This window comes from Micromys minutus, assembly GCF_963924665.1.
Source record: "Micromys minutus genome assembly, chromosome: 15".
NCBI lineage: Eukaryota > Metazoa > Chordata > Mammalia > Rodentia > Muridae > Micromys > Micromys minutus.
The window spans coordinates 18,242,327-18,386,505 of record NC_137984.1 but is presented as its reverse complement, the minus strand read 5'-3'; the positions used below and the strand labels follow the sequence as shown (position 1 = coordinate 18,386,505).

The following is a 144,179-nucleotide window of genomic DNA, read 5'->3' as shown; positions in this document are numbered from 1 at the left end:
TGTGCTATGCCCTATAAGGGCTATTATCAAGCACATCTACTTCTGAAGTTCGGGGCAGGGCCTTTTAGAATGTGGCAAAGGGAAGTACATTCCTATTTGATGCTCCAGGCAGTATCCTTAGGAATGCAGCCCAGGGCAGGTCTGATTTCGGGATGTTGGCACAGCAGTATCCATTTCTGTCTCTGACCTTTTCACCTAACCTCTAGTAACTTGTTTACAGGATCTTTGGTTGTTATCTCCTTAATCACTGTTACCTTTTTGCATGTAATTAAAGTGATTTAAAAAGGGAGAAATTAAGCCAAACTTCCCTTCATCCATGAACTTTAAGGCCCAAGTCTAGCCAAAGTCAAGCTTCAACTTTAAGTAACTTGTCTTTTTTCTTTCAATCCCCCCTTTGGCTCCTGGAGGACCCGTTGGGTATCCCAGCTGGCCTTTGATACTTTTGTCCAATTAAAAGGCTCTTTTCCCTCAGATATACATTGAGTATAACTATTACCATTCTACCATTTATAAAGTAGGAGATATATTTAATACCCAGTCCTTCAATTTTGTCCATTGAATAAAGTACTGTGACATCTTCTTAACTTAAAAGACATACAATTCTACACCTGAATTATATCCTGGTTTTAGATTGTATGTGATCTCTAAATCATCCTCTCAAATCTATATCCTTTTTCTCAATGCTGAACCCCTTAGGTTAACTATGAGACCACCAGTATTCAACCCTGTCAGAATTAAATCCAAGAACGACTGAAGCAGAAAACATAGCTTCCAAGACTTAGGCAATGTTTAGAAACTTCTGATCACCTGGGCAGTTCCCCATTTTTCAAAACATTGAAACCTCAGTCTTTGGCCTTCTGAGCTAGGATCATCTGACAGACCTTTGTAATGCGAAGTTTTGAGGGACTGATTACCCTATGTTGGCTGAGAGTATCAGTCGAATATTTTGCCATGTCTGTAGATGAATAGAGGCAATTTTTGCCTAAGGGCTGTTTCTCAACAACTGCAGCAACTTCATTCATGTTCTCTTTCTTCCTTTTCCACATTCTAAAAGGCCCTGCCCCGAACTTCAGAAGTAGATGTGCTTGATAATAGCCCTTACAAGGCATAGCAAATAAGCCAGATTCCTGCCTTAGCCAGCCCCAAAATGTCCTGGGATAATATTAATATTATTCCATCATCAACTGTTCAGAGGTGCCAAAAATGATCTCCACACAAAAGAGGGGAAATGTAGACTGCTCTGGTGTTGTTTGTATTTTGATACTAATTCGAATTCCCCTTTAGGGGCTGACTGGGAGGAGGAATGTATCTTTTATTCAGGTGACATCATTGGAACCTTCTCTCCATTGTAACTTGTAAAATGAAGGCTAGAGCCACACACTGGGTAATGGAAGGGAATGTGGAGCTGAAAAGGTTTACAGAGAAAAAAGGAAAGAGAGATAGGAGTGCTGTCAAGAGATGACACATCTCTAGTTGAATGATATTTAATAAAGAAATGTCCATAAATGTCACATTCTATGGACTTCTGACATCTCAGAATATTATCTATCTTTTCAAAGCATTTCCCCTCAAAAAAAAAAAAAAAAAAAAAGACCTCTTAACCCCATCGAAATTATCACTATTTGCAGATGATGTAGTAGTATACTTAAGTGACCCCAAAAATTCCACCAGAGAACTCTTACATCTAAAAAAACAATGTCAGCAAATGGCTGGATATAAAATTAACTCGAACAGATCAGTAGCCTTCCTTTCTACTCCAAGAATATACAGGCTGAGAAAGATGACCCCAATTGTCGAAGTGGATCAAACATCTCCACAGAAAACCAGGTACACTTAAACTAATAGAAAGAAAGTGGGGTATAGCTTAGAAGACATAGGAACAGAGAAAAATTTCCTGAACAGAATAAGAATGACTTATGCTCTAAGATCAACAAGCAACACATATGACCTCATGAAATTTCAAACCTTCTGTAAGGCGAATGGCAATCAACAGATTGGGAAAAGATCTTTACTAATCCTACATCTGATGTAGGTCTAGTATCCAGTACATACAGAGAACTCAAGACATTAGGCTTTAGAGAATCAAATAATCCCACTGAAAAATGGGTACAGAGTTGGACAAGAATTCTCAATCGAGTACTAGCGAATGACTGAGAAGCACCTAAAGAAATGCTCTAGGTCCCTAGTCATTAGACAAATGCAAATCAAAACATCCCTAAGATTACACCTCACACCAGTCAGATTGGGTTCAAAAACAGGTGACAGCAGGTGCTGGTGAGATGTGGAGAAAGAACACTCTTCCACTGTTGGTGGAATTGTTTGTAACCTGTTCCAACCATTCTGGAAATCAGTCTGGCAGTTCCTCAGATAATTGGACATAGTACAGCTATACCACTCTTGGGCATATAGCCAAAAGAAGCTTCAGCACCTAAGAAGGTTGCATGTTCCACCATGTTCATTGCAGCCTTTCTTATAATACTCAGAAGCTGGAAAGAACTCAGGTGTCCTTCAACAGAGGAATGGATATAGAAATTGTGGTACATTTACATAATGGACTACTACTCAGCTATTAAAAACAATGACTTTATGAAATTCCTAGACAAATGGATAGAAATGGAAGGTATCTTCCTGAATGAGGTAACCCAGTTGCAAAAGAACACTCACAGTATGTACTCACTTATATGTGGATAGTAGCTCCAAACGCTCAGAATACCCAAGATATGATTCACAAAATTTATGAAGCTCAAAGAGAATGAAGGCCAGGAGGTGGATATCACATTCCTTCTTCGAAGGGAAAACAAAACACTCATGGGAGTAAACAAAGGGACAAATAGAAGAGCAGGGATTGGAGCAAAGATCATCCCGAGACTGCCTCACCTGGGGATCCATCCCATATGCAGCTACTAAATCCACCCACTATAGCTGACACCAAGCAGTGTTTACGGTAGGAATCTTGTACAGATGCCTTCTCAGAGCCTTTGAAGAAGCCATACTGTTATAGATGAGGATGCTTACAGCTAATCATGGACTGAACACAGGGACCCCAATGAAGAAACTAGAGAAAGGACTGAAGGAGCTAGAGAAAGGACTGAGGAAGCTAGAGAAAGAACTGAAGGAGCTGAAAGGGTATGCAACCCCATGAGAAGAATAAAATTATCAAACAATCGAACCCACCACAGCTCCTCAGGTACTAAAACACCAACCAATGGGTTTGCATGGATAGACCCATGGCTTAGGGGCATGTGCAGCAGAGGATAGCATTCTCTGGCATCAATCAGAGGAAATGCCTTTGGTCAAGCAAAGGCTCATTTTCCCAGTGTAGGAGAATGATGATACTACGAGGTGCTGATGTGAGAGAGGCTGGTTGGGAGGGGGAGTACCTGTATTGAGGCAAAGGGAGGGGAAAAGGGGATGGGATCTGATGGAAAGGCAATAACATCTGAAATGTAAAAATTCATAAAAAGAAAAACAAAGCAAAAACAAAATATTGGCACAATGTAGGGCTATTTACCATTCTTTGTGGCAGAACTTTCCAATGATACCTTTTTATGGGATGAGCTCTGTTAAAGGTAGGGACTGAGAAAGCAATTCTTTTCCATTCGAACCCATGTAGAAGGATTGTGGGAAAAAAAAATCATTCTGGTCAATTACTGTGATAGGCCATGTTTTAGGTAACACTGAGGTCAATCGATCCCCAAGGTTCCAGGAACCCAATGGCTGAATAATCTTATTAATTGCTCTGAGATCTCTCCACATCCTCTAGTTGCCAGATTTTTTTACTGACATGTACTGGAGAATTCGAAGGGTTGGTAGACTCCTCAATATGCTAAGCTTCTAGCTACCCCTTGGCTGCTGTTTTGAGGCCTGTAGTTTTTCTTTTGTCATTGACCATTGATCAGTCCAAATGGACTGGTCAGTCTACCACCTTAGTTTTAAATTTGTTGGTATCTTAGCAACAGTGGCTCCTTGGGTTAGAGGTAAATAGTCAGTCTCTGTTGTATATTGTATATGGACAGCTTGGACAGTCTGTAGCTGCTTTTGATAACATTCCCTGACTAATTTAAAATTTTTGTTAGGGGTGTGATGTATTTCATAGCCAGACACTGAAATTTAGGGAATATTAATTTGTGTTTTCTGCTGCTGTAATAAATCTCTTAACCATAAGCTAATGGCTATATCAGGCATATATGACCGTTAATTTTCTTCCTGATCTTCTGGTTCTATACATTTGAGCCATCTGGTTCTTTGCTTTAAATGAGATAAATTCCAAACCTGTTGAATTAAATATCTACTTCTTGAAGTATCCAATTTGAAGGCTAAGATTTTGGGGAGATAACGGTGATATCTTCTCCAGTGTCAACCCTTTTTTCAATCTCAATATTGCTTTTTAGTATTCTTCGTTTTGGCCTTTGGTGTTATATATATACATACACACAGACACACAAACACTCAGGGTTTGGGTTCTTAAAGAGTATGAGTACACTCGAATTTAAACTCTTTTTTTTTTTTTTAACCAAGAGCATATAGTGACCTCACTCAAAAGTGTTAGAATGAAAGAAAACCCTCTCAGAATTATGTATTTAAACAGTCATCTCTCATAGATATCTTTCATTGGACTTCATATTAGGTCATTAGAAGGCAGGGCACTGTTGGAGGAAGACTGGGGAAAAGATTAGAGTGTTTGCCTCATTTATAGTCCAGTGTGTCTTCTTTTCTGTGGAGGAAATTGAACAGCCAGCTCCCATCACAGAATGCCTTGGCTTAACCACAATTTTACACTTCGAGTAACAAAATACAGTAAAAGCATTATGGTTTCATTATTAAGCCATTTATTCCCCTGTTATTTGTTTATTTTGGTTCTTTTATTTGTTTTTGTGTTGTGTTTATGTTCGCGTGAGTATTGTACTGATGGATACAGGGTCTTAACATGTATCTCAGGCTGTCCTGGATCTCATTCTATAGACAAGGCTTTTCTCCAGGTCATCCATCTTTTTCTTCTTTGAGCTAGGGATAAATGCATGAACAAACTGACCTGCTTTCCCATATGTTTTTGTAGTAAAATTGTTCTTACAATGTCTCTAAAACAGACATTATGCTGAACATTTTGTTTGCCGATCTGTGTATGTCAGTTAATAGGCATTTCTCTTGCAAGACATGTCATACACAGGGGAACAGAAATGACAGAGTTCAATGCTCTGTCTTTTGTTTCCTTCTAAAAAAGAATTAAGATGGAAAACACCAGAATTTTATTAATGTATTTCTAGAATTCTATACAATTATACTGTTGTCAGTTTTGTACATTTTTTTACAAACTTATGGAATATTTTAGGATGTAGTGACCTATGATGATGTTCACATAAACTTCAGTCTGGAAGAGTGGGTCTTGCTGAGTCCTTCTCAGAAGAGACTGTATAAAGATGTGATGCTGGAGACCTACAGGAACCTCAGTGATATAGGTAAGACTGAATTTTCTTTCAGTTTTTACAGTGTGAGGAATAGTTTTTTCTTTCTTGGTCAGTGATATTCTTTTAAAATTTCAGTCGTGAAAATGGTAAATATTTTAGACATGTCCTAAGAGTCAGTGATGATTGTAATTTCTTTTGTATAATTTCAAATAATGTATCATATATGTTCCCATAATATGTTTTAGAAAACAAATGGGAAGACTGCAGTATTGAAGGACATCATCAAAGTCCTGGAATATATGAAAGGTAAGTTTCATGTGCAATCAGATATAAATGTTCCTCTGAAGGCACATTTTTGTGCCTTGTTTGAAAGAAAGGTATTTCTCTAAAAACAAGACAAAAAACAATGCCGTCAAAGCTATCATATTTTCATGATAGTCCAAATAGATTTGCTTGGTAAGATTGTTGGTCCATTTAGTTGGATACCATTTAGGAATCACAGAAGGTGTTCACAAAAATTAGGTGCCCAACCCATATTATGAGCACATAGTTTACAGGGAAACTACCCTTAGCTTATATAATTGTACTCACTTAACAGTGTTCATTGAGAGGTGCTGTTGATGGAAGTCAAAAAGATGATGGTTGTAGAGGGGATTTAAATCTTATATTAAATCTCTAAAATGAGCAAAAAAATTATACTGCATGAGTGCAAGCTGGAAACCTTTTCTATGTAACATAAGCTACAAGCCTTAAGAGCATCACAGACATGAGAAGAAGCAGAGAGCCACTTTCTTTTCAGAAAAATTAGAAGTTAGTTACTAGTCCCCACTTTGAGCAGAGTCAAGTTTACAAATAATGGTGTGTGCAATGTCATTGGGAATGTACTTACATCCTCATACTCCATGAAAGTCCTGTGAGGAGGAGGAGAAGTGACATTCTTAAATTTGTCTGGTTCCCTTTGCAAATACAGTGTACTATACATAATAGGAAAATAATTTGAAATAAATGCCTGGAGTAAATATCTGAGTTCTTCCAGTTCTCTTTAAAGGTGTGAAAAAAAGAAAACTCATGATGAAAGAATGCTGAAAATGTAAAAGATGAACTAATGGCTCTAACCATCACAGATATGATCAAAGCCACAGAAGAATTTTCTATAACTGAAAACAATATGATAAAAAATTAATCTGTTCTTATTTAAAATTATGCTAAGTGGTAAAACTGAATCATACAAATAAAAGATACTTTAGTGTAATCACTGTGGTACAATGCTTACACAAGACAATTATCTTCACAGGCAAGAAAGCTGTCATCCTCAAGATAAACCTGATGGATATACTCAGGATAATAAAGCCTCTGCACATCACAGTTATCATCAAAGTCATGAAAGAATTCATGGTGTCGAGAAACCCAATGAACATAATCAATTTGGCAAAGCTGTTACATATAAGAATTATTTTCAAGTATATGAAAGAACACATACTAGAGAGAAGTCCTATGAACCCAATGAATGTGATAAAGCCTTAGCAACACAGCAATGTCTCCAAGTACATAAAAGGACACATACTGGAGAGAAACCCTATGAATGTAATCAATGTGGTAAAGCCTTTGCCAAAAACAGGAATCTTAAAGTACATAAGAAGACACATACTGGAAAGAAACCCTATGAATGTAATCAATGTGGTAAAGCCTTAGCAACAAAGCAATGTCTCCAAATACATAAAAGGACACATACTGGAGAGAAACCCTATGAATGTAATCAATGTGGTAAAGCCTTTGCCAAAAACGGGAATCTTCTAGTACATAAGAAGATACATACTGGAGAGAAACCCTATGAATGTAATGAATGTGGTAAAGCCTTTGCCCAACAGTGGTATCTTAATGTTCATAAAAGAAAACATATTGGAGAGAAACCCTATGAATGTAATGTATGTGGTAAAGCCTTTAGAATTCAGTATTCTTTACATATACATAAAAGAACACATACAGGAGAGAAACCCTATGAATGTAATCATTGTGGTAAAGCCTTTTCCCAACATAGTCATCTTCAAGTACATAAAAGAACTCATACTGGAGAGAAACCCTATGAATGTAATCAATGTGGTAAAGCCTTTGCCAAAAAGATGCATCTTCAAGTACATAAAAGAACACATACTGGAGAGAAACCCTATGAATGTAATCAATGTGGTAAAGCCTTTGCCCAACACTGGCATCTTCATGTTCATAAAAGAACACATACTGGAGAGAAACCCTATGAATGTAATGAATGTGGTAAAGCCTTTGCACAACAGTCTCATTCTCAAGTACATAAAAGAACACATACTAAAGAGAAACCCTAGGAATGTGGTAAAGGTTTTGCAACTCAGCAATGGTTCCATACTTATAAAAGAACTCAAACTGGAGAAAAAGCCTATGAATCTAATGGGTATGGAAAGGCCTTTCCAACTAACCAGTGTCTTCGAAGAGTTAAAAGAACACCTAGAGGGTAGAAACCGTATGAATTTAATGAATGTGGTAAAGCCTTTATAACTTAGCACTATCCCCAAGTACATGAAAGAACACATACTGGTGAGAAACTCCATGAATATTATGAATGTGGTAAAACCTTTGCAAAACAGCAATATCTTCAAATATATAAGAAAACACGTACTGGAGAGAAACCCTATGGATGTAATGTGTGTGGTAAAGCCTTTCTAAGTTGGCTTTATCGCTGAAGAATACATACTGGAAATAAACTTAATGAATGTAAGTTATGTGGTAAAGGCTTTGCAAGTCAGAATCATCTCCAAAAGCATGAAAAAACCGATATTGGAGACAGGAGAAATTGAAACACTATCTTTCTTACTTTGATTTTTTCTGATCCACATAGGGAGATTTAGTAAATCCTTGTTTATATATGGATACTCTACCTCCAAAATCAAACAAACAACAAAAAAAAAAAAAAAAAAAAAAAAAAACACAAACTAAAACCAAAAAAAAAATATGAAATTCTGTACTTCAAGAGAATTGTATTAACGATGAAAATTTGAAGGTATAGAGTTCATTTAACAAGCTATAAATATATATAACCCTTTTTTGACCATGAGTTAATAGTGGAGATTTGTATAATGTTTTAAAACAGAATAGAATCGACTATAAGGACTGCCTGCAGATGCTTGGAACCCGGAGGAGCCGGAGAAGTGTTTTCACTGCTAGCCCCAATGGTGCGTTCACCAGTCCTCTCCACTGACACTCTGGAGAGAAACCACCTGGAACTCTCAGAGGGTAGGTAGCAGTGCTGCCTAGGAGCACTCTGTTGGGGACCAAACTCAGAGCCACCCCACTGCCATTGGAACTCACAGCCTATGCAGAAAGCGACCACCCAGGAGCAATCTACCTCTGGAGCACAAGGGTCCACAGACCCACAGGAGAGATAAGCTCCAGTCAGAGACAAGAAGGTCACCTAACATCACCAATAACAAGATAGCAAAAGGCAAGCATCAGGACGTAAGAAATTGAAACCAAGACAACCTGGCAACATCAGAACCCACTTCTACCACCACAGAAAATTGAGGATATTCCAACTCACCAGAAAAACAAGATTTAGACTTCAAATCCAACTTCATCATGTTAATGAAGGTCCTCGAGAACCGCATAAATAACACACTTAAAAAAGGACATGAAAGCCCGGAAATAATTTGCAAACTAGTTGAAGTTCTTAAAAAGCAAACAAAAAAACCACAAAAATCACTTAAAGAGCTATAGGAAAGCACAACTAAACTGGTGAAGAAATTGAAAACATAAATAGACACAATGAAGAAATCACAAAAGAAGAAAACCATGAAGGTGGAAAACCTAGGAAATATATCAAGAGTCAAAGACACAAGCATCACCAATAGACTGTAAGAGATGGAAGAGAGATTATCAGGGGCAGAAGATATGATCAAAGACATTGATACAACAGTAAGAGAAAATACAAAAATCAAAAAACCCAAAACATCCGGGAAATCTAGGACACAATAAGAAGACCAAACCTAAGGATAACAGATGTACAAGAAATCAAATTCTCCCAAATAAAAGACCCTGTAAATGTCTTCAACAGAATTATGAAGAAAAACTCCCTAAGGTAATGAAAGAGATGACCAAGAACAAACAAGAAGCGTACAGAACTCCAAATACATTGGACCAGAAAAGAAATTCTTCATGACACATAATAGTTAAAACACCAAATATTCAAAACAAAGAAAGAAACTAAAATCAGTAAGGGAAAAAAAGACAGGTAACATATAATTGAAGACTGATCAGAATTACACCAGAATTATCAACAGAGCCTATGAAAAGTAGAATATCCTGGACTGACATCTTTCAGACCCTAAGAGAACACAAATGCCAGCTGAGGATACTTTATCCAGCAAAACTCTCAATTACTATAGATGTAAAAACCAAGACATTTTACTAAAGATGAAATTTACACGATATCTGTACACAAATCCAGGCTACAAAGGATAATAGATGGAAAATTCTATCACAAAGAGGGAAACTTCACCCTAAGAAAAGCATGAAATTCATCTCCTTGTAAGAAAAACCTAAAGAAGAAAAGCACACCATGATAATTCTAACTCTAACAACAACAATAGCAGGAAACAACAATTACTATTCCATAATATCTCTTAACATCAATGGACTCAATTCCCTCAGTAAAAAGACAGACTATCAGACTGTATACATAAACAGGACCCAGCATTTTGCTGCATAAAGGAGACTCATCATAGCAACAAAGACAGGAACTACCTCAGAATAAAAGTTTGGGACAAAACTTTTCAATCAGACACTCCCAAGAAACAAACTGAGTAGCCATCCTAATAATGAATATAACAGATTTTCAAACAAAAATCACCAAAAAGGATAAGGAAGGGCACTTTTTACTTGTTACAGGAACAATTTATCAAGATGAACTGTTTATCCTCAATATCTATTCTCTAAATACAAGGGCACCCACATTCATAAAAAAAACTCTACTAAAGCTCATAGCATATATTGCACCACACACAATAATAGTGGGTGACTTCAGCACCGCACTCATATCAATGGACAGAGCATGGAAGAGGAAACTGAAGGAAGACACAGTGAAACTGACAAGTATGAACCAAATGGATAAAACAGACATTTTTAGAATATTTCATCCTAAAACAAAAGAATATACCTTCTTGTCAGTACCTCACAGCACTTTCTCCAAAATTGACCATATAGAATGCCAGGAAGCTGAGGTTGGAGAGGGTGGTTGGAAGAGGGAGCATCTTAATGGAGGCAAATGTAAGAAAGGGATAACATCTGAAATGTAATATAGAGAATATCCAATAAAAAATTTGAAAAATAATATAAAATCTTGTCTATCCATGAAGCTTTAGGGTTTTATATTATGTATTGTGTCTAATTTATATAAAGTTATATATTTATATCTCTATATACTTATAACTACATATGTATGTATATATTTATACATCTCAAGTCTATAAAGGAAAGGTCAATTAGGTGTCAAGATATAATTCTCATGGTATAGGTTCATTTGGTAATGTGCTTACCTAATATGTACAAACCATTGCAATGGTGGTTCATATCTCTAACCCATGGCTTGGAAAATGGGAGCAAAAAAATCACAACGTCAAAGTCACATTTGCGTACATGTTAACTTAATTTCAGGCATGCCTAACTGATGCCCTAAGAGTTTTCATTGGTGTATTATAAACGAATTTGCTTGTTCACTTAATTGTGTGTTTTGTTTTCTAATGGATTTCATAATCTTCTGTAATTTCAGTGCTCGGAGACAGTAGCATGAAATCAAGGGTTCAAAGCCATCCTAATAGATCAGGTTTAGTATGTCGAACTTTCTTTCTGATTTTGTTCTTCCTTGTTGGTGAATCTGTAATCCCTACATTTTCTTTTTACGTGCAATATTATTTTATTATATGTTTCTTGTTTTTGAGAATAGGTCTCATGCTTCTCAGGATGTCCTAGTATACTCTACATTTGGGTATGTTATCATCCCAGTGTTGTACTGTACAGACAGACTGACATCTTAATTACCCTTAGTTCTTAAGTTGTACTATCTGGTAACCTACAACATCCAGCTCTATTCTTTAAATACCTAGGTAATGGGTTTGATGGTAGCTACTAAAAGGGTAGTATGTATCATGTGATACTGTGAGACAGAATTACTAGACCAGTAAACAAATCCTCATGAAAGGAAACACATGCAGATCATCATGAATGGCGAGTGATGGAGGTTTTAGATATAGAAAGAACTTGTGGAAGGGTCATGCCACTCACAACATGAAAACCCATTTTTTGGTGTCATTGATCCTTACATTGTGCTTATGGCATCACAGAGTAAGAATCCTGGTAAAATACAGGATCTTAAACAATTTAAAGAATCAGTAGGGACAGATGAAATGTACTCACCAAATTTAAGACAATGTTTACACACCTGAGCTATCTAAAGCAGTGACGGAGCTGCATCGGGCAAAGGCCTGAGGATTTGAAAGGAAGAGATGACTCGATTACTGAGTTACCAGAATATACTGCTTTACTCCCCCAGGACTATATGTACTCCCTCAGCTCTCTATATATACAGCTACAAAGGAGGCATGCAAATTCCCATGCTTATTGGTGTTAACCACACCAACTGGGGTGAGTCTGTAACCTACTACAGTAAAAACAATAGGAACACAGGAGTGGAGGAGCTTGGGACTAGTCCATCTAAACTTGAATGGAGGGTGTGTCCTATTCCCAATGTCCATGCATACAAGCTGGCAGTTCACCTAACCTTGTGTGGGGATGGGCGTGGCTACCAACATCTCCCCAAAAATTATTTTATAAATTTGTCATTGACCTGGTGCCAAAGGACCTCCACAGTTCTCTTACCCCTGTCTGAGGAGCCCACAGGGCCCCCCTGGGCGCCCTGTCTAAGGTTGAAAAGCACCCCCTGGGCTCTCCTGGTCTCTGGCTGCCTAATTTATTCAGGCTCAAATGAGCTTGACCTGTGAGGTTGTTTCCTGCTAGTCTGTGGACTGACCATTGGCTCCCTGCTTGTCTTTTGCCTAAGTGACATAAGGGAAGATACACACCAAGGCTTTAAGGGCTAATATGCCCAGACCTGTTGTACTAGCCCAGTCTTTTGGCCTTCGAAACACAGAGTTGTTCCTGTAACAGTGCTGTCTGTTAATTCCAATTTAACATTCCCAATTGAATGCATATCCAATTTAGTGAATGATTTCAAATTAATTTAAGTGGAGAGGGCCTCAGCCATTTCTCTAGAAAATTCCACCAAGCACCTGTGGCAGTAAGGTGGGGAGGGGCACTCTCAGAAAACGCAGCTGCTTTTGCAGCTGCTGAAACAGCACTAATAATGGCTGCATTGTAAATCCTCCTGGTGCAGGCAAGAGTCAGTTGATTCTCTGCAGTTAGATCCACAGGCACAGGTGCAGATCCTGACACCCCCCTCACCACTGCAAGGTCTTCACTCTCTCTGAGGCTTCTCAGATGACATTCCTGTTTAGAACAATTGAGACTGTCCTCCTTATTAATATCAATAGCACTACTCCATGGGTTTCACAGGATGAACACATTGCTCAGGGACCCAGGCCTGTGGTTCAGAATCCCAAGTCAAAATACAACCAGACACTTGTGCCCTAGTCAAATAGGGTCTGGTGTCCTCCACAGTTGGGAGGCAAGGTCTTACCATCACACCATTCCCTGCTATTCTGGGCATACTCTCCAATGTCCATCAGCATCAAGGCGGCTTTCAAAATTTACAGTTAAAATTTTATTAAATATATAAAAAAATTAAGGATAAATTCACATGATGGGAGGTATGCTCCCCCATTTTCGTTTTAGACAAATACATTATGGTATGAAGAGTAAGTTTCAATAATGGCTTGTCCTTGGGGATCATAGGGATTTCCAGTGTTATGAAATACACCATATTCTGAACAAAGTTGTTCAAACCCTTTACTGGAATAAGCAGGACCATTATCTGTTTTAATTTTATGGGGAACACTCATATAGGCAAAGGCTTGTCAGCAGTGATTTTTGACATTATTAAATTTCTCATCACTATGTGCAGGTGCATATATCATTCTTGAATAAGTAAGCATCCATTGAAAATGCACAAATTGTAATTTCCTAAAGCAGGGGACATGCCTAACATCCATTTGCCAAATATCATTGGGAGTCAGTCCCCTAGGGTTAACTCCCAAATTTGGAGCAGAAATGAATTCTGAACATATGGAACTGTGGGTGACTGTTTGTAGAGCATGGTCCTTTGTAATTTCGCAATGAAATCTTAAAGATCCTGCTTTTTTTTTTAATTTGTAGTGCACAGTAGAGCACATACTGCCCTTTCAGGACCCCTTTCAATGGAAAATTGTCATGCAGATGACACCCTCTTGCATTGATTATAAAAGAATCTAATGTGGATAAAACTATTAATATGCATACTAAATTTCATTTGAATGCAGGATCAAATTAAGTAGTATTTGTATAAACAATTGCAAAACTCAAGAATTAGCAGTATGTACAAAAACGGAACAATTTCAAGCAATTGTAAACCATGAGCTATATATTGGTCATTAGGATGTAAATTTAAAGTTCAACTGATTTTTTTTTAACATTTAAAAACAGTGGCTACAGAAAGTAATCCAGTAATGTATGGTGTAGCTGTGGGTAACTTGAGAGAAAGAATGTGTGACACAGTTGCATATGCCACTTCCCCATTAGATGAGCCACCTGTTAATATAGCAATTGCATTATCTGTGGGCTGCATGCGTATATTTACAGGAAATAGAAAAGCATGCATAGAAAAAAGAACTTCAACAAATTGTTTATTGGATAATAATTTATTAATTTTTGTAGGGAGCCATGCCTGAGAACCATGCTTAAGAAAATGACTGCACAGCAGTCACCTTAGAACTGGTCCAAGCTGTACCTACACCCCCACCTGTGAGAGCCTAACCTTTCCTAGGAATACCACTATGAGGTTCCACCGAGATCAGCTGCTAGGTGACAAGATAAGCTATCCTGGGACAATTACCTGGCTGTTAATCTGTAACCATAGTGCTACCCTCTCCCTGGTCACGTAGATGCTGTAAAAATTCCACTGCACCCTGCTTCCCCCTTTCTGCCCAGCCCATATAAGCTGTGAGCACCAAACCCTCAATGAAGCCTTGACACCATTCAGACTGACTCTTTGTCGTTCTTTGCATGCTTGGCTTACTTTCTCTCTTGCCCCCATGACTTTCAGGACGAAGGCCTCTTCGGAACCCTGAATAACCGGACCTGCTTGACGGGTCAAATTTTGCCTGAAAAGTTTGCACATGCAATAGGCCAAATATCAGTATTTAGAAATAACCAATTTAATTGCTGTTTAGGATGAGGAAAAATATTTCATCAGGTCAAGACATTGCCTTTAAAAAAATACCTTCATGATTCTATCATACAGTTCTGTATTAACACAGAAAGGCTACATAATAGGATGTTAAAATTTTACTTAAAGAGGAAAAAAGAAGAATTCACATTGATGGTTCCTTTTTCCAAAGGACTGATGTGGGTGCAAAGCAAAAATACAGACAGCCAACAATTCATAGTAATCCATATTAATATTTGTTGTTAACTGATTGCTTCCTCTACATTTTCTACAACATTTTTCATCCTTCAGTTAACTATAGAAGAGGACTAGGATACTAGGATTTGCATCTCTTGAGAACACCAAACCATGGTTTAAGACCTCCTGTGGTGATCTTAAGGCAAGGTTCTAGCCAGCTAACATCTCACCACTTTGGAAAATCATATTAAGTAAATTATCTTTATGAGTTTTCTGTGCCACAGTGTGACTAGCATGACTTATAACCCAATTATTTGGATTATTTTCTGGAGCAACAACCACTCCCCAAATTATAAAGCTCATCTTAAGAGCAAAAACTCTAGATAAAAAAGCAGCAACAGCAGTAAACATTGAGGATTCTGAGTCCCAACTTCCTGCCATTTAAGCAGGGGCAAATCAGTGACACAGTGTAGAGCAATCAACCATTCCCTGAAGCAAAACATTTCAAAGACTTCTATTGCCTCAAGGAATTTCAAAACCATCAGTGGACATGCCAAGTGTAAACCCTTTACAATCATGAAAATGGAAAGGAACAGCATGAAAACAATCTTTTAACTCTATGATCATTCTTTGGAATAGCAACTGAAGCAGTAACTAGGCTGTAATGCTCCAATATGTTTCACAGCCTCATCAACACTTAAATCTGCAACAATCTCTGCCTGCTTGATGTTTTTCTTTAATTACAAATACGTGAGTTAAAATCTTGAGCCTGTGATTAAACTGGAAACTGCAGTCAATGGAACACCAGCAGTTTAACCACAGTTTTTAAGTTGCTTTTGTAATATAAGAGCATAGCCATAATTTTGAAAAAGCAAAACCAATTTTAACAGTGCAAATGATCTATTTTTTATAAAATCAATACCAAGTTCACTTCTTTCATTCCACACACTTAGTTCTTATATATGAATGCATGATGAGACAGCTTTTAATACCTTATTATTCCTCACTATATCCTTTAAGACTGTTTTCTAGAACAAGAATTACATAAAATATTATCCTGAGTTTGGAGTATCTTTAGAAACCTGTTTTCCTTATGTTGGCTTATGCCAAGTGTTGTCAAGAATGACTCCATCCAATTTACTATTTTAAAGCAAACTTTCTATTACCAATGTTACCAATTTTTAATCATACCCAATTATTTATAAGCTAATAATCTACAGCCAAGACATGCAGAACATATTTATACATTTAAAAACCTGTCAAAAACAAACATGAAGTGACCACACATATTATATATTTAAACCAGATAAAATTCTCACTTTTAACAGATGATCAACCTGTCACCTGCTGAGCTCAGTATACACAGTGATAGATTTTTCAAAGAGAAATAGCCATCAGCTCTTACCATAGAACCTGAGAAACTGCTGGTGCTTTTAGAGCAGCCTCCCGGTATGCTCAACTCTTAACTTCAGGTGCAGACCTCCATAGGCCAGCTGAGACTGCTTTTTATTTTTACCTTTTATACTTACCTTTTTAGACATGGGTTAAGAGTAAATCAAGAGGTGAGCAACCGACAGATAACGATTTAACTATTTTTCTTTTGAATATGAAATGTGAGTTCAGCAATTGACAAACATGGAAAGTTTAGTGCCAAGGGACAAACAGCACATGGGGGGTGGGGGGTGAGAAAAAGAGAGAGAGAACTAGATGTGCTAAAGAGACTCTTCCTAAGGGACCCAGAACCAGAACTAGACATTTATCCAGTAACAGCCAGACTGTCAGGACATCTCCTGACCTGCACTTCCTAGAAGAACTCTGGAATACTTTCATTTTCCTTCTCTTTTGCCATACCATCCCCTAGAAAGGCAAGGAGGACTACTTAAGTCCATTCTCTCTCATGTCTAGGGACTACACTATCTCTAATCTGTGTAAAAAAGATTTTAAAACACCCAGGAGAGTTATCTTTGCTCCTTTAAATGCTTAGCATAACACACACACACACACACAAACATTTTACCATCATCTGGTTTTATACTTTTTGCTTTAGCACAATCACTCGTTGATCCACCAACTGTGGATCCCATTTCCAATACACCCCAATTTTCTTAGGTGCTGGTCAGCCTTTGAGATGATCCTTCAGGATATCCTTTCTTTCCTGAATCTCACTGGAACCTCAACTTTACAGTGCCTGCACTGCCAACAGCTACTCCAAGTTGGGCGAAGGCCTGAGGATTTAAGAGAAAGACAAGCCTCAATTACATGTGATACCAGCAATATACAGCAAGCCAACAGCCAGTATCATATTATGTGGAGAGAATCCTGAAAAATCCCGTAAAAATCATAGAGGAAAGAGGGCTGCATACCCTCTCCCTATCTACTCAGAATAGTTATTGAATTTCAAGAAAAATAGGAAAACCAAAGTAAATCAAGTGGATCCAGATTGGGAAGGAGGAAGTCAAGATGTGTAACCAGGGAAGTGAGAGATCTGTATGACAGGAACCTCAAGGGTCTGAAGAAAGAAAATGAAGATGTTGGAAAAGGGGAAGATTGTTCCATTCTCATGAGTCACTAGATTTAAGAGAATGAGAAGTGGTGATGCAATTCCCAGGCACCAGAATATTTTTACAAACCATTCTAAGCAAGTCTCAACTTCATTTGGAAAACAAACTACCTAGGTTAGCTAAAACAACCCTGAACAATAAAAGAAAGTCAGGCATCTGGTTTCTGCCAGTGGAAAGAGCTGATCTTGTGACACAGGTCTCTGTAACCTGTTGGGGACTTGAGGAACCATGAACTTAGAGGAGAAAGCATTGTTGGAGCCCGATGTTCAAGGACATCATGAGAAGAAGGCCAACTATGTCAATGAAATGGGGCTCAGAAGGGCTCATGGGCAGAAGCAACAACCATAGATCCTGGGTCTGCATAGTGTGTAGACACTAGGACTGGAGGTTATGTGAAAATCCTAACTGTGGTTTGGGATGTCTTTGGCTCTTTTCCTACTCTGGGAATCTTTTCTCCTTAATGGGTTTTCCTGTTCTGGCTGAATAAAGGGTTTATAACTACTTTTATTACATCTCTGTGAGCATTTTTCAGGTGATGTCACTAGGAGACCAGCTGTTTTATGAATTGAAATGTAGAAGCAGTTGACATGAGGGAGAAGAGAGTTGTGGATGGGTGAAAAGATAGGAGAAACGGAAGGTAAAAAATCCAAATGTCCTATACAAGGGGAAAAAAGGAAACATTACTTATAGACATGTTTCACAATTCTCACAAAATTAAATCAAAGTGACTCCTAACCTGCTGTGTTTTTAACCAACCGTCTACTCATATGTCTTACTAAGAGAGTCCCAAACTCTAGAGTTTCTTGCAAATTGATGTGGTCAGAAAGGTCTGCTATGGCTCTGGAAACCCTTAGTGTCTCATGTAAACATAAACCCGGACATTTAACAATCAATATGATGTAGAAGAATAATTTAATGTATGCTTTCTGCCACATGAATTACAGTACAACATTTGTGATCAGCCTTATGCACAGACTCAACCCCATGCACCCCTGAGAAACCTGTGCAGCTCAGAAACTTTTTTTTCCCCCTGGAATTAAACATTTTTGAATCATGGAAAATTAGCAGGAGTTTTGTTTTAGTTTTGATTTCTTTACTTAGTTTTTGAAAAGAATTCTCTATATATAACCTGATCTTGAACTTGTTCTCTAAGCCAGGATGTTTTGAACTCAGACTTCCACCTTCTACTGTCTCTTAAGTTCTGAGCTTAAAGCATGGGTCACCAACAGGCATTTAAATGTTGTTTTTATGTGTGTATGTCCCAGTTTTTGTGTGTATGTGGCCTGTCTGTACACACAGGAAAGTGCCCACATGCATATGAATGTATACTAATTAAGGTAACAACTGGTTTTCAAATGCCCTGTAGGTGCAGTTACATTAGATGTGACCCACCACGTGATACGGTGATATGGGTCCTGGGAACTGAACTGTGGTCCTCTGAAGGGCATCGGTGCCCTTAATTACTACTCCATCTCTCTAATCCTAATCAAGTATTTCTGAAATATGATCCTCATAATGACTTACCTACTGGCTTTAAACGCTTTGTAAAATTTATAAGGCAAACCTGAGAGAAACAGCTGTTTAAGAATTGAGCAATTTTAATATTAGTCACTTAGACAGCAAGGCCATTGTCCTGTAGACCGACAGTTTGATTCAAGGCCACCTGAAGCATCATTAAGAGAAATAAGCTCAGCAGTCTTTATTTATTTATTATTTACTTATTTATTTATTTATTTATTTATTTATTTATTTATTTATGGAAGGCTAGGGGAACACCTGTTCTAAAATTATTCTGTCCCTTACAGAAAAAGAATTCAGTGAACCTTAGATATTAATCAAGAAATAAGACATCCTGAAGAATAACATTCATCCAGCACTGGGCAATTCTAAAAGGGGAATTAGCCTACAACAGATTTTGAATTCCATATAAACTGGGTGAGTCCCAGATGATATACTGAAGAGTAGGGAAAGGACAATGGAACTCTAACTGCTTAGGCAGATAGATGCAAAATGGATCCAGCAAATGTATTCCCAGAGGAGTTATTAATTACGCCAGTGTACTAGAACAGATGATTATTTTCCAGTGTCAGGGCTCACTCAATGGAGATTTGGAAAGGAGAAGGAAGGAAAGACAAAAGCTGGTGTGGTTAAGTCTTAGACTACCTATGTCTAAGTCAAGCAAGATTCTTAAGCCGACTAGCATCTTGTATATTGCCTCCTGGGGGAATAAAGAAGGAAATGGGGTCTTCTATGAATACATCAGAAATCATCATATATGATACAAACATGGGAGGAGGTTAAACAAAGAATGCTGCCTAAAGGGAACACAATGTATAAAAATAACATTACTTGCCAAACCCACAGTGCCCTTGGAACTGATAAGGAGAGACCCAATTAGTGGGAAGAGTTGGTTTCTCGGAAACAGAACAAACTCCTCTTAAAATACCCTGGCCCTAGAACATGACTAACTCTCACACATATCTCTAGTTTTGGAGTAGGAGCTTCGTTTAATCTCTACACTTCTGAGTCCTACAGAATGCTCCAAGGCCTAGGTTCCAAGGTGTCAAAAGGTCTTCCATGAATATGCCTCCATTGAGAAGGCACTATGATAGCTTTCTTCTCCATATATAAAGACTTCTGAGAATAGCCTTGATTTAATGGACAATTTTTCAAGCCAATATATATGTGTATATTTTATTTTATATATATATATTTTTTTAATTTAATTTCTGTACCTGAGGACTCATTACATAGCATGTAGACATATGGTTTTCTCAAGCTAAAAATGTTCTAGGCAAGTCAACCAAGTATAATAGGTTTCAATTATTGAGTGTATTATGCTATTACACTATGATGTGTGTGTGTGTGTGTGTGTGTGTGTGTATGAAAATATATTAAGTTTTAGAACTAAAGAAAGACTTAGGCCATGAAGGTATACATTGCCTGATATGTATAAAGCAGTGGTATAATGTCTAGAATAGCAAAACTAAATGAAAGAGAATCTGTCTTTGGAAGATTTCAAGTTCCTTGTTAATTAGTTTAAAAATATTATAATCAAATACTCACAAATAATCATCAACAAACAGGAAACCTAAAACTGATCATGTAAAACCAAACCAAACAACTTCATTAATAATTCAAAAGAACCATCCAGGTGGTAGAAAGTAAAAAAAAAAAAAAAAAAAAAAAAAAAAAAAAAAAAAAAGTAAATAAAAATGTAAAATAAGCAAATTTTGGTTTGATGTAATGGACTGGCTTAAAGGACTTCTGATTTTTCAGCTGAACAAGTTTCCAGTCATATTCATTGGAAGTGTATGTTTGCAATGTCTTTATTACATCAAAAACATCCACAGTACTTGGGTTAAACAATGGAAGTAATTTACACGAAGTCCCCACAAACAAATTTCAAGGAAGAAATCAGATACTCTGGTCAATATCAAAAAATATAAAAGTACATGAAAGTCCACAAATTTCAAAGTTTCATAAATGCTTAGAACTATAATTGAAAAAAGGTAACAAAGATATCATCACTGATTAAATACAAAAGGACGTACCTACAAATATAATGTGGTCAATTAAACAACAAATTTCTAATGAAAAATATGATCAAATAAATGTGGGACAATATTCAATGCATGTGCTTCCTTTGTCAAAGGGAAAGGGTATGTTTGCAAAGCTCTTAGTACAAAATCAGGGAGATTTGTTTCAATTACTCTGATGTGCCAATACTAGTCATAGAATATTTAACCAATAAAAATTATTTCATTTTATTATCATAAAAGAATTATAGTCTATGATTACTGGCAACAATAATTTCCTATGAATGATGACTGGATGAACGTCTGTAGCACAGTGAAGTAAGGTAATAAACACCTTTCAAAACCAAATGCAGAATAACAAAGCTTTAAAGAAAAGTTGAATGGTGTCTATTATACACATGAACATAAAGCAATCTGTTTTGCCTAATTGCTTTAGTAAATATAAGAACCTTTGACAAAAACACAGTTTTTATATCTCTTTGTGTGAAAAGTGTATATTTCAAACTCACAAAAGGACAACAGAATTAATAAGCTGTCAGATGTGCTAGATTGGTGTTGAAGGTAGTCATGAACTTCCTGACATGGCAATTGGGAGGTCAATATGGGTCTTCCTGAGAAAACAGTACATGAAGAGCAACATGTGCAGACCCAAAGTAACTTTCAAAGGATAATTTTTTTTTCACATTTTAACACAAAATAAAAGAACTAAATAAATGATGACATGTGCAAGGATTCTTGTGAACATGTTGAGTCTATACTATATTAGCATCAAGCACATTCAACTTACAACACAAATTCAACACAACCAAATCAAATTCTTAAAAATTACAAAAGGACAAGAGATTCAAATTCAAAATGTAAGAAAAAAATCATAATGTCCAGTAGAATTATGAAGAATCAAACACAACTGATACAATCTAACTTCTATACTGACCACAAACTTACAACAAGAATGGGTGGTAGATTTATGAAAGAAATTCAACTAAAGGAAGGAAAACTCAAAAAAAAAAAAAAAAAAAAAAAAAACAAAACAAAACTTGGGTGCTTTGAAACAAAAGACCAAATAAAATTCACCCAGTATCATCATGAATTTGAGACATGTTATAAACTTTCTATACTTCTATATGTAGAGAGATCAAGTCCACAAAACTCCACAACTCCCACAAAACAGGCTTTTGTATTAAGCTGTTATGTTACTAACCCTATATATGATGTTGTTTTCACAGATGGAGAGAACCCAGTCACTAGTTGTTTCAGAAGATGCAAGTGATGAGAAAATCTGGCTATGCCTCAGCAGTCCCACTTCAAGTTATTTCAAAACAAAGTCACACTAATGGTTCTAAGATATATCAAACAGCAATTGCTCCACTGAAATTGCAAGTAAGTCCCCTTTAAACTAGGAATTCAAATTTCATGATCACCGTCACAAAGGAAAAACTTGTTTATTTCCAGGCACAAATCTGTATTATAGAAATTGGTTGACATGCAATAGTATAAGTAAAAAAATGTACTATTCATGAAACACTCGTAATTCTCATTGGTACCAAATCTGTGAATTCATGTACTACTCCAAATATCAAAAGGGGATGCTTTGCATTAAAATCCTTGATAATTATTTAATTGTCCATTTGTTGTGACTAAGCGGGAAATTATATAAAAATATAAAATGAAAATTTTGCCTCTGCTAAAACGAAAAACAACCATATGGTAAATACAAGAAGTTGTCTGCAGTGTAAAATGAAATGTACACTCAGGAAGGGTGTCTGATGGCTTTCACGACAGTCTCTTGAGAAGTTTAAAAGCACAACTGGAACAGGTTCTAGACCAAGTGCAATATTGAAGCAACTTGGATCTGTGTAAAGTGACTCTCCTGCCCAATGCCTCTCAGAGTGAAGTAACATGCCATAGAGAAACCATAATATAAAGATGAAAGTGATAAATTGCAGGCTAGAAAGAAATATAAATGAATATTTTATTGAAACTTTATGCATAATTCAATAACTATGATGCCATATTATTAGCCCAAAATGTATCCTATGATTTTGAATATTTTGAACAAAATGATTTGGCTTCTGAGATTGAATTGGAATATATATTTATCTCAATCCAACCCTTACTGTAAATATCTGATAGGATCCCATTGTGTGAAGACAGAATCAACCTGAGCACCAGGGATAACACTTGCTAGAGCCATGACCCTGCAGAATTTAAATTTTAGGGAAGACAATGGGCATTAATCACAGAATCTCTTGGTTCTTTGAACCTCCTACTATACATCCTTGACCATTCTCACCTTGCGCCATCAAAATCCTGAAAATCGTCATCCATTACTTGAGTGTCATTGGGACAGGCCTCTGCCAACATGACTGGATTAGTAGGCTGCTTTTACAAATTCATTCAGTGAGTCACAAGTATGTTTAGATGGAAAATATGAGCAACTACATTTAATTATATTGATATTATATTGTACAATCAATTCCATGATCCGTGGTTCCATAATCTGTAAAATGAAGATGGATATCTGCCCTAGTCTCTGGATGTTGTAGAATAGAATCAATGGTAAAGTAAATGTACATTGCTCACCATTGCAGGACAATGGAGTTTATGACAGGAGGGATGCATTTGATGGATCTTTCTTGATTCTGGAGGTGGGACAAAGAGATTTTGTCCTGGCTACCATAACCAGCGAGGCTCAGATACTCTTCCTTTGAAAAAATTCAAAGAACCAAACTGTATAGCCATGAAATTCCAACCTATAATGTAGTTATCTGCAGGCAATCTGGGCAGAACTCTTTGATGTTCTGGAACAGCCTAATCTATATATTGAGATCCAGGTCAATAAAGGGCCCTTAGTGAGTATATTACACAAGAAATAAAGAAAACACTACAAAAGCAAATTCTTCAGTGTGAATAAATGGGAATAGTGATTAAGACATAAATTAACAAATCTAACATAGTGGTTTTACCAGGATACATAGACAGCAAGAGATGTGTACATTTAATCTAACCAAGCTGTAAGACAGATTTTTACCATCCAATAAACCCTTCCATGTACTCAGCACCTCCCTCTAACAGAGCATTCAGATAAGGTTAATTTTCTTCATAAGGGACATGCACCTCTGTAGGCCTCAGTTTTTGCCAAGAAAGATATTCCTGGGTAAATGTAAATTCCATGGGACAAGTGTTTTACTAGTTTTAAGAAAAGCAGAGACATTAATGTCTATTTCCTATATCCTCAATTCTACCAGGAAGGTTGCTGGGAAGACAGTGACCAACTTGTCAGACTTAAAGATCAAACAGCAGAATAGGACGATACATGGTACCTTGGTGTACAAGTCCAATATTATTAGAAAGAAAATCGAGAGAGTCAACGACCTGAAGGGGGCTGACTCAGAAAAGAAGAGTGGATGCTGAGAGAGGACAGGATGATTCAGGTTGGCTTCAGGTTCATTTTGCACAATACCTTCTGTCCTATTGATAATCTGGGTTTTACAGACAAACCTTCCTCCCTAAATTTCCATCCATATTCCAAACTTCGAGTTAAGATTCCTCCAATTTTAAAGTACCTTTTGGTTAAGTCTGAGGACACATGATAACCTTGATATCATGTGGAATTACTAACACCTGAGTGATTTGCAGGAATTTGGAAAGCAGAACAGCACCACTTTCAGACAATTAAACTACGAATTCATCTTCCTGCCCTTTTAAGAGTTACAAACTTCAGCTTGGTACAACTGACCAGGGTGTGTCCTTTTGGTCTCCCTATCATGCCTAATTGGGATTTGAGTTTGAGATTTATTTGATATTGTGGCCCTGGTCTAGCAGTCAGCCACCTTCTAAAGGAGTGAATTATCAATTTCTCCCCAGAAAAGTCTTTGCACTTTGTTCACATATTTTGGAAATTTGAGTTCACACTCTTCATTAAGCACCCAGTACAAGCTAGATTCTGATGGGATCAATAATCTATTTCTTTTGGGACATCAAGATTGACCTAAATATCCACAGAATCCAGCATCCCACAACAATTCATCCCTCAATTTATCTCTCACTCTGGACCCTGATAATACCTAGAAAGCATTTGACAAACACACTGACAAACTGTATACAACTCAATTAGATAAATTTTAATTAAAAAAGAAACTGATACATGAGAAAAGTTTTTCCAATATGACTTTCCACTGATGTATACCTAGTGCCCGAGGAAGTCAGAAGCATGCATCAAATTTCTTGAATTGGAATCATGGTTGATCTGTATCATTCCAAGAAGATGCAGGGCAGCAAATTTGCATTTCCATCCAAAGCAGTATCACTGAGAAAATAGTACAGGTTCAAAAAATGTCTATAACACATGAGATGACAAGACTCCATTACTCTTTTTGTGTTGTAAGTGAGAAAAACCTCCAGTATGAGCTCATGGTCACATGAGGGTTTTATGGATTTATATATTTTTTGTAAACAAACTCTACATATATTCATATTTTCTCTTTGCAATACAATTATCATGATCAACTGAATTTCTTATTTAGTTTATGTTTTGTTGTGTTTTGTGTCCTTTTTTGTTTGCTCTTTGAGGATGGATATATCTACACACTCAATGACATACTATGTGAACTACATGGACTCAAATTCAGTATGTTATTGTTCCAATTTCTTCTGTGGAAGAGATGGAATCAAACACAGAAAGGTCTTCTTCCAATTTCTCCTATTACCAATAACTGTTCTCTCATTTTTCTTTATGGATGAGTATGATATCCAAAGTATGTTTCCAGTATGTATTCATTCATGTATTTAAAGATAATGCAAAACTGAAATGCCTTTACCATATTCAATACATTCACATGGTGTCTCTCCAGTATGTATTCTTTAGTGTACTCATTGATTAAACTGTTGTGCAAAGGTTTTACCACATTATTACACTCAGAAGGATTCTCTCTACTATGTGTCCTTTTATGTCTTAGGAGACACTGTTGAGTTGCAAAGGCTTTACCACATTCATTACATTTATACGGCTTTTCTGTAATATGTATACTTTTGTGTATTTGGAGATGAGACTGTTTTGCAAAGGCTTTAACACACTCATTACATTTATAATGTTCTCTCCATTATGTGTTCTTTTATGTATGTTAAGAATTTGCTTACTTGCATAAACTTTACCACATTCATTACATTCATAAGATTTCTCTCCTGTATGTGTTCTTTTATGTATGTGAAGTTATTGCTGAGTTGCCAAGGCTTTACCACATTCATTACATTCATTCTAGTATGTTTTCTTTTATGTACTTGGAGATGATACAGTTGTGGAAAGGCTTTACCACATTCATTACATCCATATGGTTTCTCTCCACTATGTGTTCTTCTATGATTCTTGAGATATTGTTGAGTTGCAAAGGATTTACCACACTCATTACATTTATGGTTTCTCCCAGTATGAGTTCGTTTATGTACGTAAAGAATTTGCGATGTGTAAAGGCTTTCCCACATTCATTACATCCATAGGGTTTCTCTCCACTATGTGTTCTTCTATGTATCTTGAGATATTCTTGAGTTGCAAAGGCTTTACCACATTCATTACATTCATAGGGCTATTCTCCAGTATGTGTTCTTTTATGTACGTGGAGATTACACCGTTGTTCAAAGGCTTTACCACATTCATTACATCCATAGGGTTTTTCTCCAGTATGTGTTCTTCTATGACTCTTGAGATATTCTTGACTTGCAAAGGCTTTACCACATTCATTACATTCATAGGGCTTCTCGCCAGTATGTGTTCTTTTATGTACTTGGAGTTTAAACGGGTGTGCATAGGCTTTACCACATTCATTACATCCATAGGGTTTCTCTCCAGTATGTGTTCTTCTATGATTCTTGAGATATTGTTGAGTTGCAAAGGCTTTACCACATTCATTACATCCATAGGGCTTCTCGCCAGTATGTGCTCTTTTATGTACTTGGAGATTACACAGTTGTATATAGGCTTTACCACATTCATTACATTTATAGAGCTTATCAACAGTATGTGTTCTTTTATGTTTTTGGAGATATTGCTGAGATGCAAAGGTTTTACCACATTCATTACATTCATAGGGCTTCTCACCAGTATGTGTTTTTTTATGTTTTTGGAGATATTTCTGAGATGCAAAGGTTTTACCACATTCATTACATTTATAGGGCTTCTCTCCAGTATGTGTTCTTTCATGTACTTGGAGTTTAAACAGTTGTGCAAAGGCTTTACCACATTCATTACATTTATAGGGCTTCTCGCCAGTATGTGTCCTTTTGTGTACTTGGAGATTACACAGTTGTATATAGGCTTTACCACATTCATTACATTTATAGGGCTTATCAACATTATGTGTTCTTTTATGTTTTTTGAGATATTGCTGAGATGCAAAGGTTTTACCACATTCATTACATTCATAGGGCTTCTCACCAGTATGTGTTCTTTTATGTCTTCGGAGATATCGCTGAGATGCAAAGGTTTTACCACATTCATTACATTCATAGGGCTTCTCTCCAGTATGTGTTATTTTATGTTCATGGAGTTTAAACAGTTGTGCAAAGGCTTTACCACATTCATTACATTTATAGGGCTTCTCGCCAGTATGTGTTGTTTTATGCACTTGGAGATGAGATTGTTGTACAAAGGCTTTACCACACTCATTACATTCATAAGGTTTCTCACCAGAATGTGTTCTTTTATGTACTTTAAGATGATACAGTTTAGTGTAGGCTTTACCACATTCATTACATGCATAAGGTTTCTCTTCAGTATGTGTTCTTCCATGTTGTCGGAGATGACTCTGACTTTTGAAGGCTTTACCAGACAGAGTACATTTATAGGGCTTCTCTCCAGTACGCTTTTTTTTATATATTTGGAAATAGTTTTGATATGTAACATGTTTACCAAATTGATTATCTTCATTGCATTTCTTGATACTATGAATTCTTTGATGCCTCTGAAGATGACTTTGATATGCAGAGGCTTTACTGTACTGAGTATTTTCATAAGGTTCATCTTGAGGATGATATCTTTTTTCCCTATGAAGATAATAGGCTTGTGTGAACATTGTACCACATTGATTACACTGAAGAATCTTTTTGTCTGTATGAGTCAATTTTACTATTTAACAAATATCTCAATAGGAACAGATTATGGTTTTATCATCTTCTTTACAGTGATCTGGAATTATGGCTTTGATTATATCTGTGATGATTAGAGCCATGAGTACATCTTTCATAATTACAGCATGTTTTACCCATTAGAGTTTTTTTTCACAACTTTGAAGAGAACTAGAACTCAGATATTTACCCGAGCCATTACATTCATATCTCAATATCATGTGTTACACTACATTTGTAAAGAAAATCAGGAATAATAGAAGAATTTCTGTACTCATCCTCACAGGACTTTCAAATTGTATGTGTGTATAAATATATTCTCAATAACACTACACACCATATCTTGTAAATTTGAGTCTGCTCAATGTTAGGACAAGCAAATGTCTTCTAATTTTTCTGGGAAAGAAAGTGGCTCACTGCTTCTTTCCATATTCCTTTTCCTCATTTGGACTGCATCTTATTTAGCACAGGATATATGTATTAAAGCAAGACTAACAAAGTACAGATAGCCACATTGGATTTATACAGTTTAAATATTCTCATTTTAGAGATGTAATATAAGAAGTAAATCTCCTGTAAAACAATCATCTTCTTGACTCTCATCAACTTCCCCTATCAATGAACACTGGTAAATCTGTACAAGTATATAAGTAACTGGAGTCTCCCTATAAAGTATGTGCTTCTTAGATGGGTTGGGAACCCTATTTTCATGAACACCTTCTGGGATTTCTGAGTGGTATCCAAATAAATAAATTTTGGCAATATTAGCAATTAAATCCCATTAGGCTATGATTAAATTGGTGATACCATTGTTTCCATGTCTCCTCGTTAGAGAAATACCTTTCAAACAAGGCACAATAATGTGCCTTCAGAGGAACATTTGATTCTGATTGCACATGATACTTACCTTTCATATATTCCAGGACTTTGATGATGGTCTTCAATACTGCAGTCTTCCCATTTGCATTCTTAAGCACATATGGAAAAATATATGATACATTATTTGAAAGTAAACAACAGTTAAATTACTATCATCACTGAACCTTATGCCATGTCTAAAATATTTACCGTTTTCACAACTGAAGTTACAGAAAAACATCACTAACCAAAACAACAACAAGAAAAACAACAAAAGCAAGTTGAGGTGGAGGAGGGATGGGAGTAGGTGGGAAGAAGGGAAAGTATGGACAGGAAAAGGAATAACATTTGAAATGTAAATAAAGAGAAAAATTAGAAGGCATAAAGCAAGGGAATCACTGTTAGAATATTTATATCTGACGATACTGTTTATTTCCTGTGTTTAAATTCTGTAGTCTTGATATTTACTAAAGTAGGGTGAGGAAGCCATGTGGCTAATGACTTCTATTATAAAAACTTGTTCAGAGTTCTATTTTAGGTTTTATCACTGTTAGTTTTGTTTTCATCTTTATAAATAAAATTTCGTTTAGTGCATCTTAGTCTCTGGAAAAAAAACAAGCAAATAAATAGTAAAACCAAAAAAAAAAAAAAAAAAAAAAAAAAAAAAAAAAAAAAAAAAAGCCAAAAATCTATCCCTCAAATTGTAAAAACAGAAAGAAAATTCAGTCTTACCTATATCAGTGAGGTTCCTGTAGGTCTCCAGCATCACATCTTTATACAGTCTCTTCTGAGAAAGATCCAGCAAGACCCACTCTTCCAGACTGAAGTGTATGTGAACATCATCATAGGTCACGATATCCTAAAATATTCCATAAATATGTAAAAAAAAAGTACAAAACTGACAACAGTGTAATTGCATAGAACTTTACAAATATATTGATATAATTTCTGCGCTTTCCATCTTGATTCTTTTCCAGCGTCTTTGTAATGTTATCATCACATTATTTTAGAAGGAAACTAGGGCTGGAGAGATGGTTCCGAGGTTAAGAGCACTGAGTGCTCTTCCAGGTGTCCGGAGTTCAAATCCCAGCAACTACATGGTGACTCATAACCATCAGTAATGAGATCCTACACACTTTCCTGGTGTGTCTGAAGATAGCTACAGTGTACTCATATATAAAAGAAAGAAAGAGAGAAAGAGAGAGAGAGAGAGAGAGAGAGAGAGAGAGAGAACGAGAACAAAAAAAGGAAATGTATTTGTATACTTTTATGCAATAATGCTTAAAATCTGTACATTTATCTTTATTTTTTAAAATAAAGTTGTTCAATTATAAAAATGAAGAATCACTGAATCTTGGAAAATTAAAGATTTTTGTTTTAATTTTAATATTTTCTTTTTTTGTTTTTTTTTTTTTTAAATGGGAAGTTGCTTTTATTTATTTATTTGTGAGATTAATTTATTTCACGGATATGGGTACACTGTCACTATCTTCAGACATACCAAAAGACAGTGTCCAATGTCCACTAGATAGTTTTGAGACACCCTGTGATTGCTGGGATTTGAATTTAGCACCCCTGAAAAAACAATCAGTGCTCTTAATAACTGAGCTATCTCTCCAGCCCATTTTAATTTTGTTATTTAATTTTATAAATAACTTGTCTATATGTAAACTGATCTGTCTTGAGCTCAATCTCTGAACCAGGATGATTCTAAACTCTGAGATCCACCTTCCACTGCCCCCTGAGATCAGGGATTAAAGTCAGGGGTCACCAACAAGCATTTAAATGTTTTTCCTTATGTGTGTGTGTGTCTGTGTTTGTTTTGTGTGTGTATATGTGTGTGTGTTTACACACAACCAGTGTCCACAGGCATGTGAATATACACTGGATAAGGTAACACCTTATTTTCAGATGCCCTGGAGGTGCAGTTACAAGTAGATGTGACCCACATGATATGGTGATATGGGTCCTGGGAACTGAACTGTGGTCCTCTGGAAGAACATCAGTGCCCTTAATGACTACTCCATCTCTCTAAACCTAATCAAGTATTTCTGAAAGATGATCCTCATGATGACTTTCCTACTGGTGCTAAATCCTTTGTAAAATTTATAAGACAAACCAGGGCGGTACAGCCGTTTAAGAATTTAGCAATTTTAATTTTAATCATTTAGACAGCAAGGCAATTGTCTTGTAAACCTACAGTTTAATTCAAGGCCACCTGAAGCAATATTAAGAGAAATAAACTCAGGAGTTGGTTTATTTTTTATTTTTTTTTAGGCTGGAGATATACCTTTTCTATAATTGATATGACACTCTGTAAAAAGAAACTCAATGAACTTTAGACAGTAATCAAGAAAAAATTTCTGAAGAATAACATGCATCCAGTACTGGCTAATGCTAAAAGGGGAATCAGGCTACAACAGATTTTGTATTCCATATAAGCTGGGTGAGTCCCAGATTGTACACTGAACACAAGGGAAAGGAGACTGCAAGTCTAACTGCTTAGGCAGATGGAAAATGGATCCATCACATGTATTTCTAGAGGAGTAATTATTTATGCCAGTGTACTAGTACAGAAGATTATTTTTCAATGTCATATTCTGATGGCAGGGGATTGGGAAATAGAAGGAAGGATAGAAAAGCTGGGGTGGGGAAGGAAGTCTTACACTACCAATGTCTAAGTCAAAAAGATTCTTTAGAAGACTAGTATCTTTTATATTTCTTCCTGGGGGAATAATGAAGGTAATGGGGGCCGTCTATGAACATAGCAGAAATCATCATATAATGATACAAACACTGGAAGTGGTTAAATAATGCTGCCTTAGAGGAACACAAGGAATGAAAAGAATATTACTTGCCCCAGACCATGACCAACTCTCTCAATTTATGATTTGTTTTGGAGTAGGGGCTTCATTTATTGTCCATACCTCAGAGTCAGAGAATGCTCCCAAGGCCTAGGTTATGAGCTGTTACTGTGTCTTCCATGAATATTCCTGGGTTGAGAAGGCATTATGATATGCCCTTTTCCATATAGGAGAACGTCAAGGAAAACCCTTGCTTTAACAAACAAGTCCTAAACCTCCCAAAATATTTATTCATTTTTTAGTACCTGTCACCTGAGTTCTTCTTAACCATCATACCTATGGTTCTCTCAAGATGAAAACTGGACTCTATGGCACACTAGGCCTTAATGTCAGTTCTGACCAAGTAAAGTTCCTTTGAGGAGCTTCTTAGACACCTGCCCTTTAATATGGAATTTGGTAGCGTTCTCTTTGTATGGAACCAAATGTCTAGACAATTGTGAACGAATATATGTTTTTCCTTGCTCTGATATCTAACAGGATTGTTAACATCCTATCAATGTTGGGGATGTTACAGAGTTCGCCTTTTTGTCTGACTCAGTATCTTGGGAGCATTAGCAGATCCTTTCCATCTCCGATTCCACTACTCTACATCACAGCTTAGGAGAGGAGAATATCCAATAAAGAGATCCTGTTTACTAACTCCAGTAAATGAACTCCAAGTGGATCTTAACCTTAAACGGTCAATACAACATGCAGGAATTCAAGAGATGGTGGAGAAATAGGGTCTTCTGAGTTTGCCTCTGCCCACTCTCTGATGCACAAAAGGCATGAAGAAACTGGACACAAAGATTCTTCTACAAACAGCTCCTGTTCAAATGCTCTGTACAAGTACAGCACACAGAGTAAAGTTATTCAGAGCCCACCACTTGGGACCTAGGATTTGCAAATACCACAAAGTACCTCACCTGAAGCTCCCAATGGAACCCAGGTGTGCCCATGACACAGCCTGACCAGAGCGTCTCCAACCCCACTCCTCCCCGGGCAACCGATTCTCCTTGCTCACCATTTTACCATATCCAGGGTTCTAAGTTGTCCCTGCATCCACCACAGCTCTGAGTCTTAGCACAGAAGGCAATCACCTACTCACCTTCTGAACCAAGGCTAAAGCATGGCTGCCGGAAGTGCCCGCCCACTAACACTCTGCCTTGCAGCCTGCTCTGAGCTCCTGATTGGCTTGTTGCATTGAGTGACAAGGATGCAATCCTTTAGGTTTTCAGTATACTCCAGGGACACAGTGCATTGTTTCCAGGGGCGGGTTTCTGTCCCTGCATAGACCTTTGAGAACTAGCGAGATCTGGGAACTGCAAACTACACTGCTGGCTGAGGAGAGATTCTCCTGTCCACTGATGGAATGGAGCCCACAGCTAAGGAGTGAAGTCAAGGAACAAAATATTTTTTCTTACCTTCACTCTGAGGTCAGGTGAACTGCAGCTACATTTATCCGGGTAGACAATGGTACTTCAAATAATTCAGACAGAAAGCAGGAACTAGATCACAAACACAATGATAGGTCTTTCTCCCACCAGAAGGATGCATAATGGGTCCTTTTCTTCCAGAAATTCAGTTCAATCTCTAGATTATGAATCATAATCGAAAATATACTATTCTAGGATATTTCGGAGAATACTCAGAGAAGTCTTTTATTGACATTATTGTTAGTGTAAATGTGCAAAAACACATTCTATCTCTCAAGGGTCTCTAGATGATTAGAATTGATAAAATAATTTTCTCTGTGTGTGGATTTATTAGAGTGGCTCACAGCTTTAGTCCAGCTAATATAACAGGCGCTTTCTACCAATAAAAGTTGAAGAATCCAGCAGTTCAGTTACAAGCTGGATGTCTCAGCTGTTCTCCATTGTACAGCCCAATGCCGAAGAAGCTGACTCAAACAAAGATATTTAACCTGCCAGCCCAAGACAGGGTGAGCAGGTAAAATGAGAGAGCTGTCTTCCTCAATGTCCTTTACATATCTAGGCTGCCACCAAACATGTAGACCAGATCAAAGCTCGATCTTGTCACTTTTAAAGAGCAAAAGTTCCTACTTCAAAATCTTTAATTTAGAAAAGCCCTCACAGGTGTACCCAAATGTGTATCTGTCACTTAATTATAGATAAAGTCAAGTTAACTATAATGTATAGCCATCAGAATAGTCAGTCAAACTAGTTGAAACAGGTATCGTTCTTGAAGAAGGCAAGAAGAGCATAAAATTTTTTCCACAAAAGGAAAGGAGTGCATAGAAGCAATGTTCCCTCTTTCCCTCTCTCTCTCTGCCTGCCCTCCATGGAGGAACACAGATTACATTTTTAGCCCCCAAATTCTTATTTACTTATCTTTTCTTAATATATATGTTTTAAATATTTAATTTTTATTTTGTATTCCTGTGTGTGTGTGCCTGTGTTCACAGATACACCTGAATGAAGATTAACATGAAGGACTTAATGAATATCCGGTTATTTTTCTAGACCAAGTGTGACATGCATTCTTAGGTTGCTAGATGTGCTTAGCACTATCTGAATTTACGCACTCTGAAGAAACTGTGTGCTGATATTTAGTAAACCATGTCTCCATCCCCATCAGGTACTTTTCTTTCACCTGCTGGACCTACCAACCTTAGGTGTCACACTGACTTATATGGGTGGAGTCCTTTCCCAGCAGTCATTAATCAAGAACATGACCCACACAGATGTGATTAGAAACAACTTATATATGCAATTTCTTAACTGAGGTTTTCTATTCCCAGATGAGTCTAGCTCTACTAAAGGTGAAAAAAAAAGTGAATTACCAGGAGAAACAACAAATATACACTATATATATATGATTAAGGAACATTTTGTAAATTGTTATTTTATTTGCAATGCCATATATTTATCAAATACATCTCAATGTATATTGAAATTGGAGTAATGAAGGCTTTGGAAATGAATTTTTATTTAGACTTGTTCTTAATTCAAAGTTAATGGTGCATTTTCCACCTATAAGTGTATCCTAACAGCACATGCATTTGTGTGATTGTCAAAAATGTGTTATTTCTATTTCACAGTGAACACTTACTGGACTGACCGTGACCACATGTGCTCCTGTACACAGTGTCTATGCGGAAGCCCTGCATAGAGCAGATGGCCTGCCATGGTAAGTGATGTTTGAAAACTAATAATTAAAGTAAATAAATAAATAAATGCAACATTGATTAGAGCAAGGATAATCTACATCTTCTCATCTTACACATTAATTTTCTGTTTTTTTTTTCCTCTGTGGCATTTGTTCCATGGCTGTATTCTTTCACAAATACTATACACATTCTTGAAGTTTGTAACCCTGTCCTATGCATAGTAGTAACATTGTGTATAGATGTGTACTATTTATAATCGTACTGAGAATTATAATTTCTGCTTTGGATGTGTCTTTGAAATCAGTTTTCTAGCTAACAATTTTTTTTAATTTTTCTGTAGTGTATTAAATTTATTCAATAAGTCAATCCCCCACATGTTAATAATGATGATACTAATAAAATGTACCCAAGAATCATTTCTTTACTTTTTCATGTATTTAGGATTGTTATTGTTCCTAATTAATGGAAGACCTAATATATTCAGCAGAAAAATACCATGAAGGCTGGATAATTTGCTGAGTAGCTGGTCGTCTTAATGTTGACCAGAGTTCAGGTCTCAACACCCAAATCGGGAAGCACTGACAACCTGCCATGTAGATCCATGGGGTCTGACACCTTTCTCTACTGTGTCACTTGCACACACGTGTAAGACAGTCCATCGCACACACGTTTGTACACAGAAATGCTGACTACCTTGTTTTCATAGTGCTCATGTCTTGTCAGTTATAGAACAAAACAAGTTGCCTCAGGTGTATAATGTCAATCATTCACTTATTCTTTAAAAACCTGATACTTTCCTTTATCTTAAGAGAAAGAGATAATTTAGCAGCCAAAACTCTTTTCTTCCTGGTGAAACATCAGCACACTCTAACAAATCTCTCCAATTATGGTGGAGCAGCTCTTTTTACACAACCCATTTTCTAATACTGCCAATAGAGACGCCTGGAGTGCACAGTATAGTGCCAAAAAAGTGATGGATTTCATCTTGTTTTTCACTATCACCTTGTAGTTTTCATTTAAGGCATAGCATTATATTTGTTGGTATCTCTCTGTTTCTCCTCTTCTCGGTGTTATTATCTGTGTTTTGATTTTATCAATTATGCATCTACTTATATTGTTTTTTGTTTGGATTATGATGGATATTTCTGTATTTTTGTATCCTCAAAATTTATATTATGTGTTAAAGAACTTCAGTTTTTGTTTGGGGACCTTATGTGGACAAAGAGTTTAAGTTTTTGACCTTTGGGGCTCTCTTGTCGTTTGTAGACAGTTGTTTTATTGTTTGGGTGCTTGATACTTAAGTTTTTCAAATAGTTAAGTCCTACTATTCCATGATCATTGCTTCTCTTCATGTTGTAATACTGATGTTGCTGTATCTGCCTTAATTTTTTGTGCTAGTCTTAGTAAATTACCCTCTAGACTTTGCTTCTGAATTTTATCTCTATCTCTTTGCTGTTCAGTCTGAACTGTGAATTGTAGTATTTTTTTTCTAGCATCTCATCCAGCTTCTAAAGTTGTATTTTGCAAAGATAAACTTTGTTTTCTAATTTTAGAAGATGTCACAGACAAGAAAGATTATTGCTCATTTTTTGTTCATTTCATTGTTTGTTTTTGAGTGTCAAGAGGTATATATATTTAGGGTTCTTAAAGAGTATGAGGACACTCGAATTTAAACATTTTTTTTTTAACTAAGAACATATAGTGACCTTGCTTAAACGTGGTAGAATGAAAGAAACGCCTCCCAGAATTAAATATATATTGGAACACTCATCTCTCATAGGTATCTTTCATGAGACTGCATTTGAATTTGTTAGTACTTAGAGACTTGGTTGAGGAAGTTCATTACTGGGGAAAATGTTAGAGTATTTGCCTCATTTATAGTCCAGTGTGTCTTCTTTTCTGTGGATGAAACTGCATAGCCAGCTCCCATCACATAGTGCCTTGGCTTAAACACCATTTTACACTGTAGTGCTAACTAACAAAATACAGCAAAGGCATTATGGTTTCATTGTTAAGCCATTTGCTACCCTGTTTTTGTATGTTTGTACTTTTGTTTCTTTGTTTTCTTTTTGTGTTTATGTTTGAGTTTGTATTGTAGTGATGGGTACAGGGTCTTAAAATGTACTTCCAGCTGTTCTGGATCTCATTCTATACACAAGGCTTTTCTCCAGTCAATGAGGTCAATTTGCCTTTTTCTTCTATGAGCAAGAGTTAAATGCATGAATCAGTTAACATGCTTGCCCATATGTTTTGTAGTTAAGTTGTTCATACAATGTCTCTGAAGCAGACACAGTATGCTAAACCTTTTTTTGCCTATCTGTATATGTCAGTTAATTGGCATTTCTCTTGCAAGACTATGTCATACTCAGGGACCCAGAAATGACAGAGACAAATCCTCTCTCTTTAGTTCCCTTCTAAAATGAGGTGGTGATAACCTTACAATGACTCTGTCATAGAATATGGTTGGAAAGCACCAGAATTCTGTTAATATTTCTAAAATTCTATGCAATTATGCTGTTGTCAGTTTTGTATTTTTTTACACAATTATGGAATATTTTAGGATGTAGTGACCTATGGCGATGTTCACATAAACTTCACTCTGGAAGAGTGGGACTTACTGTATCATTCTCAGAAGAGACTGTATAAAGATGTGATGCTGGAGACCTACAGGAACCTCACTAATCTAGGTAAGACCAAATTTTCTTTCAGTTTATACAGGGTTAATGATGTTATTCTATAATTTCATTTGTGAAAATGGTAAATAATTTAGACATGTCCTAAATTTCAATGATGATAGTTAATTAACTTCTATATAATTTTAATAATGTACTATACATTTTCCCATAATATGTTTTAGATTACAAATGGGAAGACTGCAGTATTGAAGAACATCATCAAAGTCCTGGAATATATGAAAGGTAAGTATCATGTGCAATCAGATACAAATGTTCCTCTGAAGGCACATTTTTGAACCTTGTTTGAAAGGTATTTCTCTAAAAACAAAACAAGGAAACAATGCTGTAGAAGCTATCACTATTTAGTTGGTTAGATTGCCAATTCATTTAGTTGGATGCCATTTAGGAATCACAGAAGGTGTTCATAAAAACCAGGTGCCCAACCCATATTATGAGCACACAGTTTATAAGGAAACTTATATACTTGTACTGATTTACCAAAGTTCACTGAGAGTTGACATTGATGAGAGTCAAGAAGATGATGGGTGTAGAAAGGATTTAATTCTGATATTACATCTCAAAATGAGCAAAAAAATTATACAGTATGAATTAAAGCTGGAAATCTTTTTTTGTTAGTCTTACTTTAATAAATATTTTCTATGTAACATAAGCTACAAGCCTTAAGAGCATCACAGACATGAAAAGAAGCAGTGAGCCACTTTCTTTTCAGAAAAATTAGAAGTTAGTTACTAGTCCCCACTTTGAGCAGACTCAAGTTTACAAGTAATTGTGTGTGCAATGTCATTGGGAATGTACTTACAGCCTCATACTCATGAAAGTTCTGTGAGGAGGAGGAGAAGTGACATTCTTAAATTTGTCCTGGTTCCCTTTGCAAATACACTGTAACCCACATGATGGGCGAATATTATGATATAAATGAGTGGAGTAAATATCTGAGTTTTTCCAGTTTTCTTTAAAGATGTGGAAAAAAAAAAAACTCATGAAAGAATGCTGAAAATGTAAAAGATGAACTGATGGCTCTAACCATCACAGATATGATCAAAGCCACAGAAGAATACAAAATTCCATATAAGTGTAAATAATGTGATAAAACCTTACTCTGTTCTTATTATGGCAAAATTGGATCATACAAATATAAGATTCTTCAGTGTAATCAGTGTGGTACAATGTTTACACAAGCCGATTATCTTCATAGGCAAGAAAGCTGTCATCCTCAAGATAAACTTTATGGATGTACTCAGTATAGAAAAGCCTCTGCACCTCACAGTCAAAGACATGAAAGAATTCATAGTGTCCAAACCCAAATGACTATAATCAATTTGGTCAGGCTGTTCCATATCAAAATTATTTCCAAATATGTAAAAGAATGCATAGTGGAGAAAAGTCCTATGAATGTAATGAATGTGGTAAAGCCTTTGCAAGACAACAATATTTCCAAATACATAGAAGAACACATACTGAAAAAAAATCCTGATGAATGTAATGAAAGCGGTGGGGCCTTTGCAAGTCATAAATACCCACAAGTACATGAAAGAACACATACTAGGCAGCAAACCAGTGAATTTAAGAACTGTGGTAAAGGTGTGCATGCAGAGGGAGCCCATCTCTCCTAAAATGAAAGGAAACAATCCCTGGTAATGGAGCCCCGCTTTCTGGCAGTGCTGGAGAACCAACTCCAGCCTTCCCCATCTCTCCTTGTTGACGCTGTCCTCCCTTTGCCTAGTAGTGAGCCCCACTGCTGTTTTCATCTGCTTTGGTATCCTCACATTCTGATAATGAGAGTCTTGGTTGATTTTAGATTGAAGATGTCCGAAAGGATATTAAAAGAGGCACAAAATTGCTGTGTTCTCTCTATCATTGTCCTGGATCAACCATTGGCTGTGATGTGACAACCTGCCACGGGACATACCACTACAACTGTGCATTGCATGATAAAGCTCAGATCTGAGAGAAACCTTCGCAGGGGATTTACATGGTTTATTGTCGAAAACACAAGAAAACTGTACATAACTCTGAAGGTGATTTAGAAGAAAGTTTTAATGATCATGAACTGGAGCCCTCATCTCCAAAGACTAAGAAGAAAAGTCGCAAAGGAAGACCAAGAGAAACCAACCTGAAAGGTCTGGCAGAAGACACTAGGTCCACATCCTCCCATGGGAAAGATGAAATGGAAAGCAGTTCCTACTGAGATAGGTCTCCACACAGGAGCAGGCTTCATGATACCAGGCCTAAATGTGGATTTTGCCATGCAGGAGAGGAGGAAAATGAAGCAAGAGGGAAATTGCATATACTTAATGCCTAGAAGGCAGCTGCGCATTACAAGTGCATGTTGTTTTCTCTGGCACTTCCACCTAACAGCAACATCAAGAGCAGAATTTGGAGATTTTGATATTAAAACTGTACTTCAGAGGATCAAGTGAGGAAAAAGGAAGAAATGTTCACTTTTCATTCAGCCTGGTGCTACTATTGGATGTGAAATAAAAGCATGTGTTAAAACCTACTATTACCACTGTGGAGAAAAAGACAGGGCAAAATACATTAAAAATATGTCTCGTGGGATTTACAAACTATATTGTAAAAGCCATAGTGGAAATGATGAGCGAGATGAAGAAGATGAGGAGCGAGAGAGGAAAAGGCATGGAAGATAAGCGATCGATCAGCAACTAACCCAGCAGCAGCCTAATTGATGGAAACTAGGTATGGAAGGTGATGTAAAACTCTATTGTCAGAATACCATGACACTGAAACAGAATGATGAGATGCAACAAAAATGTTAAGCCTATTGCATGGAGTTGTGAATGTGGGGCCAGGATGCTTAGGATTGTGTAGCCCTGTCAGTTTCTTTTCTATGTACATAAAGAACACATACTGGAGGGCAATGCTATGAATGTAATGGATGTGGTAAATCCTTTCTATGTTAGCCTTATCTGTAAATACATGAAAGTATACATACTGGAAAAAAAACACTTTGAATGTAAGTCATATGGCAAAGGCTTGGCAAATGAGAGTCATCTCTGAAAACATGAAAGAACATATATGGAGACAGGAGAAATTGGAACAATATCTTTCTGAGTTTGAATTTATCTGATCCACATAGGGAGATTTAGTATATCCTTGATTATACAGATACTCTGCCTCAAAAATCAAACAAACAAACAAAATACAAAAACAGACCAAAACCAAAACTAAATATGAAATTCTGTACTTCACGAGAAATGTGTCAATGATGAAAATATGAAGGTATAAAGAGAGTTGATTTAAACAAGATATAAATTTATATAGCCCTTTGTGACGATGCGTTTTCAGTGGAGACTTGTATCATTTTTGAAACAGAATAGGATTGATCATCCAGACTGCCTGCAGATATCTGGGCACTTGAAGGAGCCACAGCAGTGATCTCACTGATAAGCCCTCGGGTGAGTCCACACGCCCTCTCCACTGACTCTCTGGTGAGAGACCACCTGGAACGCTCAGAGTGTAGATAGTGGTGCTGCCAAGATTGTCTGTTTGGGACCAAACCCAGAGCCATCCCACTGCTATTGGAACTCAGCTTACCTAGAGAGCCAAGCACCCAGGACAATCTACCTCCGGACGACACAGGTCCACAGAACCACAGGAGAAATAAGCTCCAGTTAGAAGACAGAACGTCACCTACCATCACTGATAACAAAATGGCAAAGGCAAGCATCAGTACCTAAGAAACGGAAACCAAGACAACCTGGCAACATCAGAACCCAGTTCTACCACCACAGCAAATTGAGCATATTCCAACTCACCAGGAAAACAAGAAAAATCAAAAACATAAAAACCATACTTCATGATGATGATAGAAGTCCTTGAGAAGTGAATAAATAACAGTTAAAAAACACTGAAAGCCTGAGAACAAGTTGAAGACCTTAAAGAGGAAACACACACACACACACACACACACACACACAAAACCCACAAAGATCACTTAAAGAGGTATAGGAAACCACAAGTAAACAGGTGAAGGAATTGAAAATAGAAATAGAAACAATGAAGAAATCACAAAAGGAGAAAACTGTGAAGAGTCAAAGATGTCTCAGACACAAGAGATGGAAGAGTGACTATCACGAGTAGAAGATAAGATCAAAAACATTGATACAACAGTAAGAGAAAAAGAAAAGAGAAAAAAAACTTTGCAGTCTCATTAAGTCACATTTGTCAATCTTTGACCTTAGAGCTTGAGCCATTGGTGTTTTCTTCAGAAAATTTTCTCCTGTGCCTATGTGTTCTAAGGTTTTCCCTACATTTTCATCTAATAGTTTCAGTGTATCTCGTTTAATGTGGAGATCTTTGATCCATTTACACTTGAGCTTTGTACAAGGAGATAAGAAAGGGTCTATTTTCATTCTTTTGCATGCTGAGTGCCTGTTCGACCAGCACCATTTGTTGAATAGGCTGTCCTTTTTCCATTGAATGTTTATGGCTCCTTTGTCAAAAATCAAGTGACCATATACATGAGGGCTCATTTCTGGATCTTCTATTCTATTCCATTGATCCACATGCCTATATCTGTACCAGTACCATGCAGTTTTGAGCACAGTTGCCTTGTAATATAGCTTGAGGTCAGGGATAGTGATTCCCGCAGATGTTTTTTTGTTGTTGAGGATGGATTTCGCTATTCTGGTCTTTTGTTGTTCCACATGAAATTGCACATTGATCTTTCCAGTTCCATGAAGAACTGTGTTGGAATTTTGATGGGGATTGCGTTGAATCTGTAGATTGCTTTTGGTAGGATGGCCATTTTTAAAATGTTGATCTTTCCAATCCATGAGCAAGAAAGATCTTTCCAGGTTCTGAGATCCTCCTTAATTTCCTTCTTTAGAGGTGTGAAATTCTTGTCATACAGGTCCTTCACTTGCTTAGTTAGAGTCACACCAAGGTATATCATAGTTTTTGTGACGATTGTGAAGGGTACCTTTTCCCTAAATTCTTTCTCCACATGTTTGTCCTTTGAGTATAGGAAGGCTACTGATTTGTTCGAGTTAATTTTGTATCCAGCCACTTTGCTGAACTTGTTTATCAGCTGTAGAAGTTCTCTGGTGGAATTTTTAGGGTCACTCAAGTACACCATCATGTCATTGGCAAAATGTGATGTTTTTATCTCTTCCTTTCCGATTTGTATCCCCTTAATCTCCTTTTGCTGTCTAATTGCTCCAGCCAGGACTTCCAGTACTATGTTGAATAGGTAGGTGGAGAGTGGGCAGCCTTGTCGAGTCCCTGATTTTAGTGGGATTGCTTCAAGTTTCTCGCCATTAAGTTTGATGTTGGCTGTTGTTTTGCTGTATATTGCTTTTATTATGTTTAGGTACGGACCTTGGATTCCTGTTCTTTCCAGGACTTTTAACAGGAAGGGGTGTTGGATTTTGTCAAATGCTTTCTCAGCATCTAGTGAGATGACCATGTGATTTTGATCTTTGAGTTTGTTTAAATGGTGGATTACATTGATGGATTTCCTTATATTAAACCATCCCTGCATCCCAGGGATGAAGCCTACTTGGTCATTATGTATAATCGTTATAATGTGTTCTTGGATTCGGTTTGCAAGGATTTTGTTGAGTATTTTTGCATAAATGTTCATAAGTGAGATTGGTCTGAAGTTCTATTTTTTTGTAGGGTCTTTGTGTGGTTTAGGTACGAGGGTTATTGTAGCCTCAAAAAATGGGTTAGGTAGTATTCCATCTGATTCTATCTTTTGGAATAGTTTGTAGAGTATTGGTGTTATATCCCGAATAAATGATGATAAAATTCTGCACTGAACCTGTCTGGACCTGGGATTTTTTTGGTTGGGAGACTTTTGATGACTTCTTTTATTCCTTTAGGTGTTATAGGGTTATTTAGATGGTTTACTTGGTCCTGGTTTAACTTTGGGATCTTGTGTCTGTCTAGGAATTCGTCCATTTCCTCCAGATTTTCCAATTTTATGGAGTATAAGTTTTTGTAGTAGGATCTGATGATTTTTTTAAATTTCATCTGTTTCAGTTGCTATGTCTCCACTTTCCTTTCTGATTTTATTAATTTGTATACTCTCTCTTTGCCCTCTAGTTAGTCTTGCTAGAGGTTTATCAATCTTGTAGATTTCTCAAAGAACCAACTTTTGGTTTTGTTGATTTTTTTCAATGGATCTTTTTGATTCTATTTCGTCTATTTCTGCCCTAATTTTGATTATTTCTTGCCGTCTACTCTTTTTGGGTATATCTGCTTCCTTCTGTTCTAGGGCTTTTAGCTGTGCTGTCAGGTTGCTGATGTAAGCTCTCTCCAGTTTCTTTTTGGAAGCACTTAGGGCTATGAGTTTTCCTCTCAGTACTGCTTTCATTGCATCCCATAGGTTTGGGTATGTTGTGTTTTCATTTTCGTTGATTTCTAGAAAATCCTTAATTCCTTTTTTTATTTCTTCTTTGACCCTGCTATCGTTTAAGAGAGCGTTGTTTAGTTTCCATGTGTATGTGGGCTTTTTGTTGTCTTTGTTGTTGTTAAAGACCAGCCGTAGACCATGGATATCTGAGAGAATGCATGGGAGTATTTCAATATTCTTATATCGATTGAGGCTTGCTCTGTGTCCAATTATGTGGTCAATTTTCAAGAAGGTGCCATGGGGTGTTGAGAAGAAGTTGTATTCTTTTACTTTAAGATAATATGTTCTGTATATATCTATTAATTTTAGTTGGTTCAAAGTCTCTGCTAATTTTGCAGTGTCCTTGTTCAGTTTCTGTTTCCATGGTCTCTCTATTGGTGAGAGTGGGGTATTAAAGTCTCCCACTATTATTGTGTAAGGTGAAATATATTTTTTGAGCTTTAGTAGGGTTTCTTTTATGAATGTGGGTGATTTTTTATTTGGAGCATATATGTTAAGGATTGAGAGTTCCTCCTGACCGGTTTTCCCGGTAATGAGTAAAAAGTGTCCTTTTTTATCTTTTTTGATAACTTTTGGTTGGAAATTTACTGTATTCGATATTAGAATAGCCACTCCAGCTTGCTTCTTGGAGCTGTTTGCTTGGACGTTTTTTTCCCACCCTTTAACTCTGAGATAGAGTCTGTCTTTGTCTCTGAGATGTTTCCTGTATGCAGCAAAATGCTGGATTTTGTTTATGTATCTAGTCTGATAGCCTATGTCTCTTTATTGGGGAGTTGAGTCCATTTATGTTAATAGATATCAAGGAATAGTTGTTTCTGTTTCCTGCCATTATTGCTTTTGTGGGTTGAGTTGTGTCTGTGTCTTTTTCTTCTTTTAGTTTTTTTGTTTAGGATTTTTCTTGTTTTTAGTAGGCCGTATTTTCCCTCATTGTATTGGGTTTTCCACCTATAATTCATTGTAGTGCTGGGTGTGTGGTCAGATATTGTGTAAATTTTGGTTTGTCTTGAAATATCTTCATCTCTCCATCGATGGTGATTGATAGTTTTGCTGGGTATAGCTGCTTGGGCTGGCACTTGTGTTCTCTTAGGGTGTGCATGATGTCTGTCCTGGCTCTTCTAGCTTTCATAGTCTCTGTTGAGAAATCGGGTGTGAGTCTGATTGGCCTGCCTTTATATGTTACCTGACCATTTTCCCTTACTGCTTTTAGTATTCTTTCTTTGCTTTGGGCACTTGATGTTTTTACTATTATGTGTCAGGAGGTATTTCTCTTCTGGTCCAACCTATTTGGAGTTCTGAAGGCTTCTTTTATGCTCGTGGTCATCTCATTCTTGAGGGTAGGGTAGTTTTCTTCTATGATTTTGTTGAAGATATTTACTGTGCCTCTTAGTTGATACTCTTCTCCCTCTTCTATTCCTATTATCCTTATGTTCTGTCTTCTCATTGTGTCCTGGATTTCCTGGACATTTTGGGTTAGGAGCTTTTTGTTTTTTGCATCTTCTCTGGCTGTTTTTTCTATGTTTACAATGTTGTCTTCTGTCCCTGAGATTCTCTCTTCCATTTCTTGTAATCTATTGGAAATGCTTGCTTCTGTCATTCCTGGTTTCTTTTTTAGGTGTTCTACCTCTAGGGTTATCTCTTTTTGTGTTTTCTTTATTGTGTCAATTTCCGTTTTAAACTCTCTCTTCCCTTCCTTCATCTCTTTGATTCTGTTTTCCTCTAGTTCTTTGAATTCTTTGATTGTTTTTCTTCTTTCATCTTTAAAAGCTTCTGAATCTTTTTGCTTTTCCTCCCGTTCTTGTTTAAGTATCTCTATCAACATCTTGAGGTATGATTTCAGGTCTGTGTCTTCCTTTTCTGGAGTGTTTGGAATTCCGATGTTTTCTGTTATGGGAGAGCTGGGTTCTGGTGTTGCCAGGTTGTCTTGGTTTCCTTGGGATATACTCTTTCACTTTCCTCTTGCCATTTTGTTGTCAGTGATATGTTCTTGCCTTTCCCTTGTATCTGGTCTGTGTCCCTGGATCTCCACTGGTCCAGGTGGCAGATGGGTCGAGCCCTGTTCTATGCCTCAGAGTCGCCGGGTGGGAACAGATGTTCCAAAGTTCTATTCCTGGTCGCTGGATAAGACAGGGCGGGGCAGGGCAAGGCAGGGGGTGCACTTTTCGTGTGCACTCAGCAGAGATTCCTCTGCTCCCTGGCAGCCCAGGTCTCCCACCCACCAGTTGCTCAGACTCTACGAGCAGCCCTTCTTGGTGGCAGATGGGCCAGGCTCTGCTCTGTGTCCTGAAGTCGCCTCCATGTGGAAACAGAAGTTCCTATGTTCTGTTCCAGGTCACTGGATCGGGCAGGACAGGGCAGGGCAAGGGAGGGGGTGCACTTTCCGTATGCACTTTGCAGAGATCTCTCTGCTCCCTGGCAGCCCAGGTCTCCTACCCACCAGTTTCTCAGCCTCTATGTGCCCTCAACTTTTCTTTAAAGCTTTGTTATTCTGCATTTGGTTTTGAAAGGTGTTTATTACCTTACTTTACTGTGCTACAGACGTACATCCAGTCATCATTCATAGGAAATTATTGTTGCCAGTAATCATATACTATAATTCTTTTATGATAATAAAATGAAATAATTTTTATTGGTTAAATATTCTGTGACTGGTATTGGCACATCAGAGCAATTGAAATAAATCTCCCTGATTTTGTACTAAGAGTTTTGCAAACATACCCTTTCCCTTTGACAAAGGAAGCACATGCATTGAATATAGTCCCACATTTCTTTGATCATATTTTTCATTAGAAATTTGTTGTTTGATTGACCACATTATATTTGTAGGTACGTCCTTTTGTATTTAATCAGTGGTGATATCTTTGTTACCTTTTTTCAATTATAGTTCTAAGCATTTATGAAACTTTGAAATTTGTGGACTTTTATGTACTTTTATATATTTTGATATTGACCAGAGTATCTGATTTCTTTCTTGAAATTTGTTTGTGGGAACTTCGTGTAAATTACTTCCATTGTTTAACCCAAGTACTGTGGATGTTTTTGATGTAATAAAGACATTGCAAACATACACTTTCAATGGATATGACTGGAAACTTGTTCAGCTGAAAAATCAGAAGTCCTTTAAGCCAGTCTATTACATCAAACCAAAATTTGCTTATTTTACATTTTTATTTATATATTTTTTTATTTTTTACTTTCTACCACCTGGATGGTTCTTTTGAATTATCAATGAAGTTGTTTGGTTTGGTTTTACATGATCAGTTTTAGGTTTCCTGTTTGTTGATGATTATTTGTGAGTATTTGAATATAATATTTTAAACTAATTAACAAGGAACTTGAAATCTTCCAAAGACAGATACTCTTTCATTTAGTTTTTCTATTCAAGACATTATACCACTGCTTTATACATATCAGGCAATGTATACCTTCATGGCCTAAGTCTTTCTTTAGTTCTAAAACTTAATATATTTTCATACACACACACACACACACACACACACACACACACACACACACACATCATAGTGTAATATCGTAATACACTCAATAATTGAAAACCTATTATGCTCGGTTGACTTGCCTAGAACATTTTTAGCTTGAGAAAACCATATGTCTACATGCTATGTAATGAGTCCTCAGGTACAGAAATCAAATTAAAAAAAATATATATATAAAATAAAATATACACATATATATTGGCTTGAAAAATTGTCCATTAAATCAAGGCTATTCTCAGAAGTCTTTATATATGGAGAAGAAAGCTATCATAGTGCCTTCTCAATGGAGGCATATTCATGGAAGACCTTTTGACACCTTGGAACCTAGGCCTTGGAGCATTCTGTAGGACTCAGAAGTGTAGAGATTAAACGAAGCTCCTACTCCAAAACTAGAGATATGTGTGAGAGTTAGTCATGTTCTAGGGCCAGGGTATTTTAAGAGGAGTTTGTTCTGTTTCCGAGAAACCAACTCTTCCCACTAATTGGGTCTCTCCTTATCAGTTCCAAGGGCACTGTGGGTTTGGCAAGTAATGTTATTTTTATACATTGTGTTCCCTTTAGGCAGCATTCTTTGTTTAACCTCCTCCCATGTTTGTATCATATATGATGATTTCTGATGTATTCATAGAAGACCCCATTTCCTTCTTTATTCCCCCAGGAGGCAATATACAAGATGCTAGTCGGCTTAAGAATCTTGCTTGACTTAGACATAGGTAGTCTAAGACTTAACCACACCAGCTTTTGTCTTTCCTTCCTTCTCCTTTCCAAATCTCCATTGAGTGAGCCCTGACACTGGAAAATAATCATCTGTTCTAGTACACTGGCGTAATAACTCCTCTGGGAATACATTTGCTGGATCCATTTTGCATCTATCTGCCTAAGCAGTTAGAGTTCCATTGTCCTTTCCCTACTCTTCAGTATATCATCTGGGACTCACCCAGTTTATATGGAATTCAAAATCTGTTGTAGGCTAATTCCCCTTTTAGAATTGCCCAGTGCTGGATGAATGTTATTCTTCAGGATGTCTTATTTCTTGATTAATATCTAAGGTTCACTGAATTCTTTTTCTGTAAGGGTCAGAATAATTTTAGAACAGGTGTTCCCCTAGCCTTCCATAAATAAATAAATAAATAAATAAATAAATAAATAAATAAATAAATAAATAATAAATAAATAAAGACTGCTGAGCTTATTTCTCTTAATGATGCTTCAGGTGGCCTTGAATCAAACTGTCGGTCTACAGGACAATGGCCTTGCTGTCTAAGTGACTAATATTAAAATTGCTCAATTCTTAAACAGCTGTTTCTCTCAGGTTTGCCTTATAAATTTTACAAAGCGTTTAAAGCCAGTAGGTAAGTCATTATGAGGATCATATTTCAGAAATACTTGATTAGGATTAGAGAGATGGAGTAGTAATTAAGGGCACCGATGCCCTTCAGAGGACCACAGTTCAGTTCCCAGGACCCATATCACCATATCACGTGGTGGGTCACATCTAATGTAACTGCACCTACAGGGCATTTGAAAACCAGTTGTTACCTTAATTAGTATACATTCATATGCATGTGGGCACTTTCCTGTGTGTACAGACAGGCCACATACACACAAAAACTGGGACATACACACATAAAAACAACATTTAAATGCCTGTTGGTGACCCATGCTTTAAGCTCAGAACTTAAGAGACAGTAGAAGGTGGAAGTCTGAGTTCAAAACATCCTGGCTTAGAGAACAAGTTCAAGATCAGGTTATATATAGAGAATTCTTTTCAAAAACTAAGTAAAGAAATCAAAACTAAAACAAAACTCCTGCTAATTTTCCATGATTCAAAAATGTTTAATTCCAGGGGGAAAAAAAAGTTTCTGAGCTGCACAGGTTTCTCAGGGGTGCATGGGGTTGAGTCTGTGCATAAGGCTGATCACAAATGTTGTACTGTAATTCATGTGGCAGAAAGCATACATTAAATTATTCTTCTACATCATATTGATTGTTAAATGTCCGGGTTTATGTTTACATGAGACACTAAGGGTTTCCAGAGCCATAGCAGACCTTTCTGACCACATCAATTTGCAAGAAACTCTAGAGTTTGGGACTCTCTTAGTAAGACATATGAGTAGACGGTTGGTTAAAAACACAGCAGGTTAGGAGTCACTTTGATTTAATTTTGTGAGAATTGTGAAACATGTCTATAAGTAATGTTTCCTTTTTTCCCCTTGTATAGGACATTTGGATTTTTTACCTTCCGTTTCTCCTATCTTTTCACCCATCCACAACTCTCTTCTCCCTCATGTCAACTGCTTCTACATTTCAATTCATAAAACAGCTGGTCTCCTAGTGACATCACCTGAAAAATGCTCACAGAGATGTAATAAAAGTAGTTATAAACCCTTTATTCAGCCAGAACAGGAAAACCCATTAAGGAGAAAAGATTCCCAGAGTAGGAAAAGAGCCAAAGACATCCCAAACCACAGTTAGGATTTTCACATAACCTCCAGTCCTAGTGTCTACACACTATGCAGACCCAGGATCTATGGTTGTTGCTTCTGCCCATGAGCCCTTCTGAGCCCCATTTCATTGACATAGTTGGCCTTCTTCTCATGATGTCCTTGAACATCGGGCTCCAACAATGCTTTCTCCTCTAAGTTCATGGTTCCTCAAGTCCCCAACAGGTTACAGAGACCTGTGTCACAAGATCAGCTCTTTCCACTGGCAGAAACCAGATGCCTGACTTTCTTTTATTGTTCAGGGTTGTTTTAGCTAACCTAGGTAGTTTGTTTTCCAAATGAAGTTGAGACTTGCTTAGAATGGTTTGTAAAAATATTCTGGTGCCTGGGAATTGCATCACCACTTCTCATTCTCTTAAATCTAGTGACTCATGAGAATGGAACAATCTTCCCCTTTTCCAACATCTTCATTTTCTTTCTTCAGACCCTTGAGGTTCCTGTCATACAGATCTCTCACTTCCCTGGTTACACATCTTGACTTCCTCCTTCCCAATCTGGATCCACTTGATTTACTTTGGTTTTCCTATTTTTCTTGAAATTCAATAACTATTCTGAGTAGATAGGGAGAGGGTATGCAGCCCTCTTTCCTCTATGATTTTTACGGGATTTTTCAGGATTCTCTCCACATAATATGATACTGGCTGTTGGCTTGCTGTATATTGCTGGTATCACATGTAATTGAGGCTTGTCTTTCTCTTAAATCCTCAGGCCTTCGCCCAACTTGGAGTAGCTGTTGGCAGTGCAGGCACTGTAAAGTTGAGGTTCCAGTGAGATTCAGGAAAGAAAGGATATCCTGAAGGATCATCTCAAAGGCTGACCAGCACCTAAGAAAATTGGGGTGTATTGGAAATGGGATCCACAGTTGGTGGATCAACGAGTGATTGTGCTAAAGCAAAAAGTATAAAACCAGATGATGGTAAAATGTTTGTGTGTGTGTGTGTGTGTGTTATGCTAAGCATTTAAAGGAGCAAAGATAACTCTCCTGGGTGTTTTAAAATCTTTTTTACACAGATTAGAGATAGTGTAGTCCCTAGACATGAGAGAGAATGGACTTAAGTAGTCCTCCTTGCCTTTCTAGGGGATGGTATGGCAAAAGAGAAGGAAAATGAAAGTATTCCAGAGTTCTTCTAGGAAGTGCAGGTCAGGAGATGTCCTGACAGTCTGGCTGTTACTGGATAAATGTCTAGTTCTGGTTCTGGGTCCCTTAGGAAGAGTCTCTTTAGCACATCTAGTTCTCTCTCTCTTTTTCTCACCCCCCACCCCCCATGTGCTGTTTGTCCCTTGGCACTAAACTTTCCATGTTTGTCAATTGCTGAACTCACATTTCATATTCAAAAGAAAAATAGTTAAATCGTTATCTGTCGGTTGCTCACCTCTTGATTTACTCTTAACCCATGTCTAAAAAGGTAAGTATAAAAGGTAAAAATAAAAAGCAGTCTCAGCTGGCCTATGGAGGTCTGCACCTGAAGTTAAGAGTTGAGCATACCGGGAGGCTGCTCTAAAAGCACCAGCAGTTTCTCAGGTTCTATGGTAAGAGCTGATGGCTATTTCTCTTTGAAAAATCTATCACTGTGTATACTGAGCTCAGCAGGTGACAGGTTGATCATCTGTTAAAAGTGAGAATTTTATCTGGTTTAAATATATAATATGTGTGGTCACTTCATGTTTGTTTTTGACAGGTTTTTAAATGTATAAATATGTTCTGCATGTCTTGGCTGTAGATTATTAGCTTATAAATAATTGGGTATGATTAAAAATTGGTAACATTGGTAATAGAAAGTTTGCTTTAAAATAGTAAATTGGATGGAGTCATTCTTGACAACACTTGGCATAAGCCAACATAAGGAAAACAGGTTTCTAAAGATACTCCAAACTCAGGATAATATTTTATGTAATTCTTGTTCTAGAAAACAGTCTTAAAGGATATAGTGAGGAATAATAAGGTATTAAAAGCTGTCTCATCATGCATTCATATATAAGAACTAAGTGTGTGGAATGAAAGAAGTGAACTTGGTATTGATTTTATAAAAAATAGATCATTTGCACTGTTAAAATTGGTTTTGCTTTTTCAAAATTATGGCTATGCTCTTATATTACAAAAGCAACTTAAAAACTGTGGTTAAACTGCTGGTGTTCCATTGACTGCAGTTTCCAGTTTAATCACAGGCTCAAGATTTTAACTCACGTATTTGTAATTAAAGAAAAACATCAAGCAGGCAGAGATTGTTGCAGATTTAAGTGTTGATGAGGCTGTGAAACATATTGGAGCATTACAGCCTAGTTACTGCTTCAGTTGCTATTCCAAAGAATGATCATAGAGTTAAAAGATTGTTTTCATGCTGTTCCTTTCCATTTTCATGATTGTAAAGGGTTTACACTTGGCATGTCCACTGATGGTTTTGAAATTCCTTGAGGCAATAGAAGTCTTTGAAATGTTTTGCTTCAGGGAATGGTTGATTGCTCTACACTGTGTCACTGATTTGCCCCTGCTTAAATGGCAGGAAGTTGGGACTCAGAATCCTCAATGTTTACTGCTGTTGCTGCTTTTTTATCTAGAGTTTTTGCTCTTAAGATGAGCTTTATAATTTGGGGAGTGGTTGTTGCTCCAGAAAATAATCCAAATAATTGGGTTATAAGTCATGCTAGTCACACTGTGGCACAGAAAACTCATAAAGATAATTTACTTAATATGATTTTCCAAAGTGGTGAGATGTTAGCTGGCTAGAACCTTGCCTTAAGATCACCACAGGAGGTCTTAAACCATGGTTTGGTGTTCTCAAGAGATGCAAATCCTAGTATCCTAGTCCTCTTCTATAGTTAACTGAAGGATGAAAAATGTTGTAGAAAATGTAGAGGAAGCAATCAGTTAACAACAAATATTAATATGGATTACTATGAATTGTTGGCTGTCTGTATTTTTGCTTTGCACCCACATCAGTCCTTTGGAAAAAGGAACCATCAATGTGAATTCTTCTTTTTTCCTCTTTAAGTAAAATTTTAACATCCTATTATGTAGCCTTTCTGTGTTAATACAGAACTGTATGATAGAATCATGAAGGTATTTTTTTAAAGGCAATGTCTTGACCTGATGAAATATTTTTCCTCATCCTAAACAGCAATTAAATTGGTTATTTCTAAATACTGATATTTGGCCTATTGCATGTGCAAACTTTTCAGGCAAAATTTGACCCGTCAAGCAGGTCCGGTTATTCAGGGTTCCGAAGAGGCCTTCGTCCTGAAAGTCATGGGGGCAAGAGAGAAAGTAAGCCAAGCATGCAAAGAACGACAAAGAGTCAGTCTGAATGGTGTCAAGGCTTCATTGAGGGTTTGGTGCTCACAGCTTATATGGGCTGGGCAGAAAGGGGGAAGCAGGGTGCAGTGGAATTTTTACAGCATCTACGTGACCAGGGAGAGGGTAGCACTATGGTTACAGATTAACAGCCAGGTAATTGTCCCAGGATAGCTTATCTTGTCACCTAGCAGCTGATCTCGGTGGAACCTCATAGTGGTATTCCTAGGAAAGGTTAGGCTCTCACAGGTGGGGGTGTAGGTACAGCTTGGACCAGTTCTAAGGTGACTGCTGTGCAGTCATTTTCTTAAGCATGGTTCTCAGGCATGGCTCCCTACAAAAATTAATAAATTATTATCCAATAAACAATTTGTTGAAGTTCTTTTTTCTATGCATGCTTTTCTATTTCCTGTAAATATACGCATGCAGCCCACAGATAATGCAATTGCTATATTAACAGGTGGCTCATCTAATGGGGAAGTGGCATATGCAACTGTGTCACACATTCTTTCTCTCAAGTTACCCACAGCTACACCATACATTACTGGATTACTTTCTGTAGCCACTGTTTTTAAATGTTAAAAAAAAATCAGTTGAACTTTAAATTTACATCCTAATGACCAATATATAGCTCATGGTTTACAATTGCTTGAAATTGTTCCGTTTTTGTACATACTGCTAATTCTTGAGTTTTGCAATTGTTTATACAAATACTACTTAATTTGATCCTGCATTCAAATGAAATTTAGTATGCATATTAATAGTTTTATCCACATTAGATTCTTTTATAATCAATGCAAGAGGGTGTCATCTGCATGACAATTTTCCATTGAAAGGGGTCCTGAAAGGGCAGTATGTGCTCTACTGTGCACTACAAATTAAAAAAAAAAGCAGGATCTTTAAGATTTCATTGCGAAATTACAAAGGACCATGCTCTACAAACAGTCACCCACAGTTCCATATGTTCAGAATTCATTTCTGCTCCAAATTTGGGAGTTAACCCTAGGGGACTGACTCCCAATGATATTTGGCAAATGGATGTTAGGCATGTCCCCTGCTTTAGGAAATTACAATTTGTGCATTTTCAATGGATGCTTACTTATTCAAGAATGATATATGCACCTGCACATAGTGATGAGAAATTTAATAATGTCAAAAATCACTGCTGACAAGCCTTTGCCTATATGAGTGTTCCCCATAAAATTAAAACAGATAATGGTCCTGCTTATTCCAGTAAAGGGTTTGAACAACTTTGTTCAGAATATGGTGTATTTCATAACACTGGAAATCCCTATGATCCCCAAGGACAAGCCATTATTGAAACTTACTCTTCATACCATAATGTATTTGTCTAAAACGAAAATGGGGGAGCATACCTCCCATCATGTGAATTTATCCTTAATTTTTTTATATATTTAATAAAATTTTAACTGTAAATTTTGAAAGCCGCCTTGATGCTGATGGACATTGGAGAGTATGCCCAGAATAGCAGGGAATGGTGTGATGGTAAGACCTTGCCTCCCAACTGTGGAGGACACCAGACCCTATTTGACTAGGGCACAAGTGTCTGGTTGTATTTTGACTTGGGATTCTGAACCACAGGCCTGGGTCCCTGAGCAATGTGTTCATCCTGTGAAACCCATGGAGTAGTGCTATTGATATTAATAAGGAGGACAGTCTCAATTGTTCTAAACAGGAATGTCATCTGAGAAGCCTCAGAGAGAGTGAAGACCTTGCAGTGGTGAGGGGGGTGTCAGGATCTGCACCTGTGCCTGTGGATCTAACTGCAGAGAATCAACTGACTCTTGCCTGCACCAGGAGGATTTACAATGCAGCCATTATTAGTGCTGTTTCAGCAGCTGCAAAAGCAGCTGCGTTTTCTGAGAGTGCCCCTCCCCACCTTACTGCCACAGGTGCTTGGTGGAATTTTCTAGAGAAATGGCTGAGGCCCTCTCCACTTAAATTAATTTGAAATCATTCACTAAATTGGATATGCATTCAATTGGGAATGTTAAATTGGAATTAACAGACAGCACTGTTACAGGAACAACTCTGTGTTTCGAAGGCCAAAAGACTGGGCTAGTACAACAGGTCTGGGCATATTAGCCCTTAAAGCCTTGGTGTGTATCTTCCCTTATGTCACTTAGGCAAAAGACAAGCAGGGAGCCAATGGTCAGTCCACAGACTAGCAGGAAACAACCTCACAGGTCAAGCTCATTTGAGCCTGAATAAATTAGGCAGCCAGAGACCAGGAGAGCCCAGGGGGTGCTTTTCAACCTTAGACAGGGCGCCCAGGGGGGCCCTGTGGGCTCCTCAGACAGGGGTAAGAGAACTGTGGAGGTCCTTTGGCACCAGGTCAATGACAAATTTATAAAATAATTTTTGGGGAGATGTTGGTAGCCACGCCCATCCCCACACAAGGTTAGGTGAACTGCCAGCTTGTATGCATGGACATTGGGAATAGGACACACCCTCCATTCAAGTTTAGATGGACTAGTCCCAAGCTCCTCCACTCCTGTGTTCCTATTGTTTTTACTGTAGTAGGTTACAGACTCACCCCAGTTGGTGTGGTTAACACCAATAAGCATGGGAATTTGCATGCCTCCTTTGTAGCTGTATATATAGAGAGCTGAGGGAGTACATATAGTCCTGGGGGAGTAAAGCAGTATATTCTGGTAACTCAGTAATCGAGTCATCTCTTCCTTTCAAATCCTCAGGCCTTTGCCCGATGCAGCTCCGTCACTGCTTTAGATAGCTCAGGTGTGTAAACATTGTCTTAAATTTGGTGAGTACATTTCATCTGTCCCTACTGATTCTTTAAATTGTTTAAGATCCTGTATTTTACCAGGATTCTTACTCTGTGATGCCATAAGCACAATGTAAGGATCAATGACACCAAAAAATGGGTTTTCATGTTGTGAGTGGCATGACCCTTCCACAAGTTCTTTCTATATCTAAAACCTCCATCACTCGCCATTCATGATGATCTGCATGTGTTTCCTTTCATGAGGATTTGTTTACTGGTCTAGTAATTCTGTCTCACAGTATCACATGATACATACTACCCTTTTAGTAGCTACCATCAAACCCATTACCTAGGTATTTAAAGAATAGAGCTGGATGTTGTAGGTTACCAGATAGTACAACTTAAGAACTAAGGGTAATTAAGATGTCAGTCTGTCTGTACAGTACAACACTGGGATGATAACATACCCAAATGTAGAGTATACTAGGACATCCTGAGAAGCATGAGACCTATTCTCAAAAACAAGAAACATATAATAAAATAATATTGCACGTAAAAAGAAAATGTAGGGATTACAGATTCACCAACAAGGAAGAACAAAATCAGAAAGAAAGTTCGACATACTAAACCTGATCTATTAGGATGGCTTTGAACCCTTGATTTCATGCTACTGTCTCCGAGCACTGAAATTACAGAAGATTATGAAATCCATTAGAAAACAAAACACACAATTAAGTGAACAAGCAAATTCGTTTATAATACACCAATGAAAACTCTTAGGGCATCAGTTAGGCATGCCTGAAATTAAGTTAACATGTACGCAAATGTGACTTTGACGTTGTGATTTTTTTGCTCCCATTTTCCAAGCCATGGGTTAGAGATATGAACCACCATTGCAATGGTTTGTACATATTAGGTAAGCACATTACCAAATGAACCTATACCATGAGAATTATATCTTGACACCTAATTGACCTTTCCTTTATAGACTTGAGATGTATACATATATACATACATATGTAGTCATAAGTATATAGAGATATAAATATATAATTTTATATAAATTAGACGCAATACATAATATAAATCCGTAAAGCTTCATGGATAGACAAGATTTTATATTATTTTTCAAATTTTTGTATTGGATATTCTCTATATTACATTTCAGATGTTATCCCTTTCTTACATTTGCCTCCATTAAGATGCTCCCTCTTCCAACCACCCTCTCCAACCTCAGCTTCCTGGCATTCTATATGGTCAATTTTGGAGAAAGTGCTGTGAGGTACTGACAAGAAGGTATATTCTTTTGTTTTAGGATGAAATATTCTAAATATGTCTGTTTTATCCATTTGGTTCATACTTGTCAGTTTCACTGTGTCTTCCTTCAGTTTCCTCTTCCATGCTCTGTCCATTGATATGAGTGCGGTGCTGAAGTCACCCACTATTATTGTGTGTGGTGCAATATATGCTATGAGCTTTAGTAGAGTTTTTTTTATGAATGTGGGTGTCCTTGTATTTAGAGAATAGATATTGAGGATAAACAGTTCATCTTGATAAATTGTTCCTGTAACAAGTAAAAAGTGCCCTTCCTTATCCTTTTTGGTGATTTTTGTTTGAAAATCTGTTATATTCATTATTAGGATGGCTACTCAGTTTGTTTCTTGGGAGTGTCTGCTTGTAAAGTTTTGTCCCAAACTTTTATTCTGAGGTAGTTCCTGTCTTTGTTGCTACGATGCGTATCCTTTATGCAGCAAAATGCTGGGTCCTGTTTATGTATACAGTCTGATAGTCTGTCTTTTTACTGAGGGAATTGAGTCCATTGATGTTAAGAGATATTATGGAATAGTAATTGTTGTTTCCTACTATTGTTGTTGTTAGAGTTAGAATTATCGTGGTGTGCTTTTCTTCTTTAGGTTTTTCTTGCAAGATGAATTTCATGCTTTTCTTAGGGTGAAGTTTCCCTCTTTGTGATAGAATTTTCCATCTATTATCCTTTGTAGCCTGGATTTGTGTACAGATATTGTGTAAATTTCATCTTTAGTAAAATGTATTGGTTTTTACATCTATAGTAATTGAGAGTTTTGCTGGATAAAGTATCCTCAGCTGGCATTTGTGTTCTCTTAGGGTCTGAAAGATGTCAGTCCAGGATATTCTACTTTTCATAGGCTCTGTTGATAATTCTGGTGTAATTCTGATCAGTCTTCAATTATATGTTACCTGTCTTTTTTTCCCTTACTGATTTTAGTTTCTTTCTTTGTTTTGAATATTTGGTGTTTTAACTATTATGTGTCATGAAGAATTTCTTTTCTGGTCCAATGTATTTGGAGTTCTATACGCTTCTTGTTTGTTCTTGGTCATCTCTTTCATTACCTTAGGGAGTTTTTCTTCATAATTCTGTTGAAGACATTTACAGGGTCTTTTATTTGGGAGAATTTGATTTCTTGTACATCTGTTATCCTTAGGTTTGGTCTTCTTATTGTGTCCTAGATTTCCCGGATGTTTTGGGTTTTTTGATTTTTGTATTTTTTCTGACTGTTGTATCAATGTCTTTGATCATATCTTCTGCCCCTGATAATCTCTCTTCCATCTCTTGTAGTCTATTGGTGACGCTTGCGTCTTTGACTCTTGATATATTTCCTAGGTTTTCCACCTTCATGGTTTTCTTCTTTTGTGATTTCTTCATTGTGTCTATTTATGTTTTCAATTTCTTCACCAGTTTAGTTGTGCTTTCCTATAGCTCTTTAAGTGATTTTTGTGGTTTTTTTGTTTGCTTTTTAAGAACTTCAACTAGTTTGCAAATTATTTCCGGGCTTTCATGTCCTTTTTTAAGTGTGTTATTTATGCGGTTCTCGAGGACCTTCATCATCATGATGAAGTTGGATTTGAAGTCTAAATCTTGTTTTTCTGGTGAGTTGGAATATCCTCAATTTTCTGTGGTGGTAGAAGTGGGTTCTGATGTTGCCAGGTTGTCTTGGTTTCAATTTCTTACGTCCTGATGCTTGCCTTTTGCTATCTTGTTATTGGTGATGTTAGGTGACCTTCTTGTCTCTGACTGGAGCTTATCTCTCCTGTGGGTCTGTGGACCCTTGTGCTCCAGAGGTAGATTGCTCCTGGGTGGTCACTTTCTGCATAGGCTGTGAGTTCCAATGGCAGTGGGGTGGCTCTGAGTTTGGTCCCCAACAGAGTGCTCCTAGGCAGCACTGCTACCTACCCTCTGAGAGTTCCAGGTGGTTTCTCTCCAGAGTGTCAGTGGAGAGGACTGGTGAACGCACCATTGGGGCTTAGCAGTGAGAACACTTCTCCGGCTCCTCCGGGTTCCAAGCATCTGCAGGCAGTCCTTATAGTCGATCCTATTCTGTTTTAAAACATTATACAAATCTCCACTATTAGTTCATGGTCAACAAAGGGTTATATATATTTATAGCTTGTTAAATGAACTCTATACCTTCAAATTTTCATCGTTAATACAATTTCTTGAAGTACAGAATTTCATATTTTCTTTTTTGTTTTGGTTTGTGTTTTTTTTTTTTGTTGTTGTTGTTGTTTGTTTGATTTTGGAGGTAGAGTATCCATATATAAACAAGGATTTACTAAATCTCCCTATGAGGATCAGAAAAAGTCAAACTAAGAAAGATAGTGTTTCAATTTCTCCTGTCTCCAATATCGGTTTTTTCATGCTTTTGGAGATGATTCTGACTTGCAAAGCCTTTACCACATAACTTACATTCATTATTTTTAGTATGTATTCTTCAGCGATAAAGCCAACTTAGAAAGGCTTTACCACACACATTACATCCATAGGGTTTCTCTCCAGTACGTGTTCTCTTATATATTTGAAGATATTGCTGTTTTGCAAAGGTTTTTACCACATTCATAATATTCATGGAGTTTCTCACCAGTATGTGTTCTTTCATGTACTTGGGGATAGTGCTAAGTTGTAAAGGCTTTACCACATTCATTAAATTCATAGGGTTTCTACCCTCTAGGTGTTCTTTTAAGTCTTTGAAGACATTGGTGAGTTGGAAAGGCCTTTCCATACCCATTAGATTCATAGGCTTTTTCTCCAGTTTGAGTTCTTTTATAAGTATGGAACCATTGCTGAGTTGCAAAACCTTTACCACATTCCTAGGGTTTCTCTTTAGTATGTGTTCTTTTATGTACTTGAAAATTAGACTGTTGTGCAAAGGCTTTACCACATTCATTACATTCATAGGGTTTCTCTCCAGTATGTGTTCTTTTATGAACATAAAGATTCCACTGTTGGGCAAAGGCTTTACCACATTGATTACATTCATAGGGTTTCTCTCCAGTATGTGTTCTTTTATGTACTTGAAGATGCATCTTTTTGGCAAAGGCTTTACCACATTGATTACATTCATAGGGTTTCTCTCCAGTATGAGTTCTTTTATGTACTTGAAGATGACTATGTTGGGAAAAGGCTTTACCACAATGATTACATTCATAGGGTTTCTCTCCTGTATGTGTTCTTTTATGTATTTGGAAAGAATACTGAATTCTAAAGGCTTTACCACATACATTACATTCATAGGGTTTCTCTCCAATATGTTTTCTTTTATGGAATTGAAGATGCCCGTTTTTGGCAAAGGCTTTACCACATTGATTACATTCATAGGGTTTCTCTCCAGTATGTATCTTCTTATGTACTTGAAGATGCCCTTTTTTGGCAAAGGCTTTACCACATTGATTACATTCATAGGGTTTCTTTCCAGTATGTGTCTTCTTATGTACTTTAAGATTCCTGTTTTTGGCAAAGGCTTTACCACATTGATTACATTCATAGGGTTTCTCTCCAGTATGTGTCCTTTTATGTACTTGGAGACATTGCTGTGTTGCTAAGGCTTTATCACATTCATTGTGTTCATAGGACTTCTCTCTAGTATGTGTTCTTTCACATACTCGAAAATAATTCTTATATGTAACAGCTTTGCCAAATTGATTATGTTCATTGGGTTTCTCGACACCATGAATTCTTTTATGACTTTGATGATAAGTGTGATGTGCAGAGGCTTTATTATCCTGAGTATGTCCATAAGGTTTATCTTGAGGATGACAGATTTCTTGCCTGTGAAGATAATTGTCTTGTGTAAGCATTGTACCACAGTGATTACACTAAAGAATCTTTTATTTGTATGATTCAGTTTTACCACTTAGAATAATTTTAAATAAGAACAGATTAATTTTTTATCATATTGTTTTCAGTTATAGAAAATTCTTCTGTGGCTTTGATCATATCTGTGATGGTTAGAGCCATTAGTTCATCTTTTACATTTTCAGCGTTCTTTCATCATGAGTTTTCTTTTTTGCACATCTTTAAAGAGAACTGGAAGAACTCAGATATTTACTCCAGGCATTTATTTCATATTATTTGCCTATCATGTGTATTATACTGTATTTGCAAAGGGAACCAGACAAATTTAAGAATGTCACCTCTCCTCCTCCTCACAGGACTTTCATGGAGTATGAGGCTGTAAGTACATTCCCAATGACATTGCACACACCATTATTTGTAAACTTGACTCTGCTCAAAGTGGGGACTAGTAACTAACTTCTAATTTTTCTGAAAAGAAAGTGGCTCTCTGCTTCTTCTCATGTCTGTGATGCTCTTAAGGCTTGTAGCTTATGTTACATAGAAAAGGTTTCCAGCTTGCACTCATGCAGTATAATTTTTTTGCTCATTTTAGAGATTTAATATAAGATTTAAATCCCCTCTACAACCATCATCTTTTTGACTTCCATCAACAGCACCTCTCAATGAACACTGTTAAGTGAGTACAATTATATAAGCTAAGGGTAGTTTCCCTGTAAACTATGTGCTCATAATATGGGTTGGGCACCTAATTTTTGTGAACACCTTCTGTGATTCCTAAATGGTATCCAACTAAATGGACCAACAATCTTACCAAGCAAATCTATTTGGACTATCATGAAAATATGATAGCTTTGACGGCATTGTTTTTTGTCTTGTTTTTAGAGAAATACCTTTCTTTCAAACAAGGCACAAAAATGTGCCTTCAGAGGAACATTTATATCTGATTGCACATGAAACTTACCTTTCATATATTCCAGGACTTTGATGATGTCCTTCAATACTGCAGTCTTCCCATTTGTTTTCTAAAACATATTATGGGAACATATATGATACATTATTTGAAATTATACAAAAGAAATTACAATCATCACTGACTCTTAGGACATGTCTAAAATATTTACCATTTTCACGACTGAAATTTTAAAAGAATATCACTAACCAAGAAAGAAAAAACTATTCCTCACACTGTAAAAACTGAAAGAAAATTCAGTCTTACCTATATCACTGAGGTTCCTGTAGGTCTCCAGCATCACATCTTTATACAGTCTCTTCTGAGAAGGATCCAGCAAGACCCACTCTTCCAGACTGAAGTTTATGTGAACATCATCATAGGTCACTACATCCTAAAATATTCCATAAGTTTGTAAAAAAAATGTACAAAACTGACAACAGTATAATTGTATAGAATTCTAGAAATATATTAATAAAATTCTGGTGCTTTCCATCTTAATTCCATTTTAGAAGGAAACTAAAGACAGAGCATTGAACTCTGTCATTTCTGTTCCCCTGTGTATGACATGTCTTGCAAGAGAAATGCTGATTAACTGACATACACAGATCGGCAAACAAAATGTTCAGCATACTGTGTCTGTTTTAGAGACATTGTAAGAACAATTTTACTACAAAAACATATGGGAAAGCAGGTCAATTTGTTCATGCATTTATCCCTAGCTCAAAGAAGAAAGAGATGGATGACCTGGAGAAAAGCCTTGTCTATAGAATGAGATCCAGGACAACCTGAGATACATGTTAAGACCCTGTATCCATCACTACAATACACACTCAAACATAAACACAACACAAAACGAAATCAAAAAAACAAAATGAACAAATGACAGGGGAGTAAATGGCTTAATAATGAAACCATAATGCTTTTACTGTATTTTGTTACTCTAATTGTAAAATTGTGGTTAAGCGAAGGCACTCTGTGATGGGAGCTGGCTGTTCAATTTCCTCCACAGAAAAGAAGACACACTGGACTATAAATGAGGCAAACACTCTAATGTTTTCCCCAGTCTTCCTCCAACAGGGCCCTGTCTTCTAATGACGTAATATGAAGTCCAATGAAAGATATCTATGAGAGATGACTGTTTAAATACATAATTCTGAGAGGGTTTTCTTTCATTCTAACACTTTTGAGTGAGGTCACTATATGCTCTTGGTTAAAAAAACAGTTTAAATTCGAGTGTACTCATACTCTTTAAGAACCCAAACCCTGAGTGTTTGTGTATCTGTGTTTATGTATATATATAACACCAAAGGCCAAACGAAGAACTAAAAACCAATATTGAGATTAAAGAAATGGTTGACACTGGAGAAGATATCACCATTATCTCCCCCAAAACCTTGGCTTGCAAATTGGATACTTCAAGAAGTAGATATTTAATTCAACAGGTTTGGAATTTATCCCATTTAAAGCAAAGAACCTGATGGCTCAAATGTATAGAACCAGAAGATCAGGAAGAAAATTAAAGGTCATATATGCCTGATATAGCCATTAGCTTATGGTTAAGAGATTTAGTACAGCAGCAGAAAACATAAATTAATATTCCCTACGTTTCAGTGTCTGTCTATGGAACACATCACACCCCTAAAAAAAATTTTAAATTAGTCAGGGAATGTTATCAAAAGCAGTTACAGACTGTCCAAGCTGTCTATATACAATATACAACAGAGGCTGACTATTTACCTCTAACCCAAGGAGCCACTGTTGCTAAGATACCAACAAGTTTAAAACTAAGGTGGTAGACTGATCAGTCCATTTGGATTGATCAATGGTCGATGACAAAAGAAAAACTACAGGCCTCAAAACAGCAGCCCAGGGGTAGCTAGAAGCTTAGCATATTGAGAAGTCTACCAACCCTTCGAATTCTCCTGTACATGTCAGTAAAAAAATCTGGCAACTAGAGGATGTGGAGAGATCTCAGAGCAATTAATAAGATTATTCAGCCATTGGGTTCCTGGAACCTTGGGCATCGATTGACCTCAGTGTTACCTAAAACGTGGCCTATCACAGTAATTGAGCAGAATGATTTTTTTTTTCCACAATTCTTCTACATGGGTTTGAATGGAAAAGAATTGCTTTCTCAGTCCCTACCTTTAACAGAGGTCATCCCATAAAAAGATTGGAAAGTTCTGCCACAAAGAATGGCAAATAGCCCTACATTGTGTCAATATTTTGTTTTTGCTTTGTTTTTCTTTTTATGAATTTTTACATTTCAGATGTTATTGCCTTTCCATCAGATCCCATCCCCTTTTCCCCTCCCTTTGCCTCAATGCAGGTACTCCCCCTCCCAACCAGCCTCTCTCACATCAGCACCTCGTAGTATCATTATTCTCCTACACTGGGAAAACGAGCCTTTGCTTGACCAAAGGCATTTTCTCTGATTGATGCCAGAGAATGCTATCCTCTGCTGCACATGCCCCTAAGCCATGGGTCTATTCATGCAAACCCATTGGTTGGTGTTTTAGTACTTGAGGAGCTGTGGTGGGTTCGATTGTTTGATAATTTTATTCTTCTCATGGGGTTGCATACCCTTTCAGCTCCTTCAGTTCTTTCTCTAGCTTCCTCAGTCCTTTCTCTAGCTCCTTCAGTCCTTTCTCTAGTTCCTTCATTGGGGTCCCTGTGTTCAGTCCATGATTAGCTGCAAGCATCCTCATCTATATCAGTATGGCTTTGTCAAAGGCTCTGAGAAGGCATCTGTACTAGATTCCTTCCGTAAACACTGCTTGGTGTCAGCTATAGTGGGTGGATTTAGTAGCTGCATATGGGATGGATCCCCAGGTGAGGCAGTCTCGGGATGATCTTTGCTCCAATCCCTGCTCTTCTATTTGTCCCTTTGTTTACTACCATGAGTGTTTTCTTTTCCCTTCTAAGAAGGACTGTGATATCCACCTCCTGGCCTTCATTCTCTTTGAGTTTCATAGATTTTAAGAATCATTTCTTGGGTATTCTGAGCGTTTGGAGCTACTATCCACGTATAAGTGAGTACATACTGTGAGTCTTCTTTTGTAACTGGGTTACCTCATTCAGGAAGATACCTTCCATTTCCATCCATTTGTCTAGGAATTTCATAAAGTCATTGTTTTTAATAGCTGAGTAGTACTCCATTGTGTAAATGTACCACAATTTGTATATCCATTCCTCTGTTGAAGGACACCTGAGTTCTTTCCAGCTTCTGAGTATTATAAGAAAGGCTGCAATGAACATGGTGGAACATGCAACCTTCTTAGGTGCTGAAGCTTCTTTTGGCTATATGCCCAAGAGTGGTATAGCTGTACTATGTCCAATTATCTGAGGAACTGCCAGACTGATTTCCAGAATGGTTGGAACAGGTTACAAACAATTCCACCAACAGTGGAAGAGTGTTCTTTCTCCACATCTCACCAGCACCTGCTGTCACCTGTTTTTGAACCCAATCTGACTGGTGTGAGGTGTAATCTTAGGGATGTTTTGATTTGCATTTGTCTAATGACTAGGGACCTAGAGCATTTCTTTAGGTGCTTCTCAGTCATTCGCTAGCACTCGATTGAGAATTCTTGTCCAACTCTGTACCCATTTTTCAGTGGGATTATTTGATTCTCTAAAGCCTAATGTCTTGAGTTCTCTGTATGTACTGGATACTAGACCTACATCAGATGTAGGATTAGTAAAGATCTTTTCCCAATCTGTTGATTTCCATTGGCCTTACAGAAGGTTTGTAATTTTATGAGGTCATATGTGTTGCTTGTTGATCTTAGAGCATAAGTCATTCTTATTCTGTTCAGGAAATTTTTCTTGTTCCTATGTCTTCTAAGCTATACCACACTTTCTGTTCTATTAGTTTAAGTGTACCTGGTTTTCTGTGGAGATGTTTGATCCACTTCGACAATTGGGGTCATTTTTCTAAAAATTTCTGAATTTGTTTAAGCAATTGACTAACATCTGATACTTCTTACTGATGATTTTCTGAACAAACCACACACTTGGAATTTATGCTCCAATTGTATTTCATTTTGCTGCAGACCTGCATGAATCATGAGGAATAACTATCCAAAAGAATCAATTTCTGAGGAATCAGTTTCTCCCTAATTTAATTACCTCATGCTCATAACATAGACGGAATAAGCAACCAATTAAAGAAAAAGATCACACAAAAAACCTCTAGCTTAAATTTTCATGTGTAAATTTCCCAATGAAAACCCATGAGACTTCCCTGCACACTCAACTCTCATAATCCCAATTTCCATTCTTACCAGAACAATGTTTTAAGCTCAATATACAGTTTTTGATGGCTTTTGTCATCTAAAGTAATGATATCTCTACACTCCTCCAAAGACCATATTCCTATGATCTTTTGCAGAAACAATATCATTTCTGTGGTATGTGTTTGGCTAATTGCTTCTCTTTTATTGTGATTAAATCATCTACCTAAAGGCAATTCAGTTAATGAATAGATGTGTTTGTTTGACACTATCAGATCAGAATTTATCACTGTGGGAGCTCCGTAAAAAAATTCATGCAAGAAACTGAAGGCCAAACCCAGGAGGGAAATTGTGACAGTTTCTATATATTTGATCCAGAGAGTGGCCTTGTTGGAGTAGATGTGTAACCATGGGCATTGACTTTAAGACCCTTTTCCTACCTGCCTAAGAGCCAGTCTTCTCCAAGCTGCATGCAGATGAAGATGTAAAACTTGGCTCTACCTGTACCATGCCTGCCTGTATGCACCTTGATAATAATGGACTGAAACTCTGGATGTCAGCACGCCCCAATTAAATGCTGTCATTAAAGGAGATGCCTTGTTCATGGTGTCTATTCACAGAATGAAAACCCTAAATGAAAAAGTAACATGGTTTCCTGGTCATTGTTGCTGGTCTCTGTCCCATGCTTACCTACAAGTCTTGCAAGCCTAGGCATACTTACTTAGGGATACTGCCACCCTCAGTAGAAGACCCATCTTGTACCACTCATCAACCCACAATATGTCTCAAAGACAGGGGAACCAGACATTCTCATCCAGACATGCCATCAACTCTTCTTCCCTGAGATGATTCTTGGTTATATCATATTGCCAGCCAAAGCAAATTAGAATACAGAAACCATAATATATTTTAAAAAGTTTTAAACAGTCAAGACCAATGTATTAACGATATGAAAAACTTAAGTATCAAGCACTAGAACAATAAAACAACTATCTACAAATGACAAGAAAGCCCCAAAGGTCAAATACTAAAACTCTTTGTCCATATAAAGTCCCCAAACAAAAACAGAAGTTCTTTAACACATAAAATAAACTTTCAGAATACAAAAATATATCACGATCCATCATAATCCAGAAAAAAAAGCAATATAAATGGATGCATAATTGATAAAATGAAAACACAGATAACAACACTGAGAAGAGGAGAAACAGCGAGACAGCAACAAATATAATGCTACCCCTTAAAGAAAACTACAAGGTTATAGTCAAAAACAAGATGAAAAGCCATCACTTTTTGGAACTTATACTGTGCACTCCAGATGTCTCTATTGCCAGTATTAGAAAATGGGTTGTGTAGAAAGAGCTGTTTCACCAAAATTGGAGAGATTTGTTAGAGTGTGCTGATGTTTCACCGGGAAGAAAAGAGTTTTGGCTGCTAAATTATTTCTTTCTCTTAAGATAAAGGAAAGTATCAGGATTTTAAAGAATAAGTGAATGATTGATATTATACACCTGAGGTAACTTGTTTTGTTCTATAACTGACAAGACACAAGCACTATGAAAACAAGGTAGTCAGCATTTCTGTGTACAAATGTGTGTGCAATGGACTGTCTTACACGTGTGTGCAAGTGACACAGTAGAGAAAGGTGTCAGACCCTATGGATCTACAGTGGCAGGTTGTCAGTACTTCCTGATTTGGGTGTTGACATCTAAACTCTGGTCAATATTAAGAAGACCAGCTGCTCAGCAAATTATGTAGCCTTCATGGTATTTTTCTGCTGAATAAATTAGTTTTTCCATAAATTAGTAACAATACAAACGTAAATAAATGAGTAAGTATAGAAAGGATTCTTGGGTACATTTTATTAATATCATCATTATTAAGTTATAGGGAAGGATCAATTTACAGAATCAATTTAATACACTACAGACCAAATTCAAAAGAATTGATTGCTAGAAAACTGATTTCAAAGACACATCTAACGCAGAAATCACAATTCTCAGTATGATTATAAATAGTACACACCCAGACCTAGTGTCACTACTATGCAAAAGACAGGGTACCAGCATCAAGAAGGTGTATAATATTTGTGAAAGAATACAGCGATAGAAAATATGCCACTCACACACATTCTCCACACACACCACACATATCTCCTCACTCACTCTTCACATGCTCTTCTCATGATCTCTCATTTTCTGTCTGCCTGTCGGTCTGTCTGTCCCTCTGTCTGTCTATCTCTAGCACACACACAAACATACACACACTCACACATGCTTTCATTCTCATTTCTCTTGCCATAATCTTTTATTGACTCTCCAAAAGCAGGTTCCTGATAAACAACTGACCCTAAATGTGATTTATACAGACATCACTAAAACCTGTCCATACCACAGGACTGAGGACAGGGCTGGCTGTGTTGCAACCCTCCACTGGAGCCTGGCCTTATTTTCCCCTCCCCCCTTGCTTTGCTAAGAACTACTTCCTTCTGTTGCTTGTGATTCTTAACCATGCCCCAGAAAAGTGCATCAGAGCTATCTTTATCTGGAAAACAGCCTGTCTGGTACACCCTTGACTGCACCTGGCCTCCCCTGGCTTTGATGTTCACCCCATATAAAAGGAGTCCTGAGTAAAGCCTGGTTGGCATTCACCCATTACTGAGTGACCCCTGTGTGTGTGTGTGTGTGTGTGTGTGTGTGTGTGTGTGTGTGTTCATGTGTGTGTGTGTTCATGTGTGTGTGTGTGTGTGTGTGTGTGTGTTTCTTTTTCAATCCCCAGGCCTCTGTCCAAGGCTCTGTGAAAGTGACAGTGCAATGTCATGGAAGAATTCAATCTGCCTCAATCTCTCTCTGAACTATTATTTCATCTACAGTCCACCTACAACTCAGAATCTCTGACAGCTCAGTTAGCCTGATCTTCCTGATCTGAACACAGTAACCCCCAAACCCACCACTGTACGGATGGAATTTTCCTGTATAATTAACTACAGCAGCAGCAGAGGAGAATACTGGAAGGAACACACAAGCTTCCTTCCACTGGTATTTCTCATTGGTAGGCCTTGTTAAAATCTCTCATTAGCTATGAGTAACCAGTTAGGCCAAAGAACAATAGCACCTCCCAGACTGGGTGAGTAGAGACCACACACCTGAGACTACACTGACCTTCTTAGTGCTATTCTTTCTGGAAAATGTGTATTTTACTAGACATTGTTCTAGTCTCACAGAACATTTCTTATTCCTTTTCCAAGTCATAGGAACCCTTGCTGTGACTACACCTGTTTTAAATTTGATCCCTGAACTCAGTTCAAAAATCACAAACAGCTGCAAAGCAGGTTTACAATGGTGAGAAACATGCAACAGGAAAATACAGAACAATCTGAAAGAACCCACAGACACACAAACACTACCATGCAGCTCCTATGAGATTGGGGAAGGCACTAGTGAGGAACAGGTGTCCTCACCGAACAGTAAAGATCAAGGTCTGCAGCAAATCTGTCTCCAGGAAACAGACCAGAAAACCGTAACTCAGTTATGATAGTAAATGAAACTTAGTTTTAAAAATACAGAATAATGACTCCTGCCTTCAAAAAGTAGTCATGACAACTAAATGACAAGGTGAAAGTACATTTTCTTTAGCCACTTTGTTACTGATAAGTTATTTGTGCTGTATGTTTTAAAAGATGCATGTATCAATGGCACATATCTCATAAGTACAAAGGAAAAAGGGCACAAACCATCTCATAAGTCCCCTAGAGCATTATAGACATTACTGTTGGTGGATGGTTGTGCTCAGATACCTCAGAAGAAGAATTCTTGAGCCTGCCAGGGGTGATACACAAAGAGGGGGAGGAGAAATGGGGTGAGTATCAGGATCCAGCCTGCACCCAAATTGGAGTTCTCACCTGTAAACAAGGACATCTGGAAGGTGCCTAATAAATAAACACAGACAACTTTTCAGGTACAAACTGATAGGCAATTTTTCAAAGTTTAAAGTTACTCTCTCCTCTCTCTCCCTCTGCTCTTTCTCCCTTTCTCTCCTGCCCACAGCTTGAGGCTGCACACAGTGTGACTTCTCTTGTGCACTTGGCTTTTCTCCTTTGTGCTTTTCTTTTCTGGATCTCCCACACTCATACACATCTCTGTTCGTTCCCTTTCTTTCTCACACACAGTCTTCACACACTCTTCACACACATCTCAAACACAGCACAGTGTTTCTCTCACACACACATTCTCCATACACACCTCTTATACCTCCTCACTCTTCACCTGATCTCCTTATGCTCTCTCACTCTGTCTCTCTCTGTCTCTCATTCTCTCCCTCCCTCTCTGTGTGTGTCTGTGTGTGTGTGTGTGTCCCTCTATCTCACATGCTCACACATACTTTTTATGTCAGTCAGTTCTCCCCAGCCCTGCTCCTGTCTGTGCAGACCAAGAAGGTGCCGGGCCTCCACCCGCTACAGCGCCTGCGCGGACAGGCCAGGCTGGCGTTTAATGGCGGCGGCCGCGCTCTCCGGCACAGGCGTCCCTCCCGCCGGCGGCGCATCCCCACAGGGCAGCTGAGGCCTGGAGACGCTCGAAGACCGCGAGTCCGAGTACCTTATGAAGAGCGGTGTCCATCGGGTGCAACTCGTCACAGGACTCTGTAACCGTGAGCGTGGGACACTGGAGCTCCATCTCGCGGCGCCGCCTCGAGATCTTAACGCCCCCTGGCGGCGGAAATCGCGGGGCCGCCCCGGAAACTGCGCAGCCCGGGCCGGAAGGGGCGCCGACTTCTACCTGAGCTGTCTCTGCAGGGATGGTGTGGCTTGTTCATGCACCCTGTGTTCCACGGACGGGGGCGCCACCGCTGCAGCTGCCGCTCCTGTGCACTTTCAGGTTTCTGAGCACAAATATCAAGATCACATTCCCAGCACTATCCAGTGAGTAAAGAGAAGCAGGGAGCAGTCGCCAGTGAAGCCTGTGCAGGGACAGATCTCACCCCTGACCATTGCATTCCAGACACTATGCCACCTCATCAGCACCCTTCCCCCACACAGGAACTATCAGTGCTGCAGACTCCTGCTCATTTATTCCCGGGGAGCAGGCTCTTTAGAGTAAAAAATGAGCCCTGTTATACCTGTGACCTCAATTTAATGGCTGACAGTTCACGGCCAGAAAATGAAAGGAAGCTTCAGGCAGAGACAGCACAGAGGATGAATGAAAACCACCTCAGTCCTAGGCACAGGCAACAAGTGATCACAATGGCTCCTGATAAACAACTTATCCTGATGGGATTTAACACACAGCACTAAAATCTATTCATACTACAGGATTAAGAACAGGGTGGTAGGATTCAATTTGCCACAGTCTCTCCATGAACCATTATTTCATCAAAGTGCCACGTTCCCCTGAAGATCCAGGCAAAGCCTCCTTCTGGACAATAGACCCTGCCTCTGACATTCAGCTGGTAGAGCCTACTTTTAAGAATGCCTGGTTAAGAAGCCCTCCTGGGACCTCTCTTCTTTAGGAGCACCACAGCTTCTCTCAGTCTTGTCTGAGTGCTGAATGCTCACTCCAGTGGCACTCACCACAGAGAGCCTGTGGTGGGAAGGCTCCTCATCCCCCTTTGACCTGGGCCTGGTACCTCACAGCACAAACTTGCTGTCATCTAGGTGGCAAGGTTTGACCAGAGAGCACCAGGGTCACCTCTCTCTCTAGTTATCTTGTCTTAAGGACTGTCCAGAGGCCCCTACCCTGGCCATTAAGCCTGTCACCTACACTGTTGGAATCCCACGGACCACACCCACCTCTCAGCCAATTGATGTGCAGACAGTACATGGTGTCCATCAGACCCAGCAGTGGCAGTCAGCAGTGTGGCTGGACTGGCCCCAGCAAACACATACACAGTTGCTGGACGAGCTGTGGTCACTCAGGCTGCCATGCTGCCTTGTTCTAAAACTGAACCACAAGAGAATGTCGACCACAGAGAAGTCAGAGTGAAAGTAGAACCTGTCCCTGCAATTAGCCTAGCCACACTAGGTGCTTGCTGCTAGCTGAGTCATCACAGTCTTCACAGGGTACCATGTTCAAACCGGGAACATAGTACAGGTGGTGACTTTAGGTCAAAACCAGCTTCCAATAAAAACTGTACCCAAAAGGGAACTCATGTGGTACCAATGACTACAGCAGTGCACAGCCAGGTGAGCAATGATGTGCAAGTTCTCTCCATGTGCTGGCCACCCATGTGTCAGCATCGGCATCCCTACACACAAAGTGCCAGAATGGTGACCATGAAGAGCAGCCAGAGCTGAAGTGAGCGAAAGCAGAAGATGGGGAGAGGGCTGTCATTGCCCTGAGTGTGTGTGTGCACCAGCAGCAGCTGTGAGAGAAAAGGTGATCCAGAACTAGCTGTGGGAGGACTTTTCTTCTGACATCAACTTTCTGGTGCCAAAAGGAGATATTGCCTCTCACACAAGTGGGACCACATCCCCAGTGGGTAAAGGGCCCTGTGGTTTGAATACACTTCTCAGCAGAGAAAACATGAACCCAGGTGGCCTTAAACCTCCTTAATTTATAGACACCTCACTCTTGAACTGACACACAACAGCAACCCTGGTTCCAGAGATGGTTTGTCCAACAGAGTGCTGGCTGGGCTGTAGTCTGTGGCCTCAGCTTTTACTACAAGCAAGAATTTCAGGTCCTAATGGACTGAGTCTCCTCTGAGAATGCAGCACCTGCTACAAATGGATGTTGCCTGGTTTTCTTTGAGGGACAGAACCACAGCCTTCTGCTGCCCTTTAAGGATTTGTTGGCTGGGGCTGAGAGACAAGACAGTATTTTCTTGTCCACAGGTGGATTTAGAATACTTAGGGATGTCCTTTCTTTACTACATAATGGGTTCTTTAATAATTCATATCACTCTATCTGTATTGTATTTCTTTCTTCAGAGACTTGAAGTCCTTTTCATATAGATCTTTCACTTGTTTGGTTAGAATCTCCCAAGGTATTTGATATTATATGTGAAGGGTGCCATTTCTCCTATTTCTTTATTAGCCTGCTTACCCTTTGAGTAGAGGAAAGCTTCTGATTTGCTTGATTTAATTATGTATCCAGCTACTTTGCTGATGGAATTTATCAGCTGTAAGAGTTGTCTGGTGGAATATTTGCGGTCACTTAAGTAAACTATTTTATCATCTGCAAGTAGTGATATTTTGACTTCTTCCTATTCTATTTCTATCCCTTTGACCTCCTTTTGTTATCTAATTGCTCTGGCTAAGATTTCAAGTACTATCCTGAATATGTATGGAGAAACTGGGCACCCTTGGTTAGTCCCTGATTTTAGTGGGATTTCTCCATGATTCTCTTCATTTAGTTCAATGCTGACTAGTTTTTGTTTGTTAGTTTGCTGTATATTGCTTTTACTATCTTTACACTTGGCCTAGAATTCCTGATCTTTCCTAGATTTTTAACTTTAAGCGATAATGAATTTTGCCAAAAGTTTTTCTTAGCATCTAATGAGATGATCATGTGGCTTTTTTCTTTGAGTTTGTTTATATGGTGGATTACATTGATGAATTTCTGTATATTGGGGTAAAGTATGATTGATCATGATTGATGATGTTTTTAATGTGTTCTTGGATTTGGTTGTTGAGAATTTTATTGAGTGTTTTTGCATTGATATTCAAAGGGAAAGTGGTCTGAAATTTTGTTTCTTTCTTGGGTCTTTGTGTAGTTTTGGTGTGAGCATAACTGTGTATTCATAGAAGGAACTGGGTCATGTTCCTCAGGTTTCTATTATGTAGAACAGATAGAAGAGATTTGGCATTAGGTCTTCTATGAAGGTCTGATAGAATTTTGCACTAAACCCATCTGGTCCCTGGCCTTTTTTGGGTTGAGAGACTTTTGATAACTGCTTCTATTTCTGTAAGGGTTATGAGGCGATTTAGCTGGTTTATGTGATCCTGGTTTAACTTTGTTACCTGGTATTTGTCTAGAAAATTGTCCATTTCATCCAGATTTTCCAGTTTTGTGGAGCATGGGCTTTTGTAGAAGCATCTGTTGATTTCTTAAATTTCCTCAGTTTCTCTTGTTATGTCTCAGGTTTCATTTTCTAATTTTCTTAATTTGGAGACTCTCCCTGTGATCCCTGGTTAGGTTGGTTAAGATAGATAAGGTTTTATATATCTTGTAGATTTTCTTAAAGAGCCAGTTCCTGGTTGTGTTGATTCTTTGTATAGTTCATTTTGTTTCTTCTTGTTTGATTTCAGTCCTGAGTTTGATTTTTTGCTGCTGTCTACTCCTCTTGGGTATATCTGCTTCTTTTTATTCTAGAGCTTTAATATTGCCATGGAACTGCTAGTGTATATGCTCTCTCCAGTTTCTTTTTGGCAGATCCTTCTGAGCAGAAGTGATGGGTTTACCAGTGCTCTCCGATGTGTCAACACTTCTGGAGGACCCTCTGTCTCCCAGTGGGATCTTCATACAGAGAGGTCTAGTGCAGGGTCAGCTTTGGGCACAGGCAGAATCCAGTAGAATAAGTCCCAGATTGTTCCTCAGTTCCTGTGTCTTGACTGCTCCACGCGGGGTCCTCTTGGACTAGGAATTTGAGCAGAAATGGTGAACTCACCTGTGCTTTGAGATGTATTAGTACTTCAAGGGGACTTTCCTCTCCTATCAGTGTCTCATTACAGAGACCTGTGGCCCTGTGAAACTGACTGAAAATACCTTCCAATTTTTTTACTTTTTAGAAAATTGGCAAACTGACATAGGACCAGTGGAGATGTCCACATGACTGTACCATGTCTTGTCTTTTGCTCAGTGCTTCAAATGCTGACGAGGGACAGATGCAAAACTCTCAGAGCTGTGGGCTTAGAAGTTCTCAGATCAGCTAAGAGAAGAACACTGATGTGAGCTTTCTAATGGTTTCTTCTGCTTCTTGATTTCCTGAACTGAAGATATCAGGTACTGCAAAAGTACTTAAAGATGTGCTCCTTGGCTCCAAACTGCTGCTGATAATTGGTCTCACTGTCATGTGTAAATACATGAAGCAGAATGTATCATCGTTAGTTAGGAGGGATAACAGTATATTACTTAATATTCTGTCACTATTAGAAAGCACTGACTAAAACTGATTATAGAAGAAAAGGTTTGTTTTGCCTCTTACAATTCCAGAGTTGGATGTTTCCATCCTGACGTTGTAAAATGACAGCTAAAAGATCATGGCCCTCTGTGGGCAGGAACTGGCACTTTTCGAGAGAACAACATGCTCCCTGTGTTCTGAGAACTTCTGATGTGACCTTCTGGGGACTGTGCCTCCGGCTGGCCCTTGGTCCAGGTGGAAAAGCACCTGTGCAGCTGATCTGGGAGCTCAGTCCCCTGTGGGCAGATCCTGAGTCCCTCATTGTGGGTGGGAAGCAGCTTTGAATTTTTAACATTTTTGATATTGCTATAGAGTGTGGGGACGTTGGAAGTTGGACTAAATGTACTTTTTTATTATGCTATGGCTAGATATGGTCCCCATAGACTCATGTATTTGAACAAGACTATGGAGGCCAGGGAGTGGAATGTTATGGAAAGGTGTCTCATGGCTTTTACAAGTCTCTTGGGAAACTTTGTAATGTACAGAACCAGCGGAAAATGTGGGAATACTAGACTGTGTACAATGTTAAAGCAGTTTGAACCTGTGTAAAGTGACTCTACTACCCAATGCCACAGTCAGTATGAAGTACAGCACCTTAGAGGAATACATAATGCAATGTAAATGATGAAACACATGAACTTAGGGAGTCAAAGAAATATAAATGGCCAAGTTATCAAAACTCTTTGCATAATTCTATAGCTCTGATGCAATTTTATTAACACCTCCTAGTATATCCTATAATTTTGGATATTTTAAACAAACTGCTGGGACTTCTTATCTATAACTAGAAAACATCATTACCTCTTATCTTTAGGTGTCCACTTACTGCAGGGTCCCATTAACTAAGGGGTAGAATCAACCTGAGTACCAGAGATAACACTTACTATAGCCATGGCCCTTCAGATGTAAAGCTCTAAGGAGGACTATGGGCATTAATCACAGAATCTCTTGGTCCTGGGAACCTACTACTATTGACCTACCTCATTGACCTCTCTCACCCTAGATGATCAAAATCCTGAAATTCCTATGTCTGTTTCCTGTTCCATTAGGACAGGCCTCTGCCACCATGAATGGATTAGTAGGCTGCTTTTCAACTTCATTCAGTGAGTCACAGGAATGATCAGATGACTAATATGAGTAACTACATTTGAATATATTGAAAAAACACTATCTGCATGAGTCTCAGATTAACTATCTGAAAAACAAGGATAGAATTCTGCCCTAGTCTTTCAAAGACTTAAAACTGATGATAAAGAAAAAGTATATTGCTCATAGTTTCAGGACAGTGGACTTTAAGACAAGAGGGCTGCATTTCATGAGAGGCTTCTTTTCACTGGAATTAGGACATGAGACTTTGTCCTGGCTACCCTAACCAGGCAAGCTCAGACATCCATCCTTTTTAAGTAAATTAAAAGAACCAAACTACATAGCTGTGACATGCCCACCTGTAAAGAACTTATCTGCAGGCAAGCTGGGCAGAACTCTTTGAGGTTCTAGAAAAGCCTAATCTATATATTAAGTTCCAGATCAATAAGGGATTCATAGTGAGAATCTTCTCTAAGAAATGAAAGAAACCTAAATAAACGAAAGGGAATTCTTCAGTATGACTAAATTGGAACAGTGATCAAGATATGAGTTACCTAATCTAACGGTGTAGTTCTCCCTGGTTTAGAGTGAACGCAAGAGTTATGCACATTTAATTTATGTAACCAAGGTGGAAGGTGAACTTTCCCCATCAATGAAACCCTCACCTGTACTCAGCCACTGTCTCTCCTGAATGACAGTCAGATAAGAATGCTTCTTCAGTGGGGACATTCACCTCAGTAGGACTCAGGTTGTTTTACCAGAGAGTTATTACTGGGTAAATGCAAATTCCGTGGTGGCCAGTGTTTTGCCAGTTGTAAGAAAAACAAGGAGACGTAAATGTCTCATTAATAAATTCTTATTTCTACCAGCAAGCTTTCAACCCCAGGAGTAAACGGCCAAGTAGGGACCTACAGGGTACTGTGACTGAGAGACAAAATGTAAGTGTCAAGTAAAATGAGAGTTAAAGATCTGGAAGGTACTGGCCCAGAAAAGATGAGTGGATGTAGAAGGAGGACAGTATGAGCCAGCTTTGGCCTTAGGTTCATTCTGCACATTACCCTTTGGCCTATTGATCCTATGGCTTTTACATACAAACCTCCTTCCCTTACTTTCCCTCCATTCTCCACAGGTCCTTTTAAATGCCAGATTGTTCCTGACTTAGAGTAGCTTCTGGTTAAGTCTTAGGTTGCATGGCAACCTTGGTATTATCTGGTATCACCAACCTTTCAGATCTTATCTGAATGATAGAGAGAGAGAGGGATATATATATATATATATATATATATATAGATAGATAGATAGATAGATAGATAGATAGAGAGAGAGAGAGAGAGAGAGAGAGAGAGAGAGAGAGAAGAGATTGAGAGAGATTGAGGATGGAGCTGAAGCATGTGGACTTCTAAGCAGTGGAACAGAGTATTGTAGTGGTAGATCTGCCCAGTGTAGGCGCGCTGCTTGTATTCATATTAACCAAGTTGTGTTTTCATTTGAACGGACTTATTTGGGACGCATCACTTTTTAAAGATATTACAGCTTGAAACATATCAATATACTTATTTAATTATTATTACAAAACTAATGGATCACTTAGATTCTGGGCATCCCATTCTGTACATTGTACCAGAAAACTACCTAGTATTCCAGTGACCTGGGGTGGAGGATGAGGTTGGACAGAGTAGAGGTAAAGTGATACCCATAGAGGCCTCCCCTTCTCAGGGAAAGGGAGGAAAAATGGTGGTGAAAAGCTATGGGGGGTGGTGCTAGGAGAAGGGATCTGATATTGGTATGTAAAATAATCAATTAATTATTAAAAATATTTTAATTAATTTATATATTTATTTACATCCTACATGCTGTCCCTGTTCTCAGTTCTCCCCTTAAGGGTCCCCTCCTCTTCTCTTCTGAAAGGTTGGGCACTACCCTGGGAATATCACCACCCATCAAGTCTCTGCAGGGTTAAATGCTGTCTCTTCTACTGTGGTCAGAAAATGCAGCCCTATGTACTGAGAGCTCTGGTCCAGACTTATATGTTCTTTGCTTCGTGGCTCGGTCTCTAAGAGCTGCCCAAAGGACCAGGTAAGATGACTCTGTTGGTCATCCTGTGGAGTTTTTATACTTCTCAGGCCCTTCAATCCGTACCCCAACTCTTCCATAAGGGTCCCTTCCCTTCATTCTGTTTGTCTGTAAGGCCCTTCATCTGTTTCAGTCAGCTGCTGGTTAGAGCCTCTCAGAAGACAGTCATGCTAGGCACATTTTTGGAGTCATAACAAAGTCACCAGCATTGTTACCTGAGAGACTCCCTTCCATCCTAGTCTCTGGGGATTCCTGGAGATCCTCCAACCCACAGCTCCTGCAGCTGCAGGTTTTTATTCATTTTATTGTCCCTCTGGACCTGTCTCCTGTCTTATATCACACCTCATATGGCTCCTGACATTGTCTCCTGTCCTCTCTTTACCCACGTCCCTCTTTCATGTGCCTCATACCATTTTATTTCCCCTTTTAAGTCAGATTCTTGGACATTCTTTCTTTTATTTTTAACTTCTTTGGGTACATACCATGCATGTCCTTTTGAATCTGACTTACCTTAGGCAAGATGATATTTTCTAGTTCTGTCTATTTGCTTGGTAAACTCATGATGTCCTTTTCTTAAACAGTTGAAAAGTATTCCACTCTGCAAATAAACCACATTTCTGTATCCATTCATGGTTTGAGGAACATTTGAGTTATTTTGAGTTTCTATCTATAATAAATAAAGCTTCTATGAGAATAGTAGGCATATGTCCTTGTGTTCTGGTGGAACATCATTTGGGAGCATGCCCAGGAATGGTAGAGCTATGTCTTCAGATAGAGCTAATTCAATTTTTTTGAGAAAGCCCCATATTGATTTCCAGAATGTTTGTACAAGTTTGCAGTCCCAACAGCGATGGAGAAGTGTTCCATGTTTTCCACATACTCACCAGCATGTACAAACAGTTAAGCTTTTGATCTTAGCCATTCTGACAGTTGTAAGATGGAACTTCAAAGATGTTTTGGTTCGCATTTTCCAGATGACTAAGGACTTTGACCATTTCTTTAAGCACCTAACTGTCAGAGTAAACACAGGGAAGCCAATGAAGAAGCTAGTGAAAGGACTGAAGGTGCTGAGAGTCTGTAACCACATGGGAAGGACAAAATTATCAACTATTGAAACCTACCACAGCTCCCAAGAACTAAACACCAAGCAATGAGTTCTCATGGAAAGACCCATGACCTGAGGTACGTAAGCCGCAGAGGATAGCATTTTCAGACATCAGTGGGAGGAGAGGCCTTTGGTCCCAGGAAGACTCTTTTTCCAAGTGTAGGGGAACATTAACATGCTGAGGTGGGGGAGGGTGGTTGGGAGAGGGGGCACATTCATGTGGGCAATGGGAGGGGGAGGGGGAGGGATTGTGGGAGAGGGATAACATCTGAAATGTAAATGCAGAGACTTTCTAATAAATTGTTTTTCAGAAAAAAAAAAAGAACTGGGAATGAGACTAGGATATTGTACTTGTCTCTGGGAGAGAGATTAGTATCTGTAATTAGCCTATGTTCTTCCCTGACAGGCGTGGCCTGTGGGTTTCCAAAGACAACAGAGCAGCTGCTTCGGGTGTGTGTTGGAGTAAAATAAGGTGTGTGGAGAAAGTTTAGAAATTCTGTGGGTTCCATTAAGGATGGGGTGAAAGGAGTGAAGCAGAAGGGTCCGTAAGGTTACAGAGATGGGGGTAAGGTGGTGGATTAGGCTTGGAAAAGCAGAAGGAACAGTGAAAACATGGAGTTAGATTACCTGATTCCATGGTATAAATAAAATTTAATTTTTCTTTGAGTACCTTTCCTAAGCTTATACCGTGCCTTGAAATATATCTATAATACTGTGTAATCATTTGACTTAAAAAGGAACCATCTGCAATTTATATCTAACAGCATGTATAAAATATGCATAATAACTGAGTGGACAACATCACAATATTCATATACAGAAATAACTTACTCATTAACATTTTTAATCTTTTTGACTCACAGGCAGAAGCTGTCAGATTTGACTATGGTTAGTCTTTCAGCTCTTTGCTTCTCTTCCCCTTCCACTTCCTCTTTTTTGTGCTCTCCCTGAACTCCTTTCTCTACTTCTCCTATTTTTTCCTTCCTTCTTTTTGAGACCGTGTCTTACCGTGAGGGTCAGAATGGCCTCATATTTCTGGGATTAGGTGTTTTTCCTGGATCAGTTTCCAAGTGCTGGGACTACACGTGACTGGCTTTTTTCTTTTTTTTTTAATAAAAATTTTATTGGAGAAAAATAGAACCACCACACATACACAGGGAAAAGAGCACAAAAATTCAACTGATACAGAACAACTGAAATTCGTAACAACCCAATGTAGTTTGCCATTACTTTTCAGTTTCATAAACAGTTTCCCTTAATAGTCTGGCTAGTTTTTCTGCTGAAACACCATCAAGTTTTCAAGGAGTTAAGAGTTTCACAACAGGGACCCGCTTTCAAGATGACGAAGGTGGTATCAAGAGCATCCTAGTAGGAACGAATCTACCTAAAAATTATTTAAAGAGTAACTAGTGAGTGGTGTAATAGTCTCCATATCTCAGAGACCAACAGGGATGAATCACAACATTGATGTTGATGATCCAGTAAACATAACAGCCACATTCCTTGTCAGAAGAGCTCCTGTAAGGAAATTAAGGAGGAGCTGGAAAAAATATACAAAATAGCTGCTCAGAAAGAACTGGGAAGTTCATTCTAAATACTATACATAGTTAAACAGTGTGAAAGTTGATGCATTAGAGAGAAATGGGCAACTTAAAAAAATACAGATAGCTGGCCACAGGTCTTTGAGAATTCAAGAAAACCATAGTAGACATAAGAGCCCCCAAGTCTTCTAAGCTGAAGGCACCCCTAATTGCTCCGAAAAGACAAAGATATATGCTAGTTGAGAAAGCACTGAAGTTCTAACTTAAAAGAAAACACCAAAACAGCCTGCTTCTCTGCCACAATCAATTTCCTTCATGGAAAGAGAAACCAGGAAGCAAAGCAAAACCCTCTGGTGATGAAGAAAGTCTTTTACTCACATTCTGAATTTGAAAAGCAGTATTTTTGTTATTTTCTGTGTGTGACCAATTTGAAAGACACGTCCCTGAAAAGCAGGTGTCCAAGGAATGGCTATGAGAACTCTTAAATTCAAGATATTTTTTTTTTTTAAAAAGGAACATAGAACTTGAAGTTTTTGAATAGGGAGTGTGTAAGGAAGACAAGAGAGAATCATATGTTGACTTTCTCCAAGTCAGGAGGGGCATGACCGTTAAAAAAAAAAAAAAGTGGAAAAACCTGGAATGGTAGAAAACCTCTGATAATTGACAATCTCCTGAAAATAAAAACAAAACGATCCAAACATCCAAAGACTGATGAAAAGCAGCTGGCACATTTTTGCTCATGTAATTCATAAAACTTGTTTGCTGATTTTGGTCTCCTATAATTTTCATACTGTACTCAGTTTTAATAAAAAGAACTGGGTTTTCCCCTCTTACTATGTTCTTGTAGTACAAGATGATCAGCAATTTTTCTCTTATCTATTTTAATAAGTTCCTGTTAATCAGCACAGTGAATTTGGGGCTGTCTTGTGTACACATCCCAGACGTGACTGGCTTTTGATGGTTAATTTTACATGAACATTTACATTGGTTCAATGCTCTGATACTAAAAAAAATTAACCTGGATGTTTTTATAAATATTTCTTGTATTTGTGGGTAAGATCAGCTTAAATAGATAAACTTGGAGTAAACTAATTTCACTCTCTAATATGGAGCTCTAATCTTACTAATGAATCAATTTACCACAATTGAATAAAGAAGGCCGTCCCAGCAGACTTCTGTGAGTAGGGTGGAAGCATCTGCACATGGCTTTAGGCTTCTTCTTGGATCTTTAGCCAACACCTACAAAATCTGGTTATCCATTTTTAAAAAAGAAATCTCTGTTCTCCGTTGTATAAATGTTAGAGGGAAAAATGAGTAATTTCTATAAGAAGTAAAGGAACGTAGGGAAAGCAAATGTGTCATTTAGAAAATTATATTCCAGAAAGGGTGCACTAGAACACAAAGTGGGGTGCAAAACCCAGAGATAAACAGGGATGTTGTCTCATATCTAATGTAGGAGGTAACTTCAGCAGATCTTATTAGTACCAGCACAACTTCAAAATTTAAAGTAGTTGACCAATTATATAAAGGAGAAGCAGATGTTCTAAGAAATATGGGTTTGTCCCAAGCTGGAAATTTTTTTTCTTACATTATATATCCATTGTTTCTATTTCTTTGGGTGAATTAATATGTCAGTGTTACCAGTTATACTAGATTTCATTTTCCTGTCTGGTAGACAACTCCTTTGCAGTAAATAGCTCAAATTTGACCAGGAATATATGAAAGTTATCCAGGAAGATACGTGTGTTTGTGTCATATTATTTTCTAAGACAGTTTTTTATGTAGAGCAAAAGGGCAACATTCCCCTCACATGAATACTTCATTTATAAAGGATGTTAAATCTCGCCTTTCAGTGAGTTTTCAACACAGTATATTGTAAAGATAATTCAAAAGGTTAGTTATGATAGAATAACCAAGCGGTGTAGACATCAGAAATACTCAAACTGGTATCTATATGAGAAAAACTCAAATAGAAGCAAAGAGAACAACACAAAGAATCAATAAAACCAAAAGGCTGGTTCTTTGAGAAAAATCAATAAAATCGGTAAACACCTAGCCAAACTAACTAAAGGGCCCAGAGGCAGTATCCAAGGAAACAAAATCAAGATGAAAGGGTGACATAACAATGTTCATAGCAACCCTAGTTATAATAGCCAGAAGCTGGAAAGAACCCAGATGTCCTTTAGTAGATGGATGGATACAAGGTTGTGGTACATTTACACAATGGAGTACTACTCTGCTATCAGAAACAATGACTTTATGAAATTTCTAAGAAAATGGATGCATCTGGAGAATATCATCCTGAGTGAGGTAACCCAGTCACAAAAGAACAGACATAATATGCAGTCACTGATAATTGGATACTAACCGCAGAAAGCTCTGAACACCCCAGAAACAACTCACAGACTGTGTGAAGTTTAAGAAAAACAAAGGCCAAAAAACAAAAGCCTAAATCCTTCTTAGGAAAAAACAATGTATAGCACCCTCTCAGAGTGTGGTACACCTGAACCTTAAATCACCAATAATCCAAGGGCTAAGAATATAGCCTTGTGGCAATTTTTGGTATTCAAAGATCATTATGCTTAATCTATACTCACCAAGAAAATTGTTTCCATGTTACATTCTGTCCTACAAGTACTTTATACTTATGGTAACTAGTGAGATTTCAATGCATGCTCTCAAACCTCTAAAAGAATTAAGTACTGACAAAAAATATTCATATAGTATTATGCCAAAATGCCTTTAAAAATCTGTATATGCATCCTTCTTTTTCTAAATAAAGTTGTAAGAGAGGAAAAAAACCGAAAATGGTGACATAACAATAGAAACTGAGGAAATAAATCAGCAGCCTTTCTTTATATAAATAATAAGTGGGTTGAGAAAAATTTGGGAAGTGACATCTTTCACAATAATTACAAATAATGTGAAATATCTTGTGGTAACTCTAACCATACAAGTGAAAGATATGTATGACAAGAACGTCAAGGTTCTCAAGAAAGAAATCCAAGACCTCAGAAAATAGAGAGATCTCCCATGCTTGTGGATTGGTAGAATTAACATAGTAAAAAGGACCATCTTATCAAAAGCAATCTGCAAATTAAATTCTATCCAAATCAAATTTCATCTACAAAAGCAAAAAAAAAAAAAAAAAAAAAAAAAAAAAAAAAAAAGATTAGAGAAAACAATTCTTAAAAATAAAAGAACTTCTGGGTAAATCAACATCCCTGACCTCAAGCTATACTACAATTGTGAGCAATAGTGATAAAAACTGTATGTTATTGGTGCTGAAACAGACAGATTGATCAATGAAGTAATAGTGATGCAGGAAAAAAAAAAAAAAAACCCACAAACTTAGAGGCACTTGATCTATGACAAAGAAACCCAAAATATACATTCATAAAGAAAGTGTCTTCAACAAAGACAGAATCTTGGGACCTCTGTGGTTGAATTAGGGGAAGGGTGGAAGAAGACAGGGAGGAGGGCCACCCCATAGGAAACCCAGCAGTCTCAATTAACCTGGAACCCTGAGATCTCTGACAATGTGTACACCAGCTGATATGAAGCCCCAGACAGCAGAGGACTGCCAGGTCTGGCCCCAGGGATAGAAGATGTACCTAACCCTTGAGAGATTTGAGGCCCCAGGGAGTAGGCTGTTTAATGGGGTGAGAGGGATGGGGTGCGGTGGGTTAGGGACATTCGCTTGGAGAGGGAGGAGGTATAAGATGAGGAATGGTCGGTGGGCAGATGGGGAGAGGAATAACGACTGGACTGTAATAAAAATTAAAAATAATAAAAAATATATTGTTGAATCTCGTGATTAAAATTGTTGATTTGAAACACCTGCATTGAAAATACTTAAAGTAAAAAAAAAAAAAATACTGAAAGTAAAAGTGGGAAGAACCACAGATGTCACTGGTAAAATAATTCTGAGAAACATATATCCACGGCACCTTCCCACTATAACTTGTTCGCCTTTGCTTGCATTCTTTCTGAGGTGGAGGAATGGTTTCTTGCTTAAGTTGGTGTGCCTGTCTTTGAGCTGTTATGATTTATCCTAGATTTACCTAACTGAAGATGCAACATAAATAACATGTAATAGATGTTCATTAACATGTCATGGCTATGAGACCCAATGTTTTAGCATTGCTTTTTATAAAAATATACATTATTTTAATACCTGAGTAGTACTCCACTGTGTAAAGGTACCAGGTTTTCTGTATCCATTACTCTGTTGAAGGACATCTGAGTTTTTTCTAGATGATGCCTATTACAAATAAAACTACTATAAACATAAAAAAACATACATCTTTAAATGTATATTTATAAATCATGAAATCTTAACAAATATAGTCCAACTCTCTGGGTATAAAAGGGAAATATGATTTGACTTATTCAAAATATTATCATTTTAGACACTGTGTTCGCAGTACCATATGACAATACTTGTGTATTTAGAAGAGTAAGATTTGTGCTAAGGCAGGAGCAGGGGATGAGGGAGTGATAGTGAAGACAAGTTAGATCTGAGCATCATAAGAACAGTACATTTATCAGTCTCAGTATTCTAAAAGAAATAATTCTATGGGCTATAGACACAGAAATGCTCTGGAAGCTGGTTCCTATATCCTAATCCACCAGCAATGAACAATGTTTCCTTTCTGCTGCAATCACCTAACAGTATTCTGGACTCTGGCTTGGTCCTAGCTTTCCACTTACTCACCTGAATTTGTGGGAAAGAACATGTGGAGAGACAGAAGAAAAAAGTGTGAATGTCTTGAAATATGTCAGTGTTTTTGATTGGGATGATAATTTGTATAAAAATTTTCATCATGCATGACTTTGTGTAGGGTAGTAGAATTTCCTTTGAAAGTATTATATTTTTGTTGACTTATCAAAGGTTAAGTGAAGATATTAATTAGGAGGCTTTATATAAATTTCAGGTCTTAAGACCAGGACTGTGAATAGGTAGAAATTTAGGAGGCATTGGCATACAGTGTCTAGAAAAGATAGTGAGGATGACTTAAGATAGGCATAGGTCTGTGTCTGGCATGCCACAGTAACAGTACCTCAGAGTGCATTTTTATTACCAATCTACAGAGCTGAAATTTCACTCAGTGACATACAATAATATGAGTGTATCACTTCAACACTTATCTGCAAGCTGGCTACACTTCAACAGATCATAATAAGGCTGATTGGTTATGATTCTAAGCTTGTGATGTATCTTGGCTTCTTATTCTTTCTGTCCCATTGGCTTATGTTATCTTAAAACTACCTTCCTCTTAGGCAACATCTAGTGACAATTGTTTTGAAAGAGCATGCCACATTGATGAGCCTACCAAGATTTACCAGGAACAGCACTTTAAAAAATATTAACAAATTTGTTGTGCATTTGCTAAAAGGTAAGCTAGCTTATATATCCTCTTTCTTGATAAATTCTAAATCATTTCATAGAAAAATATTTAGATTTACTGTTTTACTGGGCAAATTTCTATCTTCTCAGGGAACTAAGGGAACACCATTGGCACGTTATTCACACCTTAATGATTTTTCAAAGTTCTATCTCAGTTAATTCACTGGCTAGAATCTAGCCCCAAAATTAATACTATTAATTTTAAATTTTCATTTATCAATTTTACAATAGTGTACAACAATCATTTGGCTAGCAATCTAATTCTACAGACCAAGCAATATCCAATATTCAGAGTATATACAATAATGAACCCTGACTTCCTGCTCACATAAAGTATATTCATTAGTCTTTGCTTGACTTACCTATGACTGTCAGGGATTATGATACTCATGACTGCAAATGTGAACCTCTTACCATCGGGATATATTTTCCTGTCAGTATAAGTACCAATGGTATAGAAGGCTAAAATTCAATCATGCAATACATGTCTATTCCTCATTTTTTTAGTGTATGATATTATGACATTGGACAAATTTTTATGGACAATTGTTCATGTGATAAAAATGTTTTCAAAATTCGGTTACATCTGTTAACTTTCGTATGCTTCAACTACAACAACATTATATTCAACTAGAAGTATTTCACCTTAGCAAAAATGAAAAACCTAGAGTTCTGAAACCCAAGGGGAAAGATATCACAATGTTTAAAACAGCATTTGGCTCAGCTTTGCTGGAGTTTGTCCAACAGATGTTCTGGCTTCATGGCTTTTGTCACATTTTACTACTCATGGCTGTGCCACCCATTGGGCAGCATAAAGTAGGAAATTGCTCAATTGAGGTTTCCTGTTTTCAGCTGTTGAGCTCACAGCCAAGATTTGACAGTTGCACACACTGGAAAACCAAAGGAAACAGTTGTGTTTATTTAATCAAGTATTTATTTTATTTATTAACATTTCAAGTGTTATCCCCCTGCCCAGTTTACCCTCTGCAAAATCCCTATCCTGTCCTCCCTCCCCTGCCTGTACAAGAAGCTCTTCTACCCACTCATCCACCCACTCCCACCTCTGCACCCTAGCGTTCTCCTATGCCTGGTCCTTGAGCCTCCACAGCACCCATTAATGCCTGAGAAGCAGAGACTAAAACACAAACTAAAGAATACTTATGGGGGGACCTATGGCTCCAGCTGGATGTGCCTTAGATGGCAAAAAGTTCTTACACCTGGGTGAGAGTAATTGGATTTTGAGGGATAGGTCTCCTGCTCATTTTTCGATACACATATATGAGATTAGTTAAAACACTTATACCTCTCTTTCCATAGTTCCTGTCTTCATATAGTAAGAATTGAAATATATTGTTTTTCTATCTAAAACAGACTTTGACTTCATTCTGTCAATGTGTCTTGCCTGTCTCAAAATGCAACCTATTCAATATTCTTGGCAGTAAATCCTTTCAAACTCCATTAAGCATATACTAACTAATATATTTCCATTTACTATCTAGAAGAAATCAAATGATATGACCTAATACCCTGGAAAGGCAATTTAAAAGATCATGGTTTATTGAGCTTATATCTCTAGATTACAGATTATCATTGCAAACTTCAAGGTGGCAATATATTGAAGCAGGGTGTCACATTATATCCACAGACAGTAGCAGAGCCCAATAAATTAATGCAAGCATGCTAGTATTCATCTGGATCTCTCCAATTTACACTTCAAGATGCCCTGTGTTAGACAGTATTTTATACAAAATTAAGATGAATTTTCCAATCAGTTAATTAAAGATGATTTTTCACAGATGGGCTGTGATACAGTCAAACTTCAAGAGTTCTTCACAGATGTTCCTGTGGCTTACTCTATCTGTGAGAAGTTGGCAATTGATACTAATTATCACATAATTTCCTGTACTTTTTTAAGGAAAGACTCCCAAGTTTCAACTGGACTATATTTACCCTGATATCAAGAAAAGATATCCAAGGGATCATCCTGAGAGAACAGCTGGTTTACTCCAGCATTGAGCTGCTCTCACAAAGATTATATGGGCCCAACTGAGAACTTTTAAGTGACACTGGGAATGTATATGACACAAATCAACAACAATTAGGGTTTTGGCGTTTGGTAAACATGTTTTACTGGATTCTAACTGGTGTGTTACCAAGACAAGATACTTGAGACTACATGTCTCCAGCTCAGGGTCAAGAGAAAGAGAAAGAATTATGTTATGCATATATGAGTCCCTCTAAAAACTAATGATAAGTGCACACTCCCTTTAGCTGCATGTAACATTGTCTATTTCAAAATAAGAGTATGGTTCCTGTTTTCACAAGACATTGGTATGACTCTTATGCAGAAGAAGTCACAGTACTTCCTTTCTCTACATATAAGAACCTGGGATCTCATGAGAACTGATCCTGGTAACAACAGGGTTTTTAACCCCAACCATGCTTCTCCTAGATGCCTGGGCCCACAATCCTCACAGTGTCCTGCTGTTGATCCTGCTTCTGGGACTCAAAGGTGAGCATTCCCCAGCAATAGAAGAATCTCCCTTCCCATTGGCTACTCTCACTATTGAAAGTAAAGGACTCCAGTTAATTACCTGGACTGTAACAGGAGAGATGATCAGAGTATTGTCTTACATGAATGATCCAGAATTCTTAGCACAACTTGAACTGGCATGTGAGGTTATAGCTTTGATAAATAGAGTATTAATGACTCATCCATAACATTTTCTCCATATCCCTGTTCTTCTTGACCCTCTCCAATGAGCTTTAGTTTCTTCTATTTGTGCCATATGGGATTAGTGATACTCTGCCTGTATGTTGTCAGTTCTTTCTTTTCTTTCTTTTTCAATTGATTATTTTATTCATTTACATTTCAAGTGTTATTGTTCCTTCCCAGGTTCTGTTATGCAAAACCACTATCCCATCAACCCTGGCCCTGAGTCTATAATGGAGCTCCCATATTTACCCACCCACTACTAGCTTACTTCACTAACATTCCCTTATACTGGGGCACTGAGCGTCCACAGGACCAGGGGGAACCCCAACTATTGATGCCAAATAACACAACCCTCTGTGATATAAGCAGCTGGAGCCTTGTGTCCTGCCGTGTGTACTCTTTGGACAGCGGTTTAGGGCCTGCAAGTTCTGTGGTGAGGTTGTGGTTTGTTGATATTGCTGTTCTTTCTATGGTGTTGAAAACCTGTTCTGCTACTTCAGTCCTTCCTCTAACTCCTTCACTGCAGTCCCCAGGCTCAGTTCAGTGGTTGCTGAGAGCATCTGCATCTGTATTTTTCAGGTTCTGGCAAAGTCTCTCTGGGGACAGTTATATCATATTCCTGTCACCAAGCACTTCTTGGCATCATCGATAGTATCTGGGTTTAGTGGCTGCATATGGGATGAATCTGTAAGTGGGACAGTATGTGAATGACCTTACCTTATGTCTCTGCTCCACTCTCTCCCTGCATTCTCTTTAGACAGGAACATTTCTAGGTTAATATTTTGGAGACGGGTGTGTGGCTCCATTCCTACATCGGGGACTTTACCTAATTCTAGACATGGTCTCTACAGGTTCTTCCCTTTGATGGGTAATTTAGCTTATGCTATTTTCATTGGTACCTGGGAGCCTCTTGTTTTCTTGGAACCTGGGAGTTTTCAGTGACTACCCCCAATTCTTCAACCCCACAGGCTGCACACCTTCTTTCAATTTCCTGACTCTCTGTACTTCTCACCATCTTCTTCTAGACATGATCCTGTTCCTCTGTTTTTCTTCCTCCTCCCCCAGGTCCTTTATTCCCATTCTCTATATCTGCTAATTATTTTGTTCTTCCTTCTACATAGGTCTGAAGAATCCACACTTCGTTATTCCTTCTTTTTGGGCTTTATATGGTTTGTGAATTATATTGTGTGATTGTATTGTGAGCTTCTTGCATAATATCTAATTATCAGTGAGTATATTCCATGTGTGTTATTTTGTGACTTTGTTATCTCACTCAGGATGATATTTTCTAGTTATATCCATAACCCTCCAAATTTCATGAAGTCATTTTTTAATAGATGAGTAATACTTAATTGTGTAAATGTGCCATATTTTATCTTTATCCATTCTGCTGTTGAGGGACATCTGGCTTGTTTCCAGCTCCTGGATATATGAATAAGACTGTAATGAACATACTGGAGCATGTGTCTTTGTTATGTTGGAGTACCTTTTGGATATATACCCATGAGTTGTGTAGCTGGGTCCTCTGGTAGCACTATGTTTAATTTTCTGAGGAACTCCAGACTGATTTCCAGAATGGTTGTACCAGCTTGCAACAATGGAGGAGTGTTCCCCTTTTTTCACATCCTTGCCAGCATCTGCTGTCACCTGAACTTTTTATCTTAGCCATTATGACTGGTATAAGGTGGAATATCAGTGTCATTTTGATTTACATTTCCCTGATGACTAGGAATATTGAACATTTCTATTTTTTCTTCATTTTACTTTTATTAGATATATTTTATTTACATTTCCTATGTTATCCACTTCCCAGGACTCCCCTCCATAAACCACCTATTCCATCTTCCTTCTATTGCTTTTATGAGGGTGACCACCTACCTTCTTAACTCCTCTTGCCTATTTGCCTTGGCATTCTCCTACACTGGGGCATTGAGCCTCCACAGGACCAAGAAGAAACACATTCCATTGATGCCAGTTAAAACAATCCTCTGCTACATAACCAGCTGTAGTCATGGTACTCTCCTTGTGTACTCTTTAGATGGTAGTTTAGTGCCTGATAGCTCTGGGGTGGCGTTGTGGTTTGTTGACCTTGCTGTTCTTCCAATGGAGTTGCAAAATCTTTTCTGTTTATCAGTTTTTCCTCTAACTCATTTATTGTGGTCCTCATGCTCAGTCCAGTGGTTTGCAGTATTGGATGTATTGTTTGGCTGTTTATATATGGTTGGCATTTGCTTCTGTATTGGTCAAGCTCTGGCAGAACCTCTCAAGGAACAGCTATATCAGATTCCTGTCAGCAAGCACTTCTTAGCATCAGCAATAGTGACTGGTTTGGGGGCTGCATTTTGGATGGATCTGTTAGTGGGACAGTCTCTGGTTGATCTTTCTTTCCATCTCTTCTCCCCTCTTTCTCCCTGCATTCTCTTTAGACAGGAACAATTCAAGATTAATATTTTTGTGATGGGTGGGTGACACCATCCTTCAATTAGGAGCTGTACCTAACCTCTGGATAAGTTCTCTACAGGTTCTCTCCTTTGTTGGGTTTTTCATCTTATGCTGTTTTTACTGGGACCTTGGAGCTTATTGCTTTCTTGGAATCTGGGAGTTTCCAGTGGCTACCCCCAATTCTTCATTCCCTGAGACCGCACACCTCCTTTCAATTTCCTGACTCCCTGTACTTATCCCATCTACTCTTACACATGAGCCTGTTCCTCTTTTCTCCTCTTCCTCCCTCAGGTCCTTCATTCCCATTCTCCACATCATCTCATTATTTTGTTCTTTCTTCTAAGTAGGCCTGAAGCATGCACAATTCCATATTTTTTTGGGGGGGTGCTTTATATGGTCTGTGAATTGTATTGTGTATATTCTGAGCTTTTCCTAATATCCAATTATCAGTGAGTACATTCTATGTGTGTTCTTTTGCGATTAGGTTACCTTACTCAGGATAGTATTTTCTTTCTTTCTTTTTTTTTAACTTTATTTTAAAAAGCAAAGATAAAAGAAAAAAATTTTAAACATTTTTGCATAAATGTATACAAATACATTTTTGTCAGTGCTTGGCTTTTTTTTTTTTTCTTTCTTTCTTTCTTTCTTTCTTTCTTTCTTTCTTTTTTTTTTTTTTTTTTTTTTTTTGAAGTTCTGATACTCTGCATTAAGGTCTCACTAGTTACAATGAGCAAAAAGTACATGGAAAACAGGATGTAACACGGAATTGGTCAAAGTTTTCTTGCTGTGTAAGGATTGAGCATGACTTTTATTGTTTTGTTTTGTTTTCTTTTCTTTTTTTCTTGAACTTCACACAGTCTGTGAGTTGTTTCTGGGGCAGTCCAAGCCTCTGGGGTTAGCATCCCACTATCAGTGACATCATATTATGTCTGTTCTTTTGTGACTGGGTTATCTCACTCAGGATGATCTTCTCTAGATGCAGCCATTTTTTTAAGAATTTGGTTAAGTCATTATTTCTGATGGCTGAGTAGTACTTCACTGTGCAAATGTACCACAATTTTTGTATCCATTCATCTACTGAAGGACATCTGGGTTGTTTCCAGCTTCTGGCTATTATAAATAAAGCTGCTATGAACATTGTGGTGCATGTATCTTTGTTGTACATTGGAGTGTCTCTTGGGTATATGCCCAGAAGTGGAATAGCTGGATCTTCAGGTAGTACTATGTCCAATTTTCTGAGGTATCGCCAGACTGATTTCCAGAGTGGTTGTATCAGTTTACAACCCCACCAACAGTGGAGAAGTATTCCTATTTCTCCACAACCTAACCAGCATCTGCTGTCATCTGAGTTTTGGATCTTGGCCAATCTGACTGGTGTGAGGTGGAATCTCAGGGTTGTTTTGATTTGATTTCCCTGATGGCTAAAGATGTCGAACACTTTCTTAGATGTTTCTCAACCATTCGATATTCCTCAATTGAGAACGTTTTGTTTAGCTCTGTACCCCATTTTTTAAAAGGGTTGTTTTGATCTCTGGTGTCTAGCTTTTTGAGTTCTTTGTATACCTTGGATATTAGGCCTCTATCTGATGTGGAGTTGGTAAAGATCTTTTCCCATTCTGTTGGCTGCCGTTTTGTTTCCTTGACAATGTCCTTAGCCTTACAGAAACTTTGTAATCTCATTAAGTCTCATTTGTTAATCTTTGACCTTAGAGCTTGAGCCATTGGTGTTTTCTTCAGAAAATTTTCTCCTGTGCCTATGTGTTCTAAGGTTGTTCCTACTTTCTGTGCGGGGGGCACGCTTTTCTCATGCACTCTGCAGAGATCTCTCTGCTCCCTTGCTGCCCAGATCTCCTACTCACCAGTCTTTAAAACTTTAGGAACTGCTGGTCCAGGTGGTAAATGGGCCAAGCCCTGTTCTGTGCCCCAAAGTCGCCGGGTGGAAACCTGGATCTTATATTTTATTCCACTAATCCACGTGCCTATTTCTGTACCAGTACCATGCAGTTTTTAGCACATTTGCCTTGTAATATAACTTGAGGTCAGGGTTAGTGATTCCTGCAGATGTTTTCTTGTTGTTGAGGATGGATTAGGTATTCTAGGTCTTTTGTTTTTCCAGATGAAATTGCACATTGATCTTTGCAACTTAATAAAGAACTGGGTTGGAATTTTGATGGGGATTGCATTGAAACTATAGATTGCTTTTGGGAGGGAGGATGGCCATTTTTAAAATGTTGATTCTTCCAATCCATGAGCATGGGAGATCTTTCCATTTTCTCAGATCTTTTCTCAATTTCCTTCTTTAGAGGTTTGAAGTTCTTGTCATACAGGTCCTTCACTTGCTTAGTTAGAGTCACACCAAGGTATTTCATAGTTTTTGTGACTAATGTGAAGGGTACCTTTTCCCTAATTTCTTTCTTTACATGTTTGTCCTTTGAATATAGGAAGGCTACTGATTTGTTTGAGTTAATTTTGTATCTAGACACTGTGCTGACCTTGTTTATCAGCTGTAGGAGTTCTCTGGTGGAGTTTTTGGGGTCACATATGTACATATCATGTCATCTGCAAAGACTGATGTTTTTACTTCTTCTTTTCTGATTTGTATCTCTTTTTCTCCCTTTGCTGTCTAATTGCTCCAGCCAGGACTTCCAGTACTATGTTGAATAGGTAGAGGGAGAGGGGGCAGCCTTGTTGAGTCCCTGATTTTAGTGGGATTGCTTCAAGTTTCCCACTGTTAAGTTTGATATTGGTTGTTGGTTTGCTGTATATTGATTTTATTATGTTTAGGTATGGACCTTGGGTTCCTGTTCTTTCCAGGACTTTTAACATTAAGGAGTGTTGAATTTTTTCAAATGCTTTTTCAGCATCTAGTGAGAAGATCATGGAATTGTGTTCTTTGAGTTTGTTTATATGGTGGATTACATTGATGGATTTTCTTATATTAAATCATCCCTGCATCTCAGGGATGAAGCCTACTTGTTTATAGTGAATGAACGTTTTGATGTGTTCTTGGATTCGGTTTGCAAGGATTTTTTTGAGTATTTTTGCATCAATGTTCATAAATGAGATTGGTTTGAAGTTCTCTTTCCTTGTAGGGTTTTTGTGTGGTTTAGGAACGAGGGTTATTGTAGCCTCCAAATATGAGTTAGGTAGTATTCCATCTGATTCTATCTTGTGGAATAGTTTGGAGAGTATTGGTGTTATGTCCACAATAAATGTCTGATAAAATTCTGCACTGAACCCGTCTGGACCTGGGCTTTTTTTGGTTGGGAGGCTTTTGATGACTTCTTCTATTTCTTCAGGTGTTATGGGATAATTTAGATGGTTTACTTGGTCCTGGTTTAATTTTAGGTTCTTGTATCTGTCTAGGAATTCATCCATTTCCTCCAGATTTTCCAACTTTGTGGAGTATAGGTTTTTGTAGTAGGATCTGATGATTTCTTGAATTTCCTCAATTTCAGTTGTTATGTCTGCACTCTCCTTTTTGATTTTGTTAATTTGTATACTCTTTTTGTCCTCCAGTTAGTCTAGGTAGGGGTTTATCAATCTTGTTGATTTTCATAAAGAACCAGCTCTTGGTTTTGTTGATTTTTTTCAATGGGTCTTTTTGTTTCTATATGGTCTACTTCTGCCCTAATTTTGATTATTTCTTGCTGTCTACTCCTCTTGGGTATATCTGCTTCCTTTTGTTTTAGAGCTTTTAGCTGTGCTATCAAGTTGCTGATGTATGCTTTCTCCAGTTACTTTTTGCAATTGCTCAGAGCTATGAGATTTCCTCCCACTACTGCTTTCATTGCATCCCATAGGTTTGTGAATGTTGTTTTTGTTTTCATTGAATTCTAGAAAAACCTTAATTTCTTTCTTTATTTCTTCTTTGACCCTGCTATCATTTAACAGAGCATTTTTTTTGCTTTAATTGAAGGCAATTTTTTTAAACGACTTTATTTTGCAAAACAAAGATAAATGTACAGATTTTAAACATTTTTTGCTTAAAATTATACATTTTTGTCAGTACTGTTTTTTCAGACATTAAAATAAATTTTACATAAAACCATGTGAATATGTTTTTTAGTCAGTACTTGATTTATTTCAAGGGCTTGACAGTATGCATTGAAAACGTACTAGTTGCAATAAGCGTGAAGTACATGCAAAACAAAACGCAACATGGAAATAGTCAAAGTTTTCTTGTTTTGTGAATATATGTATATTTTTTGTTTTCTTTATTTCTTGGACTTCATACAGTCTGTGAGTTGTTTCTGGGGGAGTGCAAGCCTCTGGGGTTAGCATCACAATATCAGTGACTGCATATTATGTCTGTTCTTTTGTGACTGGGTTATCTCACTCAGGATGATCTTCTCTAGATGCAGCCATTTTCTTAAGAATTTGGTTAAGTTATTGTTTCTGGTGGCTGAGTAGTATTCCATTGTGTATATGTACCACAATTTTTGTATCCATTCGTCTTCTGAAGGACATCTGGGTTCCTTCCAGCTTCTGGCTATTATAAATAGAGCCTCTATGAACATTGTGGTGCATATATCTTTGTTGTGTATTTAAGTGTGTCTGGGGTATATGCCCAGAAGTGGAATAGCTGGGTCTTCAGGTAGTACTATATCCAATTTTCTGAGGTATCGCCAGACAGATTTCCAGAGTGGTTGTATTAGCTTGCAACCCCACCAACAGTGGAGAAGTGTTCCTATTTCTCCGCAGCCTCGCCAGCATCTGCTGTCAACTGAGTTTTGGATCTTGGCCAATCTGACTGGTGTGAGGTGGAATCTTAGGGTTGTTTTGATTTGCATTTCCCTGATGGCTAAGGATGTCGAGCACTTTCTCAGATGTTTTTCGGCCATTCGGTGTTCCTCAACTGAAAATGATTTCTTTAGCTCTGTACCCCATTTTTTAATAGGGTTATTTGATTCTCTGGTGTCTAGCTTTTGAAGTTCCTTGTACACCTTGGATATTAGGCCTCTATCTGATGTGGTGTTGGTAAAGAATTTTCCCATTCTGTTGGTTGCCGTTTTGTTTTCTTGACGATGTCCTTAGCCTTACAGAAACTTTGCAATCTCATTAAGTCCCATTTGTTTATCTTTGACCTTAGAGCTTGAGCCATTGGTGTTTTGTTCAGGAAATTTTCTTCTGTGCCTATGTTTTCTAAGGTTTTCCCTACTTTCTCATCTAATAGTTCCAGTGTATCTGGTTTAATGTGGAGATCTTTAATCCACTTACACTTGAGCTTTGTACAAGGAGATAAGAACGGGTCTATTTTCATTCTTTTGCATGTTGAGTGCCAGTTGGACCAGCACCATTTGTTGAATAGGCTGTCCTTTTTCCATTGAATGTTTACTGCTTTTTTGTCAAAAATCAGGTGACCATATACATGAGAGCTCATTTCTGGATCTTCTATTCTATTCCATTGATCCACTTGCCTATTTCTGTACCAGTACCATGCAGTTTTCAGCACAATTGCCTTGTAATATAGCTTGAGGTCAGGGATAGTGATTCCCGCAGATGTTTTTTTGTTGTTGAGGATGGATTTCGATATTCTAGGTCTTTTGTTATTCCATATGAAATTGCACACTGATCTTTCCAATTCCATGAAGAACTGGGTTGGAATTTTGATGGGGATTGCATTGAATCTGTAGATTGCTTTTGGTAGGATGGCCATTTTTAAGATGTTGATCTTTCAAATCCATGAGCATGGGAGATCTTTCCATTTTCTGAGATCCTCCTCAATTTCTTTCTTTAGAGGTTTGAAGTTCTTGTCATACAGGTCCTTCACCTCCTTAGTTAGAGTCACACCAAGGTATTTCATAGTTTTTGTAACTATTGTGAAGGGTACCTTTTCCCTAATTTCTTTCTCCACATGTTTGTCCTTTGAGTATAGGAAGGCTATTGATTTGTTTGAGTTAATTTTGTATCCGGCCACTTTGCTGAACTTGTTTATCAGCTGTAGGAGTTTTCTGGTGGAATTTTTGGGGTCACTCAAGTACACTATCATGTCATCGGCAAAGAGTGATGTTTTTATCTCTTCCTTTCCGATTTGTATCCCCTTGATCTCCTTTTGCTGTCTAATTGCTCCAGCCAGGACTTCCAGTACTATGTTGAATAGGTAGGGAGAGAGTGGGCAGCCTTGTCGCGTCCCTGATTTTAGTGGGATTGCTTCAAGTTTCTCGCTATTAAGTTTGATGTTGGCTGTTGGTTTGCTGTATATTGCTTTTATTATGTTTAAATATGGGCCTTGGATTCCTGTTCTTTCCAGGACTTTTAACATGAAGGGGTGTTGGATTTTGTCGAATGCTTTCTCAGCATCTAGTGAGATGACCATGTGATTTTGGTCTTTAAGTTTGTTTATATGGTAGATTACATTGATGGATTTCCTTATGTTAAACCTTCCCTGCATCCCAGGGATGAAGCCTACTTGGTCATGATGAATGATGGTTTTGATGTGTTCTTGGATTCGGTTTGCAAGGATTTTGTTGAGTATTTTTGCATCAATGTTCATAAGTGAGATTGGTCCGAAGTTCTCTTTCCTTGTAGGATCTTTGTGTGGCTTCGGTACGAGGGTTATTGTAGCCTCAAAAAATGAGTTGGGTAATATTCCATCTGATTCTATCTTTTGGAATAGTTTGGCGAATATTGGTGTTATATCCCCAATAAATGTCTGATAAAATTCTGCACTGAACCCTTCTGGACCTGGGCTTTTTTTGGTTGGGAGGCTTTTGATGACTTCTTCTATTTCTTTAGGTGTTATAGGGTTATTTAGATGGTTTACTTGGTCCTGGTTAAACTTAGGGACCTTGTATCTGTCTAGGAATTCATCCATTTCCTCCAGATTTTCCAATTTTGTGGAGTATAAGTTTTTGTAGTATGATCTGATGATTTCTTGAATTTCCTTAGTTTCAGTTGTTATGTCACCACTTTCCTTTCTTATTTTGTTAATTTGGATACTCTCTCTTTGCCCTTTAGTTAGTCTGGCTAGGGGTTTATCAATCTTGTTGATTTTCTCAAAGAACCAACACTTTGTTTTGTTGATTTTTTCAACGGTTTTTTTTTTGTTTCTATTGGGTCTATTTCTGCCCTAATTTTGATTATTTCTTGCCGTCTACTCTTTTTGGGTATATCTGCTTCCTTTTGTTCTAGGGCTTTTAGCTGTGCTGTCAGGTTGCTGATGTGAGCTCTCTCCAGTTTCTTCTTGGAAGCACTTAGGGCAATGAGTTTTTCTTTCAATACTGCTTTCATTGCATCCCATAGGTTTGGGTATGTTGTGTTATCATTTTCGTTGAATTCTAGAAAGTCCTTAATTTCTTTCTTTATTTCTTCTTTGACCCTGCTATCCTTTAACAGAGCGTTGTTTAGTTTCCATGTGTATGTGGGCATTTTTTTGTCTTTGTTGTTGTTAAAGACCAGCCGTAGACCATGGTGATCTGAGAGGATGCATGGGAGTATTTCAATCTTCTTATATCGATGAAGGCTCGTTCTGTGTCCAGTTATGTGGTCAATTTTTGAGAAGGTGCCATGGGGTGGTGAGAAGAAGGTGTATTCTTTTACTTTATGATAGTATGTTCTGTAGATATCTATTAATTCTAGTTGGTTCAAAGTCTCTGCTAGTTTTGCAGTGTCCTTGTTCAGTTTCTGTTTCCCTGATATGTCCATTGGTGAGAGTGGGGTGTTAAAGTCTCCCACTATTATTGTGTGGGGTGAAATGTATTTTTTGAGCTTTAGTAGAGTTTCTTTTATGAATGTGGGTGATTCTTTATTTGGAGCATATATGTTAAGGATTGAGAGTTCCTCCTGAGAGATTTCCCCGGTAATGAGTAAAAAGTGTCCTTCTTTATCTTTTTTGATAACTTTTGGTTGGAAATTTACTTCATTCCATATTAGAATAGCCACTCCAGCTTGCATCTTGGAGCTGTTTGCTTGGAAGTTTTTTTCCCACCCTTTTACTCTGAGATAGTGTCTCTCTCTGTCTCTGAGATGAGTTTCCTGTATGCAGCAAAAGGCTGGATTTTGTTTATGTATCCAGTCTGATAGTCTATGTCTCTTTATTGGGGAGTTGAGACCATTTATGTTAATAGATATCAAGGAATAAATGTTTCTGTTTCCTGCCATTTTATCTTTTTTGGGTTGAGTTGTGTCTGTGTTTTTTTTTCTTCTTTTAGTTTTCTTGTTTAGGAGTTTTCTTGTTTTTACTAGGCTGTATTTTTCCTCCTTGTATTGGGTTTTCCACCTATAATTCGTTGTAGTGCTGGGTTTGTGGTCAGATATTGTGTGAATTTTGATTTGTCTTGAAATATCTTTGTCTCTCCATCGATGGTGATTGATAGTTTTGCTGGGTATAGCAGCTTGGGCTGGCACTTGTGCTCTCTTAAGGAGTGCATGATGTCTGTCCAGGCTCTTCTAGCTTTCATAGTCTCTGTTGAGAAATCGGGTGTGAGTCTGATTGGTCTGCCTTTATATGTTACCTGACCTTTTTCCCTTACTGCTTTTAGTATTCTTTCTTTACTTTGGGCACTTGATGTTTTTACTATTATGTGTTGGGAGGTATTTCTTTTCTGGTCCAACCTATTTGGAGTTCTGAAGGCTTCTTTTATGCTCGTGGTCATCTCATTCTTGAGGGTAGGGAAGTTTTCTTCTATGATTTTGTTGAAGATATTTACTGTGCCTCTTAGTTGATACTCTTCTCCCTCTTCTATTCCTATTATCCTTAGGTTTGGTCTTCTCATTGTGTCTTGTATTTCCTGGACATTTTGGGTTAGGAGCTTTTTGATTTTTGCATCTTCTCTGGCTGTTTTGTCTATGTTTGCAATGTTGTCTTCTGCCCCCGAGATTTTCTCCTCGATCTTTTGTAATCTGTTGGAAATGCTTGCTTCTGTGACTCCTGATTTCTATTATTGGTGCTCTGACTCTAGGGTTATCTCTTTTAGTGTTTTCTTTATTGTGTCAATTTCTGTTTTATTTTCCCTCTTCCATTTCTTTATTTCTTTGGTTCTGTTTTCGTCTCGTTCTTTGAGTTCTTTGAGTGTTTTTCTTGTTTCTTCTTTAAAAGCTTCTGAATCTTTTTGCTTTTCCTCCCTTTCTTGTTTAAGTAACTCTATCAGCGTCTTGAGGCATGATTTCAGGTCTGTGTCTTCTTTCTCTGGAGTGTTTGGAATTCCGATGTTTGCTACTATCGGAGAGCTGGGTTCTGGTGTTGCTAGATTGTCTTGGTTTTTTTGGGATATACTCTTTCTCTTACCTCTTGCCATTTTGTTGTCAGTGATATGTTCTTGCCTTTTCCTTGTATCTGGTCTGTGTCCCTGGTACACTTTCCGTGTGCACTCTGCAGAGATCTCTCTACTCCCCGGCAGCCCAGGTTCCGGGTGGCAGCTGGGCCAGGCTCCCCTCCGTGTCCTGAAGCCGCCTCCGGGTGGGAACAGACGTTCCTAAGATCTGTTCCTGGTCACAGATGCTCAGCCTCTCCGAGCCACCTTTCCGGCTGGCAGGTAGGGCCAGGCTCTGCTCTGTGTCCCTCCGGGTTGTAACAGAAGTTCCTAAGATCTGTTCCCACTCATTGGATCGTGGAGGACAGGGCAGGTCAGGGCAGGGGGTGCCCTTTCTGTGTGCACTTTGCAGAGATTTCTCTGCTTCCCCGCAGCCTAGGTCTCCCACTCACCAGTTGCTCAGCCTGTTCGAGCCGCCGAGCATTTTTTTTTTTTAGTTTCCATGTGTAAGTGGGCTTTTTGTTGTCTTTTTTGTTGTTAAAAACCAGCCTTAGACCATGGTGATCTGAGAGAATGCATGGGAGTATTTCAATCTTCTTATATCGATTGAGGCTCGTTCTGTGTCCAATTATGTGGTCAATATTTTAGAAGGTGTCATGGGGTGCTGCGAAGAAGGTGTATTCTTTTACTTTTGGATGGTATGTTTTGTAGATATCTATTAATTCCTGTTGGTTCATAGTCTCTGCTAGTTTTATAGTGTCCTTGTTCAGTCTCTGTTTCCTTGATCTGTTCATTGGTGAGAGTGGGGTTTTAAAGTCTCCCACTATTAAGTGTGGGGTGAAATATATTTTTTGAGCTTTATTAGGGTTTCTTTTATGAATGTGGGTGCTTTTGAATTTGGAGCATATATGTTAAGAGTTCCTCTTGTTAGATTTCCCCGGTAATGAGTAAAAAGTGTCCTTTGTTATCTTTTTTGATAACTTTTGATTGGAAATTTACTTTATTTGATATTAGAAGAGCCACTCCAGCTTGCTTCTTGGGGCTGTTTGCTTGGAAGTTTTTTTCCCACCTTTATACTCTGAGATAGTGTCTGTCTTTGTCTCTGAGATGAGTTTCATGTATGTAGCAAAATGCTGGATTTTGTTTATGTATACAGTCTGATAGCCTATGTCTCTGTATTAGGGAGTTGAGTCAATTTATGTTAATAGATATCAAGGAATAGTAGTTTCTGTTTCCTGCTTTTATTCCTTATGTAGGTTGAGTTGTGTTTGTGTCTCTTTCTTCTTTTGATTCTCTTGCTTAAGAGTTTTCTTGGTTATACTAAGATGTATTTCCCCTCATTGTATTGGGTTTTCTACCTATAATTCTTTGTAGTTCTGGGTTTGTGGTCAGATATTTTGCAAATTGAGATTTGTCTTAAAATATTTTCATCTCTCCATCTATGGTGATTGATAGTTTTGCTGGGTATAGCAGCTTGGGCTGGCCCTTGTGCTCTCTTAGGATGTGCATGATGTCTGTCTAGGCTCTTCTAGCTTTCATAGTCTCTGTTGAGAAATCGGGTGTGATTCTGATTGGCCTGCCTTTATATGTTACCTGACCATTTTCCTTTACTGGTTTTAGTATTCTTTCTTTGCTTTGGGCACTTGGTGTTTTGACTATTATGTGTTGGGATGTATTTCTTTTCTGGTCCAACCTATTTGGAGTTCTGAAGGCTTCTTTTATGCTCGTGGTCATCTCATTCTTAGGGGTAGGGATGTTTTCTTCTACAATTTTATTGAAGATATTTACTGTGCCTCTTAGTTGATATTCTTTTCCCTCTTCTATTCCTATTATCCTTAGGTTCGGTCTTCTCATTGTGTCCTGTATCTCTTGGACATTTTGGGTTAGGAGCTTTTTGTTTTTTGCATCTTCTCTGGCTGTTTTTTTCTATGTTTACAATGTTGTCTTCTGCCCTCGAGATTCTCTCTTCCATCTCTTGTAGTCTATTGGAATTGCTTGCTTCTGTGACTCCTGATTTTTTTTTTAGGTGTTCTACCTCTAATGTTATCTCTTTTAGTGGTTCCTTTATTGTGTCAATTTCCGTTTTAAATTCCTTCTTCTATTTCTTCATCTCTTTGGTTCTGTTTTCGTCTCGTTCTTTGAGTTCTTTGAGTGTTTTTCTTGTTTCCTCTTTAAAAGCTTCCGATTCTTTTTGCTTTTCATCCCATTCTTGTTTAAGGATTTTTATCATCGTTGAGGTATGATTTCAGGTCTGCATCTTCTTTTCCTGGTGTGTTTGGCATTCCAATATTTGCTGTGATGTGAGAGCTGGGTATGGTGTTGTCAGGTTGTCTTGGTTTCCTTGGGATATATTCTTTCCCTTTCCTCTTGCCATCTTTTTGTCAGTGATATATTTTTGCTTTTCCCTTGTATCAGGTCTGTGTCCCTGGATCTTTCCTTGTCCAGGTGGTGGATGGCCTGAGCCATGTTCTGTGACCCAAAGCAACCGGGTGGCAACAGAATTTTCAATGCTGGGTACCTCGTCCTTAGGTCTGGCAGGGCAGGGGCAGGTTTTCTGTGTGCACTCATCAATGGTCTCTCTTCCCTCGCTGCTCAGATCTCCTTTTCACCAGGCCTTAACCTTTTGGAACTGCTGGTCCATGTGCTCGATGGACTGAGATCTGTTCTGGGCCCCAAAGTCGCCAGGTGGCAACTGAGGTCCCAATGCTGGGTTTCTGGTCCCTGGATCAGGCAGGGCAGGGGCATGCTTTCTGTGCACACTCGGCAGAGATCTCTCTGCTCCCTGGTTGCTCAGATCTCCAACTCACCAGGCCTGCCAAGAAGGTTTTAATGGCAGGATCCAGATATACATGCTTCCTCAGAGGCTCTGCCAGAGTCATACAGATACAGCTGAGGATGCTTGCAACTAACCATCTGAAGAAACACAGGGACCCCAATAAAGGTTCTAGAGAAAAGACCGAAGGAACCGAAAGGGTTTGCAACCTCATGAAAAGAACAACATTATCAACCAACTAAACCTGCCACAAATCCCTTTGAGTAAAACACCAACCATCCAGCACACATATAAAGACCCATGTCTCTAGTTGAATATGTAGAAGAGGATAGCATTGTCTGGCTTCAATAAGAGATGAGGTTTTTGGTCCAGTCAAGGTATGTTTTTCAGTGTTGGGGAATGTGAACCACTGAAGTGGAGAGGGTGCACATTCATGTAAACAGGTGGATAGGGAGGGGGAATGGGATATAGATGTGGGAAAAATATTTTAAATGTAAATACAAAAATAGCCAATAAAATTATTTTTTTTTAAAATAGGCTTTATCCCTAAGATGCGGGAATGTTTGAATATACAGACATCCATCTACATAATTTCCTATATAAGCAAACTCAAAGGAAATAAATGTGATTATCTCATTTGAATGTTGAGAAAGAATTTGACCAAATTCAACACCCCTTCATGTTGAAAGTCTTGGAAAAATCAGAAATTCAAGACCCATATCTAAACATAGTAAAAGCAATATACAGCATACCAGCAGCCAAAATCAAACTAAATGGAGAGACACCTGAAATAATCCCACTAAAATCAGGGACTAGACAAGGATGCCTACTCTCTTCTTACTTATTCAATGTAGTAATCCATTCCTAGGCAAAGAAAATAGACCACAAAAGGCTGTCAAAATGATACAATTTGGAAAGGAAGAAGTCAAAGTATCATTATTCACAAATGATATGATAGTATACATAGGTGACCCCAAAATTCCATCAAAGAACTCCTACAGCTGATAAATAGCTGTGGCAACATGGCTGAATATAAAATCAACTAAAACAAATCAGTAGCCTTCCTCTACTCAAAGGATAAACAGACTGAGAGAGAAATTAGAGAAATGATACCCTTCACAAAAGTCCCAAATAATATACAATAACATGATAGAGCTCTAATCAAGAAAGTGAAATTTGTATGACCAGAATTTCAAGACTCTGAAGAAAGAAACTAAAGAAGATCTCAGAAGATAAAAAGATCTGCCATGCTCATGGATTGTCAGGATTCATACGATAAAAATGGCCATCTTACATAAAGCAATCTACAGATATAATGCAAACCCTATCAAAATTCCAACTCAATTCTTCATAGTGTTAGATCAATGTTCAAATTCACTTTGAATAACAGAAAACCCAGGGTACCCAAACCCATTCTCAACAATGAAAGAATTCTTGGGTAATCACCGTCCCTGAACTCATGCTGTATTACAGAGCAATAGTGATAAAAACTGCACGCGGTATTGGTACAAAGACAGGAAAGCAGATCAATGAAAAAAATTGATGATTCAGAAATGAACCCACACACCTATGGTTACTTGATGTTTGACAAAGTGCCTAAAACTAACCAAGTGGGAAAATGTAGCATTTTAAAGAAACAGTGCTAGTCCAACTGGAGGTCAGCATATAGAAGAATGTAAATTGATCTATTTTTATCACCATGTAAAAAACTCAAATCAAGGGGATAAAGAACCTTTATATAAAAGCAGATGCAATGAAATTTATAGAAGAGAAAGTGGGGAAGACCCTCAAAGACATGATCACTGGAAAAAATTTCATAAACAGAACACCAATGGCTGGTACACTAAGATCAGAAATTGCCAAGTGGGATACCATAAACTTGCAAAGTTTCTGCAAGGCAAAGGACACTGTCATTAGGACAAAACTGTAAACAACAGAATGGGAAAAGGTCTTTGCCAATCCTACATTTGATGAGGACTAATATCCAATATATACAAAGAACTCAAGAAGCTAGATAATCAAATAAATGTATTAAAATATGGCTGGTAAAACTAAACAAAGACTTCTCAACTGAGGAATATCACGTGGCTAAGAATCACCTAAAAATGTTCAGCATCCTTAGTCATCAGGGAAATGCAAATCAAAACAATCTTGATATTCTACCTCACAACAATTATAGTGGCTAAGATCAAAAACTCTTGTGACAGGAGATTCTGGTGAGAATGTAGTGTAAGACGAACATTCTGCCATTGGTGCTGGGATTGCAAGATGGTCCGATCACTCTGGAAATCAGTTTGGAGGTTCCTTAGAAAAATTTGACATAATACTACCTGAGATCCAGCTAGACCACTCCTGGACATGTACCCAAAAGATGTTCCAACATATAAATGAGACACATTCTCTATTATTTTCATAGCAACCTTGTTTGTAAAAGCAAGAAGCTGAACTCAACCAAAATGTCCTTAAACAGAGGAATGGAATCAGAAAATATGGTATATCTCCACAATGGAGTACTACTCAGCTATTAAAAACCATGACAACATGAAATTTTTAGGTAAATGGATGAACCTAAACAATATCATCCTGAGAGAGGTAACCCAAACACAAAAACAAACAAGGAAAAGAAAAAAGCCAATCCACTCATATTAGGACCCACTAATAAATGGATATTAGCCCAAAAGCTTGGAATAACCATGATAAATTCACAGACCACATGAAGCTTAAGAAAAAGGATGACTAAAGTGAGGATGTTTCAGTCTGTCTTAGAAAGGGGAACATAAATATTCTTAGAACAAAACACAGAGACAAAGTTTGGAGCAGAGACTGAAGCAAAGGTCATCCAGAGACTGCCTACCTGGGGATCCAGTCCACATACAGCCACCAAACACAAAAGATATTGCAGATGACAAGAAGTGCATGCTGATAGGATTCTTATATAGCAGTCTCCTGTGATGCTCTGTCAGAACGTGTCATATACAGAGGAGGATGCTAGCAACCAACCTCTGAACTGAGCATGTAGTTCTTAATGGAGGAATTAGAGAAAGAATTGAAGGATTTGAAGTGGTTTTCAACCCCACAAGAATAACAACACAAACTAACCAGAGCTTCCAGAAACTAAACCACTATCCAAATTGGACACATGGATGGACCTATGGCTTCAGTTGCACATGTAGCAGAGGATGGCCTTATTGGGCATCAATGTGAAGTGAAGCCCTTGGTCCTGCCAAGGCTAGATGTCTCAGTGTAGGGGAATGTCAGCCTGGGTAGGTGAGAGGGGTGGGTGGATGTACACCCTCAAAGAAGCAGGGAACTGGGAATGAGATAGGTTGTATGAAGGGGAAACATGTGGAATGTAAATAAAATATATCAAAGATACACTGCAGGTATGACTCTTACCTCTTACGGCTGTCGTAGCCTTCACCTGAGCAATGGATATCTATATTTATAGCAGGAGTTTTCAGCTATGGGGTGGTGTAGAAGTATAGGTGTGTGTTGGTGCCAGGAGACAGCCATCCCTGGAATGATTTGAATTGGGACATGTCATTGGACATAGAGGTAGCTTTGAAGGCATGTGGTCTCTGGCCTTCTTTCCTTCTAACTATACAAGATAGTTGCTTATAACATCTAAAATATCCTAAAAACCTTTCTTGTTTATTCTGTGTTTAAAAAACACTGGCTTGGGCTATTAATCCCTGTTGCCTAGCAGCATGGAGTTGAGTATAATTTTTATTGATTTGCTTTATACTTTGTCCAGGCAACCAGAACCTTTTCTGATGAGGCTTGTCAACACTTTGTGACTCAGAGGAAAGAAAGGAAATTAATTTAAAGGCTATATATACATATATATGTATATATATGTATATATGTATGTATGTATGTATAAATATATATATATATATATATATATTTATACTCCCACACTCTGACTAGGCCTACGTCTCTTTTATAATAAGGTCTACAAGCATTCATGAATGCTTACATGCAGAATATTCCTTCACATGTACATATAGACAAACAGCTATAAAGATCTGGATGGATAGATAGATGAATGGATAGATGAATGGACAAGGCAGAGCTTTCTTAGTAAAACCATCCAACAACATATGATAGCAGCAACCTATAACATAGAGGTTCAGTAGAGTTTGAGCTACTCTACTCATGAGGCACTTGTGTCAAGCTTCCAGCACCTGCAATGAAGATGTCCCACCCATTCCCAGCAGCCAAGCCCTTCAATTCCAAAAACTCTCGAGTCTTTGACAAAGATATCAGTGTTGAACATGTTGAACGATTTGTTTTAGAATTTTTTGCAAATGTTGTCTCCAAAACTCCAGAAAATTTTCGTGCACTGTGTACAGAAGAAAACTGCACTGGATCCACAACATGGAAACCTCACAATTTTAAAGGACATCCTTTTCACTGAATTATTAATGTTGGACCCACATGGCCCAATGATCAGGGTGTCCACTGCACAGAGACACAGATAGATTGAGACACCGATATCCTTTTCAGCCATTTCTGTGACTTTTGGGCCCCACATTCCTCCCTTTTTTTGGATATTTTATTTCCATCTTGAAATTATAGGTTATTCTGGTTTAATTCTTAATATTGTTGTCTAAGCATCATAACATGAACTGTACTTATGTGTTTTCTGATTAAAAGCTAGCAAGCAATTTAAAATGCAAGGCCCGAAGGTCAAAAGCAACAGCAGAATGATCAAAGGTCTTATCAGAATTGAAACTAAAGTGACCCCCATGCTGTAAAAAACAATAGGTCTAGCCCTCTCCTGTTCTGTAGCACTACCTCTGCCGGGCAATTGAGTGACTTCAGAAGTGGGGACTAGAATCTTTTTATATTCTGAAAAAAAAATGTTTGCTTAATAAGGATAAAACTTTTTTAAAACTGTTGTACCCTGATTATATATTGGAAAATGTATATTACTGTCTACATGGTACCTGATGTGTTTCCCTTGATATTTGTCATTGTTTACATAACAGTGCTGATACAGGCTCCTTCTCAATAAAGAATAAAGTGTTATAAAATACAGTGAATTTCATTAAAAAATAGAAAGCAGAGACCTCTTATATTCATTCCCCATTGGTATAATAGTTACATAATCACATCCAACATTATTATAAGAGAATTTCCCTAGGCCACAATTACAGAAAATTAAACAGAAGGAATTACTGGATGAAGCATGATAATTTCATACAAAATTAGGGGTTTTGTCAGATTCCTGCAACCTTCCAGGTATTGGTGTTATTCAAATACCTCTTCTGTACTATATTCTTGTATTAAAATGTCCAAGTTAGAGGAACTATGTTCATGTACATGGTGAGCTCTAGTGAGTAACCGGGTTTTTTTGTTTGTTTGTTTATAACTACAAATTTGTGGATCTTGTGTTTTTCCATCTGATGGTCAGTAACTGATGTTTTCTGCAGGAGCTGATATGAAAGAGCTGAAGGTGATCCAGCCTGAGAAATCAGTTTCTGTTTCTCTTGGAGGGAGAGCTACTCTGAATTGCACAGTGACATCTCTGTTGCCTGTGGGGCCCACCATGTGGTTCCGGGGTGTAGGACAGAGTAGACTCTTGATATATAATTTTGGAGGAGAATACTTCCCAAGAGTAACACAACTTTCAGATACTACAAAGGGAGACAACATGGACTTTTCTATCAGCATCAATAATGTCACTCTTGCTGATGTGGGTACCTACTACTGTGTGAAGTTCCAGATTAAAGCTGTTGGACCTGACACTGAGTTTCAGTCTGGAGGTGGCACTGAGTTGTTAGTATTTGGTAAGTACTACATTTTTTTTATTCTTGATTTCTCTGCCAGGTAGAAACAGTTTTTAATACTCTGTAAACAACAAATAAGAAACAAGAGTCAAAGAGACCCTAATATAAAATGTTTACTTTATCCCAATTCTGGACATAGGAAGCTAAGAAGAGAGGACATACTATGTGTGAGATGTTTCTCCTTCTAGATAATGAGTGTAAATTTGTACATTCGTCTTCCTGCCCTACCAAACTTACATTTTTCAATCTATCTTAGATTCGTAGTTGGCTTTTGTGAGATGGATCATAATGTGAGCTGGTATGATTCTTTTTAAGTTTATATCAAATGAATTAATTCACAATGTTAGATTTTTTTATTTTATCAGACTAGGAAGATGTGAGACAATATTTTTCAATGTGCTCACACTCAATTTTTTTTCTTTTCTTCCTTGTTTTGACCATTGTCCTTGACCTTCTGATCAAGTAATGCTATTGTATCTGTCTATAGATTTGTAATTTTTCATAAAATTTCAAATTCTTTGTATACTTTTTAAACTATGTCTAATTTACATTACATCCTTTTTACAACTTTATTTTAAAAAACAAAGATAAATGTACAGATTTTAAGCATTTTTTGCATAAAAGTATACAATACATTTTTGTCAGTACTTGGTATTTTTTTTAAAGGTTTGATAGTGTGATTACGATCTTACTAGTTACAATGAGCATAAAGTACATGTAAAACAAGATGCAACCTGGAAATAGTCAAAGTTTTCTTGGTGTGTAAAGATTTTTTTTTTAAATGAGAAAACCGTACATGTAATACAGGGTGTAACCTGGAATTTGTCAATGTGTTCTTGGTGGGTAAGGATTGAGCATTACTTTTTTTTGTTTTGTTTTGTTTTCTTTTTTTCTTGGACTTCACACAGTCTGTGAGTTGTTTCTGGGGCAGTGCGAGCCTCTGGGGTTAGCATCCCAATATCAGTGACTGCATATTATGTCTGTTCTTTTGTGACTGGGTTATCTCACTCAGGATGATATTCTCTAGATGCATCCATTTTCTTAAGAACTTGGTTAAGTCATTGTTTCTGGTGGCTGAGTAGTATTCCATTGTGTAAATGTACCACAATTTTTGTATCCATTCATCTACTGAAGGACATCTGGGTTCTTTCCAGCTTCTGGCTATTATAAATAGAGCTGCTATGAACATTGTGGTGCATGTATCTTTGTTGTAATTTTTCATAAAATTTCAAATTCTTTGTATACTTTTTAAACTAAATGTCTAATTTACCTTACATCTTGACCTCCCATTTGGTTCCTGCTTACATGTTCTCTCTGTTTTTCATTCTTATTTTGCTGTCCAGATTTCTCTTTTGGTCTTTTCATATTTCATTTGAAGATTGTATAGTTTTGGTCAAGTAGTATAGTACAATGACTGCAGTACAATACACTCTTTTCTGATCATCAAAGTTCAGGCAAGAAGGGGGTATGAGAGTCAGAGTTAAGAAAGTCAGAGTTACTGAGAGAATGGGGTGTGGTGATGGGAAGACATATAACATAGTAGACTACACTTAGGAGACCACATTATGTTCAATTACAGAATCTGGGCCTCCTGGACACTGGGAATATGTCACTCCATGATCATAGCTTTGATTCACCAAATGTGAACTTTTGAACCACACAGGATAAAATAATAAATGCCTGTTGTGTGAAGTTATAAATTTTATGGGAAGCTATTATATTAGATTTAAAATTATTATAATTCAGGGATCAGAGAGATGGTTCATGGGTTATGTAAGTTCCTTCTCTTCCAAAGAACATATATATCATATGATATACAAATATATTTTATTTTAATTGGTAAATTTACACAAAGATCTTTTTGATGACTTTATTCAATAATAAAATCTTAAGCATATTATATATGTGATGGCCAGTTTAGGCTCCATATCTCTCCTTATTGTGAATGTTGTCATTTGTCTAGGGTCACTTCTCCTGAATCCTAGGCATTTCCATTGATTGGTTGGTTTCAACTTCATCCCCCAAAAAACCCAAACTTTAGACGTTTTCCCAACATACCCCTCCCTTATCTATCACTACATGATACTTCCTGTTTCCGTACTCACCCCCCTTTCACACCAGATTTGCATCTATTCTATTTCTGAATACCAGGGAGATTTATATGTCACCACTTGAGGCCTCCTTTCTTCTTAGCCTATGTGGATCTTTGGATTTCTGAATTATTATAAATTATTTTACAGTGAACATCTACTTGTAAGTGAATTTGTACTATGTCTTTATGCCTCTTGGTTTCCTAAATCAGAAACATTTTTTTAGTTCCTTCCATTTCATATCATCCATTTATTTTATCTTTAAGGACTTTTATAATTTTCAACATCATTTTATCATTTTATGCTTCAGTAATACTGGAATATACAGGGACGGCTGTAGTTAGATACTGGACTCTGGTGATGCCATATTGTCATGGATGTTGGTGATTATGTTTTACACTTCCATCTTGCATCTGTCTTGGGGATAAATACCACTCTAGGAGCCAATTTCTGAGTTTGTGGTTGGTGTATGGTGTTTTGTTTCTTGTCTTTGTTTCATCCTTGGTCTTCTGGTCTTTGTAGTCTATATTTTTGTGCCCAGATTGAACTTTGGTCAAGCAGAGAGTCTTGCTTAGATATGGTGGCTAGATTTCTAGTAGTTAGCATGGCATTTGGTCCATCTTTGTTCTTCTGACTGCCACAGCCTATACTTCAGTATACATTATCTATCCATCTATGTATAGGTTGGTGTATGCCAGTAAGGAGGAGGTGTCAGTGGCTTGGTTCATGACTTCCAGACTGCAAGAGTAGGGGAGTTAATGCAGCAGGTATGGCTCTTCCTCTTCTGACTGCCATGGCCTTCACCTGAGGAATGAATATGTACATAAATCGCAGGAGTGTGAGGATATAGGGTGGTCTTGCAGTGTAGGAATATGTTGGTCCCAGGAGAAAGCCCACCCAGGACTAATTTGAAAAGGGGAACATCATTGAACATAGAGGAAGCTTTGAAGACTGATGGTTTCTGGCATTCTTTCTCTCTGATTATACTAGATAGTTGCTTATACCTCATGAAAAATATCTTAAAAACCTTCCTGGCTTATTCTGTGTTTATAAACCAATGGTTTGGTTGATGAGTATCTGATTCTGAGCAGTGGACAAGTAAGTGAAAATGTTATTGCTATTCCTTCTCTAATCTGTTCAGGCATCTAGAACCCTCTCTGGTGAGGCTTGTTAACACACACACACACACACACACACACACACACACACACACACACACACATACCCACATTCTTACTGGACCTATCTGTCTGATCTGTCTGTCACAATTAGCTTGGCAAGCATTCATGCATGGCTACATGCATACATATAGATAGACATGTCAATATAGACAAAGGAATATATTTGGATGGATGGATGAATGGGGCAGAGGTCCCTAAAGCAAACAATCCAACAACATATGTCAGCAGAAACCAAATGGTTGTCAAGGTGTCAGAAAATTTGGTCATTTAGTTCTGAAAGTAGGGAGTAGGAGGATTCAGATTACTGATGACTGACTATCTTGCCTGTTCTGGCATATGTACCCTCCACATGAGCAGAGGGCCACTGCCCAAATAGGGGAGAGTAAATGGAATGGAGCAGGGGCAGTGTGTAGGGAAATGACTCAGTACCTAGGGTAATGGCTTCCAAACCAAGAGAGTGGTAAGTTCAGACTTTAGGTAGGGTTCTTGCCCTTTCTGGATGGAATGGCCTGCACCTGAATAGTGAATGCTCATCTGGGTAGTGGAAATAGGAGTGAGGGGAGAAAACTGGGTCAGTAGGTGGAGATTTGTGTTCTCTGTGAGAAAATTGTTTCTTTGAACTCTAAATCAAGGAAGTGGGGATGAAAGAGTTAAGACACCAAATGAGGCTCTTACCTCTTCTGCCTGAGGTTTTAATTCTTAATTAGAATGCATGTTATTAGGACCTGTATATGACATGGTCACTCTACCTGATAATGTAAATGTCATCATAAGGATCTTGCAATCAAATGTATACCTCATTATGCTTAAGCACTCATGTTTGTATCTCATTGGTGTAAAAGAATCACATAATCACATCTGACACTATTATAACAGAATTTACCTAAGCCACATTCACAGAAAATAAAATAGATGCAGACACTGATGAAAGGTAATCATTCCAAACAAAAGTAGGGCTTCAATCAGAATCCCACCCAGTTCCAAGTTTCTGTAATTCAATTTCCTCTTCTGTACTGTATTCTTGTATTAAATGTTCATATTAGAAGACCTATGCTCATGTTCATGCTGAGCTCTAATGAGTAAGGTTTTTCTGTTTTGTTTTTATCACACACTTGAGGAGTCCATGGCTTTTCATCTAGATGAGCACCAACTCTTCTTTTATTTTTTTTTCAGATATGGAAGAGTTGAAAGTGATTCAACCTGAGAAATCAGTTTCTGTTGCTCTTGGAGGGACAGCCACTCTGAATTGCACAGTGACATCCCTGTTGCCTGTGGGGCCCATCAGGTGGTTCCGAGGTGTAGGACAAAGTAGACGCTTGATATTTAGTTTCACAGGAGAACACTTTCCCAGAGTAACACAACTTGCAGATTCTACAATGCGAAACAACATGGACTTTTCTATCAGCATCAATAATGTCACTCTTTCTGATGTGGGTACCTACTACTGTGTGAAGTTTTGGAAGGAAGCTGTTAGACCTGACACTGAGTTTCAGTCAGGAGGTGGCACTGAGCTATCAGTATTAGGTAAGTACTATATTTTCCTTTCCTTTTTTTTTTAAATTAGATACTGCCTGTATTTATATTCAAAATGTCATCTCCTTCCCCCACTCTGCTTTTATCCCCCCCCCCTGCACTTGTCTATTGGAAGGTGCACTAATAACCCTCTCCATCCCATTGCCTTGGCATTCTCCTTCCTTGGGAAACATGCCCTCCCAGGCTCAAATGGACGAGGGTCCTATCAAAGGGGACAATAATGTCTATTAAATAAATATTAGTATTTAATCAATCACTTGTTAGATGTCAAATGAATTTTGACTTTAACATGTGTAACTTCTCCACCCACATGTACTATGATCTTAATCTTACCAAAGGCTTGGTTGCTAGAATCTTGGCAGTGTCAGATCAGCCAGAAATTTCCAATAAACTGTGACTGGCTATCCACCCTCAAACTTGTAGGGGCATTGGTTGTGCTGGTATTTTTATAGCCTGACTTTAAAAATCACTTGTTTACCTTCATGACTAGCTGGTTACTAAAGAAGGAATCATATATGTACAAACACAATTGTGTATGAGAATTGTCAAATGCAACCTGTTACACAGTATAACCTCAGCACAACACATACAGGGCACACTCTCTTCCTCCCAAAAATCCAGCACTATGTGTGATTTTAAGACCAGATGTTATTTTTGTCTAATCAGTGGCCTTGCATCATATCCTTTGAAATTAAAAATTTAAAAATAATCTAGGTATGGCTTCATTGATAGATAGTGATCTCTGTTTTTTACTTCAGACTAAGTACAAATGACATTTACAAATGGAAATGCAGATAATTAATCTCTCAATTTAAAAAATTTTTGGCATTGACTAGACACAAGGCATATAGATACAAAAAAAGAAGGAAAGGAAGGAAGGAAGAAAAAAAAAGAAAGGAAAAAATAAATGAATGAAAAGAAGAAGGAAAACAACTAGGTAAATGAGGAAGGATTTCAGCTTTGTGGCAATTTTGTTTTATATGTATCTTTGTGGCTTGCAATATTTGTAAATCTATGAATATTTACCTTAGACTGTCAAGGTTTCATGAGGAGGCCAGCAGGAATATGTGATACAAAATTTGAAATACATTGGTAATTGCTTTACTTGGCCTTAATTGTTCCTAAACTGCCTTCTTTTCTCCTGGGTATTTTTACTATCCTATGGAGACACAAAACATGTGATATCATAGAGACATCTCAAGAGTCCAGGTTAGTTTGGAATGCTTGCCTTCCTACAGTGTTGATCTCTTCTTAAACTTTCTTCAACTTTTACCTAATTTAACCCTAGGGGTCAACAGCATCTGTCCATTTGTTGGGTATAAATACCTGCATATGAGTCTTTCAGGTCCTTGTTGGGTCTTTCAGAGAGCCACCATGATAGGACCCTTTTTGTGACTACACCATAGGCTCATTAATAGTGTAAGAAATTGAGGCCTCCCCAGAGCTAGATAAAACATTGGGCCTGTTGCTGGATCTCCTTTTTCTCAGGTTCTTCTTTATTATTGTCCATGCAGTTCTTACAGGCAGAAACAATTATGGGTCATAGTTTTTGACTGTGGCCTGGCAAACACATCCATCATTTTCTGCTGGACGTGGGCTCTACAAATTCCCTCTGATTGTAGGGCACTTCATCTATGCCCCTTCCCCCTTGAGTCCTGAGAATCTTCCGTCTTCCAGGTCTCAGGTACATTCTGGAGAGTCCTCTTCACCTCCTGCCTTCCAAGGTTGCCTGTTTCTTTGCATTCTGCTGGGCCTCAGGTATTTAGTCCTATTTTCCCCCACGCAATAGCTTATCATCATCCCCCTTCACCCCCTTTCCACTCTGGCACCCATGTTTCTCCTTCTATGTTTCTTTCTATAATTGTTTTCTTTTCCCTCCTGAATGGGATTGAAGCATCCTTACTTGGGCTCTTTGGCTTCTAATTTTTCTAATTGTTTGTGGATTATGTACTGGGTATTCTGGACATATAAAAAACGAATACCCACTTATTTGTGAGTATATACCATGCATGTCCTTTTGGGTCTGAGTTACCTCACTCAGGATAGTATTTTCTAATTTCATCAATTTGCCTGCAAAATTCATGATGTGTTTGTTCTTCTTAGTATTCCATTGTGTAAATTTACCACATTTTTTGTATCCATTATTCTGTTGTGGACATCTCAGTTGTTTACAGCTTCTGGCTATCACAAACAAAGCCTCTAAGAGCATAATGGAACATGTGTCCCTGTGGCCTGGTCAGGTGTCTTTTAAGGTATATTCCCAAAAGAGATTTTGCTGGTCGTCAGGTAGATCTATTTCCAATTTTTCTAAGAAAGCTTTAAATTGATTTCCAGAGTGGTGTTTCCAGTTTGCAATACCACCAGCAATGGAGGAATTTTACTCCTTCTCAACATCCCTGCCAACATGTGCTTGTCAACTGAGGTTTGATCTTAGCTATTCTGATGTGTATAAGGTGGAATCTCAGGGTGGTTTTTATTTGCATTTTTCTGATCACTAAAGGCTTTGAATACCTCTTTAGTTTTTCTCAGCCATTCAAGATTTATGCTGTGAATTCTCTGTTTAGTTCTATACCCCATTTTTTGATTGGGTTGGTTTTTTTTTGTGTGTGTGTGGTTAGCTTCTTGAGTTCTTTATACATATTGAATATTAGTACATTATTGGATGTCCAGTTCATCAAGATTTTCTCCCAATATCTAGGCTGCCAATTTGCTGTATTGACTATATCTTTGGCTTTATAGAAGCATTCCAGTTTCATGAGGTTCCATTTTATCAATTTTTTAATTGAACAACTTTATTTAAAAAACAGAGATAAATGTACAGATTTAAAGGCATTTTTGCATGAAAGTATATGTATACATTTTTCCAGTACTTGATTTTTTTAAAGGTTTGATAGTATGCCTTAACATCTCACTAGTTATAATGAGCATAAAGTACATGGAAAACAAGATGTAACCTGGAAATAGTCAAAGTTTTCTTGATGTGTAAAGATTAAGTACAGTGATTTTTCTTTACTTATTTTTTGGCCTTTGTTTTTCTTTAATTTCCTATAGTCTGTAAGTTGTTTCTGGAGTGTTCAGAGCTTTCTGGCGTTAGTATCCAATTATCAGTGTCTGCATATTATGTTTGTTCTTTTGTGACTGGGCTACCTCACTCAACATGATATTCTCTAGATGCATCTATTTTCTTAAGAATTTCATAAAGTCATTGTTTCTGATAGCTGAGTAGTACTCCATTGTGTAGATATACCACAATTTTTATATCCATTCATCTACTAAAGGGCATCTGGGTTCTTTCCAGGTTCTGGCTATTATAAATAGAGCTGCTATGATCATTGCTGTGCATGTGTCTTTGTTGTATGTTGGAGTTTCTCTGGAGTATATACCCAAAAGTGGAATAACTGGGTCTTCAGGTAGTACTATGTCCAATTTTCTGAGGAATCACCAGACTGATTTCCAGAGTGGTTGTACCAGTTTACAACCCCACCAACAGTAAAGAAGTGTTCCTCTTTCACCACATCCTTGCCAGCATATGCTGTCATCTGAATTTTTGATCTTAGCCATTCTGGTTGGCGTGAAGTGGAATCTCAGGGTTGTTTTGTTTTGCATTTTCCTGATGGCTAATGATGTCAAGCACTTTCTTTGATGCTTCTCAGCCATTCGATATTCCTTAATTGAGAGCTTTTTGTTTAGCTCTTTATCCCATTTTTTAATAGGGTTGTTTGATTTCCTGGTGTCTAACTTCTTGAGTTCTTTGTATACCTTGGATATTAGGCCTCTATCAGATGTGGGGTTGGTAACAAACTTTTCCCAATCTGTTGGCTGCCATTTTGTTTTCATGACAGTGTCCTTAACCTTACAGAAACTTTACAATCTCATTAAGTTCCATTTGTCAATATTTGACCTTAGAGCACGAGCCATTGGTGTTTTGTTCAGGAAATTTTCTCCTGTGCCTATAAGTTCTAAGGTTTTTCCTATTTTCTCTTTTAATAATTTAAGTGTACCTGGTTTAATGTGGAGATATTTGATCCACTTGCCCTTGAGCCTTGTATAAGGAGATAAGAAAGGGCCTATTTTCATTCTTCTGCATACTGAGTTCCAGTTGGACCAATACCATTTGTTGAGGAGGCTTTCTTTTTTCCCTTGAATGTTTACAGCTCTTTTGTCAAAAATCAGGTGACCATATATGTGAAGGCTCATTTCTGGATTGTCTATTCTATTCCATTGATCCACATGCCTATTTCTGTACCAGTACCATGCAGTTTTTAGCACAATTGCCTTGTAATCTTGCTTGAGGTCAGAGATAGTGATTCCTTCAGATTTTGTCTTAGTTTTGAGGGTGGATTTCACTCTTCTATGTCTCTTGTTATTCCAGATGAAATTGCACTTTGTTATTTCCAGCTTTATGAAGAATTGTGTTGGAATTTTGATGAGGATTGCATTGAATCTGTACATTGCTTTTGGTAAGATAGCCATTTTTAAAATGTTGATCCTTCAAATTCATGAGCATTGGAGATCTTTCCATTTTTTTGCGATCTTCCTTGATTTTCTTCTTTAGAGATTTGAAGTTCTTGTCATACAGGTCCTTTATTTGCTTAGTTAGAGTCACACCAAGATATTTCATATTTTTTGTTACTATTGTGAAGGGTATCTTTTCCCTAATTGTTTTCTATGCATGTTTGCCCTTTGAGTAGAGGAAGACTACTGATTATTTTGAGTTAATTTTATATCCAGCACTTTGCTGAACTTGTTTGAGGCTCATGTGTTTATAAATGTGTGGTCTTATTTCTGGGTCTTTAATTTTATTGCATTGATCAATGCATCTTTCTCAGTACCAACTCCATGCAATTTTTATCCTTATTGATCTGTGGTATAGACCCTGATCTACACAGTTTACATTTTTTCATGTTTTCCAGCAATTGTTTCCATCAGGCTGTTTTATTTCACTATGGTTCTTTCATTCTCCCAAATCTGGATTTTTCAGTATGCTTAAATCTAAACAAAAAAGTCTGTGAACTCTCTTTCTTTCCATTTATCCTCCTCTTTCATATGTATGTCCTTTTTTTTTTTTTTTTTTTTTTTTTTTTTTTTTGCTATTCCTAAGTACCTGATATACTGAAACCCTCTTGGTCCATGGACAGGCTCTCAGGGGTCATCCAAAGTATTAGCAATTAGAAGCATCTCTAGGTCCCAATAATCTTGTAACCTTCCCTAAGGAATAGTTCTCCCAGCATAGTAGGAACTGTATTCTCTGACCCACAGGGTTCTGAAAACCAAGCATTTGACATAGAACCACACCTATTTTATCAAAGAGGACATAAATTATTTCATTGTGAAATTAATTATTATTGAACAAGTCCCAAGATTACAAATTTGGGTCAACTGAAAGCCACCTGTTCATGCAGTTTATACCATTTAGTAGTAATAGAAGGAAGTTATAAATCAAGAGTCTTAAAATCAGTTGGTGAAAATATGGAATGGGTGGGTTAATATTAGGCCGAAAAAAACAGGTAAGGATATTACATGGTAACTTGGTATCTTGGTTTGATGAAACTAATAATATGCCAAGTTAATATAGTCCAAAGGAAAACTAGTGCTTTGCATTTACACTCCAGATTGTTCACCTAAATTGTCACAAGCTGGTTTTAGGGAAAAAAGAAAATAATATATGGCCATTAAGAGGAATAAATATGATTCAAAATAATTGGCTCTGAATTTGCAACTTGCCAGAATTTATTCAAGTTCTAAAGATCCAATCACTCTTGTAAAACGTTCATTCTGAAAACTCATCCACTTTGTGTAAAATGTTGTTTGTAATTATAGGGCTATTAGTTGGAGACATGACATGGGGCCGATGAAAAAATGGAAATCTATTTCTTTCTTTTTTTCTACTATTCAATTTATATTTCTCTTGCTGCCCCCCTCTTAGTCACTCCCTTTCAAATCCTCTGCCCCACACCCCTACCCTCTTTTTAAAAGCAGATTGGGTTCTCTCTGGTAATCGTCCACTAACATGGCACATTGTATTTATGTGAGTCTATGTATTTTTTTCCCACTGTAGTCAGACAAGGAAGCCCAGCTATAAGAACATATCTCATGTTTACAGGAGAACATGACCCACATATTAGTCAAACTGTGTATCTGCTACTTATGTGCAGGGAGACCTAATTTCAGCACTGATATCCTTTTGTTGGTTTTTCAGACCCTCAGAGCCCCAACGGTTCAGGTTTGTTGAATGTCATTTTGCTCTGGAGTTCCCATACCCTTGGAGCCTGCAATCTTTCCTAGTATTCTTCCATAAGAATCCCCAAACTCCATCAGCTGTGGGTGTCTTTATCTGTTTCAGTCAGCTGCTGGGTGGATCCACTCAGAGGGCAACATGCTTCAGTTTGCAAGCATAACAGTATCATTAGTAGAGTTAGGGATTGGTGTTTGCCCATGGGATGGGTTTCAAGCTGGACTGCTTACTGGAAGGTCATTTCATAAGTCTCTGTTCCAATCACTCATTCTTGCATTTCTTGGATACAGGAAATAGTTTGGTGTTGGCCTCTACAAGTCCCATATCCCTAATATAGTGAATTACAAATAAAATCAACCCCATTGATTCTTTGATGCCTCCCTTATTCTAGGTCTTTGTCTCGTCACTGAGATATTCCCACATGCTCATTCCTATCAGTTGCAGATTTGCAATAATTTTTGTGTCCATCCTGCCATCTCTCCTGTCTTCCCCAAACCTGATCCTGAAGCCCTAGTACTTCTTCTTGCAAACCCCCCTCCCAAGTCCTTCCTGCCATCTCCCTTTTATGACGATTTTCTGTACACTTTTAAGTGATATTCATCCTTCTTCGATAGTGCCTTTGTTCTTGTTTAGCTTCTTTGTGTCTGTAGAGTATGACATGATACCTGTATTTTATAGCTAGTATCTACTGATAAGTGGGTGCATACCACACATGTCCTTTGGGGACTGGGATACTTCACTCAGGATGATATTCTGAAGTTTCATCCGTTAGCCTACAAAATTCATAATGACTTTTTTTTACAGCCAAATAATATTCCATTGTGTAGATTTACCATATACGTGGATGTACAAATTTGCATTCTGACCAACAAGGAAGTGTTTCCCTTCTTCCTTTTCCTTGCCAGCATGTTCTGTCTCTTGAATTTTCTTTAGGTTTTCTAATGGGTTTAAGATGGAACATCAGAGTTGATTTTATATGTATTTTCCTTACGACTAAAGATTTTGAATGTTACTTGAAATGTTCCTCAACTATTCCAGAGTCCTTTGTTGAGAATTCTGTTTAGCTCTATATACAGTTTTTAATTGTTACATGTTTTGCTAGTGAGTATCTTCTTGTGTTCTTTGTAAATTTTTAATATTTCCCTTTTGTCAGCCATTGGGTGTTAAAGAACCTTTCCCAGTATTTAGACTACTGTTTTGTTCTATTGCTAATGTCCTTTTGCTTACAGAAGCCTTGCAGTTTCATAAGATCCATTTGTCAGTTGGTCTTAGAGCCTGAGATGTTGGTATTCTGTTTAAGAACTTGTCTTCAGTATCTATGTGTTCAAGCGTATTTACCAGTTTATTTTCTATGAAATTTGCTGTATTCAGTTTTATGTAGGGTTCTTTGGTCCACTTGAAGTTAAGTTTTGTGCAGGGTGATAAATGTACATGTATTTTCATTAATCTACACTTAGACAACGTTTTTACCATGTATTTTAAGATGAATTAATTTATTTAGTGGAAAAATAGAACACACTCAAACTCTGCAGAGCTTTGTTGAGCTTAGAAGTCAACCAACTTGGTCAAGAATACACCGCTGATAAGATTTTTCTAATGGATTCTTCTGCGTCTTGATTTTCAGAAGTGAAAATATCATGCATTCCTAAAGTCACTGTAGCTGTGCTCCTTGGATCCAAACTACTGCTGATAATTGCTGTCACTGTCATTTACATGCACAAGAAGCAAAATGCCTGAATGTAAGTTATGAGAGATAGAGATATATTAGTTAAATTTCTATTACTATGAAAAATTCCATGAATAAAATAGTTTGTAGATGAAAGATCTTATTTGGCCCCTTACTATTTCAGTATGTTATCAGTCCATCATGCTGGAGAGTATTGGCAGCCAACACAGAGTGCTGAGTGCTCACATTCTTAAGCAGAGCATGATCCAGATTGAATAAAATGGAATTGTAAAATGCATTTAATCTCTAAGTGTATTATCTTTAATGTAATTCCTCTGGTAATGCTGTATCTCCTAAATCTTTGAAAACTACCACTAACCGGGAACTAAATTTCACATATTCTACCTAGTATATATGGAACAATTCATATTCAAAATACCAGATGTATATTAGTATATGGAGTAACACAGGAGGAGCAGGATCAACAGGAGTGCCATGCCATTCATCACACAAAGTTAAGACATCTTTTCAAGAATCTCGTGATACCTTTTGACACATAACCTACCAAAACGTCTGTTTATGATTTTACAATTCTTCAGTTAATAGGAAGTAGAGGTCCCCAAAGTATCCTAGAAGCTGTGATGACAATATGCTTAGGGAAAAGGTATGGTGTATTGGACTCAGAACTCATGTTTGAGGTGATTACACTAAAATACGTGGAGTGCATGATAAAGATCAATCTAGGTTAGGTGCCAAAGTTTTAGATATTTCAGATAGCCTATAAAAAATAATTGTTTCTACTTTTATTATCTGTGGTCATGAGGGATAGACTCAGAAGACTGCATGATTCAGGAGCTAGACTAAAACATATTACTTTGTTGACATAGACAACTCATTCATTCAGGACAGGAGCGCTAGTGGGAGATCTGAATCATGGACACTATAGTACTAAGATAATGTGTCCACGATGAAAGAAGTATCCAGTCATAATTGACTCTCCGTAGTTTTCCCTTTATACCTCCACCTCATTGGAGCCTAAATATCTGCCATTGCATTTCTTGTAGAGACTCGACATGGAAAAAGATCTGATGAGAAGCCATTAAAGACTGTTCTGAAGGATACCATTAGAAGAACAACTTCAACTCAGAATTTCTTCTTCTTCTGCATATGTCTTGCTAGCCTAGTGCCTTAATGTTGTGTATATATTGAGTTGTATTCTTGGTGTCCTTATTTTCATGATTAAAAGAATTTAAGGATGTACATGGTAATTAATATTCTTGGCTATCAATTTGACTATAACTGGAATGAACTACAATTCAGAATTGGAGGGCACATCTACTGAAAAGGATCTGGAGATACCTGTTCTTCCTTGGCTTAATGTTGATGATAGGATTTTAAAGCTCAGGGAAATTTCAATGCTGGAACAAATACATTATATAAAACCTGTACTGACTGGTGTTGTGTCAACTTGATATAAGCTGGAGTTATCATAGAGAAAAAAAAAGCCTCAGTTGAGAAAATGCCTCCATGCGATCCAGCTGTAAGGAATTTTCTGAACTAGTGATCAAGGAGCAAAGGCCTAGCCCATTGTGGTTGGTCCATCCCTGAGATGGTAGACCTGGGTTCTGTAATAAAGCAAGCTGAGCAAGCCAGTAAGTAACATGCCTATGTGGCCTCTGCTTCAGCTTTTATCTTTTGGCCTGCTGGAGTTTGAGTCCTGAATTTCTTTTGTGATGAACAACAATGTGAACAGTGCAAGCTGAATAAACCCTTTCCCATCCCACTTGCTTCTTGGTCATGATATTTTGTGTAGGAATAGAAACCCTAAGTCAAAACCTAACCCACCCCAATGGAAATGACCAGTAGATATGTCCTTCATGAATATTATAAGGACAAACTTATTACAGAGGCACAAGTGCCTTTGAAGAGTTTTGTAATTGCCATTTTTCTTGTAACCAACCTTAGGTTTGGAGATACTATTACTAAATTGAATGAGTTAAATGCAGTGGTTTTAATTAGGCCCGTAGAAAGTGAGAGCCAGGTGGCAATATTGAATCACCACAGATAAGGTGATCATAGTTATTGAAATGGGCAGTGTATTCATAATGACTTAGACCTTAATGATCAGCACAGAAAAGGAGAAATTTAAAATAGCATGACTTGTATGGATCTTTGGTAGTGGTTAATCAATGATGGTGTTTCTAGACATGAAATAGATAGAAAGTCTACTGTATATCTCTTTGCTCTGTATAAGCAGAAACAACCTAAATCAAATGAAAGAAAGGAAGAAAGGCTTCACTAGAGTATTGCAAAAGTTAATCTTGTCCATTGAATAAATTTTCAGACTTGTGCCAGTTTGCAGACTCAGAACTCCTTGAATGAATCCAAAATGCTCTGAAGATTTGATAAGACACCTAAAAGTTTTATTCTTAACCTTTTTCTTCTTTATCAGGGGATCAGTGGCCTTTTACAAGTGTAACTATACTGGGGAAAAGGAAATAATCAGACATTCTAGTGTCTATTGAAATCTGGTTCTGAATTGACACATCCCAGGAGATTCCCAGAAACATTATTGCCCTCCAGTAGAAGTACAGGCTTATGGAGGTTGGTGATTAATGGAGCTTTGGCTGATATCTGCATCACAGAATGTTGGATTGCTGTTCAAACACATTTATCTGGTCACAGAATGTAGAATTGGTATAGATATACTTAGAAGTTGTCAGTATTCTCAGTTGGTTTCCTGACCCATGGAGTGAAGTCTATTTTGGACGGAAAAACTAAATGGAAGCCTGTAGAGTTGCTTCTACCCAATAAAATAGTAAACAAATGTCAGTATCTCATTCTGGCAGTAATTGCAGAAATTATTCTCACCATCAAAGACTTGAAAGAAGCAGAGGTGCTGGTTGCCTCCTACCACATCTCCCTTTCACTCTTCTATCTGGATAGTGCAGAAGACAGCTGAATCATGGAGAATGAGAGTTGACTATTGAAAAACAGTCAGGTAGAAACACCAATTCCAGCTCCTGTACCAGATGTAGTTTTGTTACTTGTGCAAATCAACACATCTCCTGGTAACTGGTATGCAGCTATTAAACTATCAGACGGATTTTTCTTAGTACCTGTATATAAGTACACACAGCAGCAGTTTGCTTTCAATTGGCAAAACCAGTAGTTTAAATTTACAGCTTTGCCTCAAAGATACATTAACTCTCCCGCTCTGTGTCATAACTTATTTAGAAGGGATCTTGATCCTTGTGTCTTCCACAAAATATCACATTGGTGCACTATATGAATGACATATTGATTGGACCAACTGAGTAGGAGGTAGCAACCATTTTGTACTCATTAGTAAAACTTATGTATATAGGAGGATGAGGAATACATTCAACCAAAATTCAGGAACCATCAACCTTAGTGAAATTCATAGGAGTCCAGTGGTGTGAGGCACACAGAGATATTGCTTCCAAGGTAAAAGATAAGTTATTGCACCTGGCCCTTTTCCACCACCAAGAATGATACACAATATTTAAAAGGTTTATGTGGATTCTGGAGACAGCACATTGCTCATTTGGGTGTTTTACTAAGGCTCATGTAAGAAGTGACTTGGAAAGCTGCTATCTTTGTGTGGGGCCTTGAACAGGAGAAGGTACTCCAATAGACCCAGGCTGCTTTTCAGGCTGCTCTACTATTTAGACCATATGACCCAGCAGATCCAGTGGTACTTGAGGTGTCAGTGACAGGCTGAAATGTTTTCTGCTTTCTCTGGCAGGCCCATGTAGGTGAATCACAGAAAACACCTTTTGGATTTTGGAACATAGCTATACCATCATCTGCAGACAACAATTCTCCTGTCAAAAAACATCTCTTAGCCTGCTATTGGCCCTTAGTGGAAACTGAATATTTGACAATAGAACATCAAGTTACCATGCAAGTTTAATTGCCCTTCATGAACTGAGTATTATCAGACCTTTTAAGTCTTAAAGTAGGATGTGCACAGAGGCAGCCTAATACCAAAAGAAAATAGTATATGTGCAATTGGGCAGAGCATGTCTTGAAGAGCCAAGCAAATTACAAATAGATGTTCCTTGAATGCCTATGGTTTCTAATTCTGTTACAAGGCAATCTACTGCAAAGCATGCACCCCTAGTTTCAGAAGGCATTCCCTATGTTTGGCTAAGAGAAAAGAAAAAGCCTACTATCCTGGTAACTGACTGTTCTCCACTTTATGCAGGCATCACCCAGAAGTGGACAGCTCCAGCATTACAAGCACTTTCTAGGACAACCATGAAAGATATTGGTGAAGGAAAACCTTCAAATTGGGCAAAATTATGGGAGGTACACATGCTATTACACTTTTTGGAAAAAGAAATGAACAGATATAAGATTGTACAATAATTCATTGGCTGTTCCCAATGGATTGGCCGAATGGTCAGGGATTTTAAAAGATCACAAGTGGAAAATGGTGAGAAAGTCTTCTGGGGTACACATATGTGGATTGATCTCTTCAAATGGGCAAAGGATGTGAAGATATTTGTGTCTCATGTAAATTCTCACAAAAAGGTGAGTTCATCTGATGGTGAGTTCAGGAATTTACTGACTAGAAACTAGCATCACAGTGACTACAATTAATTTTAAATTTTCATTTAACAATATTACTATAGTGTAGAACAATTGTTTGATTTGCAATTTGTTGCTACAGACCAAGCCATATCCAATATTCTGAGTATATATCATAATGAACCCTGAGTTTCTGCTCACATAAAGTATATTCATTAGTCTTTGTTGACTTACTATGAGGTATGATTGTTAGGGATTTTGTTACTCATGACTGCAAATATCCTCTTACCGTCTGGATATATTTTCCTCTCAGTATAAATAGCAATGGCATAGAAGGCCAAAATTCAATCATGTAATACATCTCCATTATTTTTTTGTTTTGTGTATGAAATTATGGCATTGGAAAAATTTTATGGACAATTGCTAATGTGACAAAAATGTTTTCAAAATTTGGTTACATTTGTTAACTTTCATATGCTTCAAGTACAACACCATCATATTAAAATAGAAGTATTTCACCTTAGCAAAAATGAAACACATGAGTTCTGAAACCCAAGGGGAAAGACATCACAATGGCTAAAACAGCATTTGGTTCAGCTTTGCTGGATTTTGTCAAAGAGATGTGCTGACATCATGGCTTTTGTCATATTTTTACCAGACATGGCTGTGCCACCCATTGGGTAGCGTAAAGTAGGAAATTGCTCAATTGAGGTTTCCCGTTTTCAGCTGTTGAGCTCACAGCCAAGATTTGACAGTTGCACACACTGAAAAACCAAAGGAAAAAGTGGTGTTCATTTAATCAAGTATTTATTTTATTTATTAACATTTCAAGTGTTATTTTCCCTACCCTGTTTCCCCTCTGCAAAATCCCTATCCTGTCCTCCCTCCCCTGCCTGTACAAGAAGCTTTTCTACCCACTCATGCACCCACTCCTACCTCTGCACCCTAGCGTTCTCCTATGCCTGGTCCTTGAGCCTCCACAGCACCCATTTAATGCCTGAGAAGCAGAGACTAAAACACAAACTAAAGAATACATATAGGGGGACACATGGCTCCAGCTGGATGTGCCTTAGATGGCAAAGAGTTCTTACACCTGGGTGACATGAAGGAAATTGGATTTTGAGGGATAGGTCTCCTGCTCATTTTTTTGATACACATATATGAATTTGGTTAAAACACTTATACCTCTCTTTCCATAGTTCCTGTCTTCATATAGTAAGAATTGAAATATATTGTTTTTCTATCTAAAACAGACTTTGACTTCATTTTGTCAATGTGTCTTGCCTGTCTCAAAATGCAACCTATTCAATATTCTTGGCAGTAAATCCTTTCAAACTCCATTAATCATATACTAACTAATATATTTCCATTTACTATCTAGAAGAAATAAAATGATATGACCTAATACCCTGGAAAGGCAATTTAAAAAATCATGGTTTATTGAGTTTATATCTCTAGATTACAGATTATCATTGCAAACTTCAAGGTGGCAAGATATTGAAGCAGGGTGTCACATTATATCCACAGACAGTAGCTGAGCCCAATAAATTAATACAAGCATGCTAGTATTCATCTGGCTCTCTCCAATTTATACCTCAAGATGCCCTGTGTTAGACAGTATTTTATACAAAATTAAGATGAATTTTCCAAATAAGTTAACTAAAGATAATTTCTCACAGATGGGCTCAGATACAGTCAAACTTCAACAGTTCTCCATAGATGTCTGTGTGGCTTCCTTTATCTGTGAGAAGTTGGCAATTAATACTAATTATCACATAGTTTCCTGTACTTTTGTAAGGAAAGACTCCCAAGTTTCAACTGGACTATATTTACCCTGATACCAAGAAAGGATATATAAGGGATCATCCTGAGAGAACAGCTGGTTTACTCCAGCATTGAGTTGTTCTTACAAATATTATATGGGCCCAACTGAGAACTTTTAAGCGACACTGGGAATGTATATGGCACAAATCAAAAACAACTAGGATGTTAGGTGTTTGCTAAACATTATGTCTTACTTGATTCTAACTGTTATGTTACCAAGGCAAGATAATTGAGACAACAAGGCTTCAGATAATGGTTAAGAGAAATAGAAAGAATTTTGTTATGTATATCTGATTCTGACTAAAAACAAATGAAAAACACAAAATCCTTTCTTGCAGCTGCATGTAACATTGTTTATTTCAAAATAAAAGTATGGTTCCTGTTTTTACAAAACATTGGTATGACTCTTATACAGAAGAAGTCACAGTACTTCCTTTCTCTACATATAAGAACCTGGAATCTCATGAGAACGGATCTTGGTTACAACAGGGTTTTTAACTCCAACCATGCTTCTCCTAGATGCCTGTGCCCACATTCGTCACAGTGTCCTGCTGTTGATGCTGCTTCTGGGACTTAATGGTGAGCATTCTCCAGCAATAGAAGAATCTCCCTTCCTCTTGGCTTACTATTGAAAGTAAAGGACTCCAGTTAATTACCTGGACTGTAACAGGAGAGATGGTCAGAGTATTGTCTCACATAAAAGATCCAGAATACTTAGTACAACTGGCACGTGAGGTTATAGCTTTGATAAATAGAGTATTAATGACTCATCCATTACATTTTCTCCATATCCCTGTTCTTCTTGACCTTCTCCAATGAGCTTTAATTCTTTCTTTTTATGACAAATGGAATTAGTGATATTCTGCAGGGTGCCTGTATGTTTTCAGGTTTTTCTTTTCTTTCTTTTTTAATTGACTATTTTTTTTTTTTTTACATTTCAATTGTCCTTTCCCTTTTCTGGTTTCCCTAAACAAAATCACTATCTCTTCGCCCCTGGCTCTGAGTCTATAAAGGAGCTCCCGCATCCACCTATCCACTCCCACCTCACTACATTATCATTCCCTTATATTGGGGCACTGATCCTCTGCAGGACCAAGGGGAACTCTACCCATTGATGCCAGAAAAATAATCCTCTGCAACATAAGCAGGTGGAGCTGTGGGTTCAGCCGTGTGTACTTTTTGGATGGTGGTTTAGTGCCTGCAAGTTCTGGGGTGGGGTTGTGGTTTGTTGATATTGCTGTTCATCCTATCGTGTTGAAAACCCGTTCAGCTTCTTCAGTCTTCCCTCTAACTCCGTCATTGTGGTCCATATGCTCAGTCCAGTGGTTGTCTGTGAACATCTGCATCTGTATTGGTCAGGCTTTGGCAGAGTCTCTCAGGGGACAGCTATATCAAATTCCTGTCAGCAAGCACTTCTTGGCATCAGAAATAGTGTCTGCCTATTGTGGCTGCATATGGAATAGATCTGTAAGTGGTATAGTCTCTGGATGGCCTTTCCTTCTGTCTCTGCTCCACTCTCTGTCCTTGCATTCTCTTTAGACAGGAAAAATTCTACGTTAATATTTTTGAGATGGGTGGGTGGCCCCATTCCTCAATCTGGGCCTGTGCATAACTTCTGGATATGGTCTCTACAGGTTCAGCCTTGTTTGTGTATTTTGGCTTATGCTATTTTCTCTGGTTCCTGGGAGCCTCTTGTTTTCTTGAAACTGTGAATTTTCAGTTGCTACCCCCAATTCTTAATCCCCATAGGTTGCACACCTCCTTTTAATTTCCTGCCTTTTGTAATCCTCCCTCTCTCCTCCTGAACATAATCCTGTTCCTCTTTATTTCCCTCCTCCCCCAGGTCTCTCCTTCCCATTCTCTACATGACCTAATCATTTTGTTCCACCTTCTATATAGGCCTGAAGCCTCCACACTTTGATATTCCTTATTTTTGGGCTTTATGTGGTCTGTAAATTGTATTGTGTAATTGTATGCTGAGCTTGTTGACTAATATCCACTTATCTGTGAGTACTAGACATATGTGCTCTTTTGTGACTAGGTTACCTCCCTCAGGATGATATTTTCTAGTTCTATCCATAACTTCAATTTTGATGAAGTTATTGTTTTTACTTATTTTTATATTTTTATAGTTTTATTATTTTAATTTTTTTAATTGAACAACTTTATTTTAAAAAACAAAGGTAAATGTACAGATTTTAAGCATTTTTGCATAAAATTATATGAATACATATTTGTCAGTGCTTGGCCTTTTTTTTTTTAAAGGTTTGATAGTGTGAATTAAGATACTACTAGTTACAATGAACATAAAGTACATGTAAAACAGGATGTAACCTGGAATTATTCAAAGTTTTCCTGGTGTATAAAGATTAAGCATAATGTTTTTTTGTTCTTTTTTTATTCATAATGGTATTTTATTTTATTTTTTAAACGACTTTATTTTACAAAACAAAGATAAATGTACAGATTTTAAACATTTTTTGCTTAAAATTATACATTTTTGTCAGTACTGTTTTTTCAGACATTAAAATAATTTTTACATAAAACTATGTGAATATATTTTTTAGTCAGTACTTGATTTTTTCAAGGGCTTGACAGTATGCATTGAAAACCTAATAGTTACCATGAGCGTAAAGTACATGCAAAACAAAACGCAACATGGAAATAGTCAAAGTCTTCTTGTTTTGTAAATATATATATATATATTTTTTTTAAATGACTTTATTTTACAAAACACAGATAAATGTAAAGATTTTAAACATTTTTTGCTTAAAATTATACATTTTTGTCAGTACTGTTTTTTCAGACAGTAAAATAATTTTTACATAAAACTATGTGAATATATTTTTTAGTCAGTACTTGATTTTTTTCAAGGGCTTGACAGTATGCATTGAAAACCTAATAGTTACAATAAGCGTAAAGTACATGCAAAACAAAATGCAACATGGAAATAGTCAAAGTCTTCTTGTTTTGTAAATATATATATATATATATATATATATATATATATTTGTTTTCTTTATTTCATGGACTTCATACAGTCTGTGAGTTGTTTCTGGGGGAGTGCAAGCCTCTGGGGTTAGCATCCCACTATCAGTGACTGCATATTATGTCTGTTCTTTTGTGACTGGGTTATCTCACTCAGGATGATATTTTCTAGATGCAGCCATTTTCTTAAGAATTTGGTTAAGTCATTGTTTCTGGTGGCTGAGTAGTATTCCATTGTGTATATGTACCACAATTTTTGTATCCATTCATTTTCTGAGGGACGTCTGGGTTCCTTCCAGCTTCTGGCTATTATTAATAGAGCCGCTATGAACATTGTGGTGCATATATCTTTGTTGTGTATTAAAGTGTCTCTGGGGTATATGCCCAGAAGTGGAAAGCTGGGTCTTCAGGTAGTACTATATCCAATTTTCTGAGGTATCGCCAGACAGATTTCCAGAGTGGTTGTATTAGCTTGCATCTCCACCAACAATGGAGAAGTGTTCCTCATTCTCCTCAGCCTCGCCAGCATCTGCTGTCATCTGAGTTTGGATCTTGGCCAATCTGACTGGTGTGAGGTGGAATCTCAGGGTTGTTTTGATTTGCATTTCCCTGATGGCTAAGGATGTGGAGCACTTCCTCAGATGTTTCTCGGCCATTCGGTGTTCCTCAACTGAAAACGTTTTGTTTAGCTCAGTACCCCATTTTTTAATAGGGTTATTTGATTCTCTGTTGTCTAGCTTTTTGAGCTCCTTGTACACCTTGGATATTAGGCCTCTATCTGATTTGGTGTTGGTAAAGATCTTTTCCCATTCTGTTGGTTGCCATTTTGTTTTCTTGACGATGTCCTTAGCCTTACAGAAACTTTGCAATGTCATTAAGTCCCATTTGTTAATCTTTGACCTTAGAGCTTGAGCCATTGGTGTTTTGTTCAGAAAATTTTCTCCTGTGCCTATGTGTTCTAAGGTTTTCCCTATTTCTCATCTAATAGTTTCAGTGTATCTGGTTTAATGTGGAGATCTTTGATCCACTTACACTTGAGCTGTGTACAAGGAGATAAGAAAGGGTCTATTTTCATTTTTTTGCATGCTGAGTGTCAGTTGGACCAGCACCATTTGTTGAAAAGGCTGTCCTTTTTTCATTGAATGTTTACTGCTCCTTTGTAAAAAATCAGGTGACCATATACATGAGGGTTCATTTCTGGATCTTCTATTCGATTCCATTGATCCACATGCCTATTTCTGTACCAGTACCATTCAGTTTTCAGCACAATTGCCTTGTAATATAGCTTGAGGTCAGGGATAGTGATTCCTGCAGATGTTTTTTTGTTGTTGTTGTTGTTGTTGTTGAGGATGGATTTAGCTATTCTAGGTCTTTTGTTATTCCATATGAAATTGCACATTGATCTTTCCAGTTCCATGAAGAACTGGGTTGGAATTTTGATGGGGACTGCATTGAATCTGTAGATTGCTTTTGGTAGGATGGCCATTTTTAAGATGTTGATCTTTCCAATCTATGAGCATGGGAGATCTTTCCATTTTCTGAAATCCTCCTCAATTTCTTTCTTTAGAGGTTTGAAGTTCTTGTCATACAGGTCCTTCACTTGCTTATTTAGAGTCACACCAAGGTATTTCATAGTTTTTGTGACGATTGTGAAGGATACCTTTTTCCTAATTTTTTTCTCCACATGTTTGTCCTTTGAGTACAGGAAGGCTACTGATTGTCTGAGTTAATTTTGTATCCAGCCACTTTGCTGAACTTGTTTATCAGCTGTAGAAGTTCTCTGGTGGAATTTTTGGGGTCACTCAAGTACACTATCATGTCATCGGCAAAGAGTGGTGTTTTTATCTCTTCCTTTCCGATTTCTATCCCATTGATCTCCTTTTGCTGTCTAATTGCTCAAGCCAGGACTTGCAGTACTATGTTGAATAGGGAGGGGGAGAGTGGGCAGCCTTGTCGAGTCCCTGATTTTAGTTGTTTGCTTCAAGTTTCTCGCCATTAAGTTTGATGTTGGCTGTTGGTTTGCTGTATATTTCTTTTATTATGTTTAAGGTATGGACCTTGGATTCCTGTTCTTTCCAGGACTTTTAATATGAAGGGGTGTTGGATTTTGTCAAATGCTTTCTCAGCATCTAGTGAGATGACCATGTGATTTTGATCTTTGAGTTTGTTTATATGGTGGATTACATTGATGGATTTCCTTATATTAAACCATCACTGCATCCCAGGCATGAAGCCTACTTGGTCATGATGAATGATCGTTTTAATGTGTTCTTGGATTCTGTTTGCAAGGATTTTATTGAGTATTTTTGCATCCATGTTCATAACTGAGATTGGTCTGAAGTTCTCTTTTCTTGTAGGGTCTTTGTGTGGTTTAGGTACGAGGGTTATTGTAGCCTCAAAAAATGAGTTAGGTAGTATTCCATCTCATTCTATCTTTTGGAGTAGTTTGGAGAGTATTGGTGTTATATCCCCAATAAATGTCTGATAAAATTCTGCACTGAATCCATCTGGACCTGGGCTTTTTTTGGTTGGGAGACTTTTGATGACTTCTTCTATTTCTTTAGGTGTTATAGGGTTATTTAAATGGTTTACTTGGTTATGGTTTAACTTTGCGATCTTGTATCCGTCTAGGAATTTGTCTATTTCCTCCAGATTTCCCAATTTTGTGGAGTATAAGTTTTTGTAGTAGAATCTGATGATTTCTTGAATTTCATCAGTTTCAGTTGTTATGTCCCCACTTTCCTTTTTGATGTTGTTAATTTGTATACTCTCTTTGCCCTCTTGCTAAGGGTTTAACAATCTTTTTGATTTTCTCAAAGAACCAACTCTTGGTTTTGTTGATTTTTTTCAATGGTTCTTTTTGATTCTATTTGGTCTATTTCTGCACTAATTTTGATTATTTCTTGCCCTCTACTCTTTTTGGGTTTATCTGCTTTTTTCTGTTCTAGGGCTTTTAGCTGTGCTATCAGGTTGCTGATGTAAGCTCTCTCCAGTTTCTTTTTGGAAGCACATAGGGCTATGAGTTTTTCTCTCAGTACTGCTTACATTGCATCCCATAGGTTTGGGTATGTTGTGTTTTCCTTTTCGTTGAATTCTAGAAAATCCTTAATTCCGTTTTTTTATTGCTTCTTTGACCCCCCTATCGTTTAACAGAGTGTTGTTTAGTTTCCACGTGTATGTGGGCTTTTTGTTGTCTTTGTTGTTGTTAAAGACCAGTCGTAGACCATGGTGATCTGAGAGAATGCATGGGAGTATTTCAATCTTCTTATATCGAATGAGGCTCATTCTGTGTCCAGTGATGTGGTCAATTTTTGAGAAGGTGCCATGGGGTGGTGAGAAGAAGGTGTATTCTTTTACTTTAGGATAGTATGTTCTGTATATATCTATTAATTCTAGTTTGTTCAAAGTCTCTGCTAGTTTTGCAGTGTCCTTGTTCAGTTTCTGTTTCCATGATCTGTCCATTGGTGAGAGTGGGGTATTAAAGTCTCCCATTATTATTGTGTGGGGTGAAATGTATTTTTTGAGCTTTAGTAGAATTTCTTTTATGAATGTGGGTGCTTTTTTATTTGGAGCATATATGTTAAGGATTGATAGTTTCTCCTGACCGGTTTCCCCAGTAATGAGTAATAAGTGTCCTTCCTTATCTTTTTTGATAACTTTTGGTTGGAAATTTACTTTATTCGATATTAGAATAGCCACTCCAGGCATAGCCTGGCTCATCTGCCACCCGGAATGGCGACTCATAGAGGCTGAGCAACCGGATACAGAGGGGAGCCTGGCCCATCTGCCACCCGGAACAGCAGCTTGTAAAGGCTGAGCAACTGGTGGGTGGGAGACCTGGGCTGCTAGGGAGCAGAGAGATCTCTGCAGAGCACACGGAAAGTGCACCCCCTACCTTGCCCTGCCCTGCCCTGCCCGATCCAGCTACCAGGAATAGAACTTTGGAACTTTTGTTCCCACCCGACGACTCTGAGGCATAGAACAGGGCTCGACCCATCTGCCACCTGGACAAGTGGAGATCCAGGGACACAGACCAGATACAAGGGAAAGGCAAGAACATATCACTGACAACAAAATGGCAAGAGGAAAGCGAAAGAGTATATCCCAAGGAAACCAAGACAACCTGGCAACACCAGAACCCAGCTCTCCCATAACAGCAAACATCAGAATTCCAAACACTCCAGAAAAGGAAGACACAGACCTGAAATCATACCTCAAGATGCTGATAGAGGTACTTAAACAAGAACAAGAGGAAAAGCAAAAAGATTCAGAAGCTTTTAAAGAGGAAACAAGAAAAACACTCAAAGAACTCAAAGAACTAGAGGAAAACAGAATCAAAGAGATGAAGGAATGGAAGAGGGAATTTAAAACAGAAATTGACACAATAAAGAAAACACAAAAAGAGATAACCCTAGTGGTAGAACACCTAAAAAAGAAATCAGGAATCCCAGTAGCAAGCATTTCCAATAGATTACAAGAGATAGAAGAGATTCTCTCAGGGGCAGAAGACAACATTGTAAACATAGACAAAACAGCCTGAGAAGATGCAAAAAACAAAAATCTCCTAATTCAAAATGTCCAGGAAATCCAGGACACAATGAGAAGACTGAACCTAAGGATAATAGGAATAGAAGAGGGAGAAGAGTATCAACTAAGAGGCACAGTAAATATCTTCAACAAAATCGTAGAACAAAACTTCCCTACCCTCAAGAATGAGATGACCATGAGCATAAAAGAAGCCTTGAGAACTCCAAATAGGTTGTACCAGAAAAGAAATACCTCCCGACATATAATAGTAAAAACATCAAGTGCCCAAAGCAAAGAAAGAATACTAAAAGTAGTAAGGGAAAAAGATCAGATAACATATAAAGGCAGGCCAATCAGGCTCACACCCGATTTCTCAACAGAGACTATGAAAGCTAGAAGAGCCTGGACAGATATCATGGACACCCTAGGAGAACACAAGTGCCAGCCCAAGCTGCTATACCCAGCAAAACTATCAATCACCATCGATATAGAGATGAAGATATTTCAAGACAAATCAAAATTTACACAATATCTGACCACAAACCCAGCACTACAACCAATTATAGGTGGAAAACCCAATACAATGTGGGAAAATACAGCCTAGTAAAAACAAGAAAACTCCTAAACAAGAAAACTAAAAGAAGAAAAAGACACAGACACAACTCAACCCACAAAAGCAATAATGGCAGGAAACAGAAACAACTATTCCTTGATATCTATTAACATAAATGGACTCAACTCCCCAATTAAGAGACATAGGCTATCAGACTGGATACATAAACAAAATCCAGCATTTTGCTGCATACAGGAAACTCATCTAAGAGACAAAGACAGACAGTTAAGTTTTTTTTTCATGGTATCCCATATTTGCTGGATGTTTTCTTTCAGGAAAATTTAAAATATAACATCTTCTATGACTGATATATCAATTTCTTTCATTGTACATTCTACTTCTGAAATTCTCTCTTCTTTCTATTGTATTTTTTTGGTCATGCTTGTATCTGTTTTTCCTGTTTATCTTCCTAGGTTTTCTATTTCCTGAATTCTCTCAGTTTGTATCTTCTATATTTTGTTTATTTCCACTTTTAGGACTTGCACCGCTTTTAAATACTTCCTTTACCTATTTAGTCATATTTTATATGTGTTAAATGGATTTATTTGTTCCCTCTTAAAGAGTTCTATCAGTTGGATACAATTTTTCCTGTATTTATGTAAGGCATCAATTAATTTTCTTTTTTCAGGCCTCTATCATCTTTATAATATTAGATTTAAGTTAGGTCTTTTTCTTGTGTTTTATTTGTGTTATGATATTTAGTTCTTAGTGGCCTGTGGTATCAGTGCTTTGGAGGGTTCATATTGTCCTAGCTTTGGTGACTGTGTTCTTTAAAAGTCCTGTAGTCACCTGGATGGTTTTGGTCCTGGTTGTTCCTGTTGTCAGAGGTATTAGTAGGGATATAAACATCAATGGTCCTGATTTGACAGGTCTCTGATAACTCTACTTTGGCTATGTGGTTTGGGACCTTCAGGTCTATATAGTTCAGGAGCTGTAGGACTGATGAATTTGGCAAGAGAGGTAACAGAGGAATAGAGGGCTTCCTGAACCTGTAGGCTTGGAGCTTGTCTGGGAGGACCATGTGATCTGAAAAGATGAGTGTTCTAAAGAAGGCCTACATGTATTACTCAGGTGTCTGATGAAAGTGGAGGACAGGAGGTGGGAAAATAATGGTCCTACTGGGCTAGTAGGCTGCTCAAGAGCATGTGGCTTGGCCCAGAGGGCTCAGAGATTGTGGAAGATTTGGGTTGGGGGAAGTGAGCTTAACATGTATGGTTCAGAATTCTCAGGTCTGATGAAGGTAGATGGAGGGGTTACAGAAGAATGAGGTCCCCTGGGAGAACAAGTTTCTCAGGGCAACTTGGTGTGGTTCAAGTGGTTCCTAGAGCAGGCAGTATTGATGGGGAAAGGGTAGCTTACCTGTTTGGTTCATTATCCAGAGCTCTGGTGAAGGGAGGTGGCAGTAGAATGGAGGTTCCAGTGAGACAGCAGCTTCTTAGCACAGAATGGCTTGGACCAAAGCACTCTGCAAATAGGGAAGATGGAAGGGTGAAAGGAAGCATACCTGTATGGTTCAGGCCATGCATGTCTCATGAAGTGGGAGGAGATGTTGATAGAGAATGGAGGTCCCCCTGGGAAGGAGGTTGTTCGGGGCTTCTGATCATTTTTCTTATGAATTAGCTGTGTTGGAAAATTAATGATATAGTAAAATAGCACTTATTTTTACATAGCCAAACTTGGTCTTTGGATTTTAGAAAGATTCTAGTTTATTTTAGAGCTAAAATCTACTTATAAGTGAGTATATATTATATTTTTCTTTCTAGGTCTGGGTTACCTTAATTGGAACATTTATTTTTTATTTTTGCTTCTTGCATTTGTTTAATTGATTTCATTTCATCCATTTATTTTCTCTTTAAGGACCTCTATCATTTTCAATTAGTTCAGTTTATGATTTTTTTTGCTTTAGCAATATTGGAATATTCAGGGATTGGTGTAGATAGGTGGACTCTGGTGATGCCTTATTGCCATTCTGTTCTTGATTATGTTCTTACACTGTCATTTAACAATCTCTAGGAACCAATTTCTGAGTTTGTTGTTGTTGTATAGTGTTTTTTTCTTGCTCTTTTTCCCTTTGGCTTTCTGTTCTTTGTGTTCTATATCTCTGGTATGCAGCTTCAACTTTGGTCAAGCAGGGAGTATCAGTTAGAGTTGGGGGATAGATTTCTGATAGTTAGCATGGTATTTGGTTCAACTTTTTTCTTATGTCTGACATGTCCTGTATGTCAGAATACATTATCCATTTATGTAGAGGTGTGGTATAGCAACAGGAGGCAAGGAGTAGAAAAGGTGTCAGAACCTTGGGTCTATTTACCCTGAAAGAAAGTTGTTGGTGGGTTCAGATGGCATGCATGGCTCATATCTTGTCTTCCTTGTGTGACCTGCATCCAGACTTTCATTGTCTGTTCAATTAGGGGAATATATATGGAAAGGGCTAGTAGACAGAAGGAGGAATCAGTGAATTGTGTCATGACTTTGAAACAGAGAAAATAGAAGGGATAATAGAGAAGTTATGAACTGGGAGAAAGCCAGTCTCTCAGGCATGCTGACACATCTAAGAGCACAGGTGAGACCACCGCCTCTGCTCAAATTCCTGACCCATGAGGAACCTTCCTGGAGCCCTCAGAACATAGTAACCAAGGAACAATCTCAGACAGGATGCTTCTGGTTTCTGACTGAACCTGGAGCTGATCTAGTAATGAGCACTTTGTACACAGACCTCACTGGAATAGAGCCTGTCTCACAGGAGTGCTGATACAAATGATAGAACAGGTGAGACCACCAACTCTGTTAAAATTACTGGCCCAAGAGAAATCTGCTGGGAGCCCTCAGGTGAAAAAAAACTAAGGAGTAGTCTGGGACAGGATCCTTTTGGTTTCTGCCTGGACTCGGAGCTATCCCTGTGCTACACCAATCTATAACCAGACGCAATTGTGAGATAGCTGGTCCTCCAGAAGTGCAGAAACACCCGAGAGCATAGGAAAGACCACCACCTCTGCACTGAGGGTACTTCCCAGAGCACCCGGGACACAGGAAATGAGGAACAGCCTGGGGAAGGATTCTCCTTGTTTCTGTCTGTGCCTGGAGCTGACCTGGTGCCACAGCACTCTGTACCCAGAAATTGCTGAGAGAGAGCTGGTCTCTCTGTGCTGACACACAGGCTAACAGGAGGGTCAGAATCAGCAATACCAGATAACATCAGAGATAAACAGATGATGAGAGGCAAGTCCAAGCACTTAAGCAACAGAAACCAAGCCAACTTGGCAGTATCAGAAGAAAGTTCCCCCACCACAGCAAGTCCTGGATACCCCAGCACACTTTTGAAGAAAAATTCTGATTTAAAATCACAACTCATGATGATGTTAGAGGACTTTATGAAGGTCATAAATAACTCTCCTAAAAATACAGAACTACACCGGTAAACAGGTAGAAGACTTTAAGGAAGAAACAAAAAAAAAAAAATCAATCAAACACGTGAAGTAATTGAACAAAATGATCCATAACCTAAAAATAGAAGTATAAACAATAAAGAAATCAGTAAAAGAGACAACACTAGAGATAGAAAATCTTGGAAAGAGATCAAGAATCATAGAAAGAAGCATCACTAACAGAATACAAGAGATAGAAGAATCTCAGAGGCAGAAGATACCATAGAAAACATTGAACAAACAGTCAGAAAAAATGTAAAAACCACAATGCTTCTCACTCAAAATGTACAGGAAATCTAGCACACAATGAGATCAAACCTGAGGATAATAGGCATAGAATAGAGTGAAGATTCCCAACTTAACGGGCTGGTAAATATCTTCAACAAAATTATAGAAAACATTGCTAACAGAAAGAAAGAGATGCCCATAACCACACAAGAAGCCTATAGAACTAAAAATATATTGCACTAGAAAAGAAATTCTTCTCGGACTGTCCACCACCAGGAGCAGCAGTGAGCTAGCAGTGGCCAAGCGGTGATCCAGGGACACAGGACTAGAACAGGGGTGAGCCAGCGGTGGTCCAGCGGTGGTCCAGGGGCCCAAGATTGGTGAGGAGTCATTCCGACTGGCCAGGGTGCAGAGAAATCTCTGTGGAGAGATCTCTGCCGAACTCGCAAAAAAGTGCAGTTCCCCAGTTCCCCTCCCCGCCCAGCTCGGTTCAGGGAACCTGTGACCCAGCATCAGGCACCTGGACCACATTGAGTGCAGGGCGTGCCTCACAAGACCTTCCACCACCTGGAGCAGCACTGAGCCAGTGGTGATCCAGGGACACAGGACTGGCTAGGAGGCTTTCCTACTAGCTGGGTTCAGAGAGATCTCTGCAGAGCATGTTAAAAGAGCTGTTCGCCGGTCCCCCTCCACGCACCAGCTCGGTTCAGGGAACCAGTAACCCAGCATTGACACAAGACTGACAACAAGATGGCAAGAGGAAACGGAATGAACGTATCCCAGGGAAACCAAGAAAACCTGGCAACACCAGTACCTAGCTCTCCCAACACAGCAAACAGCAGAATACCAAACACTCCAGAAAAAGAAGACACAGACCTGAAATCATACCTCAAGATGATAATAGAAACCCTTAAACAAGAACAGGAGAAAAAGTGTAAAGAATTAGAAGCTGTTAAAGAGGAAACAAGAAAAACACTCAAAGAAGTAGAGGAAAACAGAACCAAAGAGATGAAGGAATGGAAGAGGGAATTTAAAATGGAAATAGACACAATAAAGAAACACTTAAAGAGACAACTCTAGAGAAACAAAACCTAAAAAAGAAATCAGGAGTCACAGATACAAGCAATTCCAATAGACTACAGGAGATGGAAGAGAGAATCTCAGGGGCCGAAGACAACACTGAAAACAGACAAAACAGTCAGAGAAGATGCAAAAACCAAAAAGCTCATAACCCAAAATGTCCAGGAGTTCCAGGACACAATGAGAAGACCATACCTAAAGATAATAGGAATAGAAGAGGGCAAAAAATATCAACTAAGAGGCACAGTAAATATCTTCAACAAAATCATAGAAGAAAACTTCCCTACCCTCAAGAATGAGATGACCACGAGCAAAAAAGAAGCCTTCAGAACTCCAAATAGGTTGGACCAGAAAAGAAATACCTCCCGACACATAATAGTAAAAACATCAAGCGCCCAAAGTAAAGAAAGAATACTAAAAGCAGTAAGGGAAAAAGGTCAGGTAACATATAAAGGCAGGCCAATCAGACTCACACCCGATTACTCAACAGAGACTATGAAAGCTAGAAGAGCCTGGACAGACATCATGCACACCCTAAGAGAACACAGGTGCCAGCCAAAGCTGCTATACCCAGCAAAACTCTCAATCACCAGAGACATTGCATATTACAATGCAATTGTGCTGAAAACTACATGGTACTGGTACAGAAATAGGCATGTAGATCAATGGAATAGAATAGAAGATCCAGAAATGAGGACGCAAGTATATGGTCACCTGATTTTTGACAAAGGAGCCATAAACATTCAATGGAAAAAGGACAGCCTATTCAAGAAATGGTGCTGGTCCAACTGGCACTCAGCATGCAAAAGAATGAAAATAGACCCTTTCTTATCTCCTTGTACAAAGCTCAAGTGTAAGTGGATCAAAGATCTCCACATTAAACCAGATACACTGAAACTATCAGATGAGAAAGTAGGGAAAGTAGGGAAAACCTTAGAACACATAGGAACAGGAGAAAATTTTCTGAAGAAAACACCAATGGCTCAAGCTCTAAGGTCAAAGATTAACAAATGGGACTTAATGACATTGCAAAGTTTCTGTAAGTCTAAGGACATTGTCAAGAAAACAAAATGGCAGCCAACAGAATGGTAAAAGATCTTTACCAACTCCACATCAGATAGAGGGCTAATATCCAAGGTATATAAAGAAGTCAAAAAGCTAGACACCAGAGAATCAAACAACCCTATTAAAAAATGGGGTACAGAGCTAAACAAAACATTCTCTGAGGAATATCGAATGGCTGAGAAACATCTGAGGAAGTGCTCGACATCCTTAGCCATCAGAGAAATGCAAATCAAAACAACCCTGAGATTCCACCTCACACCAGTCAGATTGGCTAAGAACAAAAACTCAGATGACAGCAGATGCTGGCGAGGTTGCAGAGAAAGAGGAACGCTTCTACACTGTTGGTGGGGTTGCAAACTAATACCACCACTCTGGAAATCAGTCTGGCGATACCTCAGAAAATTGGACATAGTACTACCTTAAGACCCAGGTATTCCACTTCTGGGCATATACCCCAGAGACACTTTAATACACAATAAAGATACATGCACCATAATGTTCATAGCAGCTTTATTTATAATAGCCAGAAACTGGAAAGAACCCAGATGTCCTTCAGAAGATGAATTGATACAAAAATTGTGGTACATTTACACAATGGAATACTACTCAGCCACCAGAAACAATGACTTAACCAAATTCTTAAGAAAATGGCTGCATCTAGAAAATATCATCCTGAGTGAGATAACCCAGTCACAAAAGAACAGACATAATATGCAGTCACTGATAGTGGGAAGCTAACCCCAGAGGCTCGCTCTGCCCCAGAAACAACTCACAGACTGTATGAAATTCAAGAAAAAAAAAAAAAACAAAACACACACAAAAAAATAGTCATGCTCATTCCTTACCCACCAAGAATACACTGACAAATTCTGGGTTGTACCCTGTATTACATGTACTGTATGCTCATTGTTAAAAAAAAAAAATCTTTACACAGTAAGAAAAAAAAATAAAAAATTAAAAAAATAAGTCGTTGACTACTCTTGTAAAAAAAAAAAAAGAAAGAAAGAAAGGGTCTATTTTCATTCATCTGCATGCTGAGTGCCAGTTGGACCAACATTATTTGTTGAATATGCTGTTCTTTTTCCATTGAATGTTTACCACTCCTTTGTCAAAAACCGGATGACCATATACATGAGGGCTCATTTCTGGATATTCTATTCTTTTCCATTGATACATATGCCTATTTCTGTACCAGTACCATGTAGTTTTCAGCACAATTGCATTGTAATATAGCTTGAGGTCAGGGATAGTGATTCCTGCAGATGTTTTCTTCTTCTTGAGGATGGATTTCGCAATTCTAGGTCTTTTGTTATTTTATATGAAATTGCACATTGATCTCTATAATTCAATGAAGTACTGGGTTGAAATTTTGATGGGGATTGCATTGAATCTGTAGATTGCTTTTGGTAGGATGGCCATTTTTAAATGTTGATCCTTCCAGTTCATGAGCAAAATAGACCCTTTCTTATATCCTTGTACAAATT

At 37.9% G+C, this 144,179-nt stretch overlaps 1 protein-coding gene, 1 long non-coding RNA gene and 1 pseudogene across 3 annotated transcripts; 2 read left to right on the top strand and 1 right to left on the bottom strand.

Moving 5' to 3' along the window:
- Positions 1 to 28,045: 28,045 nt before the first annotated feature.
- On the bottom strand, positions 28,046 to 29,866 carry LOC308430131. The gene is made up of 3 exons (XR_013975338.1): positions 29,789 to 29,866; positions 29,106 to 29,166; positions 28,046 to 28,117 (listed from the first exon to the last, which is right to left on the bottom strand). It is a non-coding gene; the product is annotated as an uncharacterized lncRNA (long non-coding RNA).
- A 3,921-nt stretch (positions 29,867 to 33,787) lies between these two features.
- Positions 33,788 to 40,412, top strand: LOC308430302 (PHD finger protein 6-like; annotated as a pseudogene). Its single transcript has 5 exons — positions 33,788 to 33,841; positions 37,590 to 37,716; positions 37,887 to 37,947; positions 38,921 to 39,306; positions 39,456 to 40,412. The product of its transcript is annotated as a PHD finger protein 6-like (transcript).
- A 48,753-nt stretch (positions 40,413 to 89,165) lies between these two features.
- Positions 89,166 to 123,577, top strand: LOC308430509 (signal-regulatory protein beta-2-like). The gene is made up of 5 exons (XM_080929652.1): positions 89,166 to 89,275; positions 109,327 to 109,683; positions 114,128 to 114,478; positions 122,347 to 122,461; positions 123,453 to 123,577. The coding sequence occupies exons 1-4, from the start codon at positions 89,203 to 89,205 to the stop codon at positions 122,457 to 122,459; spliced, it is 894 nt and encodes a 297-aa protein (XP_080785778.1). The 5' UTR covers positions 89,166 to 89,202; the 3' UTR covers positions 122,460 to 122,461; positions 123,453 to 123,577.
- Positions 123,578 to 144,179: the final 20,602 nt, after the last annotated feature.

Bases quoted from the DNA above. Each gene is read 5' to 3' on its own strand.
- LOC308430509 (XM_080929652.1), top strand. From the start codon at position 89,203: ATGCTTCTCCTAGATGCCTGGGCCCACAATCCTCACAGTGTCCTGCTG. The intron at 89,276-109,326 runs GTGAGCATTCCC...TGTTTTCTGCAG, and splicing joins CCTGCTTCTGGGACTCAAAG to GAGCTGATATGAAAGAGCTG. The intron at 109,684-114,127 runs GTAAGTACTACA...TTTTTTTTTCAG, and splicing joins CACTGAGTTGTTAGTATTTG to ATATGGAAGAGTTGAAAGTG.